Source organism: Lynx canadensis, chromosome D3 (assembly GCF_007474595.2).
Source record: "Lynx canadensis isolate LIC74 chromosome D3, mLynCan4.pri.v2, whole genome shotgun sequence".
Lineage (NCBI taxonomy): Eukaryota > Metazoa > Chordata > Mammalia > Carnivora > Felidae > Lynx > Lynx canadensis.
Window position 1 is genome coordinate 76,587,292 of NC_044314.2, and position 142,789 is coordinate 76,730,080.

General features: G+C 53.3%; 1 protein-coding gene across 4 annotated transcripts; it reads right to left on the bottom strand.

The window, feature by feature from the left end:
- Nucleotides 1-1,360: 1,360 nt before the first annotated feature.
- Nucleotides 1,361-117,714, bottom strand: WSCD2 (WSC domain containing 2). Of its 4 annotated transcripts, none has more exons than XM_030336667.1 (9): nt 117,424-117,714; nt 56,697-57,579; nt 44,834-44,948; nt 40,201-40,385; nt 25,378-25,499; nt 22,765-22,939; nt 16,608-16,772; nt 9,538-9,738; nt 3,069-3,421 (listed from the first exon to the last, which is right to left on the bottom strand). In XM_030336667.1, the coding sequence occupies exons 2-9, from the start codon at nt 57,073-57,075 to the stop codon at nt 3,069-3,071; spliced, it is 1,695 nt and encodes a 564-aa protein (XP_030192527.1). In that variant the 5' UTR covers nt 57,076-57,579; nt 117,424-117,714. The 4 variants fall into 4 exon arrangements, with proteins under 4 accessions (XP_030192535.1, XP_030192527.1, XP_030192528.1 ...); XM_030336668.1 differs by lacking the exon at nt 117,424-117,714 and adding an exon at nt 115,399-115,456; XM_030336669.1 differs by lacking the exon at nt 117,424-117,714 and adding an exon at nt 74,587-74,746.
- Between the last annotated feature and the right edge of the window lie 25,075 nt (nt 117,715-142,789).

Below are 142,789 nucleotides of genomic sequence, written 5' to 3' on the forward strand. Positions count from 1 at the left end.
TCTGGGCCTCCCCGTGGGCCCTGCCCTCCAGCCTCCCCTCGGCCTCCCCATCCTTCTCCCCCTCCCACATTGTGCCCCAGAAACACGTTTGCAGCCACCTCCCAGGTTACTGGAAAATTCGGGAAATCCCAGCCGTCAGTAGATGCCGGGTGCTGCCTGGTCTCTAGAGGTGACAGCAGGATGAGCCGGGGGTCCTGGCTTCCGGGCTGGGCATGCCCCCTGCGCTGGGCATCCACTGGAACCCCCAGCTTTCCTTCCTCCGATGCGCTGGTGCCGTCACTCTGGATGTGCAGAGGGACTTTCTGGGGAAGGCCCTGACTGGCCAGTTTCTGCCATCACCTCTGTGGGACGTGGGCCGGTTCTGGCTAGTGACTGGGCATCAGCATGCAATGCCCCAGTCCACCGGGGTTGAGAATACCCTCCTGGGGTCAGTCACAAGCCACCTAGGGACTTTCCTTCTTTGCCCCCGCCCCATCCCCCTCCTTAAAAGCTTTCCGATTACTTACAAGTATCTGCTCGGTACTTGGCAAAATGTAAACTGTGGGGACCAGGATTTTTTTGTCCCTTTTTAAGCCTCTAGAAGCTAGAGGAGTGCCTGGCCCACAGTAGATGCCCAGTAAAATATTTGTTGAAGAAACGAGGGAATGAATGAATGTTGCCTTGGTTCCTTCTGGGTCTGACCTACAGATTTGATTCAAGAGGATTGCTGAAGTGTGATACAAATGGGCAGAAATTGGCCAGAGAGAAGGTTGCCTAACTGGCCATCTTGCCCCGGCCTAAAGGGGTGGGAAACCCCTTGCCCCCTGCCCTGCAGTGATCTGTGGTGGGAGAATATGGCAGAGAGTCTGTGAGATCTGAGGAGAGTCCAGGAAAGCGTGGGGCTGCAGGTTCCATGGCTTCCCTCCCTTCTGGCCAGGGAGGAACAGATCATAGAAAGGGGAAAGGAGATTGGCATAGGGCTTCAGGGCTCAGCTTGGGACCAGAGTCAAGGCTCTGTCTGAGGTCAGATGAGGGCCCAGACAGCATTCAAGGTCAGGGCCCAGAGTGACCAAGCAAAAGCCCCATCCAGGACTAGGTCTGGGGCTCAGTCTGTGGCCACAATCAAAGCAGTGGGCAGATTCAGGCTCAGTCTGGAAATACCATCAGGATCCATTTTGGAGGCGGGCCAGGGTTTAGCCTGTGACCCAGGTGGAGTGCTGTCGGTGACTTGGGTCAAGACTCCGTGTACACTTCTACCACACCCACCCACACACACACACACACTCACTCTCTCTCTCTCTCTCACACACACACACACACACACACACACACACACCCATTTGTGAAATCGCCTTACACAACACTCCACGACATGGCAGAATACTCAACAAAACTCGCTTTTTAATGATGGTGTTGACCTGAGGAATCTTCGGACTGAGGCTTGTGGCCTGAGTGGCCACCAGCAGAGCTGGCCCAGGTCTTGGACCAAGAGTCACCCCAGAGAGCGCTGATCTCTAAGTGGGAGGGGAGGCCACACCCTCGACTGCTTCTCAAAAGACTAGAAATTAGCCTGGGTGGGGGGTGGGGGAAGAAACATGGTATAAAATACATTCAGGGCCCCCTGGCTGGGCCCTGCGGTGGCCCGAATCCCACAGCTGAGGGAATCAGGGAAGAGAAACACAGGGTCAATCCCTAAGCCCTTCTCTTCGAGTGGCCAAGTGCCAAGGGGCAGAACGTATTAGTTCTATTCCTCTTAAAAAAATATATCTCTTTACACGCTCCTTCTCCCTAGTCTCTTGGGTATTTGGGAATGGGCATTTTTACCTGCCCCCCGAGCCTTCGAAGGGGCTGAGTGGGGGGGGCTGCTCCAGACAGAATAGCAAAGATCTGTGACCTATGGCTTTTGCATCTACGTGGTAGGGAATGAGACAGGTGCACGGGTATGGGCTGGATGTGAAGCCACTGGTATCCGAGGCGGGGGAAAGATGGGTCCTGAATCGATGCTTTCAAAGACAGAGAATTAGCAACCCAGGTCCTTGAGAATCCTTTGGTTTGAGGTCTTAACCACCAAGGGGGCAGTGCTTGTATGGAAATGAAGAACCATTCCCATTCTGAGGGAGGCCAGCCCCACTGGACTATGACCAAGGGGAGGTCAATGGTCTGGGAAGGTAGTAGGGTCATGGTCCCACCTGATTTGGAGCACTTTGCTCTCTCATCCGGATAGCAAAGGACCCACTGGTAGGGGTCAGAGGGCAGTGTAGGATCAATGTGTTGGGCGCCACAACAGAGAGCTGTGTTACTCAAGATTCTGCATGTGGCCATCCTGGTGGGGTGACTATTGGCGCCTGAGAACCCCTAGAAGGGAGATCAAAGATCCCAAGGTCACCTTCTGGCTACAGCAGGGGAAGAAAAGGGCAGAATTCCGGCCCTAGAGGTGGCCAACCAACCCGATGGCTTCTCAGGAGCACTGTGGCGAGAGGTGGGCTCATGACAACAGCGCCCCCATGCAGTGGTGCCCGTTAACGTCCTGTGAGCATCATGGCCTCCGCACCCCACCCGGGCTGTCTGAGATCCTTCTTCAAACAGAAGCGGCCCGGATAAGTGTTGGTGCCTGTGACTCCGGGGGTGGAGGGGAGAAGGTGGGGGGAGGCCGTGAATGTTCAGCCCAGAAGGGAAGAGAGTCTGGGGCCACTTTCTCCTGCTACAGTCCCTTCCACCCTGGCATCGAGGTCCTTGACATCTGCAGTGGGACACCCGTGTCCTGGGGCCACCGTGAGCCCTCCCTCCCACAGGTGGGGCCCAGAGTGGCGGGGGGGGGGGGCAGGGGCAGAGGAGACAGAAAAGGGTCCACGTGGCTAGAATGTCTCCAAACCAGGGGCCCCCTGCGCCTCCAAGGGTGGGGAGTGCCCAGTCTCTTCCCTCGAGCCTCCTTGGTCATGCAGCAAAGTCACTGAAGGCCGACAGCGGCCAAGGGGATTGTCCCCAAGCCAGAGAGAGAGGACAGATGGGTTGGGGTGGGGGGGGGCGTCCCCAGGAGTCTCGAGACCCCTGCTCGGGCGGGACTCCCGGCCCCTTCCCTGCCTGATGCATCATCTGGGGTAGTAGTCGTCAGGAACACCGGTGAGGTTCCTCCCCTTCAGGGCCGCGTCCACCATCTTGATGTAGGCAGAGATGACCTTCTGCATGTCGGCCGTGTAGGGGTCGTACTCGAGCTTCCGGAGCCCCGAGCGCTTGAAGTTGCCGTCCTTCTGGCTCTCCACGCACAGCAGCCGGTCCTCCCTGACGGCCACGCCCAGCAGGCTGACCATGCGGCCCAGCTGGACGAACAGGTCCCGCTTCAGGTCCTCGAAGTGCACCACCAGCACCTTCTTGCCGAACTTGAGCCAGTCCAGCGTGTGAGTGGCCCACCACGGGGCGTAGTTCCGCACAAACTCCGGCCACTCTGGAGAGAGGAGGCAGGGCCGGGTCAGAGGGAGGAGGGGCTCTGGGGACAAGGGTCAGGTGGCAGCGGACGCAGTGACTGACAGCGACACCCTTACCCAGTCCTTCGGATCCCCAAACTGGCCTGATTCCTGCCCCCTCCGTGCCGCCGCTTCCTCCTGGAAGGTTCTTCACCTTGTCTTTGGGGATAACACCACCACTCGTTTGGTGCTCACTGTAGGCCCGGCACAGACTTATCCACAAATACGTGTATTTACTGTACTTCTATATGCATTTGTATTCACATACAATAAGCGTATGAATAGAGCTACTCATTCACTTATTCCTCACGACTCTGTGCGACAGGTACGCTCGTTTTCATTAAACAGGAAAATAAAAGAGGCACAGAGAGGTTAAGTCAGGTGCTCTTGGACACACAGCTAATCATCGGTAGAGCCAAGATGGGACACCAGTCTGGCTTCAAAGTCTAGGCTTTTCACCATCAAGTTACCCTGTGTAGTAGCAATTCTCCTCCTTGGTAACGGTTATCTACTCCCAATCTACTCCCAGGTCCTACGATAGTAGGACCTTTGTATGCGCAAGCGGATTAAAGCATAGGAGGTTTTGAGCTTGGGGCCCCAGGCCCAGGACGTGCTCAGTAGATGTTGACTCAATACTATTCCTGTCATTATCCTGAGATGAGATCTTGTCTTCCCCGGCTCTCCTGGCTCTGGGCTCCGCAGCCCCCTTTGAACTCCCCGCGTATGTTGTCTCTGATGGACTGGGCTGGGGGTAGAGTTGAAGTCAGATGCTCTATATCGTCATCTTTGCCTTCGTGTTGTTTCTCTACTTTTTATCATCATACACTATGTTTTGTTTTGTGGTGTATTACCTTGCCATGGGAAAATGGCAGGGTGCATTGTCACCAGCATCGGGAAGGTGTTTGGGGATGGTCTGACTCGAAAGGCAGGCTACAGGAGAATGTGAGTGACGGCTTGGGGAAACCCTAGAGAGGACCTCAAAGAGACACCAGCCAGCCCTGAAGCTGCTGAAACTGACAGAACAAGAATCTGGGTAACTGTGGAAGGAGATCACAGAGGATGCTGGGAAGGCAGAAAGGGATTCCAAACCCCCACTAGGACAATCAGAGGGGTCAGGCGCCCCAAAACGCTGAAGCCAGACCCTCTGCTGCTCACAGAAGCACCACCGCCCTGCCCCCTCCAGAGGGATTTGTTTATTGAACGACAGTCTGGTGAGTTTTCCAAGCTGGGTTGGGGGAGCCCAACTGGTTCTTAATAACTAAATCCTCAACCTTTGCTGGGTGATGGGTGCCCATGATCTCATTTAATCCTAAAAACTACCCTGCAAGGAAAGGGCTACTGTTCACTTGTATCACCAGTGAGGAAACTGAGGCTCAGAGAGGGTAAGTGACTGGCCCGAGGTCACACAGCCCCAGGCAGCACCCTCCAGACCAGGCCTGTCTGATCCCAGGTCCTAATCCTTCCCAGGCACCAGGAGCCTCACCCCCACTGCCTTACACCCAGCAGGTGCTCAATAAATGCTTGTTGAACTAAATTGAAATTCCCAACCGCCAAACTGTGACGTGATAAAGGGCTCCTCTTTCTTTGCAGAACACATCAAGACCTGTGGAGAGGCTCCGGCTCTCCCAGTGGCCCCCCCGGAACACCACCGTTGCTTGGGAAATCTATATCCTGGTGACAAGGATAGATTTTATCCTGACGATAAATTATTTACAATGTATCTGGCTAATTGGGCCCACACTGTTGTAATGGGTTAAGACCAGATGTATGAGTGATTAAAAGAACATATAGCATGTGTATAGTTTCGTTTTTTTTTTTTTCTTTTTAAGAATCTCTCCACTCCTGAGTCACCTCACGGCGTCCCGGATGATTCAGGACACCTGCTGCTCTGATGGCAGAGGCCCAGGTGGACGGAGATGGTACTCAGTCACCTAGTAACATGCAGATCGGCTTTCCAGGCTTGGCCACTTCTGACCATCTCAAATATTTGCTGGAGGGGGTGCTGCACGGTGGTCATCGAGGAGAAGGAAGGACCCGCCTGCACGGTGGTCAGAGTCCTGCAAACGGGGCTCCTGGCCTTCAATGCAGGCGGGCGGAGACAGCATGGCATCCTTGCTGACTGGAGATCACCGGGGGATGAGACTGTATGTTGCCTGAGCACCTACTATGTGTCGGCCACCTCCCCTTTTCCCAAGAAGCCTGGAGAGTGAGACTTGGGCCCATTTTACACACAGGAAAAAGGAGGCTCAGAGACAGGAAGCCAGTCGCTCAAGGCCACACAGTAATCACCCAAGACAGGATTTGAACCCTGACTGAGCCCGGCTCCTGCCCTCCTAGGAAACCCTTTGGGATCAGCTCCTAGTTTACCACGGCTCACTTCACCTTTGGCTGTTGTTCTACGACTCGGGGGTCTGTTCACGGACAACTTGGGAGTCAGACGGACAGCATTCGCGACCCCTTTCCTCCCTAGAGTAGCTGAGGGGCTCGGTCGGTCTCCCGGTGGCTCAGTTTACCCATCGGCAGAACAACTGCGCGAAGACCTCCATCCTGGGCGTGCTGGGCGGAGGGAATGGAGTAAGCGCGGCAAAAACCCTGGCACCCGGCCTGGGATCCAGCAGGTGCTCCGTAAGTGCTGGCTACGGTCACGATCATCCTTGATGCTGGTGCCCTGGCGTCACCGAGGTGCCCCAGGTGCCCCACCCGTCGCATCAGAGCTTCCGGGCAACACCCGAGCTGCCTCGGCAACAGCTGTGTGCCTACCCCAAAGATTGCCATCCTGGCTGTTCCTAACCCACTTCATCAGAAAGAAGGATAAAAGGTGAAGACAGAAGCCCCGATTAGCACAGGATTCCCGGTAACTGATCGCTGCCTTCAAAGCGGGTAATAAAGGCAAGCCGAGCCACGGACCGTTGGTCACCAGTGCTGGTTCCACTGGAACGGTCCCACACGTGAGCCTGGCAGGGCCCCTCGGGCCCCTCTTTGCTCCCTCTTGTCGAGAAGAACCGGGGCCTGATTAATAGCTTAACTGCACTTAATTCCCCACGGAATCATCAAACACAGTCTGTTTCATTAGATCAGGACGATTCACCTTGTGTAATCATATCACATAAAACTTTGCTTTGGACCCACTCCAGGGAGACTGTAAAATTAACGTTATGGAACCCAAAATGGGGGGGGGGGGCGGGGAGGGTTGCAAGGGCCTTGACCCAGCTCTAAAGGGGAAGGGGGCAGAGGCAGGGTGGGACGGATGTGCTCAGCAGCTAGGGGAGCTCTGCTCTTAGGGAGGTGACCGTCACCTGCTAGGGGAGGGCATTCTAAGCCAGGCGTTCTCAAACTTGCAAGTGCCTAGGAAGCTTCCCAGAGAATCTTGTTAAAATGCAGATTCCCATTCAGGGACCCTGGCAGGGGGTGGGGGAGGGCTGAGATGGGCTTTTTGAGAAAAGCTTTTCAGAAGCTTCCAGGTGATGGACACCACTGATCCACAGGCCACACTCTGAGCTGCAAGGTTTTTATGAAGGCAGTGGTTCTCATGTTGGGGCATCAATGTGTATCAAACATCTGGAGGGATGGGTAAGACCCAGATTTGCCAGGCGCCCGCCCGCAATGTGACTCCGCAGGTCTGCGGTGGGGGCCGCAGAATGTTTTTCTAACCAGTTCCCAAGTGACACTGATGTTGCTGATGCAGGGACCCTAAAAGCAAGGGTCTCAAACAAGTGCCTCCAAGGGCCAGGCGTTAAAGCAGAGAGAGAACTGGTTCTTTGGGGGAAGGCTCTCAGAGCACTTAAGACCGGGGTCAGGCCTGCCTGAGAGGTGATGCAGTGGAGAAGCCCTCCCCACCCCTCCCATCCTGGACTCAGGTTGGGACCCCAGGCACCCAACAGGAGATACATTTGCTGGAATCTCTTCTCTCCCATCCCCTGCAGCCTCGTGGTTGAGCCTGTCCTGACACCTCCCTTGTCTTTGGTTTTCAAGCTCCCAGCTGCCTTGATCAGGAAAGAGGCAAGGGGCTCCTGGGAATTGGAACTGTCTGAATCTGAGACCAGGCACTAAACCAGGAAAGCAGCAGTGAACTCATCAGGAGGTCAGAGACCCCTCAAGGTAAGAGAGCCTGGTGGCTAACGCCTGGGGTTGAACCCCAGCTCTGCCAAACCCTGGGGCCTTAGCCCAGTGAGGTGAATAAGCCTTCCTGGGATGGTTTCCTTGCCTGTGCAATGGAATGCCACCTTGACCACAAAAGCCCTTCTTCCCTCTTCCTGGAATTAGAAGGGTTAAATGCCAAGAAGCATGCAAAGTGCCTGGCCCCATGAGAGCCTCCCAAGTGAGTCCCCTCCCTTGTCCATGGGGACATCGGGATACCTGGGAGCCAGAGAGCTGGATTCTACTCCTTCCCTAACGACCTTGGCAGGTCCCTGCCTCTCTCTGGGCCTCAGTTTCCCCATTAATAAATAGACAATCAGTGGTTCTCAGTCCTGCCTGTATCCTGGATGCTTTAAAAAATACCGATGCCCGGGATCCACCACAGCAATGGTCCGGGTGCAGTCTGGGCACTGGGACTTCCCCACACTCCTCCAGGGATGTTGACGTGCGGTGGGGGCTGGGGACCCCTGGGCTTGGTCAGCCCCAGGTCCTTTCCAGCTGGTCCTTTATTGGTGCAAAGTCTATGCTCAGGACAGGCCCTCTGCCCTGGGCGCCTGCAGACTTCTCAGCCTGGCCCTGAGTGGTGTTCATTTTCGATTGTTCTGTAAGTAAATCGGAGGACCTTTCGGGGAACAAGGGCACAAATGTCACCGCCTACGCTTCCACCCTCTGGGGCGGGGGGCAGTGAGGCAAGGGAAGGCGCAGAGGACCCCCCTGACTGAACTGGGAAGCCAGGGCACGGTTGGCCAGACAGGCACAAGAGTCTTAATGAACGAGGTCACTGCTGCGGGTGTAACTGTCGGATTGCTCAGTGCATACCGTCCCGTCAAGTTCCGGTCCTCTCTGGGGAGGGGCCAGGGCTGGAGAGCAGTTGTGGGGAGTCGGGCGGGGGGGGGGGGGATGTGGAAAGCACCCCTCAGTGTTGAGGCTGGAGCGGGCTGGGTAAGGTGGAGAGAGCTCACATTTACAGAGCAGCTACTGGCCTGCGACGCCCACCGTTCCATCGACGTTTTGCCCCATCCGTTACCACTGTGGTGGTGAAGGGCCGGGGCTCAGGAGCAAGACTTTCTGGGGTCAAACCCCAGCTCTCCCGCGTCCTGGAGAAGCCTCTTCACCTCCCTGAGCTTAGCTTGTCCCAGCTGTAAAAGCAGGGTTAAACGAATGGGGTTTCAAGACTCTCGTTACCGCGATGGCGATGCGGGTGGAAGCCGATAGGGGATTCTGAGAGCCAGAGGGATTAAAGATACTCAGGAGGACAGAGCTTGGGTCTGACGGTAAAGCTCTCTCCATTATCGTGGGCCACCTCCCTGTGAGACATTCATCCACACAGCTGTCATCTAAGTACCAGAGGTGAATGTCAAAGGCAGATCATATTAAGATTCACTGCTGGGGGGGTCAACGGTCACCTCCCAGCTGTGTGACCGGGCGCAGGTCACTTCACCTCTTGGAGCCTCACAACCCAGAGTTGTTAGGGGTGGTTCACCGCAGTGCTGCTCTGCGAGTCCTTAGGAGCTCCTAAGTGACCTCATGGCCACCAGCCACCGACCCGGGGCTGAATTCAGGTCTCCTGACTCCCAGGGGAAAGGGCTCCTGAAACGGTTTCAATCCATCCCATATCAATCATGTGAGGGTTTCTATCTCCATCACGAGTCACATTTACAGAGTGGTTTTAAAGGGTTAAATTCTTAGAGCCTCACGATGATTACCCCCATTTTATAGATGGGACAAACTTAAGTCCAGGGGAGGGAAGTGGCGGAGATGGGCATTGAACCCAGGGAGTTGCTCCTGGGCCCAAGCCGAGGCCCTTGCCCGCTGCCCTAGGGCATCACACTGGCTCTCAGCAGGGGACGCTGGGGGCGGGGGGAACGCGGGGGGCCTGCCTGGATCCCTCGCGGCAGACAGCACCGGCCTCTCACCCCAACCTGCCGCACCCCTGCCTCACGCCCCCCCTCCCCCGTACCTTTGCCCTTCCAGTGGGCATGTGCAGCGAAGCCGATGTGGCCGCCGTACTTGCGATTGAACTCTGCCATGAGCGCCTTGTAGGGGTTACGGATGAGCAGGATGGCGGCATCGAAGGCCTCGATCTCCTTCTGGCCGCTCTCGTGCGTCTTGATGCAGATGGTCCTGCCGCTGCGCCAGTGGTCCCGCTCACCTTTGAACCCTTCCCACGGGCAGGGGAAGGGGGTACAGGGCCGTGAGCAGGGGAGGCGAGGAGTCCCGCCACACCCTGCCCACCCAGGCCGCCTCTGTTTTCCTCCCACGTTCATTCACGCTCCCATTCCTTTCCTCCTGTATTTACTGAGCACCTACTACGTGCCAGGCATTGTGCGGGGAGGCGGGGATAGACTCTGCAAAAAGACCCATGCGTCTCGCTGTCGTTGGGAGCCAGATTCTGTAAACCGTGACCGAAATAAACGTAACGAACCACAGCGCTGCCGAAGAGGCATGGGATGCTCGCTGAGGCACGACGAGAGCCACCTGACGGTGACACACTGGGGGAGCCCTCTTTGGGTGGACTCCCCATCCCCAGGCACGGCCGGCGAGTCGCTCTGGCCGCTGGGATGAGGACAGAAGCGGGTCTCCGTCAAAGCCCCCAGGTGCCCCACATGCTTGTTTACTCTTGTATGTTCCTCCATCACTGCGAGAGGGACGTGTACCAGCAGGCTGTTGGTCCCAGATGGTGAGAGACTCAGGGAACAGACACGGATATAACCCACGGTCTGGAGCTGCGCAGCCCAGCCCGCCTAGCCAAGATCGCGGACCTAGTCAGGCGGCATCCGGCAGAGTTTCCTGGAGGAAGAGGTGCTTAGGCTGACACGTGAAAGCCAAGGAGGAATCTACTAGCCCGAGAGAGGAAGGGAAAGGTGGCGGGAACAGCAGATGCAAAGGTCCGGGGGTGGGTCGGAAGGAAGGTGCCACATGAGTGACTGCTGAGAGCAGAAAGAGGGGAGTGTAAAGCCAGATAGGACGGTAGGGGTTGTGACCAAGAGTTCAGCACGAGACCACAAACATTAGGCAGCCCTTAAAAGGATTTAGGCAAAAGAGAAAGGGACATGATCAGATTTTCATTTCAAAAAATGGGGATGGGGCGCCTGGGTGGCTCAGCTGATTAAGCCTCTGACTCTTGATTTCAGCTCAGGTCACGATCTCGAAGTCTGCGAGTTCGACAGAGATGGGCGCCTGAAGGTACGGAGCCTGCTCGACAGTCTCTCTCCCTCTTGCTACCCCTCCCCTGCTTTCTCTTAAAATAAACTTAGGGGGGAAAAAAGCTGGGGAAATGGGAGAGATTTTATAGATGAGGAAACAGGCAGAGAGAGAGATCAAAGAACGTGCTTTGACTATACAGGCAGCGAGAGGCAGGGTCAAAATTCAAACCCAACTCATCCAGGCTCCTGAGACCGAGTTCTCCAAGTCGCTTAGATGGCATCTTGCAAGCCACGTAGCAATAGTATCGTACCGGCACCTTCAGGATACCGGCTGCGTTCCAACTCAATGTTATTTCTTTGGCTTCCGTGTCCTCGTCCATAAAATGGCACCATGCACCTTCCCTTTCACAGGGCTGCTGTGAGAAACCACTGAGGCACACAGTTGTCCGTGTTTCGATAAACAGCAGCTCAAAGAGAACAAGTCTAGGGGCAAAGCCACGGACTGAGGAGCCACCCTGCGTCCTCAAACCTCAGAGTTCATTTTTCTCTCTCCTGGCCCACGCACGAAGGTTTCTGAGGCTCTGCCTTTGGCCTTTAAGGTGGATTAAGATGAGGCCGGCATGGGACCTACTTCTGTTCCTGGAGATCAGGCTTCAGAAAGGTCTGCCCCCCCCCACCCCGGGGTCACAAGGTAACAACGCCAGGAATGGAATGTCATGTCCTGAGCCAAATTCCGTCCTGGGACTTGCCCAGTGAAGCTGTAGGAATTAGTCCAGCCTTGCAAATCGGCGCTGGCCCGTGCCCACAAGGAAACATGAACCCACAGCCTTTGAGGCCCACGGGCAGCACAGTGTCATGGGCCACTGAGGAATGGGGTCTGGGAGCTCGAGCGCGAGCCCGGGACACAGGATTTCACGGCGTGCAGTCACACATGGCATCGGTAAAGCCCCTCATGATGCGGACGAGGGGCTACCCAACTATGATTTCATTCTCTCTCTGCCAAAATCCATGTCACCACCGGCACAGCAACAGAAACACAGACGCAGGGGTTGCACAAGAGCGCATACAGGTTCTCAGAGAAGAAACACTACAAGGTGGCAGAGGGCTGAGACTAGTTTCAATCAGCCCCCGGGGGTTGCTGGGACCCTCGATCACATTTCTCTTTGCTACGGGACCGAGTCAACCTCGCACAATATTTGTCAAGATACAAAAAACGAAACACCAGAGAAGACCTGCTTTGGTCTCGGGTTGCCTGAGAAGTTAGTTTGCAGGGTACCCTGGAAAAGTAGGGAGGTGGAGAAAATTCCACTTAGCACAGTGCCTCCCAGAGAGAGGGGTTCTGCGTCTAGGGAGGCGCCTTTGAGAAGCCACATGGCATCCGCATGCCTGAGGACCTAGCTCAGCTGTCCGCCAGGGAGGGACCTGTAGGTAATGACAGAGCAATCACGCGTGCAAGCCTGGGGCCAGAGCAGAATTGCGGAACTCTACCACCAGGGGGCGCCCTCTGGCGCCCTGTGGGACACAGGACCCAGCAACTCCACTGCATCAGTGCGAAATACTATTAGAGTTGCGGGTACATTTTGCAGTGAAGGAAACTGAGGCACAGAGCAGGGCAGAGACTCCACCCACATTCCTGCAGGCCCCGGAGTTTACTGGGGCAGGAAAGACCTACTCCTGGCTCTGGACACGGACACCCTGGAGGCTGGCAGTCCTCCAGGGATAATGGGGTTTATTTTGAGGCACTTCTCAGAAAACTGGTCCTGTGTCAGCAGGGCCAAGAGGCTGCCTCCCCAATGCCCTGCCCCACCTGTGGGCCCCCAGGGGCAGAGAAGGGCCCTGCCCAATCTGGGCAGTCACCCAGCGCCTCCCACCTCTGGGTTCTGACAGGCCACAGAGCGGGAGCCTGCACTTGGGGCTGTGGGGTCCCTGAGATGGGAAGGGGGACGGAAGCAGGGGGCGGAGAAGAAGGGGAGAGAGAAACAGATATCAAAATGAGACAAAGATCAGAGGGAGACAAAGACCAAGCAAGAGACGGACACAGAGAAAATCATGGTTTGCAAATGGCTAACCTCCCTGGGTAAGAGGAAGAGAAGGCAGAACTCAAGGGGTAGAGACATGTGGATTCTGGGTGGGGAGAATCCATCTACCAGTCAGTCATTCTCTCCCTCCATCCCTCTTCTATTCAACAGTCCCTCGCGGGGGCAGACTGTTACCAGGATGAAGGAAGACGAGGTTGCCGAGAAAGTGAAGGACAGAGAAAATTCCAGGCAGCCCATCAGAAGTGGGAGGGCCCTGGGGGATCCCCCCCCACACACACGAGTTTGTTCCAGAGGAGGAAATCGAAGGTTCAAGGGGCAGGGGACAGACCCCCAGTTATCCAGCTAGTTAGAGGCAGGGAGGAAGGAGGAAACTCCAAAAATTGCCAACCAGCAAAAGTCCGTGGAGGCTCCGCTCATCATACAGAAACCACCCGCTCTGGGCCCATCCCTTCTAATCAACGGCCTCTTAAATGTCCCTTCCACTGTGCCCTTCTCCCCACCACTGTCTCTGCAGCCGAAACGTCCCATCCAAACTCTGTGGCCAGAGAGGTATTTCACACATGCACATCTTAGCACAGACCACCCCCCTGCCTAGAACCCCTCTTCACCCCACTCCCTGCACGAGCCTGTGGCCCCAGGATAATGTGCACTGTCCTCAGAGGGCTTGCACGGGCTTTGCCTGTCCGGTCCCGGCTGCCCTTCCTGTGCCCCACCTCCCCCTGGCCCTCCCCCCTTCCAGCACCACCAGACTATTTGATTCACCAATCACACGGTCTCCTCTTCCGGCTGTTCCTCACATGTCCGCCCACCCCCCTGGCTTCTGCCCGGGACTCCCTCCTCTCCTTTCGGGTGAGTCCTATCCACCTTCTGCACATACAACCCCCACCCAAGACTGAATCACAAACTCTGTAAGCACGCATCCCAGAGCCGGGCCCATAATGATCAGCATTAGTACCAGTGACATGACATTTGCAACAATAAGGGCCCCGCTACAAGGAAGGAGAGCCCTGGCTACAAGGGAGAAAAGCAGGAAGACGTCGAAGTCGGCCAGAGACGCTGCAAAGGGGGATGTGACCCACAGCTTGGGGAGGTTTCCAGGCAGAAGAGCTAGGAGGGGGGTGGGGCCCGAGGTCCCAGGGAGAGGAAACCCGCGTGCAAATGGCTGGTGTGTTTTCCATCTGCGAACTCATCATACCTGGGGTCTGATGTGTGAAAGGGGCAGCAGGCTGGCCCCCCAGCGGGGGCAAATCCACTCCCCACCCCCCCACTCCAGGACCCTCCAGCTCTGAGGACTTCCTTATGCTGTGGTGGTGGCAGGGATGTGGGGTTAGCAGAACCGACTGATGCTATGGGGGGGGTCCTCTATGCACCTGCCCCCCACTGCCAGCCCCCAACTCCCAGGGCCAACTCACTGTTCCCTGCAAGGGCTCAGGACACAGGAAGCATTTTGAAGCCCCTCACGAAAGGGGAGCTGCTCAAAAAGCTTCAGCTGCCCCTCTCGGAGGGACCTAAGGAAACGTGCACACGGTGTGAGCCTGAGGAACGGCCAGGGAGGGTATATGTTCTCCCTCTCTCTCTTTTCCTTTTTAAAATTTTAATACACACCTCGCCCCCCTAATTACCAACTCTTGATATTCCCCCAAGACTCGAGTGTAAAATACACGGTATTTTTTTTAAGTTTATTTACTTATTTTGAGAGAGAGGGAACGAGAGAACAAACGGGAGGGGTGGGGGGGGAACAGAGGATGTGAAGTGGGGTCTATGCTGACAGCAGACAGACCGAGGTGGGGCTTGAACTCATGAACCGACCTGAGCCGAAGTTGGATGCTTAACCGACTGAGCCACCCAGGTGCCCCTAAAATACACAGTATTTTTTGAATGCCGTGGGTCCAGAGGTGAGAATACTGGGCTCCCGGTCTAGGAGCCAGGGGCCTCACTCGGTGCCCGAATCACCTGGAGAGGTTTTAAAAAACTGACACCCTGTTCCCCTCGTAGGATCCTGATGGAAATGGTCTCAGGTGCAGCCCGGGCATCAAAACTTGAAAACCTCCCCGGGTGATTCTCATGTGTCGTCAGAGGCCAAGCCCTTTGCTTTGCCTAATAGTTGACTGTCCCAGTTACACGTCGCTTAAAAAATAATGTATACTTTACAACATAGCCTCACACACACGGTCTCGTTCTATTTCTTTCAAAACCGCTAGGAGTTCAGTGTGGACATCCCTACAGTATAAATGAGGAGACTGAGGCTCAGAGAGGCAAAGAAATGTTGCCCAAGGTCTGGTACCGGGTAAGAGTTCGGTCTGAAAATTCAATCCCCTGACTCCATTTTAAGATTGTTTCCCGTGGTCCAACGTTAGGAGGTTGAATTAGACCAGAGGTGGTAAATACCTGGCAGGTGGCCACACTGTTCCCCCTCCTACACCGTCAACCGACATCACTACTAGATTAAGGCACTTTGGTTTCTGAAAGAGAACAGAACCTCAGAATCCTTCTTAACGCATAGATTCGCTGGAATGGACGCATGAGGTGATACCACTTTGCATCCCTGGACTAAATGCTCCTGAAGGACCCTCCTATCCGTAACGTTCTAGAATTCCATAAAGGAATTCCATCACAGGAAGGTTAGAATGTGAGCCAGCCACGGGATGCTTTCGGAGTCGGCTTCCCCCCTGCCGCTCCCCAGGGCAAACCGGAGAGAGTCCCGTCTGTGCCTGGGTTCCTCCCAGCAGCTCCCGTAAAGGCAGCTCAGCTTAGGGGTTAGGAGCAGAGATACTGTTGAAAGCCAGGCCTGGGTTCAAATCCTGGTATAAGCAAGCGAGACACCCAGTTTGGAGCCTCATACGTATTAAGTGCTCAATAAATGATCACTTACACCAAAACTAAAGCCCGATCGATATACAGAAAGTCGGGATTCTAAGGCCGACCCCCCTACCTGCTGCTAAGCCCATCCTTCAACCCGTCCCTTGTCATCCTTCTTGTCTTTCTTTCCTCCCGCTTCTCACCCTCAGACAGACACCCCCTGGCTCTCCCGGAGCTGGGATTGAAGGATGGGTCTCTGTCAACACCAAGCTGCGTCCGGCCAGTGCCTGGACCATAGTATTCACAGCCTCCATTTACTGAACACTTACTCTGTGCTAAGCCTGTTACACATACCAACTCACTAACCTTCACAGTGACCTCACCAAGTACATACTGTTAGCTCTGATTTGCGCACGATGACACAGGACCAGAGAGGCACAGAAGCTGGCTCAAAGTCACACACCCAGGAAGTGGTCTTCATCTGGTTTACAGACATAAAGACCCACAGCCAAGGGCTGCCCCACATACGTCCCCTGATATTCCCCCGGCCATGTCTGGGAGGGGGCTTCACGACCCATGGGTATTTCATCCAAGACATTCAGTTCCCCAGTGCGAACCCCCAGGACTTTCTTGCCTATGTGACAGAGAGGTAAGGATGTGGGCTCTGAAATGCAGACAAGACCCCTGACCAACAGCAGGTGCTCCATAGGCCCCCCCAGAACGAACCCAGTTTTGTTACCTCTGTATACAGCACAGGACTGCTGGTCAATAAAGGTCTGTGGTGAGGAACCTGCACCTAGTAGGTGCTCAAGGAGTGTTTGTGGTGACCTCAACAGAGGGAAGGTACCACATGCACGCAGTAGGTGCCTGATGGCACAGAAGCTGCTCAGGCGATGTCGGTGGGCTCTAAGTGAAAGGGGGGGGCAAGCGCACAGTAGGTCTTGGCGAACGTGCCCGGGTGAGTGGAGTGGCACACAGTAGGTGCTCAGGAAGGGTATTCCCATGCCCTCCCGGTGGGTCCTCTCTGCTCCCCTCTGCCTCCTCACCTTTGTTGTAGAGAGAGCCGTCAAAATAGTAGCTGCCCGTATAGAAGCCAGTGGCCAGCTCGATGAGGTGGCGAGCCCACGTGTTGCCAGCGCCTGGGAAGCTGGCCAGAGCGATGAGCTGCTTGGACTTGGCTGGGAGGAACCTTCTGTCCATGCAGCGGTTGTCTGCAAAAGGCAGGGCATGGTCAGGGGCGGACAGCGCCCGTCCGGAAGGGACCAGGGCCTTGAGCCCCATCCCGGCCCGCTTCCCAGCCATACGACCCAGTGCACAAGACAGAACTCCTTCCGGGCCTGCCTCCCCATCTTTAAAAGGAGAAAATGGTTCCTCATCACAGGATTGACGTGAGGGTTACATCAGCTCATGGATGAAAAGGGTTGATCACCCAGCAGGGATTCAATGAACATCAGCTACAAGGAAGCGTCTTCTCTCCTGCCTCAGTTTCCCCCTGGAACAGCGAGTCGCTCTCTCACACCGCCCCCAACTCCACCGTCCTTTCCTCTAGATGCAAACCCTCATACAGCATCCACCTGCATGGGATCCAGTCCAAGGTTCTGATCTCGGCCTCCAAGTCCCGGGTGGCCCGGCTCCTTCGTCCTCCGGGGCTCATCCCACCCCCCCTGCCTGCCGGCCCTTGGGGTCTCCGCGCTTCCTATCTGTGCCCTGCTCCTTCCTGACTCGGCACCTTGGGTAGGAGCCTTTGCTGCCCTCCCACCTGCCTTTGCCAGGCAGACTGCTGCTGTCCTCCCACTCTGCTGAATCAGCACCGCCTGCCTTCCCTACTCCCTGGGCTATCATTCTCGAACACTGTCCGTCTCCCCCATATGGCTCATCTCAACTGTTACTCGAACGACTATTTGTTTAGTTGGAGACCCTGCCTACATTGCTTTCTGCTGCCTCCCCGGCACTTTCCGTATCATGTGGCATAGAGTAGGGACGATACCAGTGTCTTAAAAACGGATGGATGGACAGACATGTAGATGGGCAGGTAGGAGGACGGAGGGTAACAATATTTACTTTGCAGGCATCTTGTACAGGCTGACATGATACATGTAATATGTTAACGCGCTAAAGTGCTCGGAGGGGGTAGTTGGTTTTTTTTTAGCCTTCAGCTTCCTCATCTGTACATGGGTTGGGGCAGGTGGGTACCATTCTGATTCTCTGGCTTTCCAGAGTCCTCCCAATGCTCCTGTTGTCAGAGCCTCAACACCTCCCACTGCAGCCCGCCCCGGAGCTGAGAAGGCACCGCGGTGGTTTCTTTTGGCCCCTACGGATGTAAGGGAAGCTGAGGGAAGGCCAGCACAGGGGACTCTGCAGTGGAAGGGGAGAGGAGAGAATCCTAGAGTTGGGGCTCCAGCCCTGCCTCTGCACTCTGGCCCAACGACCTCAATCCTCAGTTCGGGTTGTGGACAACCCCCTGTCCCCTGCCCGAGCTCACCACACTGCTCCGCATCCTACTCCTACCCTCTCTTCCTTCCCTCCCATTCCCGGGGAGGGGGAGAGAGAGAGAGAGAGAGAGAGAGAGAGAGAGAGAGAGAATATCCCAAGGGGGCTCCTCACCCAGGACTAAGCCCAATGTGGGCCTCCATCCCACGACCACGAAGTCATGACTGGAGCCAAAATCAAGAATCAGACACCCAACCGACTGAGCCACCCAGGTGCCCCCAGATCACTCCAGGATTAAACACTTCTGTTTCGAGGAGCCACTCTCTGTCCTCACCCCGTTTCCACCCCACTGCTGGCAGACTTGTCCACACTCTCCAATCCACTTCCTCCTACTGTTCCCAGCAGCGCCATTCCGGGCTCCAACCCGCTGCTGCAGGGAGCCTGTCCCGCCCGAGGCACCGGTGACCGCCCCCTGCTCAGCATCTGATACCGCCCTCCATCCCGTCCTTCCCAGAATTCCTCCCGAGGTTCCACATGGTCTTTCCTGTTCTGCCAGACCTGTCATTACTGAAATCTATGAGCCACACTGATGCCTCGTAACGGCCCCTCGAGGGAAAAGTTTGAAGTCCTGAACTGAAATTCCAATTCCTCCGGCGACTTGCTGGGTGACCTGGGGAAAATGATGGATCTGAGCCTCAGTTTCCTCACCAATAAAATGGGACTATTGACAACCGTGGTGTCCTCGGGCGGGTCAAATGAGGGCGTGTGCCGTTAGCACAGGGCTCTCCCACATAGGGGTGCCAATCAACTGTGGCTCCTACCAGTCCGAGGGCCGGCTCCCCTCCCCCACTGCCCAGGTTGAATCTGTGCAGAGCACAGCCGACTTTGGAAAAGAAGAATCCGGTCTTTGTTGAAGCCAAGGGGGTATCTGGGAATGGTTTTCGTGGAAACATACTGCAAAACAGCCTAGGTGTATAACTTTCCGGAGCATGGTACGGTCTTCTATTTTAATAAACATTTATTCATTTTTGAGAGACAGCGTGAGCTGGAGAGGGGCACCGAGGATCCGAAGTGGGCTCTGCACGAACAGCAGTGAGCCAGACACGGGGCTCGAACCCACGAACTGTGAAATCGTGACCCAAGCTGAGGTCACAGGCTCGAGTGACTGAGCCACCCCGGCGGCCCAGGTCTTGCGTTTTGAAAGGGGCGTGAATTATCCACTTGTCACCGAATAGCCCATTTAAAATGGGTGCATTCTACGCTACGCAAAGGTCACTTCAAAAACCGTAAGCAAATATTGCATTAAAATTAAGGATACGTACCCTGAAGTGTCTCAGTGTTTGCACCTGAACAGCTGACCCTCAAACAGCATGGGTTTGACCTGTGAAGGTCCACTTATCTGCAGATTTTTTAATAAACACAATAGGCTACCCTAAATGTGTTTTCCTGAAGATTTTCTTAACACTTTTTTTTCTCTAGCATATTTACTGTGACACAGCATACGATACACGGAGCATTGAGGCTTGCAAATCAAGAGCAAGCCGTTGGTAGTTAAGTTCTGGGGGGAGTCAGAAGTGACATGTGGATTTTCGGCTGTGCAGGGTGTCATCACCACCCCAACCCCTGACTTGTTCAAGGGTCAACCGTACCTTGAAACGCATGACGAAGACAAGGACCAAGGATGGCGAAATGGGAGGTGGAGGATAAATGTAACAGAATGTTGACAAATGTGAAATCTATGGGACACATTATGGGTGTTTACGGTAGGATTCCTTTTTTTTTTTTTTTTTTTTTAATTTCCTGGAGGTTGGACATTTTTCCATCATAAAATGCTGGGAGGGAGGAAAAAAAAAATCTGGCCCCTCAATTTCTCCAGAAAACAGAATGCTCCATTCAAATACTTGAATGGGGGTCACCTGGGTGGCTCAGTCGGTTGAGCGTCCGACTTCGGCTCAGGTCATGATCTCACAGTTCGTGAGTTCGAGACCCACATCAGGCTCTGTGCTGACCACTTGCTCAGAGCCTGAAGCCTGCTTCAGATTCTGTGTCTCCTACTCTCTCTGCCCCTCCCCCGTTCACGCTTTGTCTCACTCTGTTTCTCAAAAATAAATGTAAAAAAAAAAAAATTAAAAAAAAACAAAAACAAAAACAAATACTTGAATGGGAGGCCAAGACCCTCCCTGAGGTATAAAGGCTGTTGTTTTCAGCCCTAAAAAGAAAAGTTTATTTGGTGCTTAAGCTCCATCAATCAAACAAACGCTGGAGGCAATACTGTAGAGAACTCTGGAATCAGACAGACCTGGGTTTTAGTCTAGGGCTGTTAAGGGGGGAGCTGTGTGATACTGAACGAATCTCTTCCCCTCTCTGAGCCTGTTTCCTTACCTGTAAAATGGGGCTAATCACTTTACAGGATTAAGTGGATAAGATGTGTGAAGTATTTCCAATATATACTGAGAAGCTGTGGTTAAGAGCGGAGCCTCAGGGGGCGCCCGGGTGGCTGTCGGTTAAGCGTCTGACTTCGGCTCAGGTCATGATCTCACAGTTTGTGAGTTCGAGCCCCGAGTTGGGCTGTGTGCTGACAGCTCAGAGCCTGGAGCCTGCTTCGGATTCTGTGTCTCCTTCTCTCTCTGCCCCTCCCCCACTAGTGCTCTGTCTCTGTCTCTCAAACAAATGTAAAAAATAAAAAATAAATTTAAAAGAAAACATTAAAAAAAAAAAAAAAAAGAGGAGCCTCAGGACCCAGACCGCCTGGGTTTGACTCCCAGCTCTGCCCTGTCCTAGCTGTGTGACTCTGGCCAAGCTACCCAACCTCTCTGTGCCAGGTTGCATCAACTGTAAAAGAGTAATGATGACAATGCCTCGGTCATTGGACTATCGTGGAGGATTAGAGCAGTTAGTGGCTTAGACCGTATCTGGCACTCAGGTGTTCAGTGACCATCTAGCTCCTGGCAGGAACATGAGTGTTTAGCACATAGTAAATGCTCAATAAATGGCAGCCGAGACGGACCAGGCTTTTGGCAGCCCCGATAAGCCACAGGCCCCTCAAACCTCGCCAGCGTTGAGGAGCTGCAAGCCTGACGTGGAAAAACTGACCAGTAATGGCCTGGGGACACGGGACAGGGAAGGAGCAAAGTCATCAATGAGGGGCTCTTTATCTGCTTTTGAAAAGGCTCCAATGTCTGTTCCCCGTCCCCATCAAAGCCATTCGCGGTCATGGAATGATTCATCTACGTAGAACTCTCCACTAGGCTAGGGGACACAGTTCTGCACAGACTGACAGACCCTTTCTGCAGGCGAACAAAGGCTCGTCCCCCTCACGGGAGTGTAAACAAAGCCAAGAGCCACACTTGCTAAACTGATTCCCGCTCCCTGGGCTCTCAGCAGGACCTCAGGTGCCACAGAAGCAGCCACCGATGGCCACCCCTGGTAACCCCATGGGACCGAAAAGGGGACAAGATTTTGCAGGGATGCCACTAGTTTTTGGCACCCCTGTGCACATCAGGAAAAGGCGCTCTCTCCTTCCTCTGGGCAGAGAGAGGCACTTCCATCCAGAGGGCAGAGCACGGGCTGGCTTTCAGGCACCACCTTCCCTGTAGGTTGTGCCTGTGCAGTGCCCAACCTGCCCAACCATACGGGGTGGCCCGGTTCCTGGGAGATGAAGAGGAGTCTAGCCCAATGGTGTTCTATTGGGTCTCCAGGCTTCAGGGGGTATGGGGAGTGTTCTTTACACTGGGGCCAGGGCTTTCTAGCAGGGGCTCTGGAGTCAGAAACATGAAAACAAACCACTCTTGTACATGTACAATTGTGGCCAGTTCTCACCTCCCGGGTCTTGCTTCTCCTACCTGGAAAATGGGGATGATATTGCCCTGGTCGTAGACTCACTGCAGGCTTTACATCATTAAATGAGCTGAGGCTTCGCACTCGACCAGCGCGTAGTAGGTGGTCGGCATATTCAGACATCGGGGTAACCCCTCACGGGGTTCCCTCGGGCCGAGTGTCTGTCAAGGCACCTCTCCAAGAGCCACCCACCCGTCGTGATGCCTCGGTCAGGGGGGATGGTTTTCATCTAGAAGTTTTCTCAGTGGCGTGACCTCAGGCAAGGCCCTGAACTGTTCTGAGTCTCAGTTTCCCTACCGTCAAGGGGCGGTGATGATTATTCCTGCCTCCCAGGAGAGCTGAGGGGATTCAGAGAGAAAGCGTGAACTAAGGACTCAACACGGACTCTGGCGCAAAGACTGTCCCGGAGACGCGTCCTCAGCACCGCAGCCACGGGCTGGCAGCCACAAGGGGCGGAAAGGGAGCTGAACAGGAAGAGGGGGTCCCACCAGCAAAGGGAGGGAGGGGGGCAGAAGTGGAACGTGTGAGACGGAGAGAGAAGAATTTATACCTCAACAGACAGACTCCTAGAATTCAAAGGGCTCTTGGAAGTCCACATTCTATAACTTCATTTTACCGATGGGGAAACTGAGGCCCGGAAAGGGGAAGTGGCTTGCCCAGGATCCTGCGGCGGCTCTGTGTTGGTCCCCCAGGTCCCCCACGCCCAGCCCTGGGGACGTCACACTCAAGCTCACTGCCTCCACTGCAGGAGAAGAGCCACCAAAGCGGGGGGCTTCAGTATGCGGGACAGAGATGAGGGTCTGCAGACCGCCCCCCCCCCCCCCCCCCCCCCCGTCTGAGCAGCACCAGCGGCACGAAAGGGGCTGACCAGGGCACCTCCAGGGAGGGAAGCCCCTGGACAGCATCCGGGGGTCAGCTGGGGGAGCCCAGGCTTACCTTGGACCTGCGTCTGGTACACGATGAAGTAACTGGGGGTCCCGCAGCTCTCGAACTCCTCCGCGCTGCACTTCTGGGCGCAGAGCTGCTCGTCCTCCCGCTCGTGAAGCGGGAAGCGCGTGGTGGGGAACCCGCAGTGGCAGGCGGTGCCCGCAAGGGCCGCCAGCGGGTACTCCTGGAGCGGGACACGGGGAGGACGGAGGTCACCAAACCGCGGGACTGACCGGGCTCGCAACGCAGAGGAGGGCTGGCGTTCCCAGCGTCCCCTTCGCGGCCAACTTCACTCTTACAGCTCTGCCCCGCCCTGCGCGCCTCCTACGCGGCTTTATTAAGGGGTAACTGACAAATAAAACCAGCACCGGCGTCCATGTCCACGCCGTAGCTGCAAACACTAGAGAAGGAAAACCGTGTGATTCAATTGCAACGAGGCCCTGAGCCGGGTGGGCTCCGCTTTTCCTGCAAAGGCGGAGACTAGCGGAAGGCGGAAAGTACTGGAGACACCTGAGCTCCAAGAGGAAGCTTTCTCCGGGAGGACCGGAAGGAAAACTTACCAGGAAATGTTCTTCTCACCGTCGCCCGCCCTGCCACCGTTAAGTCCCCCGGGCCGAGGGGGGACACGAAGCCCACGCCTTGGGAGAGGCTGTGTGAGCCCGTTCTTTCACGACAAACAGGATACTGACAGCCACGTGCAGCCACGATTTCGTGGCGACAGCTGCTCCCAATTGCTTCATTTGTCCCGAGGAGCGGCGAAGCGGGAGCAAGGGGGGGGGGGGGGGACTTGGATTCGGAGGGGACTGGGCTGCCCCTTGCCCTTTGCTCCAGATCCGCAGCCCTGAATCCTCCCCGATAGCGGGTCCCAGGAATAATCTAGTAACAAACCAGTTCAGCAAGCGTGGCACCATAGGATCGGTTTCTTTCTAACAGACATTGAATAGGGACTTCACCTCTTAGCGGAGACAGAAAGAGAGGGAGGGAGAGACAAAGACGCCGGTACGCAGGTGGGTCTGCGTGGGCCGTGACTGATGGCATTTTCTAACAGGTGATACACAGCGAGACTCCCCCGATATCCTAGATCTCCTCCACCCGTGGCACGGCAGCGCTGTACCCTCAGTCACTTAATCCCTGGGATTTTTTTTCCTTCCTTAAGGAGATCAGAAGAAACTGGAAGAGGGAGGTCTGCAGGGGGGGGGGCTTCCTATCCACCCACATACCCTCAATTCCCAATCCCACATGCAGTCCGACCCTTTGTTACACGCTGCTTTGCCCTGGGACCTCATTGTCTCACTGTTGGTGTCCCATCTGCAGGCTCCAGGGCCCTCGGGGACCGAGGACTGTCCACCTGGAGGGGATGCCATGGAAGAGGGGCATCCATGCCCACCCGAGAGAGAGAAAGCTGGATCAAAAGCTGGTCAAACCTCCTAAGCCTATGAACTTGGCCCCTGACTTGCCAGGAAGTCTCTTAGGAGCAGCAGAGCAAGCACTCAGGAAATGCTTGGTGACTTGAAGTTGCCTGCCTGGAGGCTCTGGAAGCCTCTCTGGGGAGGGGGAGGGGAGGTCTCTAGGGTAGCTCAGAAATTCAGAGCGTAGGTGTGGCAGGGGCCTTCCCCTGTGCGGGCCTTGGTTTTTGTCATCCGTGAAATGGGGGTGAAAATTCTCAAGTCCAAGCCTTGACGTGAGAGATGAAGCGTGAGATCCGTGCTCGGTGAGTGGCAGCCCTCTGCGTTCCTGCGAGGTGTGCCTCATGGATCAGGGGCCCCCGTGAGGCCTGGGCCAAGCAGGACAATTCAGTGCAGGTGGGGCATTCGGGAGTTGGGGTCCAAGCTGGAGCACCCAGCAGGAGCCACGAGACAGGCCCCCCCACAACCGCCAGCATCTTTGAGGACAGACACGCCATCTTGGTGACCGTGCATCCCCAGCACCGAGCACGGGGCCTGGCACAAAGTAGGTTCTCGGCATGGGCAACCACCTTTCTGTGGTGGGGGAGGGGCGCTTCTGCTCGTGCAATGAGCTCACCTTGAAAGAAGGACAGAGTTCCTCAGACATCACTGAGTGCCAGTGTTGTGCCCAGCTCTGCTCTGGGTATCGGGGGGGGGGGGGCACCAGTGTTCAAGGCACAGCCCCTACCCTTGTGGAGTTCGCTCTCTGGTCAAGAAGGGAGGATCTCGGGCTGAGAAAGGACCCACAGATCATCTAGTCCAACTTCAATCCAACGCCCAACGTTCTGGATGCCACACCTGCCCTGACTCGACGTGCTTGCCTCCGGTGACGGGGAGCTCACTCTGTCCCAGAGTGGGGCTGCCCTTGCCTTTCCCTGACAATCGTCTACTCATGCCTGTAGGCCCAGTTAGAAGGTCAGCCTCAGGCCTGAGCATTCCCCACAATTAGAACAAACCCGCTTCCTCAGGGGGAAAGAAATCGACCCCCTGTAACTTCCGCCCCTTAGATCCACAGGAAACTGTTGCATTTCTCTCCCGTGTCACACATCAGAGGGATGACCCCCTCATCCTGCCCGAGCTGCGGCTTCTCCAGCCAAGCACCCCCTTTCCTCCAGCTGTTCCACACTGCCCCCCCCCGCCCCCACCCGGAGCTCTGTGAACAGGACCCCGGGCTCACCTTCTCAGTGCAGAGATCCACGCACTTGTCCACGGACATGTTCGGCATGGCAGCTGTCACGGGCAAGGCCAGGGAGAGGTTGTCGGGCCTGTGGAAGCAGCCTCGGAAGACAGCGCTTCCATCTGGAGGGCCAGAGGGAAAAGCAGTGGTCAGATCTCAGCTTGGCAAACCACTTTCTAAAGAAAGGTGCTTTTATGTATTTTTTAATGTTTGCTTATTTTGAGAGAGGGTGAGAGGGCATGTGCCTGTGAGCGAGGGAGGGGCACAGAGACAGGGAGAGAGAGAATCCCAAGCAGGCTCCGTGCTGTCAGCTCACAGTCCAACTTGGGGCTTGAGCTCACGAACTGGGAGATCACGACGGAGCCCAGATCACGGGTCAGACGCTTAACTGACTGAGCCAGCCAGGTGCCCCGAAAAGTGCTTTTAAATCGAAGCCCAGAGAAGGCAAGAGTCTTGCCCAAGGTCACACAGTGTACCAGAGTGGAGACGGATCGGCTACATAATTCAAAGTCTTCTCAACCCCGGCATTTTTGTCAACGGTCCCGCGATGTTCCTGTGGGGCCCTATTGTCCCCTTTTGTCAGCGTTCCTGTGCCTTATTCATCCTCCACAACGGTCACCCCCCCCTTCAGGGGGATGATATACGCCGTGGAGGATTTTCATGATCCCCTCAGGAGACGGCTGCTGAGGGGATCGAGGGAAGCAAAGTACCCAGGGCTGTCTTCTCCCTCCCATCATCCTCTGCCCACCCAGTGCTGAGCACGTACAGGTTACGAGGGACTGATCTGCCGGAAGGACCGCCTTTAAGATAACCCGATCAGGGGGCGCCTGGGTGGCGCAGTCGGTTAAGCGTCCGACTTCAGCCAGGTCACGATCTCGCGGTCCGTGAGTTCGAGCCCCGCGTCAGGCTCTGGGCTGATGGCTCAGAGCCTGGAGCCTGTTTCCGATTCTGTGTCTCCCTCTCTCTCTGCCCCTCCCCTGTTCATGCTCTGTCTCTCTCTGTCCCAAAAATAAATAAACGTTGAAAAAAAAAAAAAAAAAAAAAGATAACCCGATCAGGCACACAACAGGGAATTCGGAGGCCGCACAGTCACCCCAAAGCAACAGGCAGCGATGGTGCCTGAGGCCCGGTTTGCCACGAGCAGGACCTGAGACAGTGTTTTCTTGAGGTGCGCTCTCAGGAGAAGGGGGCGGGGGAGAAGCAGGGCAGGAACCGAGCAAGGATGTCACCTCGGCTGGGTCCCACCCAAGCACGGACGACAAGCCGTGCCACAGCCGGTCCCACTGCAAGGAAAGGGGCCCGGCCTTGGCCGTGTGTCCCCCCTTCCCCGCCGCGCGTCAGATATTGGCCGCGGGACACAACGTCCCGGGAGAGCCCACTCCTCTGGGGCCAAGGTTTATTTTCGCGCAAGTGGGCAGACGTGAACCACTGGCTGCTGGCAGTCACTGCAGGGAAAGGGGACGTGGGCGGGCCCCTTTGGCACCCACTGTGGGGGGCACACAGATGTATAAATAAGGATGTTCCCCACCGCACTCACTCGCATTAACATGTGGAAGACTGGGAACCGCCGGGTGTCCAACGACGAAGCACCGGGCAAATAAAATACAGACCACCACCACAATGGGACTCCATGCCCCCGCCAATAATAACAACGGCATTCAAGGCTCCTTTAGAGAGCTAAAGATGCATTCAAGATGCTAAATATAAGCAGAGACTATCAAACTGCCCATATGACCAAATATCAATTTTGTACAAAAGTGATCTCTCAGGGGCGCCTGGGTGGCTCAGGAGGTTAAGCGTCTGGCTCTTGACTTCGGCTCAGGTCACGATCTCAAGATTCTGAGACGGAGCCCCACGTCAGGCTCTACCCTGACAGCACAGTGCCTGCTTGGGATTCTCTCGCTCTCTCAAAATAAACAAACATTTTAAAAAGGCTCATTTATGTATTTATTTTTAACGTTTATTTATGTTTGAGAGAGAGAGTGCGGGAGGGGGAAAGAGACAGGGAGGGAGACACAGAGTCCGAAGCAGGCTCCAGGCTCTGAGCTGTCAGCACAGAGCCCGACGCGGGGCTCGAACCCACGAACCGTGAGATCATGACCCGAGCCGAAGTCGGACGCTTAACCGACTGAGCCACCCAGGCGCCCCCATAAAAAAAGGTGCTTTTTTTTAATAAAAAAATGAACCCTCAACATTAATCTCTAGAGGGACCTACGCAAACATGTTGACAGCCACAGTCATCTCTGAACGGCAAGCATGATGGTCGTTTTATGTCAACTTGGCGAGGCTGTGACGCCCCAGTGTTTGATCAAACATACGTCCAGGTGCTGCTGGGAAGGTCCTTTGTAGATGTGGCTAACATTTATAATGAGTTCACTTTGGGAAGACTTACAGGAGAGTTCCCTTGAGCACACGGGTGGGCCTCATCCAATCAGTTGAAGGCCTTAAAAGCAAAACCTGAGGTTTCCCAGAGAAGGAATTCTGCCTCAAGGCTGTGGCATCAACTGCTGAGTTTCCAGCCTGCTGGTCTGCCCTAAAAATGTCGGGCTTGCCAGCTTCCACAACTGCATGAGCCAATGCCTTAAATAAGTCTCCTAACGTATATATAAATAAAACTCCTACAAGTTCTGTTTCCCTGGAGAACGCTGACGAACGGAGTAGCAGTAGAGGCAATTTTTATTTCCATCTTTTTAAAACCCTTTTCTTTTTCTACAGTGAATATGTATTTTTTCAATGTCATTAAGACAAATTTAAAAGTTTTTAAATGCCCCTGTCAAATTTCCCAAAAGGTTCATGATGCCCATTTAATTCTTTGCTGTTATTTTTGAGAGTGAGAGAGAGCGAGCATGAGTTGAGGAGGGGGAGAGAGAGAGAGGGAGACACAGAATCCGAAGCAGGCTCCGGGCTCTGAGCTGTCAGCACACAGCCCGACCCGGGGCTCGAACCCACGAACCGTGAGATCATGACCTGGGCCGAAGTCGGACGCTTAACCGACTGAGCCACCCGGGCGCCCCCATGATGCCCATTTAAAATTGAGGTCAGCCGTGCTCACGTTTGAGTTATGTGAACCTTTCCAGAACACGGCTTTCACGTAAAACCAAGGACACCGTTCACACAGTGCAGATCAAAACCAGGAGCACAAAAATAGACGTCAGTTACCGAGTGCCTACCACGTGTGAGCTGCTGTGCTGGGAACTTCACAAACATCACCTCACTGCACCTTGGGGAAAACTCTGGAAGGCGGGGGGCAAACTCTCATTTTGCAGCCGACAGTGGCAGGACTTAGACCAGGAGGTCATGGGACCAACCTAAGGCCCCCACCGGTGGCAAAAACTTACTATGGGTCGCTGTCAGCAACAAAATGTCAGCCTTTTGGAAAAAGGGGAGCAAGTTAAAGTTGCAAACACGTATATGCCCCCACTCTATACGTCTGTCTCTGGGTCTCTCCGGGGAGTCAGCCCGCCCTGTTGGCATATACACATCTATTCACGTTCACGTGCAGGGAAAGGGCTACGCAATCGCTCCCCAGGCAGAAAGACGGTGGAGGAGGGGGAGGGAGGGAGTTCGGGAACGATCGGCTTAAATGTCAGCTGTCACCCTAGTGATTCCTTCTACCACCTGGCACCCAGTAGCCCGAAGGCATTCCTCGCGGAGGCAAATCTAGCAAACGGAGAAGACATCTGGAATTTGGTTAAATGGCTCATTTCCAGAGCGCGCCGCAGGCTCGCACCATCCAGTTCTCTCTTCCCTGCCTTCCTGGAGCCCTCACTCCTGCTCCAGGCTGGGGAGGGAGGTGGCGGGGGCTGTGGAGGCTGGGGGTGGCCAGGATGCTGCTGACTCGCCCTGTGGTCCTCCAGGCCTCGGTTTCCCCCCTTATGCATGGCAGGGTGGGGGACAGACTATGCACATTGCTCTTCTGGACAGGACAGCCCTCCAGCCCCCAGATGAGGAACTGCTACCCCCCAAAGGCCACCAGTGTCCTGTGTGGGGAACACGCGACAGTCTCCCATCCCGTGGCCCAGGATGCTCAGAGGGAAGCCCCATAAACTCATGAGTCATCCCGAGGAAGATTCGATGATGCTCAGAGAATGTGCTGCCCAAGGGGAGGTCAGGGAGGGGAGCCAGGCATTTGAGCCAAAGACTCGCAGCAGTGAGGTGGGAAGCCCAAAGCAGGTGCACGGACCCTCGCTTACCCAGAAAACTCAGCTGTCAGCCCACTCGGGTCACAGGGCAGAGAGACCCCGCCTTGCTTTTAGAAACAAGGGAGGTCGCCTTCTCTCTTCAACTCTGCTACTATTCACTGAGTCCCCACTGATGCCAGGCTCCCTGCTGGGTGCCTGGGATCCACTTAACCCTCACGGCACCCAGATGGGGTAGATGCTGGGTCCTCTCCCATTTCACAGACGAGGCGCCTGAGGCTCAAGGAAGCTGCCTTCCAGTGGCACAGAGCAATCAAATAACGGAGTGAAATGGAAGCCAGGTTTCTCTGTCTCCCAAGTCCATGCTCCTTCCAATAATAACGATGCTGTTATGATAACGAGGCGCTTATAGTAATATCAGAGTATCCCCGTTAGGTTGTGGCTCCTGAATTATCAGTCGCGTGCTACCCTCCGGGAACCAGGCTGAGCGCTCCCAGGCGTGGCCTTGTTGAACAAGCACATCGGCTTGTGATCTCAGGATCCCCATTTTGACAGATGAAGAAACGAGGCTCAGAGGGCTGAAACCACTCGACACAAGTCAGCTGTGCCACTTGAAGAGGCAGAGCGGATACTGGAATCTAAGTGACATGTCTCCTCCACTCTGGAGGGTATTATCGGAGGCTGTGTGCCAGGCAATGTGTAAACACTTGATATACTTAAAAAAAGTTTTAGTGTTTACTTATTTTGAGAAAGAGGGAGAGCGCACGCACACAAGCAGGGGAGGAGCAGAGAGAGAGGGAGAGAGAAGCCCAAGCAGGCTCCACACTGTCAGTACAGAGCCCAACGTGGGGCTCGATCTCACAGACTGGGAGGTCATGGCCTGAGCTGATATTAAGAGTTGGGCTCTTACCCCACGCACCCTAACACTTGATATACTTGGTCCTCTATTCCCTACAAGGAAGGTCTCTTTCTCCCCATTATACAGAAGGGGAAAGCAAGGCTCAGAGGGGGGACAGTGACTTGCCCAAGGCCACACAGGTGACAAGTAGCAGCTTCTGGATTCCAACCCAGGAACGTCTGAGCTCAGAGTTCTCACACTCTCTGGGCTGTCTCTCTTTAAGTTAGCCCTAGCAGAGGGCCGGGCTAACTTCCCCCCCAGACAGGCTCAATGCCACCCCTGGGCCTTGAATCGGCATTTTCAAAACACTGGGCCATTTATTTTGTCCCAGGATCCTGCCCTTCACACTCGCTCTACTTAATCATTCACAAAGTCAAAGCTGTCGCCCTGGGACATCTGGACACTGGAGTCGGATTTCTTGGAGCACCAAAAAATGCCCAGGTCTTGACTCTGAGTCTCTAAAACCATATTCAAATTAACCTTCCTCTTTCCCACCAGGACGCGAATCAAGAGACCATCTTCCCCGGGTCATGGCTGAGGCCGCGAAGGTTGCTACGGGAATCAGTTTTGGGGTGGAGGCTAAGGGTGGCCCCTTTGGGACTGGGGCAGTCCTGGGTACACTGTAGGGACCCGAAGCCCACGACCTCTTACCCTCTAGGGTGCTTCCTTCATGGATCCCCACCCCCACCCTTCTGAGACTGTGCTGGGGAAAAGAGTTGTGTCAGAAGCGGGGGGTGGGGGGGCGGTGTATGGGCACCCGTGGGGTGAGTGCATCCGTCTGCCCATCAGCGGGGCGGGAGGGGCTGACCGTGAGATTACCTGTGGGCCTGGTTGTAGTGAGGGCGTGTCTGGGAGGTGGGACGTGTGTGCATAAGGTGTGTGACAAGGAGGCAGTGCGTGCATCTTGTGGACACATGCGGTAACGTGAGAACCGATCTGTTTGGGCATGTGAATGCTGAGCACCGAGCCCACCAATGTGGCCACGTGGCTCTGTCTCAGTGGGAATGTAGGACCCTGAGGGTGTAGGCTGTCTCCTGACGGTGGGCATCTGTACGTGACCGTGTGGTTGTGCGTGGGACCTCTACCACGGGGCAGAGATGCAATCCTCGGTGATCTCTCTGGGTTGCCTGGCAACCATGTAGCTTGGGTGGAGAAGGGCTCTCTCTCTCTCCTAGCGGAGGGCCTGGCTAAGCCGCAGCCAACCTCCCCCCCAGACAGGCTCAATGTCACCAGGGGTTGGGCATTTCTCAAAAATTCCCTGAACAGCCAGGACCTCAGATCCTGCAAGCATGTCTGTTTCCCCAGTGCGAGGCCACTTCATGCTTGTACCGTACAAGAGACAAGATCACAAGGCTCTCCCCGGGACGCTGAGAGCACGGGGACCCCCACGCCTGGAGCGCGCAGCCGGGGCACTGCTGGGATCTGTTTCGGTCCTGTGTAACCCTGAACCTGACGTGAGTCTCTGCATAGGAGTGTGTCTGCCCATGAGCACGTGACAGCTGGCGCCCCGCCCAAGGTGGTCTTTGGGTCACCACTGCTAGGAGTCGCCCCTACATCCTCTTGCAGATACGACCTTGAGTAGCTGAGGTCACCGGGGCATCACTCAAGGTCCCGTGAGCCCACACGCGTGCATCTGGACCCCACCCTGGCCAAACACCCTGCCTTCATCACCCCCAGCTGGGGGGGCCTGGCTCTTGGGCTCTGGCTGATGGGGCTACATCAGCCCTGCGTCTGCAGGTGGCCTTGAGGGGGTCGGCCCTGACCCAGGGGCTCCAGAAGAGGCACCAGTCTGGCACCACACCAAGAAGCCATAGCACTTTCCTGGAACTGACAGGCTCGGGACGAGCCGCCTGGCTAAGGAGCGGAAGCCTAGCGGCCAGGAGACACGAGCTCTGGTGCCACCTCTACTTCCCTTCCCTGGACCTTGGAGTCTGTGCCTGTCACGCAGGCAGCTCTTCCCATAGTGCCCGTTGGCGGCTACCCCCTTCCTCGGTGTTCGCCCTTGGGCAAGTTTCCTCCCCTTTTGGGGCCTCGATGTTCTCATCTTTAAAACGGAGGTGCGAATGCTGGGTGGCTCACTCTGAGACGGATATGCCTGAGTCTGGTGAGCCCGAAGTAGAGTGGAAGGGGCAGGTGAAGGTCGGTGGACCGGTCTCCTTGCCTCCTGCCCTAAGACTTAACCTGAAAAGCAGTGGGGGAGGGGGCAGGGACCTCTTCCCTGCCATCTCTCCATGTGATTTCCTCCTTTTGGCCTGGACGCCTGGACGAAGGCCATCTGCGGGCCGCCAGACTGAGAGAGTGGGAAGGCGGAAGGAAGACCGTAAGCCCAGTTCCACGGAGGTTGTCTCCCTTTGACATTTAAGCATCTGCTAATGAGTCCCTGACCCTACCAGCTTAGAGAAGAGGGCTGAGTTGAATGCCTCGAATACCAAATAAGGTGAGGTTTCAAGGAGCCAGAGTGGGATGAGGAGGCATTGCTTCGAGTCTCTCTTTGGGCCATGTATGTCCAAGGGTGTGGTAAGGAGGGGACCAGGTGCGGGAAGGCGGTTCCAGGAGCAGTGGGCCTGTTGGATGTGGGGTTTTCCTACAGTCCTGCCCATTCGGCTTTTGGGGGGAAACCGCAGGGTCGCAGAGGGCTTCCTGATGTCCGGCAGGAAGGTGGGGTTCTCGGGGATCAGGGGAGCACTCTGCAGTCCATTTCTCTCCGCAGGTTGCTCTCTACTATGGCTTGGTGGTCAGAACATGGAGAAGACATTTAATTCTCCCACGCCCCTCCTTTCCTCCATCTGTAAAATGGACAAGTGGTCCTCCCCGTCAGCGGTGAGGCCTTCTCATTACTTGGGTCTGCAAAGGAAGGAGAGGTGGCCAGTCAGGATCCCTTGACCTTCCTAACACTCTTCTGTGATAGAATTTTGCACTCCCACAGCATGAACAGATGCCTTCCCGTTTGCAGAAAGCTCTGGTGCCCAGCAGAAAGAGAACTGGCTTTAAATTCAAACAGGGGCGCCTGGGTGGCTCCGTCAGTTAAGCGTCCGACTCTCGATTCTGGCTCAGGTCATGATCTCGTGGTTCGGAAGTCTGAGCCCTGCCATCGGGGCTCCAGGCAGGCAGTGAGGAGCCCACTTGGGATTCTCTCTCTCTCTCCCTCTCTCCCCACCCCTCCCCCAATCGCATGCACTCTCTCTCTCTCTCTCTCTCTCTCTCTCAAAACTAACTAAATAAATAACTAACTACATAAATAAATTCAGACAGACCTGGGTCAGGTACTTACTAAGCTGAGTGTCCTTTTGGGCAGGTGTCTTCACCTCCTAAGCCTCGGTTTCCTCATCTGTAAATAGGGATCACATCTGCGCTGCACGGTGAGAGTGGAGGTCCCATGTGATGGCATTTAACGTGCCTAAGACCTAACCAGGACTCAGTATCCCTCCCTGCTCCTTTCTCCTCCGCTTGTCCATGATGCGTGAAGGGTGGCTAGACTTTACAGAGCAGACGCTCTCGATGCCCCGGTGTCAGGGCCCCTGGCGCTCCCTGTCCCGATACAGATGGACAGCGACCCACAATATATACCCAGGACTCTGCCTTAGGGCTGGTGAAGACAGGCTGGGCCATGTCCCCAGGGGCCACCCTCAGCCAATGATGGGGGTGTGTAGGAGGGTAAACGCTGCAGCTTCCTGCCCCTCCAGGGGGACACCTCTGAAGCACGTTCACCGCCATCTCCCCGAGCTCCCCAGTGGGATTAACTTCGGCTGTCCTCAGCGTGCCCTGCTCTGTAGCGGACCTTGTTTCGGCTCTTTCCCTTCCTTGTCTCATTTCTCCATCCCTCCCAGAGATGCATCCTGGGGTCACTTCCCAAGCAAACCAAGGTTCCCATCCTTGCCTCTGGGGGAACCCCACTTAAATTCGGATCTCGGAGCACTTGTAACCCCCCAGGGAAACCCCACGTGGAGTTCAGGGCCACTGTTCTTCACAGCCCAGACTCTCTGAGAATGGTCCCCCTGGACAACAGCAGCAGCCCTGGGTCATGTCTTCCTCACGGCCAATGTTACTACACACTCACGATGGTAATCACATCAGCTGTGCTACATCTTGTACACACTGTATCTCAATTAATCCTTGCAGCAGCCTGTGAGGTGGGCCATACTATTATCCTGTTTTGCAGGGGGAGGCCTCGGAGATGTAACGAGATTCAACTGCTTTTCCAGGTCACACAGCCAGCGGGGAGCAGAGTTGGGATGTGACCCCAATCCTATCCGACACCCCATTTTGGTTTCCCGCCCCTCTGCCGTTCTGTGGGAAGCCTGCCCAATCCTAACACGGTCGGGGGCTCCAGGGACCCCAGACCAGCCACCTGAATTTCCCAGAAACCCTCTCCGGGCCCGCAGCAGGGGCCCCAGCGTCACAAAAGCCCATGCCCCACATTCTGGTAATGTCAGCTCTTCATTGCCAGGCCAGCTGGGATGGTGCATGACCTCGGCAGCTTGAGGCTTTTACTAGCAAGAGGTGAGCAGAGCAACTGTTCATCAACTCTCTTTGCTGGGGGCAGATGAAGAACAGCCTGGAACCAGCTGCAAGTATCTCTGAAGTCCTATCATCTCTTTGTTCCGAGGCTTCACAAAAATGAGGTAAATGTCACCAGGCATCAGCTTAAAGGCAGGCGTGGAAGAGTTCCCCTTGGTTTGAAAGAGGCCACCACCCCCTGGGTAATTAGGCCAGGCTCTACTGCATTAAAGATGCCAGCGAGGAGGAAAGGCAGTGAGCTGGGAGCTGCTAACGGCCACCTATAATCAGAGAGAGATTGAATTACACAAAGAGCCTAACTGTCCGAGAAGAATTCAAACCAGCTATTTTTAGGCAGCACCAAAGGCTCCTGAGGGCTGTTGCAAATTCAAACGGCTTGAATTGGGTGCTACGTGGAGCGCACTAAGGAGTTTTCATTCTAGGAAGAAAGGGGCATCACAACGGCTCAATAACCTTGTGCTATGTGCTTTCTCGATTTTATCTCACTTGGTGGTCACAGCAATCTTTAAAGGTTGGAACTGTCCCCATTTTACAGATGAGGTGCTTGAGGCTCAGAGAGGAAACAACGTGGCCAGAGTCAACACGGCAAGTAAGTGAGAAAGCTGGGATAGAAGCAATGTCTGCCTGATTTCAAAACCTACGCTGCCCCCCTAGCCTTTGTGGACTCTGCTTAGGGGCGAAGAGCAAACCAATTCTCTCCCCTCAGGACGCAGAAGGAGGAAATTTTTCTAGCTGTCATCTCCTCGACCCTACACAGCAGAACTCATGAAGATTCATATAAATTATAAAATTCAGGGGTCCCGGGCACCTATTAAAGTGAAGGAGAGACCTCCAGAACTGGCAAAGGAGGAGCTAGGCATGGTCCATCCATCTAGTGTGACTTTCCACGAACATCTGAGGCTCCCCTTGGCAGAAGCCACCAGAATGGAGGATCAGTGAGCACAACACAAGTACTGCACGAAATTCCCCTTCTAACTTTCAAAGACAAAAAAACTGCCAAGACTAACAGTACACAAAATACACTGTGTAAAGTGAGCCATAAGTCAAGGATCTATTTTTCCATGGTACTGTAAGCTTCATAATACTTCCACCAAGACAGAAAACAAACAAACAAGCAAGCAAGCAAGACGAAAAGGTGCTGAATCCTGAGAGAATCTGGCCTGCCTGCAGTTTTGGGGGCTTTAGGCTGCACGAAAGGACGGTCAGCACCATGGACAGCCACCCAATGGGCCCAACGTGTATCTAACACATTCAATGTAGTTCTAAGGAATCTTCTAACACAGATCTTGCAAGAGTCTTTCAAGCAAATGAAATTTCTTGCAACATCCTGTAAAGCCGTAACGTTCTCAAATCGCTGGCAGGTCTCTGCCCCTGGGAGGAGAGCTACACTTGCTGACACATTTAGCAAACTGCTGTGAAAAATGTAATCCAACCAAGAAGGAAGTCCATTTCTCGGTTCTTTTGTAACAAGGGCAAAGAGTCCACGTGCCTGAGAGTCTGTGTCAAGGAAGAATAGCAGGGTGCCTGCAGACATTTGCTCTGCTAACCTTTTAATGCTCTCACTACTTACTGTAAGAGCATTCCATCACCTCGGAAACATGTAGGCTGCCTCCCTATGCAAGGTGTATGCCCCACCAGTGGTGCTTGGGAGACAAGAAGCCTCCTTTGGATCTTTCTAATCATTAAGAATTCTGTGCCACTGCTCAGGGAAACGCAGTTAAGATACATTGTTGATATCAACTAATGACTCTACAAACGGAATCCGGTTTCCACCATACCTGTTTCCTGGTGTGTTTACTCATTTCCCTGCCTGGTATAATACTCGCTGCTATCGTGTGCCAGTACCTCGGAAGGCCTCCCTTTCTGATTTACTTATGTATAAATCGTGTCCAGGAATGGAAAGCCAAAGGTGCCACTGGGTTCTGACCCAGTCACAAGGACACTGGCAATTCTGTTTTGCTTCGAGTCCGCAAATGGGGCAGAAGGAGAGATCAGAGGTCAGGGAAAGGAGGAGGTAAGCTAGATCCAAGGAGCTCTCCCAAAAGAGAGGAGATGAGGTCCAGAATCCCTTACAAGAGGTCAAGGTGTCTACAGCACTGTAGTGAGTGAGCACCCAAACTAGCGGTCAGGGAGCTGGGTTCCAGCCCAAACTCAGTCCCTAAGAAGCACTACGGCCTTGGAAAAATCATGCCTTCCCATCATTTCCTAAAGCTACCTTTAGGCTTTTGCATACCCCGTTCCCTTTGCCTAGACTTCCCTCCCACCCCTTGGCAACTTCAGTCTGGATATCCTCCTCTTCCACACCAGGAAAAAAATCCCATGCATCTTTCAAGGCCCTAATCAAACAGCCTTCTTCTGTGCAGAGTTTCAGTTTCTAAAGCTGTAAAACGGGACATCAGCATATAAGAAGGTGCTTCCGATAGGGCACTCAACACATGACGTTTGCTGACCCTGGACTTTTTGTTCATGGCTGGAATATATGGCTCTCCCTCTCATCTAGAAGTCTCCTTAAAATGGGATCCCACCCAAATGTCGCTCCCTCGGCTCCTGAAGACAGAGCCCCTGCCATTCCCCCATATATACACCCCCATGCTTGAACAGACCCCATTAGTGCTGGATCTGTTTCTCCACCAGACCATGAGCTCCTCAACCATGGAGACTGTGCTTTATTCTCCACTCATCCTCTCCATGCCTAATCCCCATGGATGCTCATCAAGTGTTTTGGTTCAATGAATGGTCTCCATGTTCTCTCCAGACACCATGGTATCAACTGGGCGCCCACCAGGAGTCTCGATTTGGCACATCGTCAACCATCCATCTCCTTATCCAAGCCACTTCCGTTCTTATCTCAGCCATAGCAGCCTTGAGGTTAATAAGGCTTCAATTTTCTTCTGGAATCTCCAGCTGAAGGTGCCCAAGCTTCCAATCTTGTACAGTGATGATTCGGAACAACTGCGGTGGACTTGGAGAAGCCTAGACTCCACCCTCAGCAGACATGACTACGTTCCCCTCTTGGACATAAATATAAAAGACTCCTTTCTCAGAGGGAACAAAACACCATCCTGGGTAACTTTTCTGCTGCCGAGGTGGGCAAGCGGAGGGGTGCAGGAACATCCCCACCAGCATCAGGGGCTACTCTGCAGCACCCACACAGCCCCCCCACTGCTACAAGGGCAAGACACACCCCCTTATACAGAATCTACTGTCTTTGTGTGCCGAGGCTTGTATATTTCAACGGACCGAACATCTTCGATGGCCTGTGACAGTGTGCTTCACATCAGGTGATCACAACAGTGTGTGTGCGTGCGCACACGCGAGCATGAGAGAGAGAGACAGAGAGCGAGGGGATACGTCCAGGTTATCCAGTCAATCTGAACATTAACCAAAAGCAGGTCTGGCTGATATCTAACGATCTACATGGCCTTATTCTTGTTATCCAGCCCATCGTCATCCACTAGGATGTTGTAGCGGCAGCAGCCTTCTCACGAAATGCCCATGATTTTAGGGCCATCTCTTCACATAGTCAAGGTCACCATAAAAATAACATAAATATTGGCGTAAGGGGATCAGTGTGAGGACGGTAGATTCGCCATCAAATTAAAACCTCGTGGCGCGCCTGGGTGGCTCGGTCGGTTGGGCATCCGACTTCAGCTCAGGTCACGATCTCTGTGCTGACAGCTCAGAGCCTGGAGACTGTTTCAGATTCTGTGTCTCCCTCTCTCTCTGCCCCTCCCCTGTTCATGCTCTGTCTCTCTCTGTCTCAAAAATAAATAAAAAATGTTAAAAAAAAAATTAAAAAAAAAAAAACAAAAAACAACCTCGTTACGCTAGCGGCCAAACGAGGGACTCGCTGTGTGGCCATTCTCCCGCCTGGGTTTCACACGCCACCTCGGCCAGCCAGGACTCCAGCCCCGGGGGTGAACTGAGGCCCCCGTGGGGAGGCAGACGGTGCTTCCGCTGGCAGCAACCCGCACCTCTGCAAACTGGCAACACGCGCCACCCTACTGCGCGGCAAAAGCCCGAGTGGGGCTTCGAACACACGGGATTTGGGAAACAGAACACATGGCCAAGCAGGCCCACCACGAATTTTTTATCAACAATGGCATTCCCATGGGAAAAGCCTGTCTCTACGTTCCGCCAAACCCACCTGTGTCCTGGGCAGGCAGCGTCACCTCTGCTGAGGTCTGAGGCCTTATTATTCAAAGTGTGGCCCCTAGCCCAGCAGCCTAACGTCATCTGGGAGCTCCTCAGAAATGCAAACTCTCACCCTGACCGGCCGAACCCGAACGTGCTCTGTAACAACATCTCCATAGGGTTCACGGGCACATTCAAATGTGAAACGCTGGCCCAGGGGTCAGAGGTGTGGCTGTGGGTTCCTGTCCCTGCCTCAGGGACTGCATCACAAGGGTAATCGGGAGAAACCCAGCCCTCCATCTCCTGTCAAGGTCATCAGCAATCTTCATAGGTTTGCAGATCACCTTTAAATACACTGTGTGGCCTTGGGCAGGTTTACTTAAACTCGATAAGCCTCAGTTTCCTCGGTGTAAAATGGGAATGATTAACACGGAGGCTGTAAGGAAGAGAAATGAAATTGGGCCTGTCGTGGGCTTGGGACAGTGCCTGGCACAGAGCAGATTCCTGCTAGACAGACATTACCTGTTCCAGAAGGGGGACCGAGGGACAATGTCTGCGGAAGAGGGTCCATGCTCACTCCCCTCCCTCCCTCCGTGTGGAAACTGGAGAGCACGTCCAATAAGACCAAAGCAGAGCATGAAAGACGTGGGCCCTGTAACTGGTTTAAGTCCTCCGCTGCTTATGTGACACTGACCCTCAGTTTCCTTTACTGTAAACTGGGAGTTAGAGAATAATAGCGCCCGTTTCCAGGGTCACCGTGAGGATGTGCTACTCCACATAAGGCACTGAGAAAAGGACCAAGTGTCTGCTTTTGTCATTATCTCTGTCTGCATCATCATTAGAGACAATACGCTTTCAGAAAATCAGGAAGGCAGGCCGAGCTCAGGCTCCAGCTCACTCTGTCAGGGAGGAAGACAGGGGAGGAGGCGGGAAGACAGGAGGCCGCTCTGGGTGGGAGGGAGGGAGGGGACACAGCTCGTGGAAACATCCGAATTCCACGGATCAAAGCGTTCGGCAAGGGCCGCGGTGGAAGGTGGGGCGGGCGCAGGGCTGCGGGGAGTGCTGGGGAGCCCCAGCAGGCGCAGGGCAGGGAGCAGGCGGCCTTGCGGGGAGGGGCGGGGCCAACTCACGTACACCTGCGCGCAGACTCCTGGGCCAGCTGCAGCCGGAAGACGGACAGGCGGTTGGCGCCGCCGCACACGCTGCCGCGCTCGCCCTTGCACTCCATGTCGCACTCGGCCTCGCTCACGTTTGTCGCCTGGATCTTGTGGCCGCAGTAGCACTCCGCACCGAACTCCAGCCCGGCATACAGGTAACCCCTGGGGAAGGCTGCTGTCAGTCCAGGGCAGCTACCACCATGCAGACCCCGGGGACACGGAGGCTCACCCAGCAAAGTGGAGACCTGGGGCAACTGGAGGGCTCTGGGGACAAGGACCCCCAGGAACCCTCCCCCCCCCCCATAGCCACACCGTGTCCTACTGACACCCACTTTATACACTTCCACACGTGGCACACTTCACACACACGCGCGCACACACACACACACACACCCCCAAGCCCCGGGTCCTTCTGTCCCAACCCACTCCCTTGCTCCTCCCTGCCTAGAGCCGTGCTCCAGAGTCCAGCCCCTTTATTGCAGGAAACATCCCCCAAAATGATGCCTCCATGTCCCTTGAGAAAAGCTGGAAGGAAGGGAGGAGGCAGGGGCTCTCGTATCCCCTTGGAAGATGGCAAAACCAAGGTCACATATCCAGCCCAGGAGAAAAATTCCTTTTCCTAAAACTAAACAAAACAAAACTCCAGGCACGGCAAGGTTTTTGACTTATTTTCCCCTTGGCCTCGGGATCGTTTCCTAAAAAGGACTCTGTGGACACTCGTTCTGTAAACAGATGAGACGCCACGGCCTGTCTTGGCTGTAGCGGGTAGGGGCGAAGGGAGAGGATTAGGACAAGCCCTCATCAGCCCCTCTCGCCTCGGAGGCGGAACCAGGAAGGCTCCTCCGTGAGCAGCCTCCAGAATGCTGGCCACATAAGGCTGGCCGGAGGGGAACGGTCAGCTCAGGTCGTGACTCTGGACACCTGCGGGCAGCTGGAGAGACAGACCCGCCCGGACTCGTGCCCCCACACGCCTCAGCGACTCCGGGTGGCACGTGCCCTTGCCTGCTCCACACACCCGCCTGGCCGGGTGCAGGGAGAGCAGCTTAAACCAAACGGGTGTCTCGGTGCCTGAACCCCACCGAAATCCTGGGGCTCGGCCAGCCTGCTTCCACCCGTCTTAGTCTTCCCGTCTCTCTGAAGCCTTTGCTCTGGGGTACCCCGGACCCCTCTCATGTAACTGGACCCACTAACAGAAGGAACAATTTCCAAGGGAAAAGAAAAAAAAACCACTTCCAGTGGGTGTTATAACTCCAGAGCCGGTGGGAGCTTCCTCCTCGCCCCTCCCTTGGACAGGAGACACCTGCCACGTCAGGACGCACAAGCGGGCCCCAAGGACACGTCCGTGTGGTGAGGACCCGAGGCCTCAGGCCACCAGCCAGGTGCGTGCCTGTCTCGGGAAGGGATTCTCCAGCCCTGTCCAAGTCCTCAGAGGCCGCAGGTCTCCGCGGTCCCTTGAGAGCAAGCCCATGGGGACACTGAGGCAGAATCATCTGGCTAATCCCACTCCCGGGCCATTATTTCCTGACACCCAAAAATGGTGTGGGATGATAAACGTTTGTTGGTTTAAGACACTACATTTGGGGGGCGCCTGGGTGGCTCAGTCGGTTAAGCGTCCGACTTCAGCCAGGTCACGATCTCGCGGTCCGTGAGTTCGAGCCCCGCGTCGGGCTCTGGGCTGATGGCTCAGAGCCTGGAGCCTGTTTCCGATTCTGTGTCTCCCTCTCTCTCTGCCCCTCCCCCATTCATGCTCTGTCTCTCTCTGTCCCAAAAATAAATAAACGTTGAAAAAAAAATTAAAAAAAAAAAAAGACACTACATTTGGGGATCATTGGTTGCCCAGCAACGGATAACTAATTTGGGAAGGGAAAGGGAGTGAGCCTTGCCATCCTTCAGGCCACTGGGGTGTCCCTGGGAGCGCCCCAGACTACTGATCCCAATAAACCTCCTGTTGCCCTTGCCGGGAGGATCTTTCCAGAATTAAAACAGATCATACCCCTCCACTCTCTAAACCAGCCCCCGCCCCCCCGGGGTCTCCACCGCAGGCAAATAAGCTTCCAGATGGCTTGGCTCAGCCTACCGACCCTCCTATCTGGGGTTCTTTAACATGGACGGCCATTAGGATCACCCAGGGAGCATTTTTTAAATGCCACACCTGGCTCCCATTTCGAGACAGTCTAATTTAATTGGCACTGTGACCCTAACGTGCAGCTGAGTGTGAAAATCGGCGCAGCGATGCTCTAACCATGGTCCTAGGACCCGCAGGGCCTGGACAGTCTTGGAACTCTTGAAAAATGCAAATTCTTGGGCTGTACCCCAAGCCCGCTGAATCAGAAAGTGAGAACGGGCAATCTGGTTTTGCAAGACTCTGGGTGATGTTCGTGTTCACTCCGGGCTGAGGACCCTGCCCTAGATCCACCCTCCCTGCCCCTCCCCTCCCCCGCCCTGCTACCTACTGCCTCATTCTCAATGCCTGGCATCGGGTAAATGTTAAATAAGTATTTGCCGAATGAATGGACACCACTCTCCTGATGAACGCCGCCCAGCGGTTCCCCCCTTGCCTGCGGCCAAGCCAGATGCTTCGGGTGGCATTCAAGGCTCCGTGTCAGCAGGCTTCAGCCAGCCTTGCCGCTTCCCCTCTAGACAACTCCCCTCGGACCTTCTGTGCACCCCCTCCCCACTGCCTATGCAAGGATGCTGGCTATTTAGGATGTTTCAGGAGTTCTGATCTTTGAGTGTGCTGTTATTTCTGTCCTCCTAGGACTACCTAGAAAACTCCTATTCATCCTTCAAAACCTAGCTTAAGCTCTCACCTCTGTAACCCTTCCTGAGCCCTCCATTCCCTCAACCTTCACGGGCCCCCAGTACTTTAAACGGCACCCTCAGCCCAGCACCCATCACGCTTGAGGTCTCCATACCCTGGTGTCCTCGATCCGTGCAATGTGGATCACAACATTCCTGCCTCTCGGGGTCTCGTGGTGGATGAGAGTTCATATCTGCCAAGTGCCGAGAACAGTGCCTGGCACAGGGAAATGCCCACCACGTGTAAGCTGTCGGTTTTCTACTGCCCAAGCCTGCTCATGCCTCTGTCTTCCCAACTAGCTGGGGAGCCCCCCACCGAGGGCAGGGCTATGGCGGACTCATCTCTACACCTCCAGCACCTCACACACACGTGGCAGGGGTAAACATTTGCTGAACTGAAGGGGATTAAGTGAGTTCATCTGACTCGTCTTTTGATGCTTGGCTGTCACCTCCTGGGACTCCTTCCTGACACCCCAGGCGGGCTGGGGGCCCTCTTCTGCATTTCTCGTCTGCGATTCATTCCATCTGAACCCTCACCCCGCCCTACTGCCCTTCTCTGTTCACATGTCTGTCTCCCCATCAAGGCTGTGACTCCATGGGGCCATGGACGCTGTGGAATTCACCTGGGTCTCCCCACGGTCTGACAAATAAATTAATGAATCGATACCATCAAGGGCTCAGAGACCTTCCCAAGCTGGAGACAGCCCTGGGCTCAGGCAGATGATTATAAAGGGGACAGTGTTTCCTCATGAAGGACACAGGGAGGAGTCCCTCGGCCACCCACTTGCTCATTTCCACGACAGCCATGTAGCTGAGGTCCTCCAGAGTTGGTGACCTCAGGGCCAGCCGGCTAGAGTCTGAAAGTGAGCATGGCAGCAGCCTCTTCAAAGCTATTCCGGGTCTGGGGCGCCTGGGTGGCTCAGTCGGTTAAGCGTCCGACTTCAGCTCAGGTCATGATCTCGCGGTCCGTGAGTTTGAGCCCCGCGTCGGGCTCTGTGCTGACAGCTCAGAGCCGGGAGCCTGCTTCGGATTCTGTGTCTCCCTCTCTCTCTGACCCTCCCCTGTTCATGCTCTCTCTCTGCCTCAAAAATAAATAAATGTTAAAAAAAAAATTAAAAAAAAAAAAGCTATTCCAGGTCCAAGGTGGCAATGCTGGGGCCCGGGCTTGGACTGAGGGTCCCATCGCCACCTGACAGTCTTTTGGGGCCTCGTCCACCCTTGGAAAGTCAGCTCCCTCCCCCAGTGCGTGTTCTCCTCGAGAACATCATTTTCTTCTTCAATTGGGAAACGCTGTGTTTCTCCCTGGGGGGAGAACAAGGGATTATGCACCCCTGACCCCCAGGCTCCCACCTCACCCTTCCCGTGGGCATCTTACAAGCCTCCCACTCAGATTCACACCTCTGGGCTTTTCCCACACACAAGCTCAAGTCCGGACCCTCGCACACACATTCACAAAGTCTCCTGCACACACAGCCGCTAGTGTTTAAAGACCATTCCGTGTGTGCACTAAGCTTACAAACATGACCCGCTGACTCTGCACGCTGTACATGCAAACTCCCACCCAGGCCACTGCGTCCCACGACTCCACGATCACAAACTCCCACAAACCACCTCCCGAACAGTCCTGCTCATCTGCACGTGTGCATGCGCATATACACTCACACGTGAACGTGCACATACACACACCCTCGTATCGCTCTTTCCACGGGGCCACGGGCTCATCCTCCACTGTGCCCTTCCACGGGAAAGGAAAGAACACCACGGAAGGAAGGGGTCTGAAATGAATGGAGCCCGGGACGTCGGAGCCCTACCGTTCTGCACAGTTGTCCTGGCAACGGAAGATGGTCATCTTTTTGTAGTCGAAAAAGGACACGCCTCGCAGGGCCCGGCTCTGGGTGTCATCCAGGTAACAGCCGATGTACTTGGCTTTGGGGAGAGGAGAAAAGTCAGGTCTGGCTGGGGACAAAGCAGAAAGGGTTTCGCAAACCGGGGGCAACCAGCGTCCCTCCGGTTATGTGGCTTTCTTGACCTTTTGGTACCAGCCGCTCCCTCTGAGCAGAAAAGCAGAAACGAGAGACTAAAAGTCACGTGTGCTGGCTGACCCTGATTCATAAGGGCAGCGCAGGCCACAGAGGAGGAAGGGACTCTTCTGGGTAGCCAGGGTTAAGACCAAGCCCCTGGGCTCTACTGGTGACAACAAAGCACACGGGAAGCCAAGCCAAGGTCATTCCCTAAGCGCCACGCAGATGAGACCCATAGTAAGACAGCTCTGAAGAGCTTGACATGGCTGAGAGCATGTTGTCATTTCTACAAGCTGCCTTAAAATGTCTGTTTTTCCCTGGACACATGGACTGGGATATCTCAAAGGCACCGGGTTAGAGAATACTAACCCAGTGAGGCCAAAATGGAAGGATCTGCGTAAATGTTTCTACCACAGCGTCTGACACACGATAGGCACAAAGGTACGATGAGTGGAACGAGAAACCGGCCATTCGCTGTGTCGTGCCGTACTTTATAGTTTGCCAACACGCGGGCCAACGTGAGTGCTTTCATCCAAAGAAAGACTTTACATGATGTAAAACCACCAGTAAGAAACCATACACAACAGGGGCGCCTGGGCGGCTCGGTCGGTAAAGCGTCCGACTTCGGCTCAGGTCACGGTCTCACAATGCGTGGGTCTGAGCCCCGCATCGGGCTCTGTGCTGACAGCTCGGAGCCTGGAGCCTGTTTCGGATTCTGTGTCTCCTTCTCTCTCTGCCCCTCCCCTGCTTGCTCTCTGTCTCTCAAAAATGAATAAACATTAAAAAAAAATTAAACAAATAGAAACTATACACAACGTTTTCTTAAAGTAGTAACTGGGTTCCTGTATTTCATGGTAAACAGTAATTCTCACATGAAGACCACACTTCACAGTTTATACAAGTCTTTCCCCATATGTTCTTATAATTATTATGACCTAGACATGTGCTTTGCTAAGTGGTTTCTACTTACTGTCTCACGGAATCCTTACAGTGATCCTCCTCCAAGGTAAGTACTGCTATTCCCACTCTGTACAGAAGAGGAAACTGAGGCCCAGGGAGATGAAGTCACTTGCCCACGGAAGCACAGCTGGTGGTGCCCACGCGGAGCCAGGGTGGACCTGGGCGATCGGGCTGCAGAACCGATGTTCTGAACCACTGCTCCCATCTACTGAAATCCAAAGATCCTTGCGAGGCCTCACATGAACGGTGGGGAGCACTGCCACGTTCATGCTCTCGGACGACTGAACAGAGGCCCAGAAAAGTCACGTGTCTGGCCCGAAGCCTGTGGCTCACTGGTGGCAGAACAAAGATTTAAGTCCAGGTCTAGGGGGCCCTAAGCCAGCGCTCTCTCCACTATTCCATTTGGAAGTAACTAGAAGATCCAGCCAGCCCTTGGGATCAAACAGCCCTCGCGGGGAAATGACTGCGGGAAATACCGCGTGCCACTTGGTCACTTTCCCTGGCTGGCCTGCTGTCTATTTCACCCACGGGCTTGTGACCCCCTCGCTCACAGTGAACAGCAGGGTCTGGCGGTGGGGGGGGGCAGGCTCGCTCCCGGGCAGTCGTGCCCCCCAGCGCGGCCCTGCTAAGTGCAGAATTTGTCAGCCCCGCTGGAGATGGGCCTCGTCCTGACCACTCTGAATTTCTTCTCTAAGACAGAGGTGATAGGGTTGACTGAAGAACAGTCCCTCTTTAAGAGAAAGCTCGCCTCCCTGGAGCGGGGACGTCAGATGGTGACAGCTCTGGAGAAGCCCACGTCTTGTCCCTGCGCTTGTTCAAGAATGTATGTCCCTGCCGTCACAGATGGGAATCCCGGCCCCTGGACTGGGGCGTGGGTGCTGTTCACACCTGAGCTGGGAGGCAGCCCCTCTCGTGAGCGTGTCACACTAACTTTAGGTCAATAATTCACTAAAGGGCAGAGTGTCCCATGTATGTAGAAGGGGTGGGGGAAGAGAAGAGATTGGGGGAGGGAGAGAAAAGATGAAAGAGGGAAAGAAGGAGGAAGGGACAGGAGAGAGGGAGGGCGAGGGAGGGAGAGGAGGAGGAGGAAAAAGGTTTTTTGGGAGCATGAGGTCTTTATTGTCAGATCAAAAGATGGTGTGTGGGTGGGTGGAGCATGTATTGAGCACCTACTATATTCTCTCTACTAGGGGCCATTCCTCATTTTTAATTTTTAAACGTTTAAAAAAAATTTTTTTTAATGTTTTATTTATTTTTGAGACAGAGAGACAGAGCATGAACAGGGGAGGGTCAGAGAGAGAGGGAGACACAGAATCTGAAGCAGGCTCCAGGCTCTGAGCTGTCAGCACAGAGCCTGACGTGGGGCTCGAACTCACAGACCGTGAGGTCATGACCTGAGCCGAAGTCGGACGCTTAACCAACTGAGCCACCCAGGCGCCCCAAACGTTTTTAAAAATTTAATTCCAGTTCAGTTAACCTACATTGTTACAGGAGTTTTGGGTGTACAATACAGTTATTCAACAATTTTTTTTAAAGAATTTTTTTTAAGTTTACTTATTTGTTTTGAGAGAGAGAGAGCACGCGAGTGGGGAGGAGCAGAGAGAGGGGGAGAGTGAGAATCCCAAGCAGGCTCTGCGCTGTCTGCAAAGAGCCCAACATGGGGCTTGCCCTCAAGAACCGTGAGGGCATGACCTGAGCGGAAATTAAGTCAGACACTTAACCGACTGAGCCACCCGGGTGGCGTTCCCCACCCCCTTTTTTTTTTTTTTTTTTTTTTTAACGTTTATTTATTTTTGGGACAGAGAGAGACAGCGCATGAACGGGGGAGGGGCAGAGAGAGAGGGAGACACAGAATCGGAAACAGGCTCCAGGCTCTGAGCCATCAGCCCAGAGCCTGACGCGGGGCTCGAACTCACGGACCGCGAGATCGTGACCTGGCTGAAGTCGGACGCCTAACCGACTGCGCCACCCAGGCGCCCCCCCACCCCCTTTTTTAAAAGTAGGCTTTATGCCCAGTGGGGAGCCCAACACAGGACTTGAACCCACAACCCTAAGATCAAGACCTACGCCGAGATTAAGAGTTGGACGCTTAACGGACTGAGCCACCCAGGTGCCCCTGATTCAACAAATCTGTACATTACTCACTGCTCATCGTGACAAGTGTCCTCTTGGTCCCCAATCCCCTAATTTTGCCCATCCCTCTACCCACCTCCCCTCTGGTACGATCCGTTTATTCTCTGTAGTTAAGATCGGTTTCTTGGTTTGCTTCTCTCTCCTTTTTTTTCCCTTTGACCTTTCGTTTCTCAAATGCCACGTATGAGTGAAATCATATGGTGTCTTTCTCTGACTAGCTTACTTTGCTTAGCACTGTTTTAAAATTAATATTGTCACACACTTGTGAACTCATTTTCTAGATGAGGAAACTAATTCCAATGACCGTCACACCTGCCTGCGTTAGAAGCGAGTCTGGAGTTTTGGCACATGGGGTATGTTCTGACTGCTCGCCATTGACGTTACTTCTGTTCCTCCTCTTTGCTCAGTAGAATTAGAAGCTATGGAATCTGCCCAGGTGCTGACACCCCGTAAGGGTCTCGCTTGAAATTTAAGCCCAGGTCTCTTCTCCAGCCCTTTCACACGTGGGGAGGGTCCACTTCCTTTTGGCCCAAGATCACTAAAAGCCACACTGAGGGCTGACTCAGAGAAATGCTAGAGCCCCAGATAGGCCGGGCTTGAAGCTGGATGTGCTGTGGCTAAGGGTGGTCTCACCTAAGGGTGAGGGCAGGGGCGTTTGGCTGCATGTGGGGCGGTGGATCGTGCTAGATGAAATTTTTGTAATCAGTCACATCAGTGAGAGCGTATACGCGCAGGTACAGGCACGTGTCCACTCTGGAGTGTGACGATACTGTTTGCATCTTCAAAGCGCCCCCTCTTCCTGTTTTTCTATTAATAGACCTTACCCGCCAATTACATTGTCCCTCCCACCAGCCAGTGACTGATCGATTGCTCCGGGAAAGGGCACGCGGCCCACACTTTGGATTCTCACAGATCAAAGACAGAAGAGAGCAATCTGTTTCCCCTGGGTTGTGACGTCGGCAGCCCGTAAGCCCAGAGCTACGAAGCCACGGTCCCTGGCACCAAAGCCTGTCTGTTTGGGGAGGTGCAGCGAAGGCAGAGGCAAGCGGAGATGAAAAGTCAGAGAGAGAGAAAGGGCACAAATCGCTCCTTTGAAACTCCAGTCCCTTCTGCAGCTGGTTGACAAGACACAATACGTGTCCTTCTTTAGCTTCAGCTGGTTCAGGACGGGTTTTTGTCCCTCGCCACCAGTGTAGCACTCACGTATCAATACTCCAGCTAAGGTGCCCGAATCCACCCAGCCATGAGGGTCTAGACCAAGTCTACGCCCATGCCTGTCTGTGCCAAAGCCGCCCCTTCCCGTGTGCCACAGCAAGTCTCGGCTGGGGAGGAGGACGTTTCTGTCCCCGCCAGAGAGAGCGCCCAGGGGAGGGTGGGAGAGAGAGGGTCCCTCGGAAGCCGGCTGGGATCTGACCTGAGGGCAATCTGCCTCAAAGCATGGGATTTTAAATGCTGTACCACCTGCTCTCTGTCCCCCCCTCCAGGCCAGACATCAGTGTTCGATGTCTCGCACAACAGGTGCTCAAAGCCTTTTTAGAGGAACAGACAATCCTCCGTTTCCTCATCTGTCAACAGGAAGGGGGGGGGGGGGAAAGAGACACAGTCTCTCCTTAACGTCCTGGAGAAACACAGGCGTGTCACACACTGTGACCTGATGAACTGGCTGAGCTCCGCGGGTCAGGAAATGGACACTGAATCAGTTTCCTTCCCGTCCTGGGCAAGGGCTGGTTCCTCCTTCCCCCACAGACCCTTCCGCACAGGCTGTGGCCAACACAACTGCCATCCCCACCCCTGACACCCTGCTGACCTCATCAGTGCACTTGTCGCCAACCTGCTTCAGCCAGCGCCTTGCCTTCAAATCCTGCTGTGGCGGCAGAATCTCCCCGAGATGTGGGGGGAGGTTAGGTATGCAAAACAGGGAGAAAATCACAGGCCACTCGAGGGGGGATAAATGACTGAGTTCACACAATCTATCAACTCATCTCCGCAGCTATCCAAATATCGCTGAAATGGCAGAGTCGTCCCCAGCTGTCCCATTTATCTCCAGCACAGGAACCAGTGAGGGGTGAGCCCGGGAGAGCACAGGCATCCAGAAAAGAGCACTCCCGACTGTTGGGTTTTTTTCCTTCCCTTCCCTTCCCTTTTCCCTTCCCTTTTCCCTTCCCTTTTTCCTTTCCTTTCCTTTCGTTTTCTTTCTTTTGCTTCAATTAATCTGCCCTTTCAGGAAATTTTGCTCTCTTCAACAAAAGTAATCTGTTAGAAGGATAACTAAACTGCTTTGTATTTCTCTGATTTACTGTTTGTGAGTAGATTCACAAACAGGAGGCATTACGCTGTGCTAGAAGACAGCCAGCCCTGGGGTCAACCAGATGTGGGTTCCAATCCTGACACTGCGGTGGCCTTGCGGTGTGACTCAGGCTCTTGGAGGTACTGTTCTCTTGCCTGGGAAGTGGGAATAAGAAAGAGGTGATATGGGTTGAACTGTGTCCCCCTCCCCCCACCTGCCGCCACCAACCAAAAATCAGTAAATAAGAAGACAGGTTGAAGTCCTAAGCTCAGAAGCTCAGTGTGCGACCTTATTTGGAAATAGGGTCACTGCGGATGCGATCTGTTAAGGTATGAGGGCATATCGGAGTGGGGGCAGGGCAATCACTGTGACTGGTGTCTTTATAAAACGATGGCCATCTGAAGACAGAGCCGCAAGGAGGATGCATGTGAAAATAGAGACAGAGGCTGGAGTTTTGCTGAAGCAAGCCAAGGAATGGCCACAGTTGCTGGTGATGCCAGAAGCCAGGGGAAAGGCATGGAACGGGTTCTCCCTTGGTGTCTTTGAGAGTGCACGCCCCTGCTGCCATCTTGATTTTGAACTTCTGGCCCCCAGAACTGCGAGAGCACACATTTCTGTTGCTCTGAGGTACTCTGTTACCACTGCCCTGGAACACTAATACAAGGGATACTTGTTAAAACAGACTATAAACAGGATTAATCTATTCACGGAGCCCTAGCACCAGGATCGGCAAGAAACTCAAGAAACTCAAGGAAGAGTTCTTTTCTCCGCCGTCCTGGATTCTCCATCCTTCGAGATGACCCACTCCAGTGCTGTCTGGGTTTCCTGGCGCAGATAATGAAATTTTCTGCTCGTACCTGGGCTTCTGTGGGGCAGAAGGGATGCATCTTTCACTTTGGCCAAAGCACACAGATACTACAGACTCAGCTCCATAATCTCCTCCTCCAGGAAGGCAGCCATGATACACCCCCATGACTGAATGGGATCCCTCCCTTGGGATCCCAGATGCCCTGTCCCACCCTACCACAACGCTTTTGTAAACCATTTTCCAGGTACTGGAAAATTTACTTTTTCAAATTAGAAAAAACTTAGACTTATTGTAGAATTTTTAACACAATGAAAAGGTGCTGTCATGGGGGGAAGGCAAGATACGATGCTATATATATGTAGAAACAAAATGTGTGCTTTGGAAATACGCACATGAAAGAAAGAGACAGAGGGGCGCCTGGGTGGCTCAGTCGGTTAGGTGTCCGACTTCAGCTCAGGTCATGATCTCGCAGTTTGTGGGTTTGAGCCCCACATCGGGCTCTGTGCTGACAGCTCGGAGCCTGGAACCTGCTTCGGATTCTGTGTGTGTCTCTCTCTTTCTGCCTCTCTCTCTCTCTCTCTCTCTCTCTCTCTCTCAAAAATAAACAAACATTAAAAAAAAAAGAGACAGGAAGGTAAGACACCAACAGTGTTGATTGTGCTGCTGGTAGATGAGACTCTGGGCCATTTTTATTTTCATCTCTTTCTATACATTTCCATTCTTCTACAATGAACATGGATGATTTTGAGAATTAGGAAAAATTATTTTTTGAACATATAACTTATGGTTTTACTTGCCTGTCTTCCCCCAGGGGCTGTGAATGTTCCTTAGAGGGGAAAGCTGTGTTGGATCATTCCTGTGTCTCCACCTCCTAGCACTGGGCAGGGCACATAGTAGGCATGTGATAAGTATAGGACGGATGGATGGATTGACGGAGTTAGAGATTATATAGCTCAGTGGCTAAGAATAAGAGCTTTTGGGGCCCCTGGGTGGCTCAGTCGGTTAAGCGTCCGACTTCGGCTCACGTCGTGAACTTGTGGTTCGTGAATTTGAGCCCCGCCTCGGGCTCTGTGCTGACAGCTCGGAGCCTGGAGCCTGCTTCAGATTCTGTCTCCCTCTCTCTCTCTGCTCCTCCCCCGCTCGCACTCTGTCTCTCTCAAAAACAAATAAAGATTTTAAAAATTTTTTAAAAAAGAGTAAGAGCTTTAGACTCAGAATTGGGCTGGAGTCTGCTCTGTCTCTTAGCAGCCGTGTGACACTGAGTGAATCACTTAACCTCTCTGAGTTTCTGTTGAGCCCCATCTGTGAAAGGGGCTCAAATTCTTGCTTGATGTGAAGCTGAGGGTCTGGATGCACAGTCCCTGACGTAGACCAGACCCTCGACACCTGCAGCAACAGCATCTTCAGCTGGAGAAGATGGGGAGCGAGTGCCCGGACGTTCCTTCCAAGAATACGGACTGACCCTCCCCCAAGTCCTTCATGTTCGGACTTCAAAATCAAACTGGATTTGGCTTCTGGCTCTGCCTGTGACTGGCTGTGTCACCTCAGGCAAGCCACATCACCTGTATGCTTCTGCATTGTCTTCTGCAGAATTACGATATTGATGACAATAGCTGGCACATATTAAGTGCTTACTGTGTGCCAGCCTCTGAGCCGAGCGCTTCCTGTGCCCCGAGAAGTGAGGTGATATGATGGTTAAAGTTCAGGTGTAAGACTCAAACCACCAGGGTTCAATTAGTAGTTTACCCCCTCCTCCAGCTTGAACAACCTTGGGCAAGTTACTTAACCTCTCTGTGCCTCAGTTTCCTCCCTACAAGGTGGAGTTAATAATAGTGACCTCACTGGGTTGCTACGAAAATTATGTGATATAAGAGATGCAAAGGACTTGGGAGAGTGCCTGGCACTTAGCACATAATCGATCTGTCTTACACAATCATCACGACAGCCATCTACTCTTACGGACTTATCCCCAAGAGGAAACTGAGGCTCAGAGAGGTGAAGTGACCCGCCCAAAGCTGCACAGTCAGCAAGCTGCAGAATTGGAAGGTGCACCCTGATTTGGCTGCTTAAAGCACAGGCTCTCCCAAGGCCAGGGGAGGTCAAGGACCCAGCAAGGTGCATGGCACATAGTAGGTGTCGCTCCACCTCAGAGCGGACTTCCCACCCAGCCCCAGCCCCAGCCCCACCTCTAGCCTGGAGGCAGCTCCTCCCGCCCCTCCTGGCCTGTGATGGGCTCTGAATCGTTTACAGCTGAAGTCCCGCATCACTGCATCAAGCAGAGCCCTTGCCAGCTTCAGAGAAAAACCAAACGTGTTCAGCGTCAGGTCAGAGAAGCGTTCGTTTTTATTAGCGTTAATCTAATACGTTGTCTTTCCTCGCTGAACTCTGAATAAGTTAATCAAGGACAGGCTGGATTTGTGTTTTCTTAATAACGCCGCCTGATTCCGAAGGCTGCCTGCTGTGAGCTCTGGGCTCCGGGCATCTTTCTTATTTTCTCTTGCTTCTCTCTTTACATTTTATAAAAATACATAAGATTTCCAGGGGCAGAGGGGTTAGCGTGGCATAGGAGGCGGCCTGCAAGCTTTGGAATTAAATGAATCTTGTTTCAGATCTCAGTTCCTCACTTCTACCCGGGTGGCCTGCGTTTCTGAGTTTAAAATTCTCCTATTTGTGAAAGAAAATAACAATAGTGTCTAACTTTCTGAGTTGGGTGGTAATTAAAGCAATGAAGCTCCTACAACATGGTCCAGCCCATAATGATCACTCAATAGACAGCAGCTATTATTACTTCTACTGATGGTAACTCGCTACCAGGTCACTATTAAGTGACCTAGAATCATGAACCAGGAGATGCGATAAGCATTTTCCATAGATCCTTCCATTCAAATACGTGAAGAGCAAACAGGACAGCGGCTGGCGTAGAGTAGGTGTTCAAGAAATGGCAGTCATTTCTGGTAGAAGTGGCTGTGACAGTTTATTCTCACAACAAATGGGAGGTGTTGTGAGTGTTGTTGGTTACTGATGCACCACAAGGAACTCCCACTCCATCCGGGACCTCAAAAGCACAGGTGATCACCATTCACCTAATGGCCCTGATAGGGACCAAACTGGGTGGGGGGTCAGGGACAATTTCCGGGAGGCGAGCTAAGCTGAGAGCGGAAGGAAGGGTGGCGTTGACCCTTGGAGGCACTCCAGACAGAGGAAGGGTCATTCATTCATGTGTCCATCCCATCATTCCTTCATTCCACAAGTATTGAGACAAGTATTTATTGAGCACTGGCTCTGGGCCGGGTGCTGTCCCTGGTGCTGAATGAAGAGAATGGGGGAAATAGGACAGGCAACGTTTCTGCCCTCATGGCACTGACAGTCTGGTAGGGGAGGCGGACTACAAACAAGGAAGAAACACATAAACAAGACGCTTTCAGATGATGGTAAGGTCTGTGACAAAAATAAAACCAGGAAATATGGTTGTGACCAGGTACAAAGTGGGGCTGTTTTAGTTAGGAAGGCCTCTCTCAGAAGGCGAGGTTTGACTGGGGACCCAAAGGAAGGGAGGAAGGGAGCCATGCAAGGATACGGAAGAAGAGCATCCCAGATAGAAGAAACTGGTTATACAAAGACCCTATGGTAGGAACAGGCTTGGCACACTCAGCGAATGGCAAGAAGGACAGTGGGGCAGGGTGTGGTGGTGCGGGTGGCGGGGGGGGGGGGGGTTGGGGGGGTTGGCGTGCAGAGCCCTACAAGATAAGTTTGGAGCGGTGGCCATAACAGGGGGCTCTGGAATTTATCCCAGGTGGGGTAAGAGCATATCCTAAGGTGCAGGCTTGTGACAAACTTTGGGATTTGTAAACTACTAGGAGTTCAGAGTGGCTAGGGAGAGATACAGCTGGGTGGGTGAAGAGAAGCCACTTCACAATTTCTCCATTCTGTGTAGCACCTCGTACCTCACCTGGACCGAGAAGATGGGGTCCCTCCCGCCAGCAGATCCACGAGGACTTCCTGATCACCTCTAAGGCCCACAGCGTGCCAAGCACTGTGCTGGGTACTTTCCTAACCAGTGTCCCAGTGAGCTCTCAGGAGATGCCCAGAAGGGAGGGGTCGTTATCCCCATTTTACAAACAGCAAAACTGAGTCATGAGAAAGTGAAACTATCTGCCTGGGCCACATGGCTGGTTGGGACAGAAGTGGAACATGAATCCAAGTCCCCCAATCTGTTCTGCCACGTCCCACACTCTCTTCCACCTCCCTGTGAACGCCGGGTTCTTAAAGAAGCAGAATTCTAGGAGATCCCCGAGCGTGGGAAGGTGGGGTCCCCTGGATGGCTCCTGAGCCCAGTACAGGGTGGGACCGAAGCCGGGGAACGTGCTCCCCTGTGTGAGTCCCTGCCACTAATCCCGCTTCCCTCCATGGCGGAAGAAGGGGTTTTCCATGAGCTGAATCACAGCAGAAGTGTGATATATGGCAGGGAACACAAAGGCTGGGGAGGTTTTCCTTCTGTCCTGATTGGTGCTGGATCCTCCCAAACCATCTGGCCTGGATTCCCAAAACATGCCATGTGTGTTCATCTCCAGAACTGCAGGGTTGCGGGCTCCTCCCCCGCATGCTGGTCAGCCGGGCGGACGTCGGCAGACTCTGGAAGGCGGTCCAGGGGCCAAGCGTTCAGGCCAGATGTGCCTCTCCCCAGCTGTACGGCCCTGGGCAAGTGTCTCCCTTCACCAAGCCTCAGTTTCCACATCTGTTACCTGGGTGGAGGGTCACACCCCTTGTTCATGAGGTATAGTGGAAACCGAGTAAGGTAACGCGCTCACAGAAGAAAGCCTTTTTCGACTGAAAGGCTAAGAAAATGCGAGGAAATACCTCCAGGGCAACGATGCCCTCCAACTGCCATCACCAAGAGATCCGTCAAGATGGGCCGACAGGCAACACGGTACAGCAGAGCCACGGCATGCCGTGGAAGCCAGAGCTCACAGAGTTCCTGAGCCTTCTCACGGGCAATGTCACTGACTAGCTATGTCACCGTGGGCTCTTGGTGCCTTGGTTTCCTCATCCTTAAAATGGGAATAACAGCACCTTCTACAGAGTTGTGGTAACAATTCAATACACATTAAAGTGCTTAAGTACCTGGCACATCGTAAGTGCTCAGTAGATGCTGTTTTAATGTCCATGTGTATTTATTTAACAAGACTAAAAAAGGCTGCGAGGAAATGTCAGACTTTGAACTCTGGCAGATGTAGGGTTCAAGTCCACGCCTGGCTGTTTACAAGCTGTGTGACCTTGGGCCAGCTATTTCTCTGGGCTTCAAATTTCTCCTCTGAAATGGGGATGAGAGCGAACCCCCGGGCATGTCTACAGCCGTGACTATATGGCAGCCGGTTCCTATTCAACACTGAAACCTGGTGGCGGTCACTGTATTCTTCTCACCCCCTCCCTTCCCCTTGGCCACCTTCCCTGTCTGCCCCTCTTACCTCGCTCCTCCTCCTTCTCCCGGACGATCCTCCCCTTGAGGGCTCGGCTCCAGGCTCCACCGTAGTCACCCAGCTTGGCCCTCTCGCTCCCGTCCTTGCCCTTGAACCAGGGTCCGTACCTGCGGGCAATGTTCGAGGCTTCACCCGTGTCCCGGAAGCCTCTGCCCAGATGCAGGTCACCCAAGAAGGGCAGCTCAGCGCCTTCGGCCTGGACCCCCGCGGCGGGGCTGGCCTGGCTCTGGGAGATGGCGGGCTGGCCCACGAAGCCAGAGTGAAGGAAGACCAGGCTCCCGGCCGTCAGGTAGAGCACCAGGAAGGTAAAGAAACGCACAGGCTTCCTGCGGAAGTACCGCTGGAATTTGAACCAGAGCTTGGCCATAGCAGGATCATTCCGGACTGGCTCGCTGGGGCTTGGCTGGCGGGGCGGTTTCAGGAAGGGGATGGAGGGGGGGCTGCGTTCCCGAAGCTTCCCTTCGGGATGGAACCCCTGGGGGTCTGCAGTCTTATTCCTTCCGCAAAGGTGATGCTTGGCTGATGCCAAGAGAATGGAGCCCTGCTGAGGTCAAGGTGAGCTTCCTGGAGCCACAGTAGGGACCCCACACCCAGGAGTCAGTCCTATTTTCCTACATCTTGTTCCTCACGTCAGAAAGCTCCCAAAGAACTTGGATAATGGCAGTCGCAGGAGGATTCTGTCGGTCACCAGCACTGCAGCTCACTTTGCGCCTTTTCTTGGCTCTTCCGGCCTGTCAGGGCTGGATTCTTTCACCGAGGGCCATTTTCTGGCCCCTTTCCCAGCTGGGGGCCACGCTCGGTGTCTCCACCTCGTGGAAACAGAGGCTGCCGGGTTTCCATCTGCTCACGCATTAGGGCTCAGGACTGCCACCTGCAAAACAGCACGGACATGGGCTTAAGAAGCCTCCTCACGGAGGCCAGAGCTCAAAGCGTTCTTAAGCCTTCTCACCGCGAATGCAGAGCCCCGGGGAAGGGAGGGAACCAATGGCCTGAGGCACGGGGCTCACATTCCAGTGGGAGAGATCAAAGCCATAGCCCCTCTCCTCTACCCAAGGAAGAAAAGGAAAAGAAATCTTATTTAGCGACACAGCCATCACTCGGCATTTATTTAGCATCTACAGTCCGCCCAGCTCTGTGCCGAGCCCCCTACATGCGTTAGCTCACATGGTCTTCCCAGGGTTCCTAGGGGAGGAACAATTTCCCCACTCCACAGATGAGGAACCTGAGGCCGCACAGCCAGTGAGTGGTCGACTTGGGAGTTGAACCCAGGACAGTCCAAATGCAAAACCACAGCTCTTAACCACTGCGTTTTTGACCCGGCTTTTGTCCTACACGGACTAGATAGACACTTGGGGATTCAGAGATAGGCCCCGAAGCAGCAACCGGCCTCCACGGCCTCCCAGGGACACTGCTCACTGTCTGACAGGGCCCCTCAGGGTGTGGTCCACGGAGCATCTGATGCATGATCACCTGAGAACCTGGTTAACTACGAAGATTCTGGACCTCTCCAGCCCAGATTTCTGGTAGAAGGGGAAGTCTACAGGTGTAACAAGGTGCCCTCAGGTCATGGTGACGGGCACGGAGGGCCGAGGGCACTGCTTTATGAGTAAACGTTAAGGATCATCAGCCAGGAGGAAAACAGAATACAAATCAGAAAACCGAATACTCCTTTTGGCTGGTGCGATTTCATGTTATCACCAGCAGGGGGCCTCGTGACAGTCTTGGCCAATGTACAGGACTAACTGGCAGCCAATGGCTGATCTGAATGGTAACAGCCCCTCTGGAATGCAGACAGTGGCATGGGAGTTTAACTGTGGTTCAGGGGAGATGCCATCAGTAGTCCATACACCATCCCATTCATTCAGGTACTAAGTGCTAAGCACCTAGTATGCAGTTATTGTGCTAGGCACTTGGAATAGATAAGTGAAAAAAAAAACAGCTCCAAATTTTTGTGGGGTCAAACTACCCGTTTCTCCATCGCTCCATCTATCTGTCCACCGCTTTAACCCATCCATCAGTCCACCTGCCCACCCATCAAGTCACAATCTATCCATCCATCCACTGTCCATTCCTTCATCCATCCATCAATCCACCTGCCCGTCCGTCCATCCCTCCACCATTCGTCTGTTCATTAATCCACCCGTTCACCTACCCGTCCATCCAGACCGCTGCAGCCCATGCAACCATACCGCTCTCCCCCACCCATCCACCTACCCATCCTTCCATCCGTTCAAAAACGTGCATTGCTTGCCTACTGTGTGTGCTTGGGATACCGAAATAAATAATCCAGAGTCCCCCTTTCAGAGAATTCAGAGTCTGCCGAGGGAGATGGCAACTTTAAACCACCACTGTACGAAATCACTGCACTAGATCGTGCTAAATCCTGTAGTAGATGTATGTAGAAGATACAGAACAGCAATTAATAGCTAATGTTTACTGAGCACTTCACAGAGCCGACATTGCTCCCAACACATACATACTCTGAATCCTTGCAACACTTCTATGAGGGAGATCTGTAACCATTTTACAGAGGAGAGAACGGAGGCTCAGAGAGATTAAGTAATTTACCCAGGGCCACATAGTTGGCGAGGGTGGGTGGGGGGGGGACTTGAATGCCAAGTCCAGGAGTCTGGACTATGTTCTATCTGCGTGCGTGCGGAACCACTGAAGTTTCAAGGTCACACTGATACTTTAAACCAGGCAGTGAGTGGTGACCCATGGTATTCCGTGGAGATCACACACACACCAGATGTTTCTGCAGCTGGGCCAGGATGAGAAAAAGCCAGCAGCCATCATGGGGATGGGCAGAAGGACACCAGCCCTTCCAGAAGCAGACGAGGGCATGGGCTTTGGAGGTGGACTGACCTGGGTTCAGATCCCGCCTCTTCCACCCGCTGGCTTGTGGGACTGGGTCAAGACACCTGTTCTCATGAAGATCCTCACCTGTAACGTGGGTGTAAGAGTCAAGACACCTCCCCCCAAATATATTTGCTGGGAGGTCTGCACTTAAAAATGTAGGAAGAGTGCCTGGCACACAGTAGGTGCTCAAGAAAAGCACCCCCTAACCCCACTCCTCTCAAGGGCACATGTGAGCAGCCTTCAAAGGCATTTGCCGCAGCAGCTCATTTGCTGCCGTGGAGACGGCAGAGATTCTGGCTGTTGTGTTCCCTGTGGCTTTTTGTCTCTCTGAGGATATTTCTGGGTCTAGTCCTTTTTTGTTGCTCCCTTCTTGTTCTTTTCTATTTCAACACATCTTTTCTCTAAGTGGGTGCCAAATGGGTTTTAAGAGGATAATGAGCTCATTAGAAGCTGGCAGGGAACAGAAAGAGACAGAGGCATCGGTGGTGTGGGGAGTGAAGGGGACCCATCCGGGAAGGGACTGTGGGGAGGGGGGCTCCTCCAGGGGACAGGGGGGCGGTGCTGATTTGAGCCACCCACGCCACCTGCCAGTGCTGGGAGGGAGGGCACCCGGAGGGAGAACACCCTGGAACCTGGGCAACATGGGCGTGGGGGCGTCCAGTTGGTTCTCTCTCCGTGTTAGCCCTGGCATCTGGCACACAGCAGGTCCTCAAGAGGTGCAGGAAATGAGTGAGAAGAGCCAGGGGACTGACCTCCCCTGGGGGCTTAAACCTAAACCCTGTCACCACAACACTGGTGACAGCCTCAGAGAATGACACTCAGGGCTCTGTGAAGGGAGTACGTTTCGTTTCACAGCTCTGGGTAGTCCTGGAGTTCAGGGGGCCCCGATGAGCCACAGCCCCCCCCTCCCCAAGGGAACCCCAAAGACTTCTCTGCTTCTCACCACCCTCTGTCATCCTCTCCCCATCCCCAAGCCTCTCTCTGTCTCTTTCTCTCTCTCTAGACAGAAATCCTAACCCCAAAGGGAATGCGGAAATGAAATGAACGGCCATTTATTGAACACCTACTATATGCCGGACGCTGCACTCAAAGACTTTACAAACACGTTCTCACAAACTCCTCCCTCCCAGCAACCTGTGAGAGCAATGGCTCTCCCCAGCCCACAGATGGCACATGGACAATGCCCCCGGGGAAGGGGGCACGTGTTGGCCTCCACCTCCCCGTCTCCACTTGCCCGTTACACGTTGGGAGCCATAATCCCGTCAGCATCCTGTCCTGTCACTTACAGGAAGCCTTACAGAAATCCATGAGCCTGAGCAGGGGGCCCACCCTCCCTCTCTCTTCAGCCGGGCAGGGGCCCGCGCCTCTGTGAGCTCCACTCTTCTCTTGTGAGCCGACCACAGTCTTCCTGCTGGGGCCCTGGGAGGGTCCGGTGAGATGCCCACCCCAGAGGCCTGGAGTTGGTGCTATGAGCGATCAGTCTCCATCCCTCTCCATTTTGCATGACAACCCCCTGAGCCTCAGTTTCCCCATCTACTCAATGTGGCGGATGACCCGATCCCTCCCCTGCCTCCCTCCCAGGGCTGGCGGGGGTTTCCACCACCGTGAGGGCAAGACGTCCCCCCTCTGCAGGAATGGCAGCATTTGGTTACTGCGGTTCGTGTTTCCAGCTGGAGCCTCGCAGCGTCTAAACACAGCCTATTTTTAGCACCAGAATGAACTTCTGGTGTTGAGCTGCCAAGAAAGTAACTGGTGGGGCAGAGCTACCCTGTGGGAAGGGAAAATAGGAGGTGAGCCGGCCCCGTGTCCCCCGGGGCCCCTGGGAGGGGCCGTGGCACTTGTCCTTCCAGATGGCGGGGGCAGGTGGGTCTGGCCAGAAGTCCGTGAGCCTGAGCAGGGGGCCCGCCCTCCCTCTCTCTTCAGCCCCCTGAACTTGACTTGAGGGCCTCAGTTGACCCCGGTGACCATCCAAGCCTCTCCAAGAAATAGCTCCCCAGAAACCAGGTTTGTCAAGTTTGGGTTTCTCCACGCTTCTGGGCAGGGGACACACCTGGGGATCTTCAAGCGACTGGGAGCCCAGACCAGAGACGAAATTTTAGCGCTGGCCTAATGGTGACATCGGAAATCAGCAGTGTCTGTTGAGCGTTTACTATGTGCCAGGCACCGTGCCTTATTTCCACCGTGCCATTTAATCCCCTCTAGAACCCTGTGAGCTGCTTATTAACCTCTCTGTGCCTCAGTCTCCCCATCCGTAGAATGGGGGAAACAGTCCTACTTGTCTCGTAGGGTTCGTGTGGGGACTACGCGCGTTTCACCGAAGCGTTACCTCTTAACGGTAATAATGCGTAGGGAACGTGTATGGTTTTGTGTGCCCAGCACCCATTTTGTTTTACTGGTAGAGGGACCCTATTTTCCTTCACAGGGCTTCTCCGTCATCGGTTCTTAGCCTGTATGGCTGGGGTAGAATGAGTTCCCCTCCCCAGCTGCTGCCACACTCAACCCTGTCGTCTCCTGACGCCTGTGTACAAGCAACGCAGGGTGCACCTATACCCGGGAGTGGCGTTCCTAGGGCCTGCTGTGTGAACATCTCACGACTGCCCTAAGAAATGCTGGTGTGTTTTCCAAAGGGCTGCAGTGACCAACTCCCCCCAGTAGCCTACGGGCGTTCCTGTTCTTCCAAATCGGCATCGTGGCTCAACACTGTCAGCCTTTTTTGGTTTTGCCAATCGTTGGGTAGATCTTTCACAGGTTTTGTGTGCGCCCCACCCATAGACTCAACTCCCAGATGCTACTTGGAAGGAACAATGGGAGTTGGAGGGGTAACCGCCCCGGGCCCCCTCGCCCCTGCGACAGGAGAAATGAAATGTCAGGCTGTGTTGGTGCAGGTTCCCTCACTTTCCCCAGAGGGATTCAGCCTCAGTCACTCTCAGCGGTAGCAGACTGGAGCACCCCTGTATTGGCTTCTTCCCTTCCCCGTCTCTCTTCCCCACTCAGGGAAGGAAAGGAGTCAGTATGCCCTCCGCCTCGGAAATAAACTACTTACCAATGATTAGTGTGTGTGTCAACTACTTGGAATATATTGTGATTCATTCAAGCTTTTCCTTGTCGGTAGGCCTATGTGATATTTCCAGTTTTCCTCCCTCATAAATAAGTAATGCTACGATGAACCTCCTGTAGGTAGATCTTTGTCCAGATTCCTGGAAAGCAATACAGGACCGCTCAATAATGATGAGACGTAGTTACGACCACACCCATTTTGCGGATGAGGCAGCCACGGCTCAGAGAGACGAAGTGACTGGTCCAAGCACATGGCTTGCAAGACAAGAGCAGGGATTCAAGGGCAAGACTGTCAAAATCTCAATGTTGTGATGCAGTGGCCCACACCGTGTGGACCCCCTGAATAGCTAGAGCCCCTTACCCACTCCGCCTCTCAGCTGAATCCCAGCCTCGATGGAAGGATCCTTCCTGAGCTTGGGGACGTGGAAAACCGTCCCTCAAACACTTCTTCTCCAGGTAGTTTACTCAAAGTTCAACTCCTTTCATCAAACTTCCTCCTCATCCTTCTTGCTCCAGGACCAGCCCCTTGGCAAGTGAAAGAAGTTACAACACAGCCCAAGAAATACCATTATAAATGACGACCTTGTGGTCGCGGTCTTTAGGAATCTAGAATTTTATTAACCCAACTAACCCCGGGGAAGAACTTCACACCCCTACATGGTGTGTGGACCCCCTCTGGGACACACCCGTCCCCTCACTGGTGTCCAGAGTATAATGACACCATTGCGTCCATGATGGACCCTCGGTGTCGTTCTCCCCAGTGCCTGGCCGACCCTGTGCAAAGGTGTGACGGGTACTTCAGTCAGCACATACAGAGTGGCTCTGGGGGCCAAAAAAGTGGGATTATCGTGTCCAAGGCTCTGCACATCTGTGTGTGCGCCCACAGGGGAAACCTTGCTCCGGCCTCCTAAAACCCAAGCACGTGCTGCCTTCCGCACACTCACCCGGCCGCCAGGAGGAGCCCCAGAGCCCCCACACTTCCTCCCTTCCGGTCCGAGGACAGGGACTCACCCGCCACCACCCGGCATCCACAGCTCACCGTCCGTGTCCATTATCATTCATCTTTCCCCAGATTCAAGAAAAATAAACGAGAAGGCAAAGTGCCATTAGCTTAATGGCCTTTAACACCCAGCCATCTGCCATGATGTAATTAAATAAAAAAATCAAAAGGCGCATATGGGGCCCATTAAAAATAAATATTAAAATTTCGTTTCCCCGGGTAATGACTCCAATGCCTTCTGTTCCATGGGCCAACTCTATGGCCACCTTCACTTGTTGCAGAGAAATCAGGCTGCGCCACAGTGAAGAGAAACCACCAGGGAGGAACCACAGGAGGGGGTCAGACCGAGGGTCGGACATTTCTGGTTTGAACCTGCCCCAGCGACACGGCGGCTGGGATCTTCGGCAAGTGGCTTCTCCGAGACTCAGTTTCCTCATCTGCAAAATACGACCGATCTCCCCCCGCTGGCTAGAAAGGTCTGAGGGTTATATGAGCTAACGTGTGTAAAATACACAGCGCCATAATAATAGCACGTGCTAGTATGTACTAAGCACCTACTGTGTGTCAGGCACTGTTCGAGACACAATTTGTTTCATCCTTATAACCTAAAAGAAAGGTCTCCTTTGTTAGCCCCCCGATTACAGATGAGAAAACAGAGGTTCAGGAAGGTTAAGGCACCTGTGGTGAGGTCACACAGCCAGAGAGCGGCGGAACAAAGTTCACACCCGGGCAGTCCGGCTCCAGAGCCTGGATTCTGCGGAGACCCATAACGATTGCTCAACAGATGGTGATACTCTACCCCCCAACTCTGGCCAGCTCAACAAACCAACCGCCACCCCTTCTCACGACAATCCATTTGCCCAGACTTCGTCTCAGAAAAGGATGAAGGTTCAGTGACTTGGCTGTGGTGCATCTTGACCACCCAAGGTAGGTGTGAAGGACACATTTGGGGGGGGCCCGTCTAGTGAGTGGCCTCTACCCCCTGCTCATGGAGGCAGCCCCAGGGGCCATGTTTGTACCGCACAACGTGCCCACGGGCACTGCTGGTGACCACAGGGGAACTCAGATATAAAACTGATCCATCAATACATCCTCCCCCCGCCCTGGAACATGGAGTTGGGATTTGAAACGTGACTATCTCTGCCCGTCACTTAGACTAGAAGCTGTCATCACATGGCCAAAGAAAGAGCAAAGAGAGGAAAACAGATGAGCACAGAGACCGAGGCAGAGGAGCTGAGAAAGTCTGGAGTTCCTGACCCACAGAGGGCCAAGGGCCGGCCTCCCAGGGTCAAACGTCTCTGAATGAGACTGAGATGTCACTGAATGACAAAACCTGAGTACTTTTCTTACTACGGTGCTGGGTATACAGCAGGGACTCAATAAGAGCTGAAGGTAGTCTTCAAAGGGCAACCATACAAAACTAAACATACTCCTACCATCTTACCCTACGATCCAACAATCATGCTCTTGGAATCTACCCAAAGGAGTGGAACCCTTAGGTCCACACAAAAACCTGCACACAGAGGCTTACAGCAGCTTTGCTCATCAATTGCCCGAACACGGAATCAACCAAGATGTCCTCCCGGGGGTAAATGGAGAAATAAACTGTAGTACACGTGGACAACGGAGTATTATCTGGTGCTACAAATCGAGCTACCAAGCCATGAAAAAAACACGGAGGAACCTTACGCGCACATTACTCAAAGATGCCAGCCTGAAGAGGCTATATTCTGCAGGATTCCAGCTACAGGACATCCTGGAAAAGGCAAGACTACAGAGACAGTAAAAAGATGACTGGCTGCCAAGGGTTGGGGTGGGGGAAGGATGGAGAGGGGGAGCACAGGATTTTCAGGGCAGGGGAATATCCTGCATGATGCCGTAATGGTGGAGACACGTCACCGTAAATGTGCCCAGACTCAAAGCATGGCCACCACCAGGAGGGAACCCACATGTCAACGATGGGCTTCGGGTGATAATGACGTGTCGGTGTAGGTCCACCAACGCCCCCGCTCGGGCGCGGACGCTGACGGTGGGGGTGGCTGTGCGGGGGTGGGGAGGGGGGTTTATGGGAAATCCCTCGACTTTCCGCTCCATTTTGCTGCGAACCTAAAACTGCTTTAAAAAGTCTATTAAAAAGGGGGGTCGCAGTCATACACCTGAAAAGGCGGAACCCAGAAGAGCAGATGTCAACGAGCCATTAAAACTCCGGGCTGGGGGAACGAGCTGAGCTGCAGGAAGGGACGGAGTTGGGGAGGAGGGGTAAGAGGTGAAATGACAGCTCTTCTCGTCCAATGGTTTGATGAAAGGAGCCTGATCGCCTGGCCTCCCCATCAGACAGACAGCTGGCAGGCCCTCTCGGAGCCCAGATCACTTTCCTCCCCAAGAGGGACTTCTAAAGAAAGGCCCTAAATTCCTATCATTAAGCCATCTGGAGTCATCCTTCTCCTCCAGGAGATGCTCTGTCGCAGGTCAATTAGTGCACATTTGCATAGAGTTCCTTAATAGGTTGCTAATTGTCTGGGGGAGATAATGGATGGCTCTGGTGGTTCTGGGCAGAATGTTTACCCACAGGGGCAGACCTACAGGGGGTATCAGAGAATAGGGAGAAAGAAGGGGAGCAGGGGAAAGGAGGGGAGGGAAGGGGAGGGAAGGGAAGGCATGGAGGGAACAGAGTGAACCCTTACCGACTCACATGCAGTGAAGGAGACGTGTTATTTTGTGAACCCTTGGGTTCAGGTGTGTGTGTGCATACTGGATCCTAGCGGAAAGTGCCTTTCTCGCTGTAGGTTCGTTGGAATTACTGGAAAGCCCCAGTGATGGAGAAAAGCATGGGGGGGGGGGGCAACTTTGGATACGGTGGGTGCAGAAGGACCCACTGGGAAGGCGGCATGGGAGCACGGAACTGAAAAAACCAGAAAGGGGGCAGCCACGGGAAGATCTGGGGCAAGACGGTCACAGGCAGAGAGGACACGGTGCAAGGCAGGAGGTCGTACAGGGCCCAGCACATCCCAGAAGGGGGAGGGAGGCAGGGGCTAGGGAGTGTGTGGACCCCACCCCACAGGGGCCTTTCTGAATTACACTGTGACCCACGCCTGTTTCACCCGCTGGACCAGCGAGGAGGTGGAGGAGGAGAGGCCTCTAAGGACCCTCCTGTCCCAGGGGGCTACGGCCAATGACTCAGTGAGCGGCTCTCCAAGGCTGAGCCACATTCAAGGAGTATTTGTTGACTAGCAGAGCTGAGAGCAGGCCGAGGTCCTGGCCCTTAGCGGGGATCGGTGGTGGCTCTAGAATTTCCTTCTAGGTGGGGCTCAGGGGAAAACTCTGACCAGGAGGGCAGGCTCAGGGCTTGACCTGACACCATACAGGATGGCAATCACTTGGATGAGGTGAGAACATTCGTCACTATCAGAGGTTGGCAAACTCTGACCTTGGCCAAACTGGCTCCCGGCCTGTTTTTGTCAGCCCTAGAGTGAAGAATGGCTGTTATATTTTAAAGGATCACGAAGAGGAAGAAAGACAAGCAGCAGCAGCCAGCATGCGACCCCCAAAGTCTATTAATATTTACGGTCTAGCTCTTTACAGAAAGGTCTGTCAACCTTGATCTTTATCGGCAATGGAGGCTGACGGTGGAGATCACAGGGGAGAAAGGCTCAGGCCCGTCCCCAAAGCTCGAAGAGGAGGTGACAACGGGTTGGAAGGAAGTCTGGAGATCCTCGGCCTAGCAAACAGTCTCCTTTTCCAGAAGGGGAAACTGAGGCCCAAAGAAATTCAAATGAAATGACCCCCATCCGTGTGCAATGCCTCCCATGGCCCTGAACCCAAGTGAAGGTTCTAGAAGTTGCAGCTCGTACTATTACTACTATTGTTATTATGTTCCCACGGTAGAGGTCAAAGGATCCTCAGAAGCCAGTTACTGCTAGTCTGACAGTTTACAGATGAGGAACCGGAGGCTCAGAGAGGTTGAAGGGTGGCCCCGGGGTCACACAGCCAGGCGAGGGCCACACCGGTTCCCAGCCCACACCTGCTGGCCTGCAGCTCTCTTCCCCATGCACACACCTCTCTCCCTGCTGCCCCCTCCCCACCCCCATCCCCACCATGAGCCAATCGACACTTGCTGGCTCCACACTGGCCAAGGCAGAATTAAACTCTGATTTAGGAACCTTGACGGCTTCCGTTAGCAACTCTTCCCGAGAGGAATTTTTCACCAGGGTTTCCCCTGCAAGAACCCTGGCTCCCACCCCCAAATCCTCCAGCCCAGTCTTTCTTCAGAACCAAGCCAATGTGTGTGTGTGTGTGTGTGTGTACGCACATGTCAGTGTGTGCATGCCTGTGGCTGTGCAGGTGCATACGTGTGTGTGTGTGTCTGTATAGGTGTGCATATATATATGTGTGCAGGTGTGTGTACGTTTGTAAGTCTGTGTCTCTGTATGTATGTATGTGTGTATGTGCATGCAGGCGTGTATGTAGATGTGTCTGTGTGTCTGTGTGTCCGTGGGGGGGTGGTCTCTGAGCCCCCAGCCCCAAGCTCTCTTCCCTCGTGGAGCACCTACCCCCTAGTCCTCAGAGCAGAATTAAAATGGGGGCTCACAGTCCATCAGAGCTGGAGGGAAGACCCTTCACAATCCCCAGGCCACTTTCCTCATTGACAGATAGGGAAACTGAGGCCCAAAGGGGGCGGTGGAGTCAACCAGTGACTCTTCCCAGACCCAGGCCTCCTGAACCCCGGCCATGAGCCTTGACGCCCTCCCTGGGAAAGAAGGAAAATGGACAAATTACCACTTACTGTGCACCTACTGTGTGCCGGGCCCTCCCAACGACCCCGTGTCACTGAGCCTCCCCACTGACTATCTGGCAGGCTGGCTTTCTTCTCACTTTACAGATGAGCCATCAAGGTGGGGGAGGGGGTCAGTCAACCGACCAGAAAGCAGAGGGGTGAGTGGCACAGTAAGACTCGACCCCGGGCCTGTCCAACTCCGGAACCTTAGTCATATCATCCACATGTCAGTGCCTCTGACTACAGGACCATCCTCTGACCTCTGCAGGCTGGAGTGTCCAGAAGGCTTTTCTCTGCAGAGTCTGCTCAGCAAGCTGGTGCCCCCTCGGCTGGGAATGAGGGCAATGAGCCCCTTCTAGAAGCCACAGGGGTCCTCAGACCCCGGTGGTATCTTCACCATGTCCTTCAGTGACCCAAGGACACTGCTGGCATCCAACAGAGAGACGTCCCCTCCCACGAGGGCAACTGCTGCCAGAAACTGATGAGTACTTCAGCCCCCTGGTTCACCCTCTGGATACCATCCAGAGGCGGCATGGGAGCACACGCATCACCAGAGACGCACGCGTGCACGAACACGTACGTCCCCATGCCCGTCACCTGCCCTCACGGCACACGCACATATGCACACACCCCTATTTCTCCATCCCCATTCACGGCACATGGCAGGGACGCTTCAACCCAACTCATGGACGAGAGACAGCAGACACTAGAGACCTGCCCAAACACGTTTCGGGTTGCAGCTAAAGCCGGAAACCAAAGCTTCTCATCCTGACCAAACCTGGTTTCTTATCCCCTGGGATTGCCAAAAGAACAGAGGAGTGGACCAGAACACCACCCCTGGACCCCTCGGACTCCAGATTTACAGAGTGTAGTCTCTGGTTCCGGAGCTCAATTCTAAGATTTTACCCCAGTGCTCTGTCGTAAGATTGACTATAAGGTTCCCTGCCAGGATCCCCCGCGCCCCCTGCACCTGACATCCTGTGCTGGGATACCAGGGTCGGCTTCAACGTTGGTAGGTTCTCAGATTCTGAAATTCCCTTCTGAGCCCCAAAGACCCCAATCTCCTCCTCCCGTGCCAAGGTTGAAATTCTCCCCGGGAGACAGCCATGCCTCGCTGCCTTCCAGTGACCAGGATGAAAGATGTGCGCATGAATTATACATTTCCAGGCATCTCTAAATTGCTCGGCGATTACAGAACACCAAAGGTCAGCTTGCCTGGGGCAAGAATGTTCCCTTCGGCAGAGAAAAACAGCTGGATGGAAACTCACCAATGTACATAAAGACATTACCTCTTGCAGAGTAGGTGTAGGAGTGAGTGTGTGTGAGTGTGTGTCATTTTGCCCGTCTTCTCTTTCTCCACTACTGGCCGTGGTTTAAAGAAACAGACGGAGGGTGCAGGAGTTTTGAGGTCACCGAGACTTGACTTGGTATCTTGGCTTTATCACGAGCTCTGAGAAGGGGAGGAAGCCACTTATGTCTCTTAAGCTGTAGGCTCCTCATCCATAAACTGGGATGAGAATGGTGGGTCCCCGCGGCATGGACCGTTTGAAGGATTCTTCCAAGTAACGCACGTAAAATGCTTAGGCCGGGGCCAGGCACACCGCTGGATCTCAACAGGATCGCAACTCCTGTTAACTTCACGTTTGAATCGACATAGGCAGCCAAGGCTCGCCGGAGGGTGCACGGGTTCTGGAACACACTGGAGTCCCTGAAACCCTCCTTGTCAGTTCATAACTCAAGACCACGGCAGGGCAGGCCCCTCTCCGAACCTCCGTCTTCCCAATCTATAAAATGCACAACTATGCCACTTCTCAGGGTCCCCCATGGGCATCTGGCACCAGAAGACGAGCCTCACTGTTGTTATCATTCTTCCAGCTAGTTAGCATACAGTGTTAACATTAGTTTCAGGTGTGTGATACAGTGATTCGACAATTCCATACATCCCGCAGCCAGCGCTCTTCAGGCCAAGTGCACGCCTTCACCCCCGGCCCCTATTATTACCGTCAGCTGCCAAAGGACTGGCAGGCAAGGAGCAGGGCGAGGCGCACCTGGGGCGCAGAAGTTAGAACCGGAGGCGGCTCCTGCTGTCAACTTATTCGTGATTCTTCTAAAGGAGAGACCTCACCAGTCTCAACACTAATAGGCTGTTGCTGTCATGATGTCTTTAAATTTAGACAAACACCCCCCCCAAACACGCATCCACCCACGCACCCCCAGGAATAAATCTTCCCTGGGGAGGAGGGAGGAAGGTCTGTCTCCTTACATCCTGGGAGGGAGAAGGAGGCAGGGGAGCTGGCTGTGTGCTCAAGGCAGCAGCAGCCAGGCGGCCGGGGGGGCAGGGAAGCTCCTCTCCTCCCTGCCCAGAGCGCTGGACAGCACGTCAGGGCACTCAGGCGCTCAGCCCTGGGGGCTCAGGGGCGAGGCTAGCACACTCAGCGAATGAAGCTGATGACCACTGAAGCCCGTGGGTTCGAATCTGGACACCGGAAGACAGGCGTGGTGTCCTGGATGAAATGGGCAGCCTGTCTGAGCTGGGGTTTCCTTGCCTGTAAATGACGTGGTCACAGGGCCCTTTCCCTGGGTGTGCTACCTGTGCACTTGGTTTCACGCTCTGCTGCCGAGGTCTTGGAATTCGTAACAATTACCGAACAGGGAAGCATTTGCACTTTGCATGAGGCCCTGCAACTGACAGGGCTGCTCCCGGGGGGCTGTGAAGGTTGGAGGGAGCTCGTGTCTGAAACTCCTAGGCTGGTGCAGGCACGAGGTAAAGATTCATGTCTGTCTCTCGTTCCCTTTCCTATTCCTGTTCCAACCTGTCAAGCTCGTTCTATGACTGTGTGTCCCAAGGCAAGTGGTTTACCCTCTCTGTGCCTTCAGTTTCTCCCCTGGAAAGCACAAAAACAAAGACTGCCCAAAATGTCTTCTGGCTCCTCCTTACTGATGACCGCCCCCCCCCCACCCCCATTCAAACTACAATTCACTCACTCGTTCCCTCAACAAGCACTCGCTGCGTGCCAGCCACCTGCCAAGCCAAGATGTGCCCCGCAGGCCTGACCCGAACCCGGGGATCCCTCTAAGGTGAGAGTCTATCCTGCAGAAAGTTCACAGATGCATCATCCTCGGGGGAAAACTTCTCCTTCATCACCTCAAACCACCTCTGCTCTGATCCACGGGAGCCCGATAGTCTCCCCCAGACCCCTGTGGCGGGGGGGAGGGCGGTTTTATTTCTCCATTCGGCAAACATTTATTGCGTCTCTATTGCGTGCCAGGTGCTGTGGACCCACCCCTGAAGAAGAGGCGGCCTCTGCCGTCAGGAAGAGGACAGACGACCTCATTTTTTAGCTTTTGAAGTCTTGGGGGTAGGGGGAGGGGGGAAACAGGCGAGGCACAGAGGGATTTTGAGGGGTGACGGATGCCTGTATATCTCCGTCTTGCAGGTGGTTCCACGGCCGAGTGCACTTGTTAAAACGTATTCACTGGGTGAATTTTACTGTAGGTAAATTATACTCAAAAACCTGCTTTTTTCCTGCTATGCCGGCCGAGCGACGAAGGAAGGGATGCTTCCAAGAAAACCAACACCTGCTCTCTTCTCATCCCCGGCTCCTGGGTGCTCACCTGGGGGGGGGGGTGCCTCAGGCGGGGTAGGGACAGCTCCCATGAGCACCTGGGTCCCCACGTGACCCTCCTCTCCTGGCCTGCTGGGCTCCAAGAGCAGGAACAGTCAGGGTTATTTCTGCTCTGAGAAGGAGCGGCCATAGGGTACTTTCTCCCCAGGCCGCCACCCCCTGCTGGGTTTACATAAAAACACATTTGCCCAGGGCTTTGTTTCTGCATTTGCCTCCTTGGACCGGATCCTATGAAACGTGGGGAGGTCTGATTATCTGGCCGGAAGCCGCTGATGGGTGAGGGCAGGCTGAAGGAGGGTGGTTCAGGCACGTGCTTCCTCCGGGTCCCACGGAGCCCTGGGGTCTCTGCGCAGGGGTGACAGGAGTGCTCACCGCGCTCACTGGTGCACGCACCTGCGTTTCTCAACCTTGGCGTTACTGACATCCGGGGCTGGGATGATTCGCCGTTGAGGGGGGCTACCCCGTGCACTGCAGGATATTTACAAGCACCCTGGCAGACTTCTGCCTACGAGCACCCCCTCCATCAGTCATGACAATCAAAACGGTCTCCTGGGGGCGCCCGGGTGGCTCAGTCGGTCAAGCGCCCAACTTCAGCTCCGGCCATGAACTCACAGTTCGTGGGTTTCAGCCCCGCGTCGGGCTCTCTGCTGTCGGTGCGGAGCCTGCTTCGGATCCTCTGTGCCCCCTCTCTCTCTGCCCTTTCCCCACTCGCTCGCTCTCTCTCGCAAAAATAAAAATAAACTTAAAAAATGTCTCCACTGTCAAATGTCTCCACGCAACGATTCACACACGCAAGCCCAGCTCAGTATCCCTCTACCTTCCAAGAGCCACCTGAAGACAGAATTGACTCTATCTTTCTCACCTCTGTATCCCTGACTCTTTCCACAGTGCCCGACGCATTGGTATTTTATCATGTTTGTTTATTTTGGAGAGAGAGACAGAGTGCCAGTGGGGGAGGGGCAGAGAGAGAGGGAGACACAGAATCCGACGCAGGCTCGCAGGTCAGCACAGAGCCCGATGCGGGGCTGAAACCCACGAGCTGGGAGATCGTGACCTGAGCCGAAGCCAGACACTTAACTGACTCAACCCCCCAGGCGCCCCTCGACACAGTCGCGTTTTAGAGGCTCAAAGCCATCAGCGGGATGGGCTGACCGTGGCAGAAAGAGTGACGTTGATAGTCCCCAGCTGCCTTGGTTTGGAGGACGCTGTCCGGTAATCAGATTCCAGCCACCTCGTGTGGATTTGAACCTTGTGCCAGGCTGTTCCCACATCACCGCACCCAGCCCCAGGACGGAGGTCTGTGACAGTCTCCATTTTACAGGTATGGAAACTGAGGCACTCAGCTAGCGGCTGGTAGAGCCAGGGTTTGAGCCTAGACATGTCTGACACCAGAGCCCAACGTCTTAATTATCCAACTCCACTTAAGGCAGCTGCAGCCTTCATTGTTTTTTTAAGGACAAGACGGGGAATAAATAGTGACAAAGATTCTCTGCTTAGTGAAGCTCTACTCAGCCTTCCCTGAACTTGTCTTCAAGTGGGCATCTCTGCATTGTCCAATTTTAGCAAGAATCCCCAGCCCCCATACCTGATCACCTTCAATGCCGGCCCCCCCCCACCCCCATCCCCCAGGTAACGTCTGATCACCTGACCCGCCTTCAGCACGAATCCTGTTGGGTCAGGTTAGCCAGAATCCTGCCTTGTTCCCGATGTTTCCTAGTCTTCTATCCACTGACCACCACCCCCCCCAACCCTGGGCTCAGCTGTACGTCCCCACTCACCCTGCCGTGTTCGGGGTAGGGCTGTGCCATCCCGCGGTCTCTCTGCCCCTTGTTACCACGGTCTTGAATCAAATCTGCTTCTATCCCTCCAACTCAGCTCAGTGGTCAAAACCCAGAGACCCTCCCAAGATGAATACGGTCAGGAGCGTGGACTTGGGTGTAAGACAGACCAGCATCCGAACGCCGCTTGGCCACTTACCAGCTCTGTGAGCTGGGGCGAGAGACCAAGCCTTGATTTCGTCATCTGTAAAATGGGGACAATGACAATAATGCAGCCCAGGGTTTCTGTAATGATTAAATGAGACAATGCTGTAAAGGGCCTTTCTGGAAAGGCCTGGAAAACAGGTCTGGAAAACAGCCTGTGCACAATAAATATTGGTGGGATGGGTGTGCAAATAGGCTTAGGGGAGAATGGCCCCAGCTAAGGTGGAAACCAGAGATAGAGGGGAGTTTGCATCAGATCAACAGGGCAAGCATGTTCAAATCCCAGACAGTCCCCACCACACACACACACACACACACACACACACACACACACACACACACACACACAGAGTGAGCCAGCAGCCAGCTACTCCTCAATGGCCTCCTGCCCATTTGACCGCATCAAATGAAGGTCCGCTGTGTGTGCTGACCAATGACAGGCTGCCGCGTTGGGTAAGAGGCCCCTCGGGCCCCTCTGAATAGGCGTCAGAAGCCAGCTGACCCCCTGGAAACTACATCGCCTAATTCAGCATCCCCTGGCCCCTTCCAAACAGACACACCGAACACAGGCGACTCTGACCTGGTCTCAGCTGAAACCGCTCTTCTGGGAACCGCGGAGAGGCCCCACCGTCCCTCCCAAGCCTGACCAAGGGCCAGGACAAAGGGGGCGGGGGGTCCAGGCCATCCGTCATAGAAGGTTCCGCTTCTCCTCGTTAATTCAAGAGCATCCACGGCTCCTGCTGAGCAGCTGAAGAGCTCTCTGGAACCTCTTTTCAACTGAAAACAGTAATTTGCAAGAGCTCACAATGCAAGCAGCAGACGGGATGCACAGTTGAACCACAGCCACAGCGGCCTTTCTCATAGCCCACAGCCTGTGGCGCGGCTCTGAGGCTGGGCAGCTGCCACGGGCCACCGGGAGGGTCCGCGGACAGGAGGAGGGCACATGCTGACAGCTCCCTGGAACCAGCTGGGGTTTTTAATGTGAAGGGGCGGCAAGCCTATCGCGTCTGGAATATTTTCCAAATAAGAAATTACCAAAGTAGGGGGCTTAATACAACAGAAACGTATCTTCTCATAGATCTGGGGGCCAGAAGTCCACAATCAAGCTGTCGGAAGGGCTGGTTCCTTCCGGAGGTTCTGAGGGAGCATCCATTCCGTGCCTGTCTCCTAACTTCTGGTGGGTTCTGGCAATCTCTGGCGTTCGTGGGCTCACAGACGCATCAATCGAATGTCTCTGTCTCCACCTTCACGTGTGTTCCCTCTGGGTGTCTGTCTCTGTTTTCTCTTCTCATAAGGGCACCGGTCACTGGGTTGGGACCCACCCGATTCCGGTAGGACTGCACCTCAACTCATGACACCTTTTTCCACAAAAGGCTCAATTCTGAGGTTCCTGATGGATGTGAATTTGTGTGTGTGGGGGTATCACTTCTGCCACTTGCTGCTAGACAAGTGACTTAGCCTCTCTGATCCTGTTTCCTCATCTTTAAATAGGAATAATTTTAAGACTGTTGGGATGACTAAGTGCCATAGTGCACCACTAGCAAGTGGTCACGAGCAAAGACCGCAGCCAGATGACCTCTGCCACCGACTTGCTGTGTGGCGTCGGGCAGGGTGCCTAACCTCTCTGGTCATCCGTTCCCCTATCTGTAAAATGAGGAGATTAGCAGAGATCATGGTCCTCCTCCCCCTCCCACTGTCCCAAACTCTTAAAGGTGCCTCAAGGCACCACAGGAGTCCATGGGACGTCTTAGGAGTTTTAAAACCCTAGAAATTACACACTAATCCTCAACAGTGGTACAACTCTGTGTTTGGGGGCTGGAATTGGATTAACTCAGTGCTATAGACCATCCCTCCTCAAGACAAGCAGAATTTCTCGAGAATTATTAGTGTCTCTGACGGATTTGTTGGGTTTTTTTTTAATTTAGTGGGAAAAAATCTTAAAATCATAGAGTTTGTTTAAGGAACAAAAATCCTGGGGTGCCTGGTTGAGCGTCCAACTCTTGATCTTGGCTTAGGTCATGATCTCACGGTTCATGAGATCAAGCCCCGTGTAAGGCTCCACACTGACAGCACAGAGCCTGCTTGGGATTCTCTCTCTCTCTCTCTCTCTCTCTCGCTCGCTCGCTCTCGCTCTCGCTCTCTCTGCCCCTCCCGTCCATATGCTCCTCTCGGTCACTCTCAAAATAAATAAATAAACTTAAAAAAAAAAAAAAAAAAGAAAGAAAAATCTTTCCAGTCACAAAAGGGAAAATAATACAAAGACCATTCTTGGGGCTGGAGAGGTTTGGGCTCCACAGGGTTGGTGCAGATCAGCTCATTTAAATTTTTTGTTTTTAATGTTTATTTATTTTTGAGACAGAGAGAGACAGAGCATGAATGGCGGAGGGGCAGAGAGAGAGGGAGACACAGAATCGGAAGCAGGCTCCAGGCTCTGAGCCATCAGCCCAGAGCCTGACGCGGGGCTCGAACTCACAATCCGTGAGATCGTGACCTGAGCTGAAGTCGGACACGCAACCGACTGAGCCACCCAGGCACCCCAGATCAGCTCATTTAAATGACAACGACACCTCTCAGTTATGGACTGCTCACTCAACGCCAGACATTATTTTCACCACCGTCCACCTCACCTCTCATTTACCCACAAAACAACCCTAGGAGGTAGGTATTAGTACCTTCGTTTTACAGTTGAGGAAACGAAGGCCCAGAGAGGGGCGGTGAGTTGCCCAAGGGCACCCAGCTGGTTAGGGGCTAGCTGGAGATCTGAATTCAGGTCTGAAACCCTCAAACAAGCTGCTCGATTGTGAAACTGTGAAATCTCACTTCACTGTAAGCTCTAGAACAGAGAACGGCGACGTGAGCCGTATGCATCACCTAAGATGTTCAAGCAGCCACATGACAAAGGCAAAAACAGGTGAAACTAGTCTTAATCATGTACTTTAACCCAAAAATCTAAAATATTGTCATTGCAACGTGAAATAAACATGAACGTTGTGATTAACGACACCTTCTATATTCTTTGCCTCACACGAAGACCTCAGACTCTGGCGGGTGTCTTATACTGATGCGCATCTCAGATCACGCCATCCACACCTTGATGGCTTGGTAGACGCACGGAGCCGGCGGTCCCGCAGAGGAAGGTGTCGCTCGGCAGATCTGGCTGTTTGTGGATTTGCAGAGCCGGAAAAACGCTCCCGACGCATCCCACTCCAAGTTAAGACGCGTCACGGCTGCCACTCCACTGGCCTCCTTAGGTGGGAGGCGAGGGAACCGGCGAACTGTGTCTCTGGCATCCCAGCTCTCCAGGTACCAGGTGACTCACCCCATGCGCCCCAACCTCCAGCTCTCCTGCGTTCCTCACCCCAACCCTGTGGTCGGTCCCGGGCAGCTCAGCTGAGGGCCCGCCGGGGGGCTGACTGAGCCCAGCCCGCTCAGGGGCCAATCTGGGCTCATGTGGTCTTAGCTCGGGGACCCCAGGGATCCGACCGAAGGAGCTTCTGGCGGCCAGCGCGACTGGCACGGCGCCCGTGCCCAGCTTTGAACCCAGCTCAGCTGCTCCTACCCGGCAGAGCTTGCCCCCGCCCTGTCCCGGAAGACTGGGGTCCTCATACACAGGCTTGACGGGAGGGCCCGATCAACAGCCGTGAGGATCGCCTTCATCTCTCGAACATTTTCGTCAAACGCTGAGCGTGTGCCAGAGATGTGCTATTTTTATTCCATTTTACAGATGGGGAAACCAAGACTCTGGGAGATGAGATCACTTGCCCAGCATTGCACGGCCAGCAGATGATGGATTCTGTGACAACAGACCCTTGTTCACAGGGAAGTGGTGGGGATTAAAGAAGTTAGTAAATTAAATGAAATCATTCAGAAGAGTGCTGTGTATCTAGCGTGCTCAGTGGATTTTGCTCCCGTCACCATCACCCCATCCCTATTTCCATCATCCCCATCATCCCCATCCCCATTTCCATCATCCCCATCACCCCATCCCTATTTCTATCATCCCCATCATCCCCATCCCCATCATCCCCATCCCCATCATCCCCATCATCATCGTCACTGCCATTGTTTCATTCATCACGGTCACCATCACCACTGACGTTATTCCCGTCAGCCTCATCCTCGCCTTCTGCCTCCCCACAGGTGCTGTGACCGCAAAGCAACACGGGGCACAGAGTGGCAGGGCTCACCTGGAGAAAGTAATAAAGTGACTTAAATCCAATCAATAACACACAAAAACAAAGGTCAGGCTGAACGATGGTTCTGGTCTGGGACACACACACACACACACACACACACACACACACACACACACGCCCTACACCCAGGACATCCGGTTTGGCCAAAGAACACTGCCAGCACACAGCGTTGAGCACGCCTCGGGGGAGAGACAAATAAGCCAGCCGCCACGGGTCCCGTGTCATTTATTCTTCCCTTCCCAGTACAAGAAGGCTCGAGGAGCCCAGCCTCCATCTTTGGGCTTCTCGGCCACCCATGGGGGAAGCTGCCAAGTGAAATAACCTCCCTCGGGTCCTTAATGGTCTGCTCAGCAGAGGGGGCCTTGTTTGGGGCATTCTAGTTATTTATTATTACCAGTGTTGCCAACCAAGTTTATATAAAGTCGCTGCAGGTCAAGCTCTGGGCAGAACCAAAGACGCCCTCTCCGGCTGACTTTGCTCTCAGCCAGGGAGGTGCCCGCTCGGTGTCTCCTTCCTCCCTCTATCCCTGACCCTGCAGAATTTACCAGGCCAGTGGCCTACCCCCCACAACACCCTGTTCTTCTAATGAGCTCTTTAAAGCCAGTGACACCGTGGTCATCATGGATTCGCATGCAGGTATTTGCGCATCAGCAAGGCCTTCCTGAACTTCAAGGCTCCGGGTGGGGAGGGGCTGGAAGGAGCAAATCGTGGAATTGAAGAGACAGGAAAGGATTTTAGCAATGCTCAAATTTTTATGCACAAGCCTCCCACTCCCAGTTTCGCACCGGCCTTTCAAGGTCGGCATTGCTGGTGAGGACCTGTGGACAAACCCAGCTGCACAATTTGGGGCTCTCAGCAGAGCTAGGGGAGTTCCCTAGAACATCAGACCTGGGCCATTTAGGCCACAAGTTTTATTGAGCACGTACTACATGCTAGGAAATACGTGAGTAATGACAGAGAGGAGAGAACGCTATGAAGCCCCAGTTCCACGGGTCTTACGTGACAGGGGACTAGACGCTTGATTTCGTTAGCTCGATATTCCACTGAATGTCAGAACCATCTCGATTTTAAACTAGCATTTACTGAGCCCAGTTCCTGTGTTAAGTGCTTACTTAAGTTACACAGGGTAATGAACTGCAACAACCCCATGAGACAGGTACTGCTCCCGTTATCCCCATTTGACAGATGAGAAAACTGAGGCACAGCGAGGTTGACAGACCCGCCCCAACTCATTCGTTGAGAAGCTGGGAGAAATGGGACTCATACCTGGAAGCCTAAAGCTACAGAAGCACACGGAGGGACATTCAACCCAGTCTTGGGATGAGAAATCAGGCTGTGACCCGAGACGTGTAGCAGTGACTAGCGAAGGAGGCGGGGACAGAAGGTGAAGATACTGGCCCAGGGAGGGTAAGTAACTCGCACGAGGGCTCCAGGTCAAAAGTGGCAGAACAGGAGGAGCAGGCCCCAAGACTTCGGCCTCCAGTCCCATGTTTTCGGCTCCCTTTTTATACCCTTGACCTCATGAGCCCTGCTCTCTAACCAGCTAAGCTAAACCAGGGCTCAGCAAGGGCCCAAAATAGCTACAGCTCCCAGGCAAAATTAGTGCCGAGTCAATCTTGCCCCATTCATCACTCTGACTCCAACCTTGTTATTTTCAGGCCACACGGCACTGGGAACGATGGGGAGAGAGGGGCGGGGAGGGAGGGAGCGAGAGGGGGGTGCTCCTTCAATCCTACTGCACTGCTAGGTCTCTAACGGAAAATCCGTCACTTCTTTGTCTCAGAAAGGCGTCAGGACACTTTGACTGCAATCCCAGCATCCTTTTACCCCTCGCTCCCTTCTTCCAGCATCAGTTCCCTACAGAATCCACACCTCCTCCCCCCAGTGTGGTTTGAGTAGGGCTAACCCCAGATCCCGCTCCAAAAATGGGTCCTGACTGGCCCAAGCCAATCGACATAGCCCATCTCCCTTTCTCACTGCTGGCTGGTTTGGGAATGGGCAGGTAATCTAATTAGAACCAACAAGACTGGCTGGCAGAGGTCCTGGTCTCCAGTGGATGAGGGCATCCAGGAGAAGTGATCTCGGGTTCCTGGGAGTATCTTGCCACTATCGGAGAGCCAAGGACTAGGGAAAGGTAGAGATGCAGACAAGCCAAGATCTGATGGTCTCTGAGCCTGGATCAAGCCACACCTGAAGCAGGAAACATACTTGTGGATTTTAGTATCTGTGAGCCAAAATAAATTACTCTCTTGTTAGAAAGTCCATTCGAGTTGTGTTTTTGCCACTTTCTACATAAGGAAGTTTTACCTATGGCCGTAGCTGTTGCAGGATTTCCACACAGGATTTGTGAAAATCTGTGGTCTAGGCTGTGGGAAACAGAAATCTAAGACAGAATTACAGTTGAGAGGGAAGAGTTTTCTTTTTTTTTTTTTTTGGTTTGTTTTTTTAAAGGTTATTTATTTATTTTGAGAGAGACAGAGAGAGAACGTGAGCAGGGAGGGGCAGAGAGGGAGGGAGAGGGAGATAATCCCAAGCAGGCTGCACACTGTCAGCACAGAGCCCAATGCGGGCCTCGAACTCACCAACCATGAGATCGTGACCTGAGCCAAAACCAAGAGTCAGACGCTTAACCGACCGAGCCACTCAGGCACCCCAAGAGATTTCTGAAACAAAGATTTGGGATGATCAGGAATCCAAGAGGCAGAATGGACTCTGCAGAGATTTTAAATGCAGCCCATGGCTTCCTCGACAAAGAATAATTATAAGCATTTTTGTCTATTAAATGTCTGGCTCTTGCATTTTGTGCATTATCTAATCTGGTCGTTCTTATGTCTTGAGGAGGCAGGGGTGAACATTCCCATTTACAGACAAGCAAACTGAGACCCAGAGAGATGTGGCATACCCAAGGCACAGGGTGAGTAGACCGTGGCACTAGGCTTGGAACCCAGAGGGGTCTGACAGGGGACACCCCCCTCCCCACATCACAGTCTCCCTGACAGCAGGTGCACAGGGAGCTCCTGTTACCCTCCAGTGGATGAGATTTAACGTCTGGGCCTGTGAACGAATGACAAAGTGTGAATTTCACCAGGACCATATTCTCCACTTAACCTTGGCAGGATCCCAAGGGCAATAAACACTCCCCCAGAATGGCAGAGGGCTTTGCTGAAGCTAACAGATGACTTTGCTTAGGAGTTAGAACCCTAACAGAATTGCAATGCAGGAATATCCTGGGTGTTGGTTCCCGCTAACAGCCACAAGATTCATGAGATGTCCCCATCATGGTAATACCAAGGTCAGGGTCATTCAGTGGGAACGCCAGAGGCCTCTGAAGCAGGTGCCATGATGAGCCCCTTGTACCAATGAGGAAGTTGAGGCTCAGAGAGGTGAAGTCACTGATGCAATATTACAGAGCTAGCGTGGGATTCAAACAAAGGTGACTTTTTAGGACTCCCGTGTTTTGCAAGGCGTGGACCTGACCTTGGCATGACAGAAGATTCCAACATTAACTGATATTCAATCGCCAAGTGAGAAAGTTATTCCTTTTTAATTGTCTTTCAGTGTCTCTGATGACATCTTGGGAAAGTCTTTGGGACGCCTGGATGGCTCAGTCAGTTAAGCTTCCAATTCTTGATTTCAGCTCAGGTCATGATCTCACAGTTGGGACAGAACCCTGTATCGAGCTCCTCGCTGACGGCACAGGGCCCGCTTGGGTTTCTCTCTTTCTCTTTCTCTCTCTCTCTCTCTCTCCCCCTGCCCCACCTCCTGCTCTATCTAGCTCGCCCCACCCCCGAAATAAATAAACTTAAAAAAAGAAAAAAGAAAGTCTCCTTTTGGTGCTAATAGTTCTTTAACGCATCCCCAAAACTTGCCAATCTGCCATGAAGACAGCGAAAAGCGTCAGGGGCGTGGCCCCAGGCTGGTGACAGTGTCTGGCTAGAGCTGATCAACTTGGTTTTCCTTTCGTAAGTGTTTATCATGATTAACCTCTACTTAGGGAAAGTCTTATTGATTTCATATTTGCAGGTAAGTTAACTCCTTCAATGAGTAGTCTTTAGCAAAAAAGTAAGTCAATTCGAAGAAAAGCATGTAAATGTGGCAAAAATCTCAAAGGGAGTGTGCTAAGTTTGGAAGAAATCACCAGACTCAGCTGAACCCAAACTTATGTCTTACCAACTCAGCAAAATGGGGGAGGGGGCCAACACAGAAAGAATGAGTCCCGAGTGGAAAGCAAAGTGTCCCCCGCTCCCTTCTCCATTTGTACCCACGTTCCACCTGCTCTAAACCACCAGGTCAGATGATGCTCTCCTGGGCTGGGAGGGAGGGACCCTCGTACCTCCTCGTCTCATAATCCCGGTTACCAGCGCAGCACAGCGATAGGGAATGGAACTTCTGGAAAGGAAGCTGATGTGGGGGCAGAGAAGGCTAATCCTAAGATTAGCTGCAGGCCAGAGAACCGGGGGATCTACTGAAACTAAATACCCATCTGCCCCATGATTCTGCGACGCCACTCCAGGCATACACCTACGAGAAACGAGTGTTTCTATCCTACCACAGGACTCGTACAAGAACATTCCTAGCAGCACTGTTCATGACGGCCTCAAGCTGGAGAAACAAGCCACACGTCCTTCAACAGGAGAGCGGATGAACTTGAACGGCTGATACGTGTAACAGCATGGGTAAATCTCACAGACATAACGTGGAGCTAAGGAGGCGTGCACAAAAGAAAAGACGCTCTTTATGGAAAGTTCAAGGACAGGCAAACTAATCCTTGGTGACAGAAATCAGAATGGCGGGTTACCCCTGAGGGGTATCAATCAGGAAGGGGTGCAAAGGAACTTGCTGGGTGAGGAAAGATATTCTAGATCTTGACCTTGGCGATGGTGACATGAATTCTATAGGTTTGTAAAATGTACTAATATTTGATTTTACCGTATGTAGGTTGTACCTTCATAAAAAAAATTCTTCAATCCCCCTTCCCTGAAGGTCTGGGGTTTAAATAAATGAAAGACGGGGTGCCTGGGTGGCTCAGTCTGTTAAACGTCCGACTTTTGATCTCAGGGTCATGAGTTCAAGCCCTGTGCTGGGTTCCACACTGGGCACGAAGCCTAGTTCAAAAAATAGTATAAATAAAATAAAGTAAATTCATGAAGACTACTAGATCACAGTGACAATGCCAAGCACTCCCTCCCAGGGTCCAGGGCTGGGATAAGACTGGAACCCCACTGGAATGTCACCCAGGTCAGCATTAATGTCGTATCATTCATTCATTCAATATGGCTGGGAAACCTCTCTTACGCTGACGAGCTCTCAAGACATTCTTTAATCTTTTAGTTGAGCACCTTTTATTTCTTCTCTATGCGCAGTGAATTCATTCGCTGTGGCTGTGGTAACAGACACAGAAGCTTAAAACAACACAGATTTCTTCTCTTAGACTTCCACAGGGCTGGCTCCTGGAGGTTCTCTTGGAGAATCTACTTCCTTGAGGCTCCCTGGGGGCCACCTACATTCCCTGGCTTGTGGCCCCCTCCTGGTGTCTGTCTGACCTCTTGTAACTGTCTTCACATCTCCCCTGACTCTGACCCTCCTGCCTCCTTTCTATAAGGACTCTTGAGACAACTCTGGGCCCTTCCAGGACAACATCCCCATTTTGATTCAAGATCCTTACCCTAATTATATCTGCAAAGTCCCCCTGACCATGTTCATGAGTTCAAAGGACTAGAACACGGACAGTGTTGGTGGGGTAGGGGGCTTACTCAGCTGACCTCACTTACAACAGCCTAGACTTTTTATTTACTTTAAATTTTTTTAATGTTTATTTACTTTTGAGAGAGAGAGACAGAGAGAGAGAGGGACAGCACCTGAGCAGAGGAGGGGCAGAGAGAGAGGGAGACATAGAATCCGAAGCAGGATCCAGGCTCCAAGCCGTCAGCACAGAGCCCGACGTGGGGCTCGAACTCACGGACTATGAGATCAGGACCTGAGCCAAAGTCGGATGCTTAACTGAGCCACCCAGGTGCCCCAGCCTAGACTTTTTTTTTTTTAATTTTTTTTTCAACGTTTATTTATTTTTGGGACAGAGAGAGACAGAGCATGAATGGGGGAGGGGCAGAGAGAGAGGGAGACACAGAATCGGAAACAGGCTCCAGGCTCCGAGCCATCAGCCCAGAGCCTGACGCGGGGCTCGAACTCCCAGACCGCGAGATCGTGACCTGGCTGAAGTCGGACGCTTAACCGACTGCGCCACCCAGGCGCCCCCAGCCTAGACTTTTAAAAAGAGCACAGATTTTGGAATCAGGTCAGACCCATCTGGGTTCAGATACCCATCCTACCACTATTAGCTTCGCGTCCTTGGGGGCGTCGCTCAGTCTCTCTTGAAGTCATTTCCCTGCCTATCCAGTGGGGGTATCACTACCCTCCCTCTGGGGTGCTGGAGGACAGGTGATGTGCGAGGCAGCTGGCATGGATCCTCGCTCCCTGGAAATGCTTTTGGTGAAGAGCCTGTACCTTCCGGTGACGTTCAATGAATGATTTCTTTTCTCTCAATACTTCCCACGGTGAGTGGTCACCACCTGCCATCATCTAACGGTCTTACAGGATTAGTGACTGTATTCCCTGCGCTGTACTTTCCATCCTGTGACTTCTTTTAGTTCATAACTGCAAGTTTGTACCTCTTAGTTCCCTTTACCTACTTCACTCGCTCTCCCCGCCCCCACCCACCTCGCCTCCGGCAAACCACCAGTCTGTTGTCTGTATTTACGAGTCTGTTTCTGCTTTTTTGTTTGATCGCTCGTCTGGTCTTTTAAACTCCACATGTAAGTGAAATCACATAGTACTTGTCTTTCTCTGACTTATTTCACTTAGCCTAATTCTAAGGCTAAGGCCCTTCTAGGTCCATCCGTGTTGTCATGGATGGCCAAGATTTCATTCTTCCTTAACAGCTGAGTAATATTCCACTGTGTGTGTGTGTGTGTGTGTGTGTGTGTGTGTGTGTGTGTGTGTGTTTCTTGTGTGGGTGTATCAGATCTTCTTTTCCATTCATCTACTGATAGACACTTAAGTTGCTCCCATATCTTGGCTATTTTAAATATGCTGCAATACAAACAGAGGGGTGCATATATCTTACCAAACGAGTGTTTTTGTTTTCTTTGGGTAAATACCCAGCAGTGGCATTACTGGATGATACGGTATCTCCGGCTTTAATTTTTTTTAAGGAACCTCGAGACTGTTTCCTACCATGGCTGCACCAGTTTACGTTCCCACCAACAGTGCACGAAGGTTTCTTTTTCCCTACATCCTCACCAACACTTGTTAGGTCTTGTTTTCTTGATACTCGCCATTCTGACTGGCGTGAGGTGACCGCATTACAGTTTTGATTTGCACTTCCCTGATGATGAGTGATGTTGAGCATCTTTTCATGTGTCTGTTGGCCACCTGGGTGACTTCTTTAGTAGAATGTCCATTCAGGGCCTCTGCTCATTTTTTTCATTGGTTTTTGTTGTTGTTGTTGTTGTTTTTGGTGTTGAGTTGTGTATGTTCTTTATATATCGTGGGTATTAACCCCTTACTAGATATGCCATTGGCAATTATATTCTCCCATTCAGTAGGCTGCCTTTTGGTTTTGTTGATGGTTTTTGCTGTGCAGTGAATAAGTGATATTGACGGGGGAGAAAAAGGCACCTACTAAGTCCTGGGTGCTTCTACTCAGTCTGTCTGACTCTAAAATCCTTCAGAAATGTTCTTGTAAGTCCCCAGGACTGGGCAGAGCTGATCTGGAGATGAGAAAGGGAAGGACCGAGCCCCCAGGCCTTCCAGAAAACGGAGGGGACGTCTTCTTCAGAATGCTGGGGGAGGGCAAGATCCGAGTCCCTCCCCTAACAGGGAATACATACGCATCTTAGCTTTTCTGGAGGCTGCCTATTGTTTATCAGAGGTGGGATTTCCTTGGCACTTTGAGGAAAGCACATGCCCAGATGCAGAACAAAATAGCTTTTTTTTTTTTCTTTCCCCGAAAAGCAGAACGTGGCTCATACATGTGGAGTTGGAATGACGGCTTGGTGAGCCCTGGGGACCAAAGACGTCGTTTTTATCTGTGTGGGAAGCAGGTTAGAGGCACTAACGTACCTCCTCTCCCCAACCCCAAATCCCTTTGCCAAAGTGCATGCAGACAATTATTCCACATGTGAATCTGAAGCAGGATCTGTGACCCCCTCCCCCACCTTATCTTCCCCAGTGAATGGGCAGGACTCCCAAGAGCCTGGGGAGTGACGGGAGCTACAAGGGAAACACTGGATAAGCCCAAAGGAGGAAATGACAGCAATATGGCCAATCCCATCTTCACACCCGGAGGGAATCTGAGACCACCCTCTCTTTTTCCACCCTCACCGGAGCTCTGTGGCCAATGGCCTTAGCATGGACAGTCTTGCGTTTGACCCCATGTCTGCCACTCAGCCTCAGTATGACCTTGGGCGGGTAACTTCTTCCGTCTGTGAGCCTCAGCGTCCTCATCTGTCAGATGGGGACGACGGCAAAGATAGGGGCCATCGGGAGAGTCAGGGAAGAGAGGGCACAGTGGAAGAGGAAGTGATCTCTACACACAAGGGGTCCCATTATTCTCATCACGCAGAGTGTCCACGTTACAAATTAGGGAACCGAGAGGCCCAGAGAGGGAAAGTGATTTACCCAAGTCACACGGCCTCACCAGTAAGGGGACAGCTCCTAGCTCTGACCAGCTCCTGACCCAGCACGAGCAACACAGGAATGGCAGGGCATACCAGGGACAGCAATCACGACGGGCACCGCGCAGTGGGCTCTCTGCGCCCAGCTCCGTGCTGAGCCCCTGCGTCCATTTCTAGGGTTGCTGACAAAGTGACACAGGCCGGGTGGCTTCCACAACATGAATTTATTCTCTCCCTGTTCCGGAAGCTGCAAGGCCAAGATCTGAGTTGGCTGCTTCCGAGGTTGTGAGGGCAAACCTGTCCCACGCCTCTTGTCCGGCTTCTGGCGGGTTGCTGGCAGTCGCCGGTGGCCCCTGGAGTATCTCAGAAGCCCCGCCCTGATCTCTGCCTTCTTGTCCCCATGGCGTTCTGCCTGTGTGTGTCCGTGTCAAAATTTCCCCTTTTTATATGCACACCAGTCATATCGGATTAGGACCGCCCCCCCCCCCGCCCCACTCCAATAGGACCTCATCCTCATTTAATGAACTTTAACTACAATGACCCCATTTCCAGTTAAGGTCACGTTCTGAGGTACCGGAGGGTTAAGATTTCAACCTACGAATTCTAGGCGGGGAACACCATTCAACCCATAACGGCCCCTAAAGTGCCCGATGACGTTTTCCCGCGACAGCTCTACGAGGTGGTTAGAGCTAGTAATTCTACTTTACAGATGGGGAAACTGAGGCTCAGAGAGCAAGGCTGAGGGCCGCAAACTTGGGAGGTAGATGCCTGGGTTCGGATCCTAGCTCATCGGGGGTAGAGCTGGGATCTGAACCCAGGCATCTACCTCCCAAGTTTGTGTGCCCGATCATCCTGCCGCTCTGTTTCTGTGGACTCCTGCGTTTATTACATGGTATAGTGTAGGTAATAAAGTATAATATAGATAGTATAGTATGCGATAGACAGCATAGTATGGATGGCTTAATATGCACCGTTAGTATAGAGAGTATAAACAATGCAACACAGACAGGAGAGTACAGATAGCATAGCACAGATAATATAGCGTAGCATAGAATACTCTAGTATATATCATATCGTATCACATCTAGCTACACCATAACCGGGAGAGGATTTAAAGCAAGCCGTGCACACCCCAGGCCTCGGGCTCTGAGATGAGTCCTTACAGCAGCCCTCCCTCTGCTGCCTGTCCTACCTGCCACCCTCCTGCAGGACCCACATTGATCTTCACGTGGGGTCTCGAAAAGAACCTCACGGCAGCCTCCAAAGACCCGGCAGCCCTCACGTCTGGTCCAGCACGCTCCTAAATTAACTAGAAGGCCGTAATGAGCTGCGGCCCCCGTGTCCCCACATCGGCGTCTAATATCTCCAGGAAGGCTCCGGCAGGGCCTCGGCCGAGCAAATCCCGTGCCTCGGTGCCGGGGTGACCTCTGGAGTCCTTGCAGGCAGAAATCCCCACAGCGATATCGAACCCTTGGACTCCACTCCCCACCGCAGGCGGTCTATACTGGAAAATAGTCAACACTGACAAAAACAAATGATGGCAAGGACCTTCCTCCCCCACCCACATTTCCTGGTGAGAGAGGCCTCGGCGGCCGCCAGGACCCCCCTGGGGCAGGGAGACTGGATTCCTCCCTTGGCTGAACCAACTCATCGTCCAACTGGAATAATAAGAACCTCTTACGATCAGGCAGTCCGGAGCAATTCAAGTAGGGCTTGGACCACGATGAGCTCACTGATTTCGTAAGACAGTCATTCATCATGTAGTGAGAGTTTGTCAAGCACCTACTATGAGCCAGGTCCTGTGTGCTGCAGATGCACAGACAAGCAAGACACGGTCCCTGCTCCAGGGGACTCATGATGGAGTGGCCAGAGGCAACTATAACACTGCGGAGCCCCAGCAGAGCCACTCTCCTCTCTGTGCCTTGGTTCCTTCATCTGTAAAATGGGCACAGAGTCAAATATACAGAAAGCCCGGCGTGCCTCTTGGCTATTATTCTCATCAGGGCTGTGCTGGGGACACAGACAGGGCTAAGGAGGGCTGGCTGGACAATGAGGTGGCAAGAGTGACACCTGAAAAGAAGACGATGTCACATGACGAACAGGAAACCAGGGAGAGGGAACAGCCGGGGCAAACATTCAGGGGCAAAAGGGGCTCCGTCAGTCTCAGACAGAAAGGAGGCTAAGACGGCTGGTGCGTGGGGAGTTTCCATTTGACGCTAGGGGCAGCAGGGGGCCCTGGATTCATCAGATCTGTGATTCAGGAAGAACTCTGGCTGCAGTATGGAGGGTGTTCCAGGAATCCAGGAAAGAGAGTGAGGTGGTGGCCTGGATCAGGGTAGCTGGAGGGGAGTATAAAGACACAGGGAAGGTCCCAAGTGGGATACTGGTTCCCCCAGGGCAGGGACAGGGTCCATCTTGTTCACCACGGTGTCCCTGGTGCCTAGGACAGTGGTGGGCACATTGCAGGTGCTCGGTAAGTACTTGTAAATTGAGTCAATATGGAGAGCGAGGGAGACAGAGGATTTGGGTAGGACGACCTGGACAGGGGCAGAATGTCGGTGCTGTGAGGACGGATGCAGGGCTGGGGGGAGACACAGAGAGGACCCCCTGGGATACGAGAACCCCACTCGTGCTCCTGTAGGACCTTACTGCCACCTTCCTCTTTTCCATCCAGAGATGGAAATGGAGACTCAGACAGACAAAGCAACTTGCCTAAGATCACACAGCACAAAGGGGACAGACACTGGGCTCTACATCAAGTGTTCTTTTGACCACTCCTCAGCCCGTCCCGGGGGCCCTGAGCATAAGGACCGCAGAGGGGCTTGTGGGGCGGGAAGAAGGGAGCATGCTCGCATCATGCCAGCTCGTGTTTCACTGCTTAGAGATGCAGGGTTTCCTCCGAAGTAAAACCTTGCAGCCAAGTCAAAGCACCGCCTTCGGTCCTGGCTGTGTCTCAGCGACGCTCTGGCCTTGAACCTCCCAGAGTCTCCCCGTGCACCCGCCACCTCCACTCCAGGGGCAATGTAATCTCTGGGTGTCCGGTTCCCCGCCACACTCCGGGAAGGAGGTCAGTAGGGTGAATTGCAGCATTAGCATAAATAATTGACCCGAAGCGGCGGCAGCCACTGAAGGACTTTGTGCCCGGCCCACGCCAGGGTCCGTGGCCTCAGACAGCCGGCAGCTTCAGGTTGTATAGAGAACACAGGAAAAAAAAAATCTGCTGAGTGGAGGATGTTGGCCGACTTCGTCCTAGCCTCAGATGGCCCTGCAGCTGGCTGTCTGCATGGCTTCGGGGGAGCCTCCCGCAGCTTACAAGCCGATTTCCAGGGGGGGAATGAATTTGCGTTTGCTCTCCCAGGTTCCGGTCTTCCCCATTTCAAGCAGGCGTCCGGGCTCGTTGTGAGACCTGAACTCGGGAATATATTTGCAGGGCAGGAAACAGAAGCAGACCACAAACCAGAGGCTGTTCTGGCTCCGTGGGAGGCCAGAGCAGGGCTGCAAACCCAAATGCCTAGAGGGGCCAACGAACAGAGACGGGGCCGCACGCACAAGGCCTGGGGGAAAGGACGGGAGGGCGGTGCCTCGTACTCAGCTCCGGCCCGACTGAGGTTACCGGAGACATCACACGTCTTCAAGAGATACCGGACATCTGGGTTTTTACATAAAATATTCCATTCTTTTTTTTTTTTTTTTTAATTTTGGAAGCTAAACTAATTAATTTCAAAAACACAGAAAAGGCAAACCTATGGAAAGATTTAAAAGATCAGTGGTTGCTGGGGGTGGGGGGGAGGGAGGGGACCCAGGAGTTTTAGGGCATGAAGCCATTCCCTCTGATACTCTGATGGTGGGTGTAGGTCATTACACGCTGGCCAAAGCCCACAGAACGTGTAACACAGAGTCAACTCCCAACTCTAGGACTCTAGGTAATGACGACGTCTGCGGCACATCAGCTGTAACAAAGGAGCTAACAGAAGACATGAACCACAGAGGAAGGCAGGGTGGGGGTGGGGCCGAGTTGAAAGACTACTTCCTGAACTCTGCACTTCCTGTTCAATTTCTCTAGAAGCCTAGAAATGCCCACTCCCAAATAAAGCCTATGAACTACACAAACCAACAAGCCGGGCAAGCAACAGTGAAACATCTGGGGGGCTCCTCCAACCCCAACAAGCGCCCATCTGCAAGGTCTTGGCAATGCTGGAGGCGAGTCGGAAAACCCCAGAGCCAGAAATGCCAGTCTGGACACAGGTTGGCTCCCCCTCCCCAACTCCCAGCTTGGCCCAGAATGAGCAGAGTTTCCAGACCTGGAGGAAACACGCAGGCTGAGGGCATCGTTTGATGGTGCAGGTGGATGTCCCTGGGGATGTCCCAGGGTCAGTCCCTGGGGATGTCTACCCATCCAGGGTGAGGGAGCCCCAGCAACGAGGAGGCTTCTTGCAACCCAGTGGAGACTCCACATCGGATTTAAGGTTACTTACAGAGATTTCAGAAAGTTAGAATGTCTGGCAAACCCGAATTTGTTGGCTTAAATAGATTCCTCGATACCCACCGCCCACACCTGTCCTCTATGGAATGTAGCAGTCTGTCAAACCGGATTCCTAAGTGTGCTGGTTCCTGAAATGGTTCAACCCATTCTTGGAAAGGCACTGCTCAAATCCAACCAAAATTCATCCGCAGACCCCTCTGCTACTGGGTCCGGTCCACAAGGAAACCAACCCGTGGGTAGCTGGCTGTCGAAAGACCAACTGACAGATAGAAGAAACGGCCATGACGGTCCCAAGAGGGCAACGCCTACCGAAAAGCCCCTCCTGGAACCGGAAGCCCCCCGAAAATTCAGCGGTGGACACACAGGCTCTGTGAATCAGACAGACCTGGGATCAAATCCCACAGTCGGCACTTCGGAACTGCCTACCGCGTCAGCCACTTCGCCAGAATGGTCTTAAACACCTTCTAACGGCTCCTGCTGGTTGGGTCAACTGGGCACTGAGCTGGCCCGGCTGGTTACCCTGGGAGTGACCCACGGCATAGAGGAGGCAACAGTTCAGAGACCCCAGGGGGCCGTTCTGAGGTCACCTGGTCGTAAGCAGCAGAGCAAGGGGTGTAGCCAGCACACGCTCTTTCTTCCCCTCTTGGTGAGGAACCGAACCCACTGCCTTCATCAATCTATTCGCGTCACGCAAAGCCAATTAGCAATGATAGTTTTCGTGCACGTGGGGTTTTTAGTTTTGGCAGGCATTTAAGAACCATCTTAAAAATAGTTTCGGAATATTACATCTGAGCACTATCTGAACCGCCCCAGAGAGCTTGCTGGTGCAGAACGGTAGGGGAGTCAATGTGCGTTTCAGAGACCGCCCCCCCCCCTCCCCGCCACACACACACACACACACACACACACACACACACACACACACGCCTCCTATACGTAGGGTCTCCACAAGTTCCCCACGGGCCCTGCATGGCCCTGGAGAGGCACAGGCTCTTATCTGATCATCTACATCTTCCCCAGACAACGTGGATGGCAAGGTAATGATAACAGCAGTTCCCGTTGTTATTATTTACACAGCACTACGTGCCAGGCTCCGGGCCGCGCACTTTGTGAGGATTATCTCTTTTAAATCTCAGCACAAACATTTGGGAACGCATTTTTTTTTTTAAGTTTATTTATTTATTCTGGGGGGGGGGTGGGGAGAAGCAGAGAAAGAGAAAGAGAGAGAGAGAGAGAGAGAGAGAGAGAGAGAGAGAGAATCCTAAGTAGGCTCTGAGCTGTCAGCGCAGAGCCCAACACGGGGCTCGAATTCACGAACCGCGAGATCACGCCCTGAGCCGAAAAGCAAGAGCTGCACGCTTAACCCACTGAGCCACCCAGGCGCCCCAGGAACTCACTTTTGTTAGTATCCCCTTTGTCCACCCGAACACTGAGGCTCAGACAGGTGGTGTCATCCACCCAAGGTCAGGCAGCTCCTAGATGGTGGCTCTGGGATTTGAACCCAGGTCTATCTGATTCACAGAACCCCCATGCTCACCATTGAGTTTTCGGGGAAGGAGAGGTTCTAGTCCCAGGAGGGGCTTCTCAGCAAGCTCTGACCTCTGGGGACTGTCACGCCTTTTCTTCTCTCAGTCAGCTGGTCCTTCAACAACTAGATAACGTGTTGAATCCTTATTCCGAGTCGGGCGTGATGGCTACAAGGCTGGATAAAGCTTGGTCTCCCCTACTAAGAGCCATGATGGATGCGTGCACATGGTGCGAGGTGAGGCCCAGGGAGAACACGTAAAGCTGGTCCTGGGGTGGGGTGGACCCCCCCCTACGGTGCCCCTGACAGCATCGCATAGGCTAACCATCCACGTCAAAGCTTTCCAGTCTCGTTACTGATGCACCAAGGGGCTAAAAGCAAAAGCTCCCCATGTCTGAGAACAGTCCCCATCACACAGACTAGGAAACTGTGTGATGAATGAGACCTGCCCAACGTTACAGAGCAGACCCAGAACCCCAGTCCCTTCCCTCCTTCCTCTGAGTTCATCCCACAACGCCACCGTCATGGCTAATGCTATGTGCCAACTTGACCAGGCCGTAGGATGCCCAGACATTTGGTCAAACATTACTCTGGGGGTGTCTGTGGGGGGTGTTTCTGGATGAGATAAACATTTGAATCAGTAGAGGGAGGAAAGCAGACTGCCCTCCCCAGTGTGGGTGGGCCTCAGCCGATCCGTTGGACGCATCAGTAGAATAAAAAGGCAGAATACGGGCGCATTTGCTCTCCCCTCCCCACCAGTCCCCCCACCCCCACCCCAGTTCCTTCTGTCTTCAGACTCAGACTTACCCCGGAACCCACACCATCGGCTCCCCTAGGTCTCCAGCTTGCCGACCACAGATTAGGGGACTTCTCCACCTCATAACTGTGTGAGCCAATTTCTTGTAACAAATCTGTCTCTCCCAGCCTCTGTCTTATACATATACGCACACGTACTCGTAGTATTCTGCAAGGCACTTTTAGGTGGTGCATGTATCAGCTTTTCTTAAAATGTCACTAGTTATGTAATTGTTTTGATGGGAATAGTGAGAAAAATTACGCGAGAAAAATCACAAATGAACATCAAGCCTTGGTTTTACATGTATTGTCGCTTACAATGACGCTGAGTAAAACAGTGAGATGATATGAGAGCCATTTAATGGCACATATGCAGATCTGGGGAAATTCTTTTTTTTTTTAATGTTTATTTATTAATTTTCGAGACATAGGGAGGGAGAGAGTGTGGAAGCTGGGGAGGGGCAGAAAGAGGGAGACACAGAATCTGAAGCAGGCTCTAGGCTCTGTCAGCACAGAGCCTGACACGGGGCTCAAACTCATGAACTGTGAGATCGTGACCTGAGCCGAAGTCGGACGCTTAACCGACTAAGCCACCCAGGTGCCCCAGATCTGGGAAAATTCTTGAGGCCAAATCAAGAAGTGGTGGAGTCTGGGAACATGATTAATCCAAAAAAGAGACATTAATAGAGGGGATTTTAGATTTCTGGGCATGGTGGTAGGAATACGTTTTTCCCTCTGAGAAGATTCTAGAATGCTTTAGTAGCGGGCAGAACTGGCAGAATAGTGGTTCCAAAGATGTCCAGGTCCTAATCCCCAGGACCTGTGACTCTGTCACCTCACATGTTAAAGGGACTTTGCACATGGACTGAACTAAGGTCCTGAGGTCAGGGAGATTATCCTAAATTATCCAATGGGCCCAATGTCATCATAAAGGTCCTTCTAAAGAAGAAGCAAATAAGGCAGAGTCAGAGAAGGAGATACAACAGAACCGGAGACCAGAGTGGCACGACTGATCACTGGCTTTCAAGATGGAAGTGGGTCATGAGCTAAGGAATGCGGGCAGCTTCTAGAAGCCGGAAAAGGCCAGGACCTCTAGACCTCCCCCTGGAGACGCCCAAAGGAACTTGCCCTCCCAACACCTTGATTTTAACCCCGTGAGACCCATTTTGGCTTCCGCCCTTCAGAACTGTAAGAGAATAAATGTATGCTGTTGCCACCCATCAAGTTGGTGTTGATCTGTTACAGCCGCAACAGGAAGTTTCCAACAGCTCCCAACACCCGGGGTGGGGGGCTGAGCCCTCCCTTGCAGGGCATCTGCCTTCCCTCCCTCATCAATGACGACAATACCTTCACCCTCTGGCTCCCACTGGGTAGGTGTGTGGCCTCACGCTTCACCAAGACTAAGGAAAGCCTTCCAGAACTGAGGCTGGTGGGGACATCGCCTGTCTCCCCTCTTCTCCGCCACGCTCTCCGCCTGGGAAGTGGTCCACACGGACCCCATCAACAGGCTCTCTGGGTCTCTGGCTTCCACCAGTAGCACAGCAGGAGGTGAGAAGATGGGTAGTGAGCGGTCAGGTCACGCCTTTCCCCAGCGCCGCTCTCTCTGCGGGACCCCCAGGGTTGGCTGAGCCCCTCTACTGGATGAGGCTGGCTGAACCCCAGGTCCTGGAGGTGGTCCTTCCTACACAGCTATTTCCGACCTCCGTTCCGAACCGGCACGGGGAACAGCTTCCTCTGTTACTCACCCTGGGGTGCTGTCCCATCCCTTTTGATTTCCCCACACCGCCCCACATGAAACTCTCATCCTCTGCCCAACGTGAGTGATCCCTTCCCGCCAGCCTCCCGACTGATACCCCAGACAACGCAAATGGGACGCAGGCAAGTTGAGTCGCTTGCCCAAGCTCCAGAACCAGGCCATGGGAGAGCCGGCGCTGGAGCCTGGGTCTGCCCAAAACTCTCCGCCAGAAGTCAGCCCGGGGTGGCCCACAGGCTGTAGGCTACAGACAGCCAGGAGACGACCCGTATTTACTTATTTTTCTATTTGAATTCATTGCCCACCTTAACGGACCTGCAGCTCTTGAATACAAACCCAGAGCTCCTGCTTCTCTTAAAAGAGAAAATCAACCAGCACCGTGCTAAGAGCTTTTGTGGGTTAACGGTTTAACCCTCACAACAGCCCTATCAGGGAAGTGCTGGCACTAACCCAGGTGTCCAGAGGGGGAAACTGAGGCACAAGGTCACACCGCTTGGGTGAGCTCACTCAGCTAGCAGGGGGAAGAGCTCGCATCTGAAGCTAGCTCCCCGATCAGCGATCAGCGGTGGTGACTGGAGCGGTCGGAGGTGGCACGGGCTCCCAACCTCGTCACAAACCTGCCTGGCCCCTGAGGCCCCTGAGGGCGTGCGTCTGCAACCCCTTCCCTGGGCTCTTCCCCGTCTCCCTCTCCTGGAGGCAGTGAGGGAAGAACACCCAAGCCCTCCCCTCAGGGCCCTGGGATGGACCGGGCTCGTTCCTGGAGTCACCTTTATCCCAGGGCAGGCCCGGCCACAGACAGGCGGAACCCCTCACGCCACAGCCGGCTGGCCGTGCAAACCCTGCTCGCGGCTAGATCACCCTGCTGCCGCCCAACCCCGACTTCTCCAGCCGCATCGTGGATTTCTGGTTGCGTCCAGCGCCGGGCTGGAGCCGGGGAGCATGTGCTGCCCAGCCCTGTGCCCAGAAACACAGAGCCCTTGTTCTCCTGGCCCCCACGCTGCCCCGCTCGGGCTGGACCCTTGCCTCGGCCTGTCTGAATGGGGCCTCTGACTTTGTCCTTCCTTGGGCACCATCCCCTATCAGCCCGCCCGCCCATGGGCAGAGGCACTTCCTAAAAAAAAAAAAAAAAAAACAAATCCCTGAAATCTGAGCTGGCAGGGCCTCCTTCTCTTAGTGCACGGCCTTCGGAATGGGCAGTTTTGCTGGGTTTTGTTTCCTCTCCTTCTCCTCCTGGCTATTCCTCCAGTTGCTGCCTCTGAGGGTCCCAGGAGAGGAGAGGCCGGCTAAATGCCCTCATTGTGAGAGAGACCGAAGCACCCAGACGCCTTGAGACGGGTCCAGGAGGGCAGGGCCGCCCGCGAAAGGGGATCAGCGGCCCTCTTATCACTGAGCAGCTCCCCCAGTCTGGCCCCGGTGTGGGCAGGGGGAAGGCGGAGACAGAGAGAAGGGAACTACCAGAACGAGCTGGTCGGACCTCAGGGGAGGTGAGCGCAATTTCTAGAAAGAAAAAAACCAAAACGATGAGAAGTGTTATCTGGCCGAAGAGAGCGATGAATTGGGCCATTAGGCTGTGGAGTAGGTTTTCATCTTCCAAACTCCCAGAGATTAGAAATGGAACTGGATTGGTCCCAGGGAGCACCTCGGTGGAGTCCCCGGCAGGCGTGTGGTCACTCAGTATTTGTGCGGTGCCCTCTCGTGCAAGGCGTTCTGGGAGGTGCCTGGAGAGAGCGCCACACGGAAGGGGGCACCAGGCAGAGTGAGGCCTGGATGCCAACCCTTGAATATGATTCTAACTGGTTACGTACCTGGGCAAGCCCCTCCCAACGGAGAGGGTAGGTCAGATGATCATAGCTCATCCACGTGCAAACAAGAAAAGAGTTCTGGAGGTAGATGGTGGTGATGGGAGCCCAACATTAGGTACAGCTGACCCCTGCGAACAACACGATTCGGGCTACGTGGGTCCATTTACACACACACTGTTTTCAACATACACGATACGGTATGTGAGCGTATTTTCTCTCCCCGATGATTTCCTTAGTGACGATTTCTTTGCTCTGGCTTACTTTAAGATTATAGTATATAATACACATATTATATATAGTATAACATATACATAGTATGATAGACATACAGTATATAATACACATATATAATACACGTATATTTTACATAACACGTAAAGTACTGTGTTAATCGACTATTTCTGTTATCGATAAGACTTCCAGTCAACAGTAGGCTATGAGCAGTTAAGTTCTGGGGGAGTCAAGTTATACACAGATTTTCAATTGCAAGGGGGGGGGTGTCGGCACCCCTTAACCCCAGAACCGTTCAAGGTCAACTGTTTTAATACAACTGTATACTTAAAAATGGTTCAGATGGCAAATTTTATGTTACATGTGCAGCTGACCCTTAAACTCAGGTCAAAGGAGGGACCGAGGGCCACGTCACAAACCTTCCAGCGGCTATGCTGGGAGGCTGGTTCATGGCTCCAAACAAAGGGGCTTTTCTTCCAGAGCTCACGGAGGTCCACCCAGAGCACGTGCCCAGACTGGCCACGCTAGGCCACGGTCGCCACCCACGTAAAGTGCTGGGGACAGTGCCGGCACATTTAGGTGACTAGTAAGTACTTGCTCACTAAATTTCCATGTGAGGAGTATACAGCCTAACAGGGAGGCTCCATAATGTTCACATTGTCTGGCTGGGGCTCCACAGAGAGGTACGTAGGATGCTTTGGATTCCAGGGGCTCCTGGGTGGCCCAGCCAGTTAAGTGACTCTTGACTGCGGCTCAGGTCATGAGCTCATGGTTCGTGGGATCAAGCCCTGCGTCGGGCTCTGTTCTGGGTGTGGAGCCTGCTTAGGATTCTCTCTCTCCCTCTCTCTCTCTCTCTCTCTCTGCCCCTTGCTTGTGCACGAGCGCTCTCTCTCTCTCAAAATAAATAAGTAAACATTAAAAAAAAAAAGAAGTGAGAGAGCTCCCCTCCGTCTCTCGGGAAGGCTGGGTCTCAGCTCCCTCATCCGTCCAGCAGGCTGTGCACACGGCTTGGGGGCTGGCTGGGAAATCTTAGGAGGTGCTGGTGTCTATTAAATGCTTCCGCTCCAGGCTCACTGGGAAAGCTTCCGCACGGAGGGCGGGAGGAGAAGAGAAAATGTGGGGGAATTAAAACAATCCAAACCAAACCAAAAGTGCAAAGCGACTGCTGCAATCCTCTTCTATCCCAGCGCTGAAGGGAGCTAGCGTGGAGTCCTACTGTCTTTGGCTGAAAAGAAATAAAATCCCCTCCATTTGCTCAGGGGTGTGCTGACCTCACCTCCCAGGCAGGTCGGCTGTGACGCCCCGGCCCCATTCGGCCCAGTCCCCTGCCCCTGGCTCCGGTTGAGATCAAGGTTGAGGTGGCAGAGGTTTCTATGGCCAGGGGGCCTTGTGAATTTCACAGGCAGGACGCTGGGAACTGCAGCCTTGATAATTAACGCATCAGTGGGAATTTTTGATCACTTGTCCTCAACAGACAAAAGGGAAAGGTAAGACTCTTCGGGGTGATGCCATTATCTGGAGTGGGCTGCGGGGGGCGGGGCTTGTACTTGCTTACAAGTCGGCCTCAGACTCCAGAGTCACACAGGCCCATCCCCGGCTGTGCGCTCGGGGCAGCTCACTCCACCTCTCTGAACCTCAGAGTCCCCACTGATAAAGATGGGATGATGCCAGTAATCTCATGACGTCGTCGGGGCCTTCCATAACACGATCCATCCTGGAGGGCGCCTGGGTGGTTCAGTCGGTCAAGCATCTGACTCTCGGTTTCGGCTCGGGTCACGATCTCACGGCTTCACGAGTTCGAGCCCCGCGGCGAAGTCTGTGCTGCAGTACGAGGCCTGCTTGGGATTCTCTCTTCCTCTCTCTCTGCCCCTCCCCCACTCGCGCAGTGTCTGTCTCCCTCGAAATCAATAAATAAGCTTAAAAAAAATGTTTTTAAAAATCAGGCGATCCGTCCCAACCACGGTGGCTGGCAGGTAGCAAGTGCTCCGTAAATGGCAGTCATTACGATATGAGGGTGTCTGACGCTTGAAAAAACACTCTGAATTTGGTTTCTAAAGACCCAGGGTCTAGCCTGGTTCCACCACCCACTCCTGTGAGGTTTTTCCTCACATCACTTAACCCCTCCGACCCTTCTCTGCCATACGATGAAAGAAGTACAAGCCGTGGAGAGGATTACGACGAGGACCGGGATTATCACTGTGACAAACACAATGGCAGCCGTAGTTATCGATCAAGCCGACCGCTTAACTACTTCCCAAATCCTTCCCTTCCGTGCAGGCTCGGGCCGCTACTCCCACTCATTCATTCAACCAACAACTGTTCAGGAGGCACCACTGAGTCAGGCTTCACATTCCAGGCGCTGGGGGGAGACGACGGCAAAGGACCCCAATGGGAAACCAACGTTCCAGCACGATGGGTTTTTTTTTAAATATATTTTTTAATGTTTTATTTATTTTTGAGAGAGAGAGACACACACAGAGTATGAGCGGGGGAGGGGCAGGGAGAGAGGGAGACACAGAATCTGAAGCAGGCTCCGGGCTCTGAGCTGTCAGCACAGAGCCGGACGCGGGGCTCGAACGCATGAACTGTGAGACCATGACCTGAGCCAAAGTCGGAGGCTTAACCGACCAAGCCACTCCAGGCGCCCCTCAGTGCAACAGTTCTTAACTGGGGGTGATTCCATCCCCTTCCCCTCCTAGGGACACCTGCCCACGTCCGGAGATGTATCTTCAGCTGTCAGTGCCTGCGGGAGGGGACGCTACTGGCATCCGGCAGGTAGAGGCCAGGGATACCCCTCAACATCCAACGATGCACAGTAAACCCCGTCCAACAGAGAATTACCGGGTCCCAAACATCAACAGCCTCGAGGCTGAGAAACGCCATTCTCTGGGAAAGCAGCAGAGAGTAAACAAAGTCAGTCAGTCAACCAAAGGGGAGATTGGGAGGTGGGAGGGGCTGTGGAGGAAGAGCCAAGCTGGGCCAGGATGCCAGGATGACAATGGAGGAGGTGAGAAGCGGCCAGATTTACTGAAGGTCCTTTGGGGGGCAGGAGAGGAAGCAAGAAGTCAGAGGTGAAGCTTCGCCCCTGAGCATCTGGAAGGATGAGGAAGTGGTCCTACCCAGTGGTCCCTTTACATCCACTCTTACCTGCCCCCTCCCCCCGTCAGTCTCCTCCTTTGTCCACATGGCAGCCAGGACCGTCTTTAAATAGAAACTTGGTGCCTCCGGTCCCCTGCTCTGTTCCCTCGCAACGTTCCCAGACGCCTGGTGGGTGCCCACCCTGACCCAAAAGGTCTACCGTCACACGCCCTTTCTAGTTCTTGCTTCCCCTCCAGCCCTACTCACCTCCACCCTCCAGCCACAGTGCACCTGACTCACCTCCTCACCACACCAGGCTCTGTCTGGCGTCTCTCACCTGTCAGGAACCCCACCTCCCTCCCTCCCCCCCCCCCCCCCGCCCTGACCCTTCACTCCTGCCTGACCCTATTCCTCCCGAAAGCCTCAGTTTAGATGCCACCTCCTCCAGGAAGTCTTCCTGGACCCCCTCTGCTGGGTGAGAGGTCTCTTCTGGGCAGGCTTTCACACCACCCAGTGCTTTCTCCCCTGAAGTGGTGATCTCCTGGTTTGGATCTCCCTGCCTCCTCTGCCAGGCTGTGAGTTCTGTGCAAGTGGGCATCAGAAGCATCTAGCTCACCGTGGGCCAGCCATCCAGGTTTGCCTGGGACCCAGAGGTTCCCGGGATGCTTAGACTTAGTGCTAAAACAGAAAATCCCAGGGACACCTGGGTGACACAGTCGATTAAACATCCAACTTTGGCTCAGGGCTTGATCTCACGGTGTGTGAGTTCAAGTCCCGCGTTGGGTGAGCTCGAGACCTGCTTCACGTGAGCCCCGCTCCTTTCTCTCTCTCTCTGCCCCTCGTGGGATTCTGTCTCTCTCTTGCACCCTCTCTCTCTCTCAAAGCAAAAACAAACCGAACAGAAAATCTCAGACAAACCAAACCCAGCGGATCGCCCCAACTGCATCCCTGATGCTTTGCAGAGTCTAGTCCGAGGTAAGATCAATTCACGTTTGTTGACAGAATGGCAAGCAGGAGATTTACGTACGTTTCCTAAAGGGATGGATGAAGTTCGTCATCAAGGAGTTAATAATCCAAACCATGAGCCAGACTTGTAGAAGCCTCTGGAAGCCCTTGACCCCATTCCATTCTGGCCCAAGCTCCAAGGTCCGGTAACAATCATAGCGTTCCTGCTCTCCGGCCAGGGCCCAGATTCAAGATCAAGATCCAGGCCCACCCTCCTGTCTGCACAGAAAGGGAGGTCAAGGCCGTGGGCAAACAGCCAGGACAGCAAGTCCAAAGACCTAATTCTTCTGGACCTCTAGGCCAGCCCACCCTGGGCAGCACTCAGCTGCCCCACCTCGGGGCCCCACGTCCTGATTCTTATCCCGTCCCAGCCCTGTTATCTGACCCCTCCATCCAGGACAGCGTATCTCCCTCTTTTGGTAGCCTACAGAACCAGAAACTCGAAAACGCTTCTCGGGTTTTATTTTTCTCCTTCTTTCATGTTTTCTTTTTTTTTACTCTTTCTGGGCCAATCAACCCTCCAACCTTATCACGTTCTGAAAAAAGGGGCTAATCGTGTCCTCTGGCCAGGTGGAATGGTTTAAACTCGGTGTGCAGGCACCCCTCAAACACTAAAGTCGAGCTTCTATTTCAAGCCTGTTGTAATGAGAATCGTATACTATGGGATCATCTGGGAGCGTCTCGTTTGCCTGGCATTACTCTTCTGTGATCCACCCTTTCGTGGCAGGTAGCCGGACCGTGTTCCTTTTTACTGCCGTGTGTTATTCCACGGTGCGACGGAACTTCCCCTCACGTGGCTCTTTTACCGTAAAGGACATCTGGCTACATTTCGGCTTTTTCACTCTAATGGTGTTATTATATGAGCATACGCATATCCTCACATACCTATCGTGACAGATTCACCAGGAAGTAGAGAATATATACATACACCCTGATTTTTGTGGAGTCTATCATCCCAAAGCGGAAAAGAAGATTAGAGGCGGTCTCATGCCACTTCGGCAAACGCTGCCAAGTGGTCTTCCAAAGCGGCCGAGCTAATTCACACTCCTGCCGGCAGTGTATGAGGGTCCTCGGCCCCCCTTTTGTTTATTTTTTTTTAAGTTTTACTTATTTTGAGAGAGAGCGCGCGAGGAGAGGAGGGGCAGAGGGACAGAGAGAGAATCCCAAGCAGACTCCACGCTGTCTGCACAGAGCCCGATGTGGGGCTCGAACTCCCAGATGGTGAGATCGTGACCCGAGCCAAAACCAAGCGTCGAATGCTTAACTGGCTGAGCCGCCCAGGCGCCCTCAGCCCTCCTTTTAAATTTCAGGGAATAACCACACCCTTTTGCTGCACCGTGTGGCAGGTTTGGAGTGTGAGCCCAGCAGGGGTGCTCGGGGGTGTTGTGACCCTCACCCAGAGCAGACAGTCGGGTAGAGGCAACACAGAGCAGTTTAAATCGTCACTCAGCGCTAGAATCACAGACCCTGAAGGGCTGATCCAGAGTTTGGAGAGCTCATGGCAGGGGAGATCTGACCCGGTCTAAGGGAGCCCCAGAGGAATTCTCAGAAGCAATGCTTCAGCCGAGACCCAAAGCAGGAGCTGCAATTAACCAGGTGAAGAAGGGTTATCGATGGGGAGGGAAGCATGCCGGCCAGATGACACAGCGTGTGCAAAGGCCCCGAGGTGGCGGAAGGGAACGAGGTCTTTTCAGGAGCGAGGGAAAAGAGGGCCAAGGAGGTGAAGAAATTTTCCTGAGGTGACACAGCATGTTAGCAGCAGAGCTGGGTCCAGACTCCACAGCTAAGGGGTCCTTACAACCATCGGTTGGTGTATATGCCCAACTGATTCCCTAAGGAGGTAGGTCCCCTCTCCGAAGAGCCACGACCTCTGGATGCACACAGGCTGGAGTTCAAATTCAGCTCTGCGTGCCCTCACTCTGTGACCTCGGCGAATCCTCTCACTGCTCAGAGCCTTAGTTTCCACACCCGTACAAAAGGTGATCGTGATGGTAAAGCCGCAAGCCTCAGGCTGCTGTGAGCAGAAAAGGGCGTCTGTGCTGGGAAGGGGCCTGGTATGTAGTATATGCAGTATGTTTATTAGTATATGCAAACTAATGCAGAAGGAGCAGAACCAGCTCCCAGGAGAAGCTGAGCTTTGCTGAGTACCTACTCTGCGCCTGACCCCTCCTCAGGAGGCAGGAGCTCCGAGGATCCCTGTTACCGAAGAGACTCAGAGAGGCAAAGTGACCTGCCCTCAGTCACACAGCAGAGAGTGGGAGCCAGGATTGAATCCTCCCTCACCTGGAGGGACGGCGGTTGAATTACCTTCTCAGCCTCCGCAGGGGAAGGTTTATACCAGGAACTCAACAGTGTGAAGCAGGAAATCAGAGAGAACACTAATAATCTCAGGCAGCAAAATGAACCGCGTCTAAGCGGCTGTTCTCACAGAATTCCATCCACAGAGCCTGTTACAAACGGTGCAGCTCACAGTGTAAAGGTCCCCCTGTGACCATCCAAGAGGATGCTGAACGTGCATGACCCCGGTTTCCAGAACACCGAGCCGGGTGTGTCTTCTGAGGTCATCCACAACACAAGCTCTCTACGATTCAGGCAGGACAGGCTCCGTGTCCCCTTCCCTGGGGACACCTGACTTTACAGCACTGGTCCAAATACACCCACGGACATGCTTGTTTGGTCTGTCCTGCGTGTTACAATCAGTATTTCCTACTATATGAAGGGACCATGAATTTGACTAAAAACTTGTATGTTTCTAATAACTTCACAAGTAGCATTTTAAAATCTAGGACAGTAACTGTGCTTTTTTTTTTTAATTTTTTTAAATGTTTATATATTTTTGAAAGACAGAGCACAAGCGGGGGAGACACAGAATCCGAAGCAGGCTCCAGGCTCTGAGCTGTCAGCACAGAGCCCGGCGCGGGGCTCGAACTCACGAACTGCAAGATCATGACCTGAGCTGAAGTCGGATGCTTAACCGACTGAGCCACCCAAGCGCCCCTCTGCTGCTTAGTGTGAGGAGGGATGGCGGGGGGGGGGGGGGGGGGGGCGGGCAGGAATCTTCTTTGTTTGCATATACTAATAAACATGAAAATTATGTTTAAAAAAAAAAAAACCAAAAAATAAAATAAAATAAAAACATCTGAATTTGGTGGCCAACATTTACAACTGGGTGAATTTTGCGTAAAGCCTCGGAATCCTCTGGGCGCCTGGTGGCTCAGTCGGTAAAGCATCCGACTCTTGATTTTGGCTCGGGTCATGACCTCACGGTTCATGGGTTCAAGCCCCACATCGGGCTCTGCGCTGACAGTGTGGAGCCTGCTTGGGATTCTCTCTCTCTCTGCCCCTCCTCTGCTCTCTCTCTCTCTCTCTGTCTCTCTCAAAAAGTAAACAAACTTAAACAAACACAAACGTTGGAATTCTCTTGGAAAAAACAGTGGAGACAGGTGGCCACCCAGGGCTCCGCGCTCCCCTGCGACAGTGGGCTGGGACTAGAAGCAAGAGCCTCTGAGGACAAGGCAGCTGGTCTCTGCTTCACTACTGTCCCTCTGCTCTGTCTCCTTCGCATGGGACCCGCCCGCCCCTGAAGGGGTCTGCATGTGCGACCCCTCCCCACCTGCCCTGAGCCATCACAGCTTTTGGCTGGTCAAGTGACACAAGAGGGGAACCTGTTATGGACAGTGGCTTTCAGAGCTGGAAGGGAAGGGACAGGTCCAAGGCTCGCAGCAGTCAAGGGGACGTCCAGGCCGAGTCTCCTGGGCAGGGGTGTCCCCATCACCCTAACTACTTGCAGAGCCCCCCCCCCCCCCCGCCCCCACCCCACAGCTTCTAGGATCCCGTTTCGGTGGCAATCATCGCCGTGGCAATACTAACGCGAGTCAGCACACACCGAGGACCTCGCGTGCTTGAACTCATTTCAGCGTCCCAGCAACTGGTGACAAGCAGACAGCCTACCAAGAAGTCATTTTAGTCTGCCCAGCATTCACTTCCCCTTCTTCGGTTCCCCGGGTCCCGATTTCCCTTTGGGGACCCATCCCTCTCCCCCTGTTGGTCTTTGTGGCTTAGGAAGGAGCCAAGAGTATCCGCCCCACCCCCACAAGGCTCCAGGGGTCACGTGACTTAGATTGGGGCCAACTTACATGTCTCTGTTTCTTTGGCCATGGTGACTGGCCCCAGGAGGCCCCAGGGCTCAGTTCCAGCACTTGCTGGAACCGGGCTTGCAGCTGGCACCATGTAAACATGGAGACACTGATGGGCATTTGTGCCCAGAAGACAGCCAGAGCCTGCCTCGGTAAGAAGTGCACACAGAGAAAAGGAGAGCCAAAAAACCGTGAGGGAGGGAGGGAGGAGGAGGAAGAGAGAGAGAGAGAGAGAGAGAGAGAGAGAAAGTGAGAGAGCTGTAACACAGTTGAGCGCCTGGACCCAGCCACACCTGAAGCTAACCTGCTAGTTACACGAGCCCAGATGTTCCCTTTCGTGCCTCAGGATAAGAATGTAGTGACGTTTCAGTTGAATCTTCTGTCTCTTGCGACCAAAAGAATCCTGGTAAGTATAAACACTAACGTCATTTCCATTTTACATGAGTGACCAATTGCAGGCTAAGGGGATTGACGTAAATTACCCAAGGCCACACAGCTGTGAACTGCTAACAATGAATTTGAGCAAGATTTTGCCCTAAACCTAAAGCACTTAGGTCAGAAATCTCACGGGTCTCTTACGGCCGTCCCCGCGCCGCTCGGAGCCCCGAGTCAAGGATTTTAGGGACAGTGTATGCGCAGAGCTGCTGGGAAACTGTGGTGTGTTGGGAAGGCCAGGAAGGGAGGGGCGGTGGCAGCATGATGAAATATATAATTATTATTTAAATCAGTTCAGATGCCATACGGAGGAAAATCAAAGCTTTCCGTGGCATTTCCCCAGTGCCATTTTTAATTCTCTCTTATCGAGACATGGCTGGGATCTGTTTTTCAAAAAGAAAAAACTCCTTTAATTAAAAAAAAAAAAAAACAAATTCTCTAATAAAAGTTAAAATAGCCTATAGGCCATCAGGTGACAATGGAAGGAAGACGGGGCATTTCTGCAACTTAAAGCAGATTAAAAAACTAATTTGTTGACTCTTTTTTCCAAAGCTCACCTCTCCCTTAGAAGGCTGTGTGTTTTGCATAATGAGGCTGAAATCCTGAAATCACTGCCGTCCGCTCAGCTCCCTCTTTGTTGGGATTTCAATGGGCTCCCACCTCACATGGGGGTGTGGGGTTTTTCTTGCGGCTCTGACCAGGATTTAATGGAATCATTTCACACTGCGCTTAAAATCTTTACAAGGCTCTCCACTGCTAGAAGGATAAAGGACAAAACACATACGCAGTCCACAAGACCCTGAGAATTGTCCACTTTCATTGTGTACCAGCTCCTCCCCACCCTAAAAGCCCCGGCGTCCGTGTCCCTGGTTCACGCCACTCTCCTTCCTACCCCAGGACCTTTGCACATGCCGCTTCCTCTGTCTTCCCATCCTTCGCCTGGTTAATCCTGCTCAGCCTTCAGATCCCAACTCATTTTTCTCTTTCTCAAGGCAGCCTTCCTTTCAAAGGCCCTCATCTGTGCCTTGCCGGTGTCAGGAAGCTTGCTTCCTGACAGTTACTTTGACTTGTAACCATATGCAGGACAGCGTCTTGTTTTTGTCTCCACTGTCTTCGCAGGGCTTGCATACAGCAAGTGCTCAAATAAAGACTTGTAGAGCAAACAAACGGGTGAACCCCGCCGGGGGTCGGCATGCCATGGATTCTCTCAACACCAGGACTTCCCTTTCCCGCGTCCACAGCCCCGACCCATGTTCTCCCAGCTTGTCTCAAAATCTGCTCGCACGTCCGCCTTTGGGTGTGCATGGCGCCCGAGGCAGGAGACCAGGCTGAGAAAGACTAGGGGCTCTAGGGTTGGATCCGCGTTCGAGTCCCGGTTCTGCCCCTCTAGCCTGTGCCTTGCTAGATTCGTTCTTGTTGGATGGTTTGCCAGCTGGAGTCACCTTCCAGGGCCTAGCACGGAACCGGGAAGCTCTCGTATGAGGTAGGCACCCAATAAAGGAACGCCGCATAAATGAACGGATGCCCAAATGTGCTTTCGAATGGAAGAGGATGCTCAAGTTCAAAGAGAAAAACTTCCAGGCGATGCCCCAGCTGGTCTCAGGAAAATGCAGCAAATGGCAGCCTCCTTTCCCCCACGGGTCCTGAACAGAGGCCCAGGGATACTTTAATGCCAGGAGACACCTAAGCTACGCCCAAGTGAGCAAACGACTTGTCTTTCTAGCTTAGATGATCACACCGTGTACTTACTGGCCACCGGGCGTGATCTCGCCGAATCCCCGTAACAACGCATCCCAGCGGGCAGGATCGTTCCCATTTCAAAGATGGGGAGACGGAGGCACGGTGCGCTCAAGCAACTTGCCAAAGATCGCCCAACGGGTAACTGGCAGAGCTGAGAACCGAACGCAAGCCTGTTCAACCGTGCAGACCAAGGTCTTGGTCCCTGCTCCAAAATCAGACCGGAGTGAGGCAGGCCACTGGACACGGATGTAGAAGGTGCTGCTGTCGTTCTCTGGGGCCGTGGCATCGACTAGGCTGGCTCATCACCCAACTCCATCCCAGTGTCTTGTGCTGGAGGGCCTTTCTGCACGCGAACCAGCGGACAGCCAGAACCCTGCCTCGTAGTGCCCCCACCAGCCTGCTTTCTGCAGGCGGCTGGCTCCCGAATGAGATACACGCGACGGAAGCAAACGTCCCAAGTCGGACGCCGAGCACAGACAGAGGTGCTCTGGTTTTTCAGCAGCAGCGTTAGCCCGTTTGCAGCTGCGCACCACCCCCCCCCCCCTTTTACAGATGAGAACACTGAGGCCAGAGATGGAACCGCTCACTGGCTGTTGTGAAGAGACCGGCACTGGAACACCCAGATTTGCCTGGGTGTTTCAAAGAGTGTTTATTTCCTGAGCTCCCACCATGTGCCAGATACTCTTCTAGGTACGGGAAGATGTCACTCACTCAACACCGTAAGAAATGAAGAGTTCCGTCTCAGAGACTTTTCAGACACCTGAAGCATCGTACACAGAAACATTTATCAGTTAACCACGGGGACTGAAGTATTTTATACAATGAATGATTCTTCACCCTTCGCTCTGCCAACTGAATGGGGCTCACTGGTCCTTAACGCCATCACAGAAGCCAGCACCTTTGCTGTTCTCCGATAGGGCACACGGTGTGACACTGAGTGGGAGAAAAGAGGACAGAAGGGGACAGAGGATTCCAAGTGGGTTCCAGACTCTGGGCTGACAGCAGCGAGCCTGACATGAGGCTCGATCTCACAAACGGCGAGATCATGACCTGAGCCCAAGTCAGATGCTTAACCGACCATGCCACCCTGGCGCCCCTTCATGCTCATTTTTTTTTAAATTTTTTTTAATGTTTATTTATTTTTGAGACAGAGAGAGACAGAGCATGAACAAGGGAGGGTCAGAGAGAGAGGGAGACACAGAATCCGAAACAGGCTCCAGGCTCTGAGCGGTCAGCACAGAGCCCGACGCGGGGCTCGAACTCACGGACCGTGAGATCATGGACCTGAGTCGAAGTCGGACGCTCAACCGACTGAGCCACCCAGGCGCCCCTCATGCTCATTTTTATAATCTCTTCATCTGTACCTTGTTCTCAGGCTGCCAGCTGTCACTCCTGGCTGCGGTCACCATGTTTTCTCTACCCACCCACACATGTCCAATCTGCTCCCTCTAGAGGCTACAAGTCTGGGAAATCAGGTCACCGAGCTCATCAGAATGGTGTGCAAAGTACGAGTAAATAGTCTCTGAGCGAGAAATGCTGGCTCTTTCCTGATAGAGACACTGTGGCAATTGAATGGGATGCCTTTCTTGTTCTATTTTTTTATATAGCAGAGTTTCCAGGAAATGCGGCCGCAGTCATTACGGTGTCATGCTTAAAAGCTTCATGAGAATGAAAGCAAGTCGGATGGTTCCAGAGATTCTGGATTTTCTCTCTGTCCCACAGGATGGGCACTCAAACGACAAAGAACCCAGGCCATTCGCTCGTCAATGGACACCTTGCGCAGGGAGACATCAGGGCCATCCCGGCACAGTAGGGCTCACCTTCGGGACAATCTAAGAGAAGGAGAAACACGAATGGTCTGCCGTCTCCAGAAACTACGTGGTTCACCATGGCAAACGTCGTGGGGCCCCAGCTTCCTGGAGGTCCAGGGGCTGTGAATCTGCCAATGCACACAGTCCTAGCACCTCAGGCCCTTCAGTGTCCTGGGGTGGGGGGGGTGACCCTCTGGCCACGCACGGTCACTCACTCCCACCCAGACCGCAGCCTTGCCCGCAGACCTGCGCTGGCCATCATCAGGCCTGTGAGAACGGAGCCCGGTCTGGCTCGTGACACGCCCACGTTAATAAATCACAGGGAAGAGAAAGCAGCCGGCCTCTGAGGGGTTCCTGAAGCAGCTCATCGCCTCCACCTGGGAAAGCCAGTGGCCACAGAGCAGACGGGGGACACAGGAGAGGCCGGGCACACAGGTTTTGGGGTCAGACAGACCTGGGCTCAAACCCCAGCTCTGCCCCTTACTGGCCGTGTGACCCTGCTAAGCGAACGAACCTCTCTGAGCCTCCGTGTTCTCGCCTGAAGAGACAGGGGTCCTTTGACTCACAGGACCGACTGTCACGAGGACGCCGTCAGAGAACAGCGGTGAAGCTCCGATTCACCCTACAAACGGAGGCCAAGAGGATGATACCCGTTAGCGTCACCATCATTATTCTCATCCTCAGGAGGGTCCGCAGAACAGGATCCTGCAGGACAACCCTGGAGCAGAGGCACAGATCTTAAGACTCTGGGGCTATGCCGCCTGCGAGAGAGAAAATGGGACCATCAAAGGCCTTACTGGTAAAGTCCTCAGCAATTACGTTATCATTCCTCTCCCATTCTCCAGATGGAAAACCCGAGGCCCAGTAAAGGGGAAGAGACTTGCTCAAGGCCACAAAGTCAAAGGGTGGCAGAGTGGGCACCCAGATCCCTTCACTTCCCATCCGGAGGCCCTTCTCGTCACCCGCGCTCGCGGGGCTACACAGAGAATTGAAAGGAATCGGCAACCTTGACAATATACCGGGGAGCTGTGCTAGAAACTTGAACACCTGGATGTGAGAAGCACACGGGGCCGGGCCCTCCTGCCACCTAGGACTCCAGGGTGCATTGGTTGGAGTTGGAGGTGAGAAGAGCACCCAGCTATACTCCAGTCGCCAGGTATTAAGACCCTAGTCACCTGCTTCCCACTGGCTGGATGGCCCTGGAGTGTCTTCCCTTCTCTGGGTCTACATCTCCCCATCTAAGAATTCTCCAAGCTCATAAACCTCTGGGGTTGCTACCCTCTTCCTGAGCCCCTGGAGGCAAGCCCTATGTACCACCCGATCCACAGTGATTCAGCCAAGTGCACTGACTTCTTGCCTCCCCACTCCTGGCTGACACCCAGGACCCCGGCTGGGCTTTTTAGCTCGGAGGTCGGCAATTTTTTTTCCTGTAAGGATCTGATACTAAATATCTCAGGCTGTGCAAGCCATATGGACTCTGTCACAACTACTCAACTCGGCAGTTATCGCCGGAAAGCAGTTATGGACAATGTATTAATGAATGGCTCACCTGTGCCCCAATAAAACTTTATTTATAAAAGCAGTCGGTGGATTGGAGTTGGCCTGTGTTTACCAAGCTCTGTTCTAAATCGTTCCAAGTGGGGTCCGACGCCTCCTCTAGGACTAAGGTAAGTAGCTTTTCCTGGTTTGCATGGGATTCTTCTGGTTTGGGCACTAAATCACGCCTCTTGAAATACCTCACAGTTTCAGACAAAGACGGTTATTACCCGTGACCCCTGGTTTCGGCTACCTCGGCATTGCTCTGGCTATGACGTTCAACTGTCTCCTCCATAAAAAAGAAGAGGAGGAGAAAGAACATGAGGAAGAAAAGATACCGTTTATAGGGGTTTCCCATGCGCCAAGCACAGTGTGAAGGACTTTGTCAATATGACGACCTTTGATTTTTCAACAGCCAGATGGGAGGGCTGAAGCTGCTCCCAGGAAGAGGTCAAGACTAGGCTGGATCCCAGTCTCTTCTGCCTCCTTCCTCCTCTCCAAACTGTAGGCGCCTGAGGACAGAACTGGGGTCTCTCACCTCTGTATCTTCTGTGCCCAGCACAGAACAGGACAGTTCTAAGATTCTGAGCCAATACGGATTATCAGCAATCACTGATGCTGAGTGAATGAATGTGGGAATGAATGAATGAATGAAAGAATGAACAAATCATTCCTCGATCTAGACAGACCCTTCCCACTTCGATGACATGATTCATTCCTGCCTATCCAACCTCCAGGTGCGTTAAACGGAAAAGGCCAAATGTATGCTATGCCGTCAGTCCTGCCGAAAATGCCTGCGGGCACTGGGGAGGCACTATGACATCATCATCTTTAAACACGTGTCTCAGGGGGCGTCTGCTTGGCTTGGTCACTTAAACGATCTGCCCTGAATGTCAGCTCCGGTCAGAACCTCATGGTTCACAAGATCAAGCCAGGCATCGGGCCCTGCACTGACAGCACAGAGCCTGCTTAAGACTCTCTCTTTCCCTGTGTCTCTGCCCCTCCCCTGCTTGCGCTCTCGCTCCATCTCAAAATAAATAAATACACATGAAAAAGATTTTTGAAAAAATGGTCTATGACATCAGGGATCTGGGTGCAAATTCCCGGGATGCCTCTTCTGGGCTGTGAGATGGGGCAATCTGTGGTAGATTACAGGAGAAGACAATAACAGAAAACTACCTCCCAGGGCATTGGGGCATGATGTCTGGTCAGCACTTCCCAAAACATCATGCATCACCATCCTTATCACCGCTGAGGTTGAGATGAGCGGAAAGCAAGGTAGGAAGGGGGATATCCACGGTCAGAAGTACAGGTATTCATGACGCAGCGAAAGAGGAGGAAATACAGACTGCTGGTAACTGCATCGGTTAGCTACAACCACAGTAACGGTGCGTAACAAACAACCATAAAACCCCAGGAACGCGCAATAAGGAGCACTGACCTCGCTAACCCGCTTGTGGCCAGCAGGAAGGAGCTTGGCTGAGCTAGGCTCTTTATCGAGGTTTGGGCTCAGGGTGGTCGGACTTGTGTTCATTCTGGGGCCAGGCTGAGGGGCACCAGCGGCCTTGGGGGAGCTCTTCCCTTAGCCACGGCAGAAGCGCATAAGGCCCCTCGAGACCTAAGCTTGGAACGGACCCACAGTCACGTCCACCTCCCGCTAATGACCAAAGCCAGTCACGTGGCCAAACCCAAAGTGAAGGAGCACCCTGAGGGAGAAAAATGGCAGAGCCTCACAGCTGAGGGCAGGGGTACAGGCCAGTGATGCTTCTATACCCCAATAACCAAACACCAGCCAAAGCTCGGAAAGGGGGCCCGATGCCGGCCCTGCCCTCCTCACCGGCTTCCTGTCCTGCCCCTGCCTATCAGCATGTGGTCAAAATCTGGAAGAGACCCCAAGCGCTCAACACTTACAGTCCTCGGGGACCCCATCCCCATCTTCCCAACATCTGGACCTGCTCCGGGGAGCCATTAATCTCAGGCAATTTCTTTCCTCACTTGATTTGTTTATTTAAGGAAAACAAGTTGCTCCTAATTAGAAACACTGCTGTCGAGACGTTCAGTGCATCCTAGGCTGCCTATTTTCAGACCTTCTGCCTAAAATTATACCTGCGCTCTTAACATCTGTGAGTTTTTCAGCAACCGTCCTGAGCGCGGGCTTTGGGTGAGAGAGACCCGAGATGCCGGGGGGGGGGGGGGGGGGGCAGTACAGGGACTTCAGAGCAGAGGCACTTGAAAAACTGCGCACACAACGTCACGACAACCTGCTCGGAGCTGGCACAGATCAATGAAGCAACACCTGGTGGGTGCACAGCACAACACGGTCCCAACCTGGGGGGGGGGGGCAGGGCAAAGAGTGGTTTTATTGTTTTTTTACTGTTTTATTTCTTTTTGAGAGACAGAGCGTGAGCGGGGGAGGGGCAGAGAGAGAGAGAGACACAGAATCGGAAGCGGGCTCCAGGCTCCAAGCTGTCGGCCCAGAGCCCGACGTGGGGCTCGAACCCACGGACCGTGAGATCACGACCTGAGCCGAAGTCGGACGCTCAACCAACTGAGCCCCCCAGGCTCCCACAAAGGGCAGTTTCAAAGGTTCAGAGACGTCTTCTGTTGAGAAGCTCTTGGTAGTGCTTACACCCCCCACACACACCCTTGTGGACACTCAGACATACCTACAGAGATGCACATGCTCAGAACACACACACACACACACACACACACACACACACACACACACTATACACGCAGAAATCCTACCACCCCCACAGACAGGAAAATACACCCCAGGCACACACACACACTCAGAAACTCACTCATACACAGCAGATGTGTGCAAAAGGTACACCGCAACCCCCCAAACACACGTTCAGAGACACCTACACACGCTCAAATGGACGCTGCAACAAATACACCAGGTACCGACCCTCAGAACCACACACGTACATGCAGAGATACAATCAAGCGTGCAATGCCACACACAGGCGCACACGCCCTCAGAGATACATACATATACACACGGGGATGCACAAAAAGTTTACCCTGCCACACACACAGGTAGACACCCACAGAAACAGACACAGATGAGCTCACAGAGGTTGCACCCCAACAACCAGGTCCACATACATACACAGAGTCGGGCAAGTGTGCAACGCTGTATATACACGTGCACAGACACAAAGGCACGCTGGAAGACGTGCAGGTTCTAGGCGCGTACCACAAGTCCACACCACATCCTTGCGCACGCGTGCAGGCGCTCACAAACGCCCACACACACAGGTGCAGGCAGCTCGCACAGCTGCTAAAGCACGTCGCACCCAGGCAGACCCGCCTGGTCTCTCCGACACACGCATTGCCACACAGACCCGCCAGACCCGCGTGTGCAGCCGAGCGGCCGGGCACCTGCCCGGTCACAGACACAAGTCCAACGCACATACACCCAACGGCTGCACGCTCCCAAGTGTGCACACACACCCACGCCTGCTCTGACTCACGCAGGCACCCGTTCCCTCGCAGGCATGTGCACACACACACACACTCGTAAATCCACGGACACGCAATCTCACAAGTACACACCCAGCCTGACACTATTCACGTGCGCACACACATGTAAGATTTCTACGTAAGTCAGACTCCCGTGAGCCCATGTGCACAAACCTGCGTGAGAACGCACTCGTTTACACACGCGCTCACACACGGCATCGACACACACACACCCATGTCCTACTCCGCCAAGAAAACAAAGTGCTCATTAGAGTCCTAAAAGTCAAGGCCACGGACTGAGCGAGCTCCCCGCAGAACTGCCTCTGCCCGAGTCCCTACCGCACGCCCACGAACTCACTCCGGGGCGGCCGAGGTGAGGTCTGCCTTCCCCACCAGCGGGCTCAGCATGGACCCAGGGGAGCCCTAGCGTGGGGAAGGACACAGATGTCCCAAGCCTCGGAACCAACTCAGAGAGAAAGAAGACTGACCCATCTACTGCCTTTCTCCGCAATCTCAGAAACCCTTCTCCCTTACCCCCCACCCCCCCCCCACACACACACACAGCACTTTCCCTGGCGCAGCTGTTCCTGTAGGGAACAGCAGCTTCGCCTGTTCCAACAGCCTCAGCAGACCGGGTGCCTGACATCCAGACCCCCTGAACTTCCTGGCCCCGGGTCCCTACACAGCCGCAAAGTTGAAGCCATGGAGACAGCTTACCTCCACCTTCTGTCGTCATGGCGACGCAGCAGCTGGGTGCAGGCATCCCTCCCAGACCTCCCCGAGCTCCCTTCTAGGAGCTGCTGGCCCAGCGGAGCTCTTATGAGGAAGCAGTAAGGGGGTGGGGATTGCAGGTGTCAGCTGATTGGAGAGAACAAGGGCCCTGCCCCCCCCCCCAGTCGCCATCACCTGGCGCTCAGGTGGGACGGGGACAGCCTCCCCGGGGAAAACGGCACCCGCGTGCTCACACACGAGACCCGGAAACAGACAGCCCTGCTGCTGCCTGCCCGTGTCCGTGGAGCCCCAGTCCTCACCAGACTCTACAGTAAGCACTTTCCACGCACCATGTCGGTCCCCCACCCACACCCTTCCTAACAGGAACAGGGAACTCCCCGCCGTACAGAGATACAGAGACTGCCGAGGCTCGGAGGGCGAAGCGACTGGACGCACTCAGACGCCTCTTACACACCGAACTACTTTACGGGGTTTTGAAAACCTCATCCCTGACGAGCGCTCAGGGCCGAAGAGTGTCTGCACTAGGACCTCCGAGGACACGTGAAATCTCTCCATCTTGCAGAGGCGGCAACCGGAGCCCAGGGAAGTCTAGCGATTTGCCCAAAGTCACACAGCAAACTGACTGCAGTCTGGCAGCTCCGTCTTCTGACCCACAGACGAGGCTGCCCTGGGCCAGCGAGCACCAGCCTCCGACCTCAGGTCTCCGCAGCCCAGGGAGGCAGCTCCTAGCAGGGTCCCAGGTCAGAACCCTAAGCGAGAACAGAAGGTCCTGAGACCCCTACCTCAAGAACAGTCCCAGAATCGCACAGCGATGCCATTCCCCGGAGGCAGAGGCCCAGCCCAAGCAGGACCAGCGAACTATTTCCACCCTTCAGGTCACAGTCAGAAGCACTTCTTACTACCTGCCTTACCGACCAACCAGTCCATCGAGATGACCCGAGCCCTAGGCTGTAGCCCCGGCTAAGAAGCACGATGCATCTAGAAGGCTGCGACCACTGGGGTGGCTCCAAAATGATCCTCAGAGACCAGGTGGCCTCTGTAGACCATGCTTCTCGTTAGGAGGAAGAATAATCTGGCCGAACTCATGAGCTATGTGCCGGGCTCGGCAGAGCCTCGAGGGATCTAGATTGTGGGGGGACTACCCACTTCCCCAGAGCCACAGATGACGATGCCAGGAGCCTCTACCCAGCTGTCCATTCCAGCCCCTTTTCCACACAAAGTTGGTCCCTCCCCAGGCTCTGAATGGTCTCATTGAGCGGCCCAGGTAACTTCCGCCAAGTCTTTTGCTCGTCTGAGGAGCTGCAGTTAATGGGAGGTGATCCCCACCTCTCCTAGTGTGTCCGCCAAGGAGATGAGTTCCTTCCTGGGATGACACTTGGGGCCGTGGGATTCTGACCGCGTGGGTCCCCCGTCCCCAGTCCTCTCCTCGCCTCCTGACACACACAGGGCAGGAATGGACAGAAGCAAGCCTGCAAAGCACTCACACAAAGCCCGTCCCCTGGGCAGCGCTGGATGCCGGCTCCAGACGCCAGGAAACCGCATGCACCCCAGCATCACCGCAACGAGCACCTCGTAAAGCCAAACTGGAAACATGACCAGCTCCTTCTCCCTCGGAACTCTGAACTGGCCGAGAAAGGGGGCTAATTCGCGAATTAAATTGAAGGGGCCCACCGCCTTCCCCGTGGCCCAGCTGAGCCTGAGAAGCCTCGAGTGCCTGCCTGCCTGCCTCTGGGGACCCATTGGGATGCCCGCAGGAAGGCCGCCCGGATGAGCCGGAATGTCCCACCCTCTGCCAGAGGAGAGAAAGTTTGTCATTTACCAACGCTGGGTTGTCACCACTCGCTCGGCTTTTCCCCACACACCTGACTCCGGGCGCCGAGCCCCCAGCCTGCGGGGAAGCGGCTGGACCTGGAAGCCCGATCTGGGGGCGGCAGGAATCGTTTCGCGGCAGCTCGGCGCCCCGCTCCCCTCCGGAGCCCTCCCGCCCGGTCGGGGCGCCTCGGCCCTTACCTGGGGTCGCGGCCACTTGCAAACTCTGCCAGCGGAGCCCAGCAGGCGCCGGGGTCTCCCTCCGCGGCTCGCGCGTCCCGCTCGGCGCGCCCGCTCCGTGGGCGCCTTCCCGGCTGCCAGCTGCTGCAGTGGCATCAGGGAAAACCGAGTCCGGATTTCCTCGCTGGCCGCCGAGCCCGCTCCGGCCGGGGCCCCGGGGGGCGGGGGGGGCTAGCTCTCCGGGGCCGGCGCGAGGGGCGTCCTGCGCGCCGCCAGCGGGAAAGTGGAAGAGTGTGCGTCCTGGATTGCAGCAGCGGCGACAGCGGCGGCCGGGGGACGAGGAGGCGGTGGCGACGCCAGCCGGCGAGCCGGGGAGGCGGGCGGGCGGGCGGCGGCGCGAAGTGGAAGCCGGGCTCCCGCGAGCCTGGCGCCCGGGCGGGCGGGCGGCACTGCGGGCGCCCCGCGCCGCGACGAGGCCCCGCGCGGGCACCCGGCCCGGGGAGGGCGAGCCCGGGGCGCGCCGGGCGCGGGCGGCGGCTGGGCGCGGGGCTCCGGCCGCCTCGCCTCCCGCTCGCCGCCTCGCGCGCTGCCTCGCTCGCCGCCCGGACTTCCCGTCTCCGGCCCGAGCTCCCCGCGCCGCCGCCGCCGCCGCCGCCGCCGCCGCCAGCAGCGCGCCTCGACCGGGCGCGCTCCTCGCGCGGAGCCACAGCACCGCCGCCGCTTAACTCCTTGCGTGCCATTCGGTCTTCCCGCGGCCGCCAGGCCTCCCCGCCTCGGTCTGCCCGCCTGTAAAATGGGCTCGCAGACCCGCTTCCGGGGTGGTTTGGAGAATTAACGGAGCCGATGAGGCGAAGGGCCAAGCTGCTGGCATTGAGGAAGCGCCGAATAGCTGGCAGAGGGTTTGCTCCTGCTGCTGCTGCTGCTGCGTTCAGGAGGCTTCGCAGGTTACCTTGCAAATAGCAACTGCCACGAAGGGCAGTTGGGTCCGTTGGTACTTCGTCTCTTGTTTTTACAGGAAGTAGGCTTACGCTGTGTGACCTCGAGCTGATCACTTACCCTCTCTGAGCCTGTTGCAGAAGATTCCTCCTGAGCTCTGTGACCCTGGGTCTCAGCACCCCTCTGAGCCTCTGGATCGTCCTCTGTAAAGTGGGAGTGATAGAGATACTGCCCACCTTCAAAGGAACTCCAGCAAATCTCCCGGAAGGGAGCTGCTGTCTTGAGAACCACCATGGAGAGAGAGCCTCCTAAATGCCAAGCACCTGGCCAATGTAGTTTCAAATACATCATCGCCTTAAGTCATGGAAACCGCCCTAGGAGGAAGCTAGTTCCAAATCCAGTTTTTCAGATGAGAGATTAAGAAGTTCACCCGAGTTAGCTCGGCGAGAAGGTGTCAGAGCTGCTCCCTGGACCTTCTGACTCCAAAACCAGTATCTGTTAAGCCTGGGACTGAAGGGGAAGCCCTACCATGGCCTACTGTTTGTTGGGAGTGGCAGCAACAATTAGCAGCCGCATCACTTTAATCAGAGCACATTTTTTCCCAATTAGAAAATTAATTCTTGGCTGACGTAAGTATTTCAGAAAATAGCAAATCACATGAAGGAAAGGAAGTCAACTCTATTCCCACCATCCAGAGGTAATGATTAGTAAGATCTTGATGGAGCTCCTCGGATCCTGCTTTCTATACCTGCACACAAAGGCGGTTGGCGCAAAGGGAATCATCCCATGGACACCATTCTGCATCAGGGGATGGGGAGTGCAACTCATGAATCCTTTGCTAAGGCTGTCCCCCCCCCCCCATTTCCCCCAACCCCAACAACTCCAGATGCAATTACCCTGCTGCTCCAGTAAAAAGCCTACCAGGGGGGCACCTGGGTGGCTCAGTCGGTTGAGCTCCTGACTCTTGGTTTCGGCTCGGGTCGTGACCTCCAGGTTCGTGAGTCTGGACCCGGAATTGGGCTCCGAGCTGATGGCATTGGAGCCTGCTTGGGATTCTGTCTCTGTCTCTCTCTCTCTCTCTCTCTCTCTCTCTCTCTCTCCCTCTCTCTCTCTCTCTCTCTCTCTCTCTCTCAATAAATAAATAAATAAAAAAATAAATAAATAAATAAATAAATAAATAAATAAATAAATAAAAAAATAAATATTTTTTTAACAAAGAAAAGAAAGCCTACCAGGCTGGAGATTGGGGCATCGGACCCAGTTACCACTGGACAAACCCTGCTCTGACACCTTCCATTCTCCCACTGTTCCTGTGCCTCCCTCTTAGAAATCCAATTCACTTGGGGCGCCTGGGTGGCGCAGTCGGTTAAGCGTCCGACTTCAGCCAGGTCACGATCTCGCGGTCCGTGAGTTCGAGCCCCGTGTCGGGCTCTGGGCTGATGGCTCAGAGCCTGGAGCCTGTTTCCGATTCTGTGTCCCCCTCTCTCTCTGCCCCTCCCCCGTTCATGCTCTGTCTCTCTCTGTCCCAAAAATAAATTAAAAACGTTGGGAAAAAAAAAAAAAGAAATCCAATTCACTCATTTGCCTGGGGTGCTGACACTTCTGAGGTCACACACACCTCCTAGCCTGCCCAACCCCATCTGGAGCAAAGCATTCCCACCCGGCCAGCCCCAGAGGGACAGAGGCAGGACAGGGTCTTAAAAGTGCAGGCGACCTACATTCACATCTGGCCTCTGTCCTGAGCAGCTGTCAACTCTCAGAGCCTCTGGTTCCTGTCTACAACCTGGGACGGAACACCGACCTCCTGGAGTTGTTGTGAGGATTACGTGAGATAAAGACCAGCAGACGCCCAATTCATGGCAACTGTTGCCAACAACTGTTGAGTCCTTCCTAAGTGACAGGCACAATTCCCACTAATGCTTCACAAGCACCTCAGGTGATAGGTATTGGAATTAGTCCATTTAGAGAGGAGGAAGCTGAGGCCCGGGGCGATGAAATCCTCTGTCCAAGGATGCACGGCAAGCTCATGGCAGAGTTTCCATCAGACCCCAGCTCTTCTGGCCCCTGCCCACCCGGTGGCCAGCACGATTCCAAAAGGCAGACGCGGCACCTTTCTCGCGTCCTCCTGGTTCCTCCCCAACTCAGATCCCCCTTGCTCTGTCTAGGGGACAAACCTCCTCCTAGCCGAGGTCTAGGGACTGACACCTCGCCAAGGTGAGGCAACTGACACCTTGCCCGCTGCAAGGTGGTGGAGATCTGGGGAAAGCCCTACTGCTCTCCAGCTGCCCCCCCTACCCCTCCAGAACCCCCCTCAGGAATGGGCATCGGGCCCGTGGAGAAGCGCAAAGAGACTTGGAATCAAACAAGTGAAGTTCAAGTGCTAGGCAAGGGTCTTCGGGTTGGGCACTCACCCTTTAGAGTCGGCTTCGTTGTCCACGAGAGGACGGACAATGTCTTCCCCGACTCTTCCTAGGTGTCTGGGAAAATTATGCATTAGAAACCACTTTGAGAGCGGCACAATCTGTAGACGCGTCAACGGTGACGTTAGAGTCTGTACAGGGATCGTCACACAAGCACTTAAGGACAGAGCATCGTGGCATTTTGTAGCTGTGAAAACTGGGGGGCTCTGGAGACAAGTTTGTTTTCCCCCATACAGACGTCCAGTTGACCCAAAACCATCTTTTGGAAGAAGTGCCTTTCCCCCACCTGCCCTCTGGGGTCAACTCGGTCAGATAGCCCATGCCGCCATGTTGGGGGGTGGGGGGAGAGGGCTGCTGGTTCTGCTTCACCCCCTGGCTTAATTCTTGGGGTTGCCAGGGCCCCCGACAAACATCATTTAGCCCCACCGCTGGCCTTTGAAACCGGGAGATTGTGATTCGCTATAAAAAAATGAGTGGTAAAGCTGGAGGGTTTTTTTGTCTAAAACACACACAGCCCGTTTGGGCAGGAAGCAACAAGGTCCGCTTCGTCTAGACCCAACCACTGGACAAACTCTAATTGTTGCTGAGGACTGGCTCTGCTCACTCCTTATCCAGGCCATCATTTGTGTTGCAGATGGCTGAGGGGAACCTCCTCCTCTCCCCACACCTTCTACTTCAGCTCAGAATCTTACTGTTTCTGGCCCAAGTCTGTTGCAGCATTCACGGAGGAAAGAGAAGCAAGAAAGCAATCCTTGAAATAAATTATAAAGATCAAAACGGTGATGTAAGAGAGTTTCCGTGCATAAGATCAGGTAACCCCTCTAAGCTACGTTTGTAAAACAAGTCGCTAACCAATACATCACCGTCCTTTGAGCCACAGCGTCTAAAAATAGGATTTGCTCTAATTTCCTGAGTAGCTGGTGTAAGTGGAGAGAATGTTAGAGTAGTGAGCGGGCTGTGTCCGGTGGTAAGTAAGTCCCCTTTGATTGTATTTGTCTCAAGTGGAGAGGAGGGGACTGGCCTCCAGAAATGTCAGGCCAATCCTAGCAGAGCTCAGAGGGTTAACATGAAGGAGGCTAGAGTCAGCCAGAGCTCGGTGGCCTTGGGTAAATTAATTAACCTCTCTGGGCCTCATCTTCCAAAAGCCAGAGGATAGTGGTTCCAACCTTATGAGGGTTTTGTGCAGATTAAATGACAGGCACGTATGGACCGTATCACAGAGCTACTTGCGTTGCGCACGTGAGGCACGACCTATTATCATGGAGAAGACAAATCCGAGGCAAAGTACGGATGCCATTCATTCGGGGCTCTGGACAGAATTCTGGAATTCAAGCCTGTGTGCCTTTCCCAGAATCCAATTTTTTTCTTCCAGGCACTAAACAACTGACTCACGCGTTGCTGTTAATGTGTGGAAGAGAGAACGAGATCGAGAAAAGGGGCTTGCAAAGGTCACTGTGACTTTGCACTAGGTGCAGATACACAGTGGAGGAGGTCCCGTAATTGTAAGGAGTTTGGGCATGATGCCCAGGATGGGCTGATCACTTCCTCTGCAATCCTGCATCTCTGCTTTCTGCATGGAATCTCTCTCTGCTCCGTGGCCCCTCCATTCAGAGCCCTCCTGTGAGTCCCCTGCATCCCCCTCTCCCATCCCATAGTGGTTGGTCTGCACACAGAATCCCGGAGTTCAAGAGCTGTGCCTTTCAGCCACTTTTGTGTCCCTGGCGCTCAACACAGTGCTGGGCACGTAGTAGGCTCTCTTAGTCCGTTCGGGCTTCAGCAACAAAAATACCGAAGACTGGGTGGCTGACGGACAAATAGACATCTATTTCTCCCAGTTCCGGGGGCTGGGAAGTCCAAGATCAAGGCGCCAGCAGATTCAGGGTCTGGTGAAAGCCCACTTCCTGGTTCACAAACAGCCATGTTCTTGCTGTGGCCTCTTACGGTGGAAGCGGCCGAGGGATTTCTCTGTGGTCTCTTTTGTAAGGGCAAGAATCCCATCCATAAGGGCTCCACCCACGTAACCTACTCACCTTCCAAAGGCCTCACCTCCCTGGACTGTCACATTAGGAATCAGGTTTCAACGTATGAATTTTGGAGGAACACACACATTCAGTCTAGAGCACAGGTGCTCTGGAAAAAAAAGGATGAATTAATCAAACTGTCCAGTCTGATTGCAGGGAGACGCAGATTAAAAGAAAATCTGGTATGATCAGGAGAATTGACCCATTAAAAATTCAGTACAAGAGGCAACGGTACGTAAAAGTGGAAGAATGTGTACTGCAGCACCTTTTAATGGCAGAACGCTGGAAAGAATCTGAACGCCCAACAGCAGAAGAGAGGGATCCAGTCTGGTATTTTCTTAAAGGGAAGGCACCAGACAGCAGTGAAAATTAATGAACTCGAACTCCATGTATCATCATGGATAAATCTCAAAGATTACAGCATTGAATGAATAAAAAAAGCTAGTTGCAAAAGGGTCCACACGATAATACCATTTAATAAAGCTCAAAACTATGAAAAACAATTCAGTATATTTTTACGAGCACATACATGTCGAGTACAAGCATAGATACCGTGAACACCAAGTTCAGGAGAGGTGTTATTGCTGTCTGGGTTGGGGAAGGGTGGGGAGATGGCAGAGAGCTTTAACAGTTTTTAGTGTGCTATTTCTACTGCAGTTTGGTGGACACATAGAAATTTTATTGTTTTCTGGACTTTTCTGTGTGCCTGAAATACTTTATTAAAGAAAAAGAAACTGGTAGCAGTTGAAAGTAAAGACCTAATTCCAACCCCCGTTCTGATATTTGCTGTGTGTCTCGAATAAGGGATTAAACCTCTCTGAGCTTCAATTTCCTGAACATTAGAATAGGGATAATAAATCTTGGAAGAATTAAATGAGGTTATGGGTGCTGGGGCACCTGGGTGGCTGAGTCGGTTAAGCATTCGACTTAGCCTCAGGTCATGATCTCATGCCTTGTGAGTTCGAGCCCTTCATCAGGCTCTGTGCTGACAGCTCAGAGCCTGGAGCCTGCTTCCGATTCTGTGGCTCCCCCTCTCTCTGCCCCTCCCCTGCTCATGCTCTGTCTCTCTCTGTCTCAAAAATAAATAAAAACATTTAAAAAAATGTTTTAATGACATTATGGGTGTAAATTGTTTACAGAAATGGAAGCACTCAACAAATGATAGCTATTTGTATTTTGTATCATAATTGTCAATGGCAGTTAATATGAAATTGTTTGAGAATTGGAGACATCCAAGAAGATCAGCCATCTCTTTTTTTTTTTTAAAGATTTCATTTTTAATTAATCTCTACACCCAACGTGGGGCTCGAACTTACAACCCCAAAATCAAGAGTTGCATGTGTTAACGACTGAGCCAGCCAGGCACCCCAAAGATCAGCCATTTTTAACTGGTCTTTACAGATGAAACCCCTGAAGTTAGAGAGGTGGGGTAAGCTGTCTGAGGTCGCGGGGAGCATGGGAAGCAGTATTGAGGACGGGAGGGGTGTGGAGGGCCCCCTCTGGGTAAGACGATGTATGGGGCTTCCCACAAAACCTACAGAAACCCTCACTTCCTTCCAGGGAACCCACAATGGTCACATGGGAGACCTGCTAAAACAGAGACACAGATCCCAGAGGCAGCGGGACGCATCCTGATGTGGCTTCACCCCTTCCTTTCCTAATCCCAAGGCATATTTATATCACCGTGAAAGAGATCGAGAACAATAATGGCTTAAGGGCATCCCTTTCTATTTTATACTTTTTTAAATAGTAAAAACTCTGATGCCTAACACACATATGCACGCATCTTCAAAAACACACCAACGAGAATGCACTATTTGTAACAGCCCTGAAACTGGAGACAACCCAAATGTCCATCGGTGGAAGAATGGACAAATAGTGTTGGATTCCTTCAACAGAATACTCTCCAGCAATGAGAACGAACACACTTCTGTCACCACGACCACACAGATGAATGTCACAAACGGTGCAAACAAAACGAACCAGCTCCAAAGTTGCTGTCTGCTGATATTCCTATAAAGTTCACTGAGAAACTAACCAGGATGCCAGAAGTCAGAACAGTGTTTATGCTTCAGGGAGAGGTTGGAAGTACGTCTGGGTGGCATGGGGGCTGGCGGGGAGGGGGGGGGGGCTCTTCCGGGAACTGAAAGTGTTCCTTTTGTTGGTCTGACTACTGGCTTCAAGGGTGTGTTCTTGTGAAAATGCATGAGCTATACGCATTGTTTGTACGCTTATGGTCGTATATTACACAATTAAAATGTTTAATGTAAACCATTTGCCAATCGTAGTATTTCAACCTTTATTAGTTACCGATGCTTATGCACGGTCATGGAGGGAGCCATGTAATAAAGAGGGTAACTGTGGGCTTCTAAATTGACATCCTCTCCTAAGCCTTGACCTTGAACATAGCAGCTGAAACCAGCTTTCATTTCAGGCTCACTGAAAGGGGGATTGTCTGCGGAGGACCCAGCCAGGTGGAGACAAGGGCCATTACTCAGGACATCTGATCCAGAGAGACAGGCAAACCACCCAAATTATCTGATTTGGCAGGTCCCGGGGATCGGATGACCCAGATAACGGTCAAACTGCCATGGAGACACCACACATCCCAGCCAAAATACCCATGAGGTGGACCCTTCTCCCAGAGCCATACTTGTGGGCAGAGCAGACAGCGGCCTTTGCCACCGCCCCCCGCCCCCCCCCCCGCCAAGGTCTCATTTCTGCAAGAGAAGCTTTGGAATTCTCTGAGAGTCTGCTGCGGCCCCAGAAAGGTGAAGCCAATCTGGCCCCCACGGGACTCCAGGCAGGTGCACTGCTGGGCCTGTACTTCGGCTCTCTCAAGGACCCACTCTAAGCCATTGGGCGTAGATTATCTCATTTAATCCAGCAGCCCTAGGAAGGAAGTCATAACTTCATGACTCCCATTTTCAGCAGTGGAAACAGGCACAGAGGGGTTAAGCGAGTCACCCAAGACTGAACACCAGAAGGGACTGGAACCAATCACTTTTGAACCCATTCCCTCACCAGCCATGCCCTGTCCCCTCAATTCTTCCGCCAGGGGCGCTATTCCCCATTTCTCACCCCTAGTCACTCACACATCAGGCATCACTGTGAGCCAGGATGTTCTGCTCACCGACTTCAGATCCTCCGCGATGCAGGAAGAACCAGAATGGATGAAATCAGAACGGCATGGGATTGACGGAGAAAGGCTCCGGAGAGGAGAAAGACAGAGGAAGCAAGACTGGACAGGAAGAGGCTTCAGACTGTGGTGCGGGTCTGATACCTGAGAACAGCCTGGGGAAGGAAGGTCCGGGCAGGAAGATCCTCAAGCCATGGCTCAGCTCAGCGGCAAGAATATCACCGTGAAATATACCTTTACTTATGTGGAAAAATCATATGCAACAGACCCTGACACATCTCTTACAGAGGGGGGCAGTACTGAGCAGTGACTATCTTACAACATCATTTATTGTGTATTCATTCGGGTGTCTGTGCCCCCAGCCTGGGAAGCCAAGGATCCGTATCTTATTTGTCTGTGTATTGTCAGCACTTAGTGAGGAGCTTACACATCATAGGGACTCAATAAGTGCACGTTTCTGGGGCTGCCTGGATGGCTCAGTGGGTTAAGCATCCGACTTCGGCTCAAGTCAAGATCTCATGGTCTGTGAGCTCGAGCCCCGCATCGGGCTCTGTGCTGCTGACAGTTCAGGGCCTGGAGCCTGCTTCAGAATGTGTCTCCCTCTCTCTGCCCCTCCCCCACTCATGTTCTGTCTCTCTCTCAAAAGTAAATAAGCATTAAAAAAATTTTTTTAAATAAATGCACATTTCTGATCCCAAACTGCAGGCACAGCCGTGTGACCCATGTGCCACATGCATTCGCTGATTTAATCCCTACAACAGCCCCGTGTCGTCAGTACTGTTCCCATCCTCCAAATGGAGAAACTGAGGCCCACCGAGGTGAGGCAACTTTCTTGAACTCGCAGAACTTGGAGGTCTCAGGCCTGGGTTGTCCGGGCTCCACACTGGGGTTTTTCCACAGGGACATGTGGCTGTCAGGCCCAGCAAACAGGTCATTCCAAGACCCAGTCTAAAATGTAGCCCAATGCCCTCATTCTCCCCGGAGACTCCAGCCCGGACTCCAGAGAAATGCTTTTGGAAACTAGCCTCTTCTGGCACGTTCCAACTTAGACACATGAGTGTCCTAGGAGGAGAGTGAGCCATGGGCTCGTGGGCTGAAGGGGTTATTATTACCTTGGAATTCAGGAGAAGTCAGCCTGACCTAGTTACAGAGCTGTTTTTACTTTTAAATGTTTATTTTTGTGAGAGAGAGAGCGTGTGCACACACACACAGGGCGGGGGTGGGGGGGGGGTGGACAGAGGATCCGAAGCAGGCTCCCCTCTGACGGCAGTGAGCCTGACTCAGGGCTTGACTCACAAACCTAGAGATCACAAACAGAGCCGAGGTCAGACGCTTAACAGACCGAGCCACCCAAGTGCCCCAGAAGCTTCAGTGTTTTGAAAGTTATTTCTTTCCCATGTCTTCAGTGTTCAACCTTTCTCCATGCAAACGAACTCAGGAGCCACAACACATAACAAACAACAGCAACAGGGGCGCCTGGGTGGCTCAGTCGGTTGGGCCTCCGACTTCGGCTCAGGTCATGATCTCACGGTCCGTGAGTTCGAGCCCCGCGTCGGGCTCTGTGCTGACCGCTCAGAGCCTGGAGCCTGCTTTGGATTCTGTGTCTCCCTCTCCCTCTGCCCCTCCCCTACTCTCTCTCTCTCTCTCTCTCTCTCTCTCTCTGTCTCTCTCAAAAAATGAATAAACATTAAAATAAATTTAAAAAGGAAAAACATTTGTTCATCGCCTACTGTGGGCAGGTCTGGCGTCTGCTGGCCTGGGGCCGTCAATCACATCCATTTCAGCTTCACAAACTCACAACCGCCCTGCATTTCGGGAATTCCTTACTCCCATTTTCCAGATGAGGAAAGTGAGGCTCAGGGCTCAGGGCAACCTGCCCAGTGCTGGCAAGTGGCTCAGATGAGAACTGGATCCGGCCAGGGCAGGTCCGAGCAGAAGATGGGGAGAGAGGACACCAGCAGCCTGAGCACACCTTGGTGTTTCGCCGCCCACCTTGGAGGCGGCCGGTCCTTCAAGACATATTGGGGCAGCCTCATCCTTGCCACCCTGCCTCCTGTCACCAGCTTGTCCATGCTCCAAATCCAGCCACAGCAATCTCTTAGAACATACACAGCTCTGACTACACCACCCCCCTGCTTAAGTCCTCCAAATGGCTTCCTGTTTCTCACAGCTGAAAGCCCAGGCTCCTTCACTTAGCCCGGCCTGCAACCGGGCCTCAAATCTACTTCCTGCTTCCTTTCCCACCATTCCCATGTGCCCTGTCTAGCAGACTCTTCATACCTCCCCACGCTCCTTCACCACCTTGCCTTTGCATATGCCATTCCCCTCCCTAGAATGTTTTTTCCCTCATTCCGCTTCTCCATCCAACAAACTCCTGCTCATTTTTCCAGTTCAAATAGTGCCTTCCCTTGAGGGGCCTTGGTTTCTAGAACCCCATGGCTTCACTAACACCGCAGGGACAGGAGAGTACAGCGAAACCAGTCCGGAAAATGGAATCTGGTTATCTTCTTTATGCCTTTGGATATAATCCGAGAAGGCAATTCCGCGTCCTTAGTGTAGACAACATGTCTCTCAACAACCATTTACAGAAGCTGGGAGCCCTCCCTCCACCCTTCCGTCCACGCTGATTCTTCTAGTTGCCCAGAAAAGCATACCCCATCTTTGTGAGAACTGCTTCTTTCCACTCTAACCTTGTGTATCTGGGCGAAGCCATCCCGAAGGAGGAAGGGACACCTTTGGGTCTCGCTTGGCCAGTCTCAGAATCCCAAGGCCCCGCCCACAGCGATTGGTCCAGGAAACGCACATGACCCAAGCTCAGCCAATCAGGGAAACTCCCTGGGAGTTTTCTGACTAGTTGGTGGGAAACAACCCTATTTCGTGTGGTCGGGACTGATGGGGGAGCATAAGTCAAGGTGACAGGCCACAAACACCTCGACCCCCAAGGTGGGATGTGTGTGACAGTCCTCAGGCACTCCTGGCTGCCCAAGAACAAAGGAAAGGGGAAAACCAATGGTTAACTGAGAGAGATCACCGTCCTGCAGGACATTTGTCTCCATCAGTTTACAAATATCCTAGTAAATTACAAGAAAAAGGTAGTCTTAGCAATAGCCTCATCTCCGGAAACCTATAGACTCTGTTTCCTGGAGCCCCCACATCACCCCTCCATAGTGATGTGGGGAACAAAGGCGAAAAGGAAATGGCAGGTAAAATTCAATTTCCTTATAACCCACAGCCCATTGGCAACTGCTTGAGGCCAGCAGAGTAAAATGTTTCCCCAGGAAGTCCCCCGCTGTCTTAATGTTAATGCTTTGCTAGAGGGAAAAACAACCTTAGCTTGACAATAGCTGGGCCTCCACTATCCTGGGAATCTTCTTTAGCATAGGAAAATCGCACTGGAAACTTACCCCGGACTTGACCTCCCCCCAGCTCCCAAGCATATAACAATTCTGTCCTCAGGGTCCCTGGGCCACTCTTCCCACAGGTCCTGTCCCTGTGCTTTAATAAAATCACCTTTTCGCACCAAAGACATCTTCAAGAATTCTTTCTTGGTCATCGGCTCCGGACCCCACGAACCCCACCATCATCCCAAAGCCTCATCAAGGAGTTTCTATGTTTAGATGTCCAGAGCTACCTGTGATATTGGTTTGAGTCCAGTGAGGATGACTTAGCTTGAGGGAATGAACCTTCACGCAGACGAAAGGCTAAAGAGAAAGCATGTTGTTGAATTAGTTCCTGGCTCCAACCCTCCCCAAGATCAGCTACACCCCTGATCTTTCTACAATTGGGTCATAAGAGCCCATGAAGTCTTTGGCAGGTTCAAGTTCAAGGTGGGTTTTGGTCACTTAACAACCCTAGGGTCCTAACAAACAAGGTTTAAAACTCTCTTCACTTACATTATGCAATAATGTAGTCAATAAATATTTATTTATTTTAATGTTTATTTATTTTTAAGAGAGAGAGCACGAGCGCAAGCGATGGAGGAGGAGGACAGAGGATCTGAAGCAGGCTCTGTGCTGAGAGCAGAGAGCCCTGTGTGGGGCTCAAACTCACGAACCATAAGATCATGACCAGAGCTGAAGTCGGACGCTTAACCGGCTAAGCCACCCTGGTGCCCCGGTCAACAAATATTTATTAAGGACCTGGTGTAGAACAGACACTCGGCTAATGGGGACGCAAGAGTAAGATAAGAAGAAGGTCCCTGCCCATACAGAACTCAGTCTGCAGTTGTTGCTGTGCGATGAAGCAGCCACTAGCCTGACGTAGCTATTGAAATTTAAAATAATTAAACTTGGGGCACCTGGGTGGCTCAGTCGGTTAAGCGTCCAACTTTGGCTCAGGTCATGATCTCGCGGTTTGTGAGTTCTAGGCTTACATCGGGCTCTGTGCTGACAGCTCAGAGCCTGGAGCCTGCTTTGGATTCTGTCTGTCTGTCTGTCTCTCTCTCTCTCTCTCTCTCTGCCCCTCCCCTGCTCACGCTCTGTCTCTGTCTTTCAAAAATAAACATTGAAAAAAAACAAACCTTTAAAAAAATAAAATAATTAAACATGGGGCACCTGGGTGGCTCAGTCTGTTGAGCGTCCGACTTCGGCTCAGGTCCTGATCTCGTGGTCTGTGAGTTCGAGCCCCGCGTCGGGCTGTGTGCTGACAGCTTGGAGCCTGGAGCCTGCTTCGGATTCTGTCTCTCTCTCTCTCTCTCTCTGTCTCTCTCTCTCTCCCTGCCCCTCCCACGCTCATGCTCTGTCTCTCTCTCTGTCAAAAATAAATAAACATTAAAATAACTAAACTTAAATTGCTGGAGAAATGAATAAAGTAGGCCAAAGGTGGCCAAGGGGACTGAAACAAGTTCTGGTCTCCGGCTTGGACGCCCCTCTTCCAGGTTCTTCTTTTGCCCTGTTTGCCGCGCGCATGAAAACCCCCACGGATATGGAAGCTGACAACTATAAATTATCCTTCCCACTTGCATTCGGCGTTCAGATCGCTGGAGAAACGGTCTCCTCTGAGCCCACCGGTGTTAAATAAATCTCTGATCCACCAAGCTCTCCGAGTGCCGCTTGGTTTTTCCGCCAGCGTTCCAGCCTGGTTCTGTAACAAAATAACATTTAAAATGCAGTTATGCAGTCTCACTTGCCACCTTTCAAGGACTCAGTAGGCACATCTACCTGGTGGCTACTGTGCTGGGCAGCATGGATACAGAACACCATCCTCAGCACAGAACATTCCATGGGACACTGCTGGTCTAGAGCCTCCCTAGTCAAAAGTGTTCTCGAAACCAGGTTCACCCAGGGGCTGGCTGGAATTGCAGAATCCCTTCTTACCTGGCAGATTTCGAGGGTCGGAATCTGCATTTCAAAGAGATCGTCGTGTCTTTGTTAAATCAACATTTGTTAAGCACAGCCCCAGGGGGCTGGATGCTTCGGGACAGTTCTAGGAGACCGGGAGGTTTGAAAGAGAGTTCGTGCATTACTCCCCAGTCAGGGAGGAGGTCCTGAGCCACCTTGAGGAGCCCAGAGGGGAGGTCAAGGCGGAGTGCAAGGGGCACATGCCTTTATTAGGGTCCATGGGCAGAGGGCTTTGGGGTTTCCAGTCTAAAGCTAGCTTGGGAAATTCAAAACAAAAAAAAGCGGGTTTGGTAGGCTTCGTGGCCCTGGGAGGCAGGAGAGAAAGCTCATCACAAGGGCCTTTGGGGGAGTCCTATCAGGAACCTACACTTACCTGATGACCACAGACCGTTAATCTAGGACACGTGGCCATTGAAGGGGCTAGTGTCGACTGAAGGCCCCTGCAGGCCATTGGGCCCCGCAGAGTGGATGCCAATGCGAAAATAACTATGTAGTAGTTTAGCTAATTCTCCACAAAGATGCCCAGTTATTTCACGTGCACATTAGAAGAATCCTGTCCTGACAGCCATTCCAAGTTTACTCTGTCTGCCTAACACTGTCACAAGTACCCTCCCATGAGCAACAGAGAGGGTCCCAACCTTGAGAAGGACACTCCGTCTCGCCTGGTTGTCAGCTCCCTGACCTCTCCCCAAGCCACAAAATAACCGCCTTTGGCATTTGTCCACGGAACAAAGGCTTGAGGGAATAACACCAAGATTCAGCTGAACAGACTCCCTCTCCTTGCGCTCACCAAGTTGATAAGTACGACTCGGGTTAACGACGTCCTCTGGGGGCGCCTGGGCGGCTCCATGGTTAAGTTTCTGACTCTTGGTTTCAGCTCAGGTCATGATGTCAACGGTTCGTGGGTTCGAGCCCCGCGTCTGTCAGCGCAGAGCCTGCTTGGGATTCTCTGTCTCCCTCTCTATCTCTGCCCCTTCCCCACTCACTTTCTATCTCTCAAAAAAATAAAGAAAGAAAAGAATATGTAGGGGCACCTCGGTGGCTCAGTTGTTTGAGCATCAGACTTCGGCTCAGGTCATGATTTCGCGGCTCTTGAGCTCGAGCCCCACATTGTGCTCACTGCTGTCAGCCTGTCAGCTCAGAGCCTGCCTCAGGTCCTCTGTCCCCCCTCTCGATGCCCCTCCCCCACCGGTGCTCTCCCCAAAATAAAAATAAATATTAAAAAAAATTGTTTTTAAATAACAACCATTGGACTAGGTTGAACCTTGGGGCAATCCCACCCCAGGGATAATTTTTCAATGATACAGTTCCTCCGGGTAAATTCACTGCAGGAGAGCTGGCAGTGATCAGAGATTTATGCTGTTATTATTATTATTTTTATTATTTTTCCAGAAAGAGGAAGAAGGCCCTTACTGTGGGGCATGAGTTCTGCTTGTTCTCATGCTATAAAGGATGTGCCCACCCCTGTGTGGGCTCAGAGGCTGCCAACCAACCCAGCCTGATTGAGAAGCACTCTTTGAAAATCCTTTACACACACACACACACACACACACACACACACACACACGTCTACTAATTGGTGGCACCCAACCATAACCAAGAAAAAAGGCAACAAACTATCCATTTAAATTGCAGATTGTGACCTTTATGCTTGAAATCTTTTCAAACATCCTGTTTATAGCTTTGGGGTTCTGGCACTCAATAATTCTCCAAATTATTTTCCTCGGTTGGATTTTTTTTTTCCCAGTGGTTATTATTATGCACTGCATTTCCCCAATTTCTGGGCCTCACCCCCCAGTTGGTTTCTCCTGAGAATCTAGGTAATTGAGGACTTTTCTTGAATATTGCCACTTTATTCTGCTCAGCCGAACCAGCTGCACCGAGCTGCTTTGCAAGGCTTGGCCCTGCCCACGCAGAGACAGAGGCAGGGGGGTTTCCAAAAAGGCCCGGAGGTGGGGGGTGGGGGCGGGGAGTGCAAACAAGGGCTTTTTCTCCAAGCTGTGAAACTCCTCTGCCCGGCAAAGATCTTGAATGCACTGGCCTGTGGTGGCCTTCCCTGAAGTGTTAGTAGATTACAGGGGCGGATGTTAGTAGGTGTTACAAGGTAACCACGGGTTAAATTCAAATGAAAGGGCTCCTTCATGGGGGGTTTCTCAAGACCCTCAAACACAGCTCTTTTGGTGTCGGAGGAGCAGGCAGGTTTCCCAAGTTTACTTAATCAGAGTGCACCTGTTTTCCTGGAGAAGGCTCATCAAAAGCGGTCCAATCCGGGGAGACGCTGGGTGTTGTAGTTCGCATTGCTGCAAGGTTCCCAATGACCCAGCCCAGATCAGCCTGGATGGGAAACAGCCTCTTCCTCTCCCTAGAATGTACGCCCCCTTCCATGGGCTACACTGCTCCTGGCTTCCCAGACAGCACAGAAGACCCAAGAGTCAGAAAGGATGGGTATGAGCCCTGCTTCCTGGCATCGTTCTTGTCCATTTTGGGTACCAGCTCATCCCCACAACTGTACCCGAAGATCTAGGAACCTAGGAGCCAGAGTGGACATTGTGACATCTGCCTTCCCATTCTCCTCTCCCTTCTGGAAACAAACCCCTTTCCTGAGGGGAAACAGATCCTTAGAATTCGCCTGTGGAGGCTAATAGCACATCTGACTTTTCTCGGAGAGCTGAAGCCTGCGACAGAAGTGTTTGATGACTGAGCAGGGGATTGATGAATAATTCTAGCCAAACTAAGTAACAAGTGGTAACAAAAATGAGTAAGTACCATGTGCTTCCTGTGTGCCAGGCACTGTGGTGAAGGAGCTTCAATTCACTTACTTAATCCTCATGACAGGTCTATAAAGTGGCTCCTACGATTATTCCCATCTTACAGATGAGGAACCTGAGTCGTTTGCAAGACCTGTCCTCTTTCACGTCTGCAAGTCTTTTTATTTATTTTTTTAAATTTTTAACGTTTATTTATTTTTGACAGAGACAGACAGAGCATGAGTGGGGGAGAGGCAGAGAGAGAGGGAGACACAGAATCCGAAACAGGCTCCAGGCTCTGGACTGTCAGCACAGAGCCTGACGGGCTCAAACTCACAAACTGGGAGATCATGACCTGAGCCAAAGTCGGACACTCAACTGACTGAGCCACCTCATGTCTGCAAGCCTTAAACACTCTACGACAGACTGGACAGTTGGAAAAGCAGCCAGTACCCAGGATAGTTGCTATTAATGGAATACTTTCCTGTGCCAGACTCGTGGGTTACTATCTACCAACGACTTTGGGTAAACCAGGCTCTGCTCCAAGAACTGAATGTTCATTTAATCCTCACAGCGACCCCGTAAAGTAGGGATGACTGGTTGAGGAAACTGAGGCACGGCAACATCTGTTCATCTGAAGAACAGAGGTTATCTTATCAGCAAAATGGGTTTATTCGGGAATAGCAGAGAATTGCAAAACAGTAAAACCAGGGGCAAGTGCAACAAACAAAGGAAAGAAACGCTTTATGGAGAAAGAGGAAGTTAGTCGGGTTGTTTTGCATGAAAGGCCCTTAAACAAAGCAAGAGTTGGGGACTGACGGTTTCTCACTAGCTGAGTTGCTGGGGTAGTTGGTTTCTTACAGGGGATGTAATGTACATCTCTCCCTGTTGGGGCCTGTAATTGATGATAATTTCCTGAATTCTGTTGGGAGTCTGTAATTGACAATTCTTAAAATTGGTATTTGAGTGATACTCTCCCCCTCCCCCCAGACTCCCTTCTGGCCTCCTGACTCCCTTTTAGTGAGGTTCCCTTTTAATTAGTTTTTACATGTTAAATGACCTGTCCAGTGCTACACAGCTTCTTAGTGACAGAGATGGGACTCTTTTGAGTCCAGAGGCTGTGCTCTTACCCCTTACCCTCTGTCTTACCCACAGAGTCTGTGCCCTAGAAAAGGACTTTTGTTCTCTCCTGGAGGGCAACAACAGTTTGGACCAAAAAGCCAATGGTCTCAATGCCATTCAGCTCTTCCTGAACCTTTGAAAACCGGGGCGTCAGCAAGGTGGTGGCAATGTCCTTCCCTCTTCCTTGGTTCTGAGGACACGTACCTTTTCAGTTCCCCTCACCCTCCTTGGGCCAGCCCTTGCATGAATCAAAGCTTTCAGACGGGAAGGAAAACTACAGATGGGCCAGGAGCCCAGCCTCCGGGGTCCTGCTTGCCAGGCCCGGCTGTTCGAACAGCCCTCATCGCGTCTGACCACTGTTCTGACACCAGAGCTGAGAAATTTTATTTAAGGGTCTCTGAAGGCCCTGGCAGGCCCACCCCGAATTCCCTGAATTCCCCGCTGCCTGGGGTGGAAAGAATTTCCAACCAAACTTGGCGAGCCAGGAAGGACCGTGGTCTGGCTGCTCTCTCTGAAAGGTGCTATGCGGCCCTGGCAGCCCAAAGCATCTTTTGCCTCTCTTCGTTCCTTGCTAAGAATAACCAGGCCACCTCCACACCCTCCACTCAGGCTCAGCCTTTTCTGAGATCTCCCTTTGCTGGGTGTAAACCGTCTTCGGCAGCAGAGAAAGTAGACGGTGAGCCCCCAAGAGCTGGGATTCGAGCCCAGGACGCGTGGTTCCAAAGTTCATCCTCTCCCCACCTATGGGCAGGGCTTTTCCGGAGATCAGAGATGTTCTCCACTGGGACTGCATTCATGGTGCGGGGAGGAGACCCTCAGGCCCTCCGTGGCTGCTGCTGTCGATGTCTGGCCCATACTCCCGTGCACTCATCATTCTCTTAGAGGGCAGTAGTTTCTTGTGCGAGCCTGGGTCTCAGCCGTAAGAGCTGGGGGATTGGCAAATGAGACTAAGTGGGTAAATGCACCGGGTGCTTGTCCTGGGGTAGGACGACTCTGGGCACATTATACCCTGTCTGCCCCAGAGTCCCCCAGTGGGGCTGCCCACGGCCCTTACCAGCTTATTAACACAGGCTGTGCTGGTTTCCTTCCCTTCCCGGCTCCCAACCCTCTCCTACTCCTGTTCCCAAGGATCTGCTTCTTCTCTCAGTGTCTCTTATGGGGACATTCAACCTAGGAGGCCCCCTGAGACTCCTAAAGGGGAAGCCTAAGGGGTCTCTTTTTTAAGGAGCCAGGCTCTTAGTTGTCCAGGCTCATTGAAGGCGGCAGGATGGAGTAGGCAAGCACACCTGTGGCGGCCCCCAACTCCCCCCTCCCCCCCCCCCCCCCCCCCCGCCGGGACACATCTTCAGTCCCTGGCCTTGGAATCCATTGCTTGGGTTTCTTTTGGCTGCATCTGCTTTGTCTTCTGAGAAACTGTGCCAAGCAGAAGCTTTTTGACCCGAAATCTATACTGAGTGTTGACCGTGTGCTGGGCACCATGCTGGGGTCTGGCAACCCAGAGGAGCCATGTTCTCTGCCTCTGCCCACTGGCAGCCGGGAGACAGCATCTGGACCCGATCTCTCCTCTCCAGGTTAACCTCGGTCCCAGGCACCAGCAGCAGAGGATGCTGGGGCAGGTGGTGGACGCTGACCTACCAGCTGCCTACGGTGGGAACCCAGGGCCCGGGAAGAGCCACAAGAACCAACCCCCCCCCCCCGCCCCCCCCCGCCTCCCAACAAATTAAAGAGATTGTTTGCATAAGCCTCATCTAAGGCTGGCTCTTGCAATGTTTTTAAATCACCTTGGGCTTCGGGAGGTTGAGTGCCGGTTCATTTCATCAGGCGATGACTCCTGGACAAGACAAAGCCCGTTTCCACGGCTAATACGACAGAGCATTTGGAGAGCACTGAATCCATCAGGAACCCGAGTGGTTTCCCACTGGCATCAGCTGAAAGGCAGATGAAGATACGACTCAGGGCACAGGGTGGAGGCCCTGGGATCAGCGCAAGGATTCCCAGACCCACCGCTAGGTCAGAGCCCCCCCCACCACCACCATTAAGACCCTCTATTAAGTGGTTAAGGGCACAGGCACTGGAGTCGGGTTACCTGGGTCCAGAAAACCGGCCCAAGTCCCAGCTCTGCCACTTGCCATCTGACGATGGGCAAGCAATTTTATCCTTCCAAGCCCATTTAGTCATCCATCAAATGGATTAATAATTGTTATTTCCACCGGTCAGTCTCCCCCCCCAGACATTCATGCCTCTCAGTCACCTTTTCCAAGTCTTTGTTCAGAAGCCACCCCTTCCGAGAGACCCTCCCTCCTCACCTGGTTAGAAACCACAACACTACCCTCGTCCCTCTTCATCTCCTTTCCTGGCTCCGATTTATTTTTTCATGACATTTATTACTGACTATATTGTATCGTGGGTTTATATATATTTTATTTGTTTTCTATCTCGCCCCGGGTAGATTTTCAGCCCCAGGAAGGCAGGGGTTTGGTCTCTTTTGTTCACTGCTCTATTCCCAGCATCTAGAACAATGCTGGATTGAAGTAGATGCTTGGTAACTATTTGGTGGGATAATTTCTCATTTAAACCAACGTCAGCAGTGCCTGCTGCATAGCAGTTCATTATTATCAATCAGGTATTGGCCACAAAGCAGGAAAGTGCCACACAGTTCCTACCTTGACTTTATTAATTCATCTAAAAATGTTCTCTAAAAAATTGTCTCTACACCATGTGCCACGTAGTGCCCTAGGCTCTGCTGATTCAGGGATGGACAAAAGGAGTCATAGATCAGCAGAAATGTGATAGTACTCCCCTCGGAGATTGTTGTGAGGACCGAATAAGCTAATGCACGGAAAAGGCTTTGCATAATCCAGGAACAGAGTGTATTAGTCAGCTTTTGCTATGATAAAGCCGTGTGACAAACATCCCCCCAAATCTCAGTGGGCTCCAACAGAGTTACTTTTCACTTATATATGTCTGAAGGGTACGGGTCAGAATTGGGTCTGCCCCATGTGTCTTCTCTGTTGGGCCCCAGGGTGAAGGAGAAGCTCCTATCTGGAAATGCTGTTCTCTTAGGGAGAGCAAGAACTGGCAGAAACTTGCCATTCCTGAAGCCATTGCCTAGAACTAGCACACCATCACTTCTGCCCACATTCCTTTGGCCAAATCAATCCACATCGCCAAGCCCCACATCCATGGGCCGAGGAAATGCACTCTCCTCATTGACCAGGGAGGGGAGAGTGAATATTTGCTGGATAACAGTACAAAACACCCTGTTTAATAAAATTTCTTTGCTATTGTAAGGGAGAAAAAAAAAATGCTTCTTCCACAAAATCATACAGGCAGTGGTCAACAGTTACGTGTTATCCCAAGGACAGCCACCTAGACGGTGCCAGAGTTGGAAGCTGGAAACCCATTGGTGTTTTTTGATGAATCAGAGAGAGCGCCAGTTTGAAATCCACGCAGACTCAGTACGCCCCGGCAATTAACAGCCCAGCCTCTGTGTGTCCCTTTACCCCTGCAGGAGTCATCTACAAAATGAGGTTCCCACATGGCTCTGGGAGTTGCCGTAAGGATCAGAGGGCTACCACGTGGGCAGACCCTTCGTGAGCCATGTACACCCGCAGTTGTTGACTATTATTCAGGGCCATGAAAGTGATGGTGCCGCGTGGCTGGTGAAGCCTCAGTGGGCATCCAGCTGAGGCTCAAGCCATTCCTGGTGGAAATCTGCACAAAGGTGCCCTTGAAGGTGACACCCCAATATTTCTCTTGCAGCTCCTTCTCCTGCATTGATCCAGAGTTCCAGTCTTAGCAAATAAGCCACGGGCAAAACAAATATTTATTGGGCACTTCAGTGGGACAGGGACTCTGCTGGGGGCTGACAATACAGCAAAGGAGGCGGTAACAACACCTGCTGTCATGAAGTTCATATTTGGCGCAGGATGTCGGGTAAGTAATTCTAAGCGTGGGAGCATTGGTGGGGGGGTTGTGCAGGAGACAACGGACGAGGACGACAGAGCTAAGTTAGAGGGGATGCCTTACCAAAGAAGCAGCCCCTGTAACACACGGCGACCCCAGCTGTGCTGGAGGAGGCCACGTTCTAGGGGCCCTGCTGTGTTATAATGGGCAAGGTTGGCGAGCTCTGAGAACCCCAATGGAGGCACCTGCTCCAGCCTCAAGAGTCAAAGGCAACTTCCTGAGGACATGGCTCATGGCCACGGTGGTTGACCCATCAGGGATGACTGGATGTGTCAAAGTCAATGATAGCGATACAATCCTCTTCCTGCCAGCGACTGGCTCGGAGAAGGACACATGACCCAGTCCTGGCCAAGGAGACTTGAGGGAAATCTGCCTGGAGGCTGCACGGAGGGGCCTCCTTGACTCTCGAAATGAGACACAAGGTTAAAAAGAAATAACCCTCTGATTTCTCTGGACGTGGCTGGGTCTGGATGCAAAGCCAGGTCTACAGCCGCTCCCCTGCAACCCGCTGTGAGGGCAGCTGACAGAGCAAAGACATGGCAGGGATGGGGGACCCTCGAGAACACCACAGAACAGCTGTCTCAACCACACTGGGACTCTCCTTCCTCCCTCACCTCTGGAGTTCCATTCATGTGGGACATCAACTGCGCTTCGGGGCTGTGCCTATTTGAAAAAGGGACTTTTTATGACTTGTATCTAAGAGTCAATAAGACTGAGACAGAGCTGGGTCTTGAAGGTCGCATAAGAGTTTTTTGGGTAGAAAAGAAAGGAAGGTCAACCCCAGGGAGAGAGAATGGCTTGGGCAAAGGTATGGATGTTTTTGGAGAAGCATCAAAAGGGGGAATCGGGGGGCTAGGTCATGGGGTGGGGGGCCTTCTGGGACGCCTGGGGAACCTGGCCTTGCCCTGGGAACAGCTTCTCTGTGGATTAGTCGGTGCCCTTAGGAGACAGTACAAGGCAAACTCTGGAGTCAGAGAGAGCTAAGTTCCAATCCTGACCTCTGACGACAGACAATTAAGACAAACCTGTACCAAGCCTGAGTTCCCTCCCCCGTCGGATGAGATGGGTCGTTGTGATCATTAAATACCGATACAAATAGAGACAGGGAGCGTCACCTGCACAGTCCTTGGCGATGTGGTATGTGATCGTTCTTCCTACAATTTTATTATTCTTATATCATTATATTACACATACACTGTTATCGGTTAGCTATTGCCGCCTAAGGAACTACTCCAAAGCTCCTGGCTTAAAACCATAAACGGTTATTTTGCTCACTGTCTGCAGGTCAGCCGGAGGTTCTTCTGGCCCCAGCTGGGCTCACTGATGGGTCCGAGGACAGCTGGAGTCGTGTCGGTGGCTCCACTGGCTGGGCTGGGTTGAGCTTTCTTACATACTTGGGGGTCACCCGGGGGTCTCCCATCCTCTAGAAGTCTAGCTCAGGCTGGTCCTCACGGTGGTCGGTCAAGATTCCAAAACAGAGGGTGGGAAGTATCCCAGTCCTCGTGACCCCCGTGCTGGGAGCCACCATATCCACTTCTGCCATATGCTGGAGGTCAAAACAAGTGCCAGGGCTAGCCCAGGTTCAAGGCCTTTTAAGGAAACAGATTCCACTTCTTAATGGCAGCCGCTGCAAAGTCACATCGGAAAAGGAGAGGATACGGGGAAGGGTAGAGAATTGAGGTCAGGAGTTTTGAATGCGTCTCTCAGGTTTGTACGCTGGGTTAAGAGTCCCCAGCCAGCAAACATCCAGAAAAGGCCTTGGCACTCTCTGGAGGTGTCCCCAGCCTCTTCCTCAGCTGTATTTGCATATTTTGATTGGTTCCCCTACTTATCATCTGTCCCGGCAGGAAGAGCCTTTCTCGTCTCCAGGCCCTGGAGAATGATTAAAATCCCACACTATCCTCCCGACCTTAACATGAGATTCCTGGAGGCGGAAACCTGACTTGCCCTAATTTCCCATAATTAATTCGTCAAGACACCTGGTGTGGCTGCTGCTCCCCTCGGGGACTCTCTGGCTTTCCCCCAAGCCGGCCAGTGAGTCCCTGCTCTGCTCATCTCATGACGGGGAAGGGAGATTCTGTTTCTGGAAGATCTACCCAGAGCCCAACCCCCAAGCGGGTGTTGTTACACGTGTGAAGTCACTGCCTCTCTCTCGATGGCCCTGACACTCAGTAGGATTCCCATGTTACAGATGAGCCGACTGAGGCTCAGAGAGGTGGTCGCTTGGTAGGGACAGGAAAGCTGGGAAGTATCAGACCTCGGGTTAATGGTTCCCTGGTTGCTTAGGGAGCCATACCTGGGCGGATGGCAAAGAAATTGTGGCTTGAAGGCAGTGTAGGCTCCTTCCTCTGGGAAAGGCAGGTGTCCTCGGGCATGTCTTTCCTTTCATTGGCTATCCCCCTCCCCCCCCCCCTTACCCAAAATTAGCACCAGGCAAGGAGGTCCTATTAAAATACAAATGTAGTTGACCTTCAACAACAGGGGTTTGAACTGTGTGGGCCCACGTATACATGGATTTTTTTTTTTTTGAGTTTTATTTATTTATTTTGAGAGAGACAGGTTGAGGGGAAAGGGGCAGAGAGAGAGAGAGGGAGAGAGAGAGAATCCCAAGCGGGCCCTGCACTGCCTGCACAGAGCCCGATGCAGGCTCGAACTCATGAAACCACACGAGCATGACCTGAGCCGAAACCAAGAGTCGGACGTTTAACCGACTGAGCCACCCGGTGCCCCTACATGGATTGTGTTTCAATGAATACAGTATGGTTCTGTAAATGTATTTTCTCTGCCTTATGATCTTCTTAATACCATTTTCTTTTCTCTAACTTACGTTATTGTAAGAATACAGTATATAATCCATATAATATACAACATGTGTGCTGCGTGGTCAGTAAGAGTTTTGGACAAGAGTAAGCTATTAGTATTTAAATTTGGGGGGGAGTCGGAGCGCCTGGGTGGCCCAGTCAGTTAAGTGTCCAACTTCAGCTCAGGTCATGATCTCATAGTTCGGGAGTTTAAGCCCCACATCGGGCTCTGTGCTGACAGCTCGGAGCCTGGAGCCTGCTTCGGATTCTGTGTCTCCTCTCTCTCTCTCTCTGCCCCTCCCCTGCTCGTGCTCTGTCTCTGTCTCTCAAAAATGAATAAACAGAAAAAAAAATTATAGATAAAAAATAAATAAATTTTGGGGAAGTCAAAAGTTATATGTGGAATTTAGACTGTGCACGGTGCCCCGACCCCTGCATTATTCAAGCGTCACCTGGCCTGTGGATCTACAGTTAGTTAAAAACACGGGTTCCTGGACTCCCTTCAGACCTTTCAGAGTGGACTCTTTAGGAATGAGGTGTGGGAATCTGCATTTTGATATTCTCCTTTCTGGACCATTCTGAAGCCCTAGCCACTGACCACACTCTTCGCAGGAGAGCACTCACGCCATTGTTAAGTGCAAAGGGTACGCGTGTAAAGCGTGAGCCTGTATTTGACAAAGAGAAGAGATCTCAGATAGGCACAGAAGGACCGTCTGGAAGAACATGTGAACAGAGGAAAGTCTCCACTCAGAGCAGAGTTACGGAGCTGGATCTCTATCTATATTGCTGGATCACCGTGCACTGAGCCTGTGTTCCCTGGTCATCAGAAAAGGCAGCAAGGATCTTTTAATGCAAATATCCTTGAAAGAGAAAGAGGGTATTAGCAGCTGGAAGGC

Excerpts from the sequence above, each read along its gene's own strand:
- WSCD2 (XM_030336675.1), bottom strand. The coding sequence starts at position 57,075 with ATGGCCAAGCTCTGGTTCAAATTCCAGCGGTACTTCCGCAGGAAGCCT. Across the intron at positions 40,386-44,833 it reads CAGGACAACTGTGCAGAACG|GGGTTACCTGTATGCCGGGC; the intron begins GTAGGGCTCCGA and ends AGCCTTCCCCAG. Across the intron at positions 3,422-9,537 it reads TGCCCACTGGAAGGGCAAAG|AGTGGCCGGAGTTTGTGCGG; the intron begins GTACGGGGGAGG and ends TCCTCTCTCCAG.